The sequence below is a fragment of the Coregonus clupeaformis genome, chromosome 10 (genome assembly GCF_020615455.1).
Source record: "Coregonus clupeaformis isolate EN_2021a chromosome 10, ASM2061545v1, whole genome shotgun sequence".
NCBI lineage: Eukaryota > Metazoa > Chordata > Actinopteri > Salmoniformes > Salmonidae > Coregonus > Coregonus clupeaformis.
The window spans coordinates 11,141,838-11,284,615 of NC_059201.1; the positions used below are offsets into that span (position 1 = coordinate 11,141,838).

At 42.5% G+C, this 142,778-nt stretch overlaps 9 protein-coding genes, 1 long non-coding RNA gene and 1 pseudogene across 17 annotated transcripts in view; 7 read left to right on the forward strand and 4 right to left on the reverse strand.

Annotated features, from left to right (window-relative positions):
- The first annotated feature begins 16,870 nt into the window (after positions 1-16,870).
- On the forward strand, positions 16,871-25,249 carry LOC121574868 (protein DDI1 homolog 2). Of its 2 annotated transcripts, XM_041887513.1 has the most exons (10): positions 16,871-17,290; positions 17,778-17,907; positions 18,130-18,411; positions 18,571-18,697; positions 18,902-19,029; positions 19,476-19,604; positions 19,756-19,859; positions 19,990-20,182; positions 22,645-22,695; positions 23,050-23,081. In XM_041887513.1, the coding sequence occupies exons 1-9, from the start codon at positions 17,153-17,155 to the stop codon at positions 22,653-22,655; spliced, it is 1,242 nt and encodes a 413-aa protein (XP_041743447.1). In that variant the 5' UTR covers positions 16,871-17,152; the 3' UTR covers positions 22,656-22,695; positions 23,050-23,081. The 2 variants fall into 2 exon arrangements, with proteins under 2 accessions (XP_041743447.1, XP_041743446.1); XM_041887512.1 differs by lacking the exon at positions 22,645-22,695 and having other exon boundaries at positions 23,050-25,249.
- A 2,071-nt stretch (positions 25,250-27,320) lies between these two features.
- Positions 27,321-32,179, forward strand: si:ch73-15b2.5 (rho guanine nucleotide exchange factor 19). Its single transcript, XM_041887520.2, has 12 exons — positions 27,321-27,773; positions 28,381-28,548; positions 28,635-28,699; positions 28,810-29,075; positions 29,255-29,415; positions 29,814-29,966; positions 30,552-30,681; positions 30,831-30,905; positions 31,011-31,103; positions 31,322-31,473; positions 31,619-31,789; positions 31,866-32,179. Exons 1-12 carry the CDS (start codon positions 27,538-27,540, stop codon positions 31,918-31,920), a joined length of 1,725 nt encoding a protein of 574 aa, XP_041743454.2. The 5' UTR covers positions 27,321-27,537; the 3' UTR covers positions 31,921-32,179.
- A 1,157-nt stretch (positions 32,180-33,336) lies between these two features.
- On the reverse strand, positions 33,337-51,462 carry LOC121574867 (ephrin type-A receptor 2-like). Of its 3 annotated transcripts, none has more exons than XM_041887511.2 (15): positions 51,299-51,462; positions 50,190-50,257; positions 48,580-49,219; positions 44,078-44,233; positions 43,344-43,804; positions 43,020-43,197; positions 42,800-42,899; positions 40,271-40,326; positions 38,955-39,080; positions 38,654-38,839; positions 36,471-36,745; positions 36,077-36,226; positions 35,550-35,743; positions 35,281-35,436; positions 33,337-34,943 (listed from the first exon to the last, which is right to left on the reverse strand). In XM_041887511.2, the coding sequence occupies exons 1-15, from the start codon at positions 51,381-51,383 to the stop codon at positions 34,823-34,825; spliced, it is 2,952 nt and encodes a 983-aa protein (XP_041743445.1). In that variant the 5' UTR covers positions 51,384-51,462; the 3' UTR covers positions 33,337-34,822. The 3 variants fall into 3 exon arrangements, with proteins under 3 accessions (XP_041743445.1, XP_041743444.1, XP_041743443.1); XM_041887510.2 differs by having other exon boundaries at positions 36,471-36,742; positions 42,800-42,902; XM_041887509.2 differs by having other exon boundaries at positions 42,800-42,902.
- Positions 51,463-58,570: 7,108 nt separating this feature from the next.
- Positions 58,571-68,186, forward strand: h6pd (hexose-6-phosphate dehydrogenase (glucose 1-dehydrogenase)). Its single transcript, XM_041887508.1, has 5 exons — positions 58,571-58,656; positions 61,445-62,111; positions 65,273-65,390; positions 65,543-65,812; positions 66,205-68,186. Exons 2-5 carry the CDS (start codon positions 61,470-61,472, stop codon positions 67,551-67,553), a joined length of 2,379 nt encoding a protein of 792 aa, XP_041743442.1. The 5' UTR covers positions 58,571-58,656; positions 61,445-61,469; the 3' UTR covers positions 67,554-68,186.
- A 10,256-nt stretch (positions 68,187-78,442) lies between these two features.
- Positions 78,443-83,569, forward strand: LOC121574864 (retinoid-binding protein 7-like). Its single transcript, XM_041887506.2, has 4 exons — positions 78,443-78,577; positions 82,725-82,903; positions 83,155-83,256; positions 83,356-83,569. The coding sequence occupies exons 1-4, from the start codon at positions 78,505-78,507 to the stop codon at positions 83,407-83,409; spliced, it is 408 nt and encodes a 135-aa protein (XP_041743440.1). The 5' UTR covers positions 78,443-78,504; the 3' UTR covers positions 83,410-83,569.
- An 86-nt stretch (positions 83,570-83,655) lies between these two features.
- Positions 83,656-86,494, forward strand: cenps (centromere protein S). The gene is made up of 5 exons (XM_041887507.2): positions 83,656-83,969; positions 84,128-84,251; positions 85,278-85,311; positions 85,591-85,657; positions 85,902-86,494. The coding sequence occupies exons 1-5, from the start codon at positions 83,931-83,933 to the stop codon at positions 86,013-86,015; spliced, it is 378 nt and encodes a 125-aa protein (XP_041743441.1). The 5' UTR covers positions 83,656-83,930; the 3' UTR covers positions 86,016-86,494.
- On the reverse strand, positions 86,140-90,738 carry LOC121574863 (TAR DNA-binding protein 43). Of its 3 annotated transcripts, none has more exons than XM_041887502.2 (6): positions 89,891-90,738; positions 89,523-89,737; positions 88,824-88,964; positions 88,520-88,690; positions 87,351-88,422; positions 86,140-86,666 (listed from the first exon to the last, which is right to left on the reverse strand). In XM_041887502.2, the coding sequence occupies exons 1-5, from the start codon at positions 90,129-90,131 to the stop codon at positions 87,919-87,921; spliced, it is 1,272 nt and encodes a 423-aa protein (XP_041743436.1). In that variant the 5' UTR covers positions 90,132-90,738; the 3' UTR covers positions 86,140-86,666; positions 87,351-87,918. The 3 variants fall into 3 exon arrangements, with proteins under 3 accessions (XP_041743436.1, XP_041743439.1, XP_041743437.1); XM_041887505.2 differs by having other exon boundaries at positions 89,523-89,686; positions 89,891-90,725; XM_041887503.2 differs by lacking the exon at positions 86,140-86,666 and having other exon boundaries at positions 86,743-88,422.
- A 1,000-nt stretch (positions 90,739-91,738) lies between these two features.
- On the reverse strand, positions 91,739-115,602 carry LOC121574862 (guanine nucleotide-binding protein G(I)/G(S)/G(T) subunit beta-1). The gene is made up of 11 exons (XM_041887501.2): positions 115,172-115,602; positions 101,495-101,603; positions 101,259-101,297; positions 99,186-99,292; positions 98,671-98,734; positions 98,312-98,474; positions 98,092-98,158; positions 97,742-97,943; positions 97,155-97,371; positions 93,633-93,748; positions 91,739-93,503 (listed from the first exon to the last, which is right to left on the reverse strand). The coding sequence occupies exons 2-10, from the start codon at positions 101,549-101,551 to the stop codon at positions 93,642-93,644; spliced, it is 1,023 nt and encodes a 340-aa protein (XP_041743435.1). The 5' UTR covers positions 101,552-101,603; positions 115,172-115,602; the 3' UTR covers positions 91,739-93,503; positions 93,633-93,641.
- Positions 115,603-116,638: 1,036 nt separating this feature from the next.
- Positions 116,639-121,990, forward strand: LOC121575764 (annotated as a pseudogene).
- A 589-nt stretch (positions 121,991-122,579) lies between these two features.
- Positions 122,580-129,606, forward strand: LOC121575819. The gene is made up of 3 exons (XR_006002382.1): positions 122,580-122,727; positions 125,779-126,401; positions 129,370-129,606. It is a non-coding gene; the product is annotated as an uncharacterized LOC121575819 (long non-coding RNA).
- Positions 129,607-134,958: 5,352 nt separating this feature from the next.
- LOC121575818 (high mobility group protein HMGI-C-like) overlaps positions 134,959-142,778 on the reverse strand; it is an 11,694-nt gene continuing 3,874 nt past the window's right edge. For all 3 annotated transcript variants that reach the window (XM_041889108.1, XM_041889110.1, XM_041889107.1), the window contains exons 2-6: positions 142,775-142,778; positions 142,165-142,248; positions 140,396-140,446; positions 135,786-135,824; positions 134,959-135,179 (exon numbers count right to left, since the gene is read on the reverse strand). The exon at positions 142,775-142,778 is cut by the window's right edge and continues 220 nt beyond it. In XM_041889108.1, coding sequence (XP_041745042.1) covers positions 135,075-135,179; positions 135,786-135,824; positions 140,396-140,446; positions 142,165-142,248; positions 142,775-142,778 — 283 coding nt within the window. In that variant the 3' untranslated portion in view covers positions 134,959-135,074. The remainder of the gene's footprint in view (positions 135,180-135,785; positions 135,825-140,395; positions 140,447-142,164; positions 142,249-142,774) is intronic.

Genomic DNA, 142,778 nt, shown 5'->3' on the forward strand with positions numbered 1-142,778 from the left:
AGGGGTACTGAGCTGGGGGATGTATGGTCTATGTTGAAGAAGATGACTGGAAGAAGCAAGTCCACTTGAATTCCAGTTTTGGTTGTGGGTTAAAAAAAATTGCCGTAAATGATCAAGAAAAAGCTGACTTGTTGGGGAAGACATTTGCTAGGGTACATAGTGGGGTTACTTTGGATTAAGTATATAAGCAACGCAGATGTGAGATTTTAGCTTTAAGGATATGTATTGGTCCATTTAAATCAACATCTGTATGTGCCTTACTAGTGGAGGCAAGTGATATGCCTTTTGATATACGGCGTAAACATTTTTAATTAGCTTATTGGGTTAGGTTGAAAGGCTGTGAGGTTGAGCATCCCACTGTTACTGTTCTAGATGACTGTTGAGAATATACTAGTAGACAAGGCAGTGGTTTTGGTTGGACAGTTGGAAAGCTTGCTGATGAGAGTGGTTTGAGGGAGTTGGAGGTTGGCCCTTCTGTGGTGATAGGGGTTCCTCCATGGTTACTCCCAGATCCTGTTGTTGATCTGACCTTGGTAGAGAAAAGGAAAGATTGGTCAGAAGTCAGTGATATAGGGAAACTGGTTGACAATTACATTGGTAGAAGTTTTTATAATTTTTTACCGCTTTTCACAGATGGATCCAAGGACCCAGATAGTGGGCGCACAGGAGCAGGTGTTAACGTTCCTGAATTTGATATGTAGAAGACTAACTGCACCTAGTTAGCTAGCTGAATAAACTAAGTTAGTCTATTCCTAGAAAACATTGAACCGCTGTAGTTTACAACAATTATAGTTTCTGAGGTGGAAGTTTGGAGAATTTTTTTTTGGGAGTTGTGGTGAGGGAGGCCCCGCTCTCTCCTTTCCCAGATGTTTAGTTCATTTCATTCCGATCTCCTCTGCATTATTGTAGCCATCTGCTGCAGCCTGTCAACTATGCCTCTGCCTATCCCTGTTCTCTCCTCTCCGCACAGGCTACACAAACGCCTCACACCGCGTGGCTGCTGCCTCTCTAACCTGGTGGTCCCTGCACGCACCACCCACGTGGTGTTCCAGGTCTCAGGCAGCCTCTGGAACTGCCGTTCTGCTGCCAACAAGGCAGAGTTCATCTCAGCCTATGCTACCCTCCAGTCCCTCGACTTCTTGGCGCTGACGGAAACATGGATTACCACTGAAAACACTGCTATTCCTACTGCTCTCTCCTCGTCTGCCCATGTGTTCTCGCATACCCCGAGAGCATCTGGTCAGCGGGGTGGTGGCACAGGAATCCTCATCTCTCCCAAGTGGACATTCTAAATTTTTCCCCTGACCCATCTGTCTATCTCCTCATTTGAATTCCATGCTGTCACAGTCACTAGCCCGTTTAAGCTTAATATCCTTGTCATCTATCGCCCTCCAGGTTCCCTTGGAGAGTTCATCAATGAGCTTGACGCCTTGATAAGTTCCTTTCCTGAGGATGGCTCACCCCTCACAGTTCTGGGGGATTTCAACCTCCCTACGTCTACATTTGACTCATTTCTCTCTGCCTCCTTCTTTCCACTCCTCTCCTCTTTTGACCTCACCCTCTCACCGTCCCCCCTACTCACAAGGCAGGCAATACGCTTGACCTCATCTTTACTAGATGCTGTTCTTCTACTAATCTCACTGCAACTCCCCTCCATGTCTCCGACCACTACTTTGTATCCTTTTCTCTCTCGCTCTCCTCCAACACTACTCACTCTGCCCCTACACAGATGGTAATGCGCCGTCGCAACCTTCGCTCTCTCTCTCCCGCTACTCTCTCCTCTTCCATCCTATCATCTCTTCCCTCTGCTCAAACCTTCTCCCTCCAATCTCCTGATTCTGCCTCCTCAACCCTCCTCTCCTCCCTTTCTGCATCCTTTGACTCTCTTTGTCCCCTATCCTCCCGGACGGCTCGGTCCTCCCCACCAGCTCCGTGGCTTGATGACTCATTGCGAGCTCACAGAACAGAGCTCCGGGCAGCTGAGCGGAAATGGAAGAAAACTAGACTCCCTGCGGACCTGGCATCTTTTCACTCCCTCCTCTCTACATTTTCTTCATCTGTTTCTGCTGCTAAGGCCACTTTCTACCACTCTAAATTCCAAGCATCTGCCTCTAACCCTAGGAAGCTCTTTGCCACATTCTCCTCCCTGCTAAATCCTCCTCCCCCCCCCCTCCTCCCTCTCTGTGGATGACTTCGTCAACCACTTTGAAAAAAAGGTTGACAACATCCGATCCTCGTTTGTTAAGTCAAATGACACTGCTGGTCCTGCTCACACTGCCCTACCCTATGCTTTGACTTCTTTCTCCCCTCTCTCTCCAGATAAAATCTTGCGACTTGTGACGGCAGGCCGCCCAACAACCTGCCCGCTTGACCCTATCCCCTCCTCTCTTCTCCAGACCATCTCCGGTGACCTTCTCCCTTACCTCACCTCGCTGATCAACTCATCCTTGACCGCTGGCTATGTCCCTTCCGTCTTCAAGAGAGCGAGAGTTGCACCCCTTCTCAAAAAACCAACACTCGATCCCTCTGATGTCAACAACTACAGACCAGTATCCCTTCTTTCTTTTCTCTCCAAAACTATTGAGCGTGCCATCTTTAGCCAACTCTCTTGCTATCTCTCTCAGAATGACCTTCTTGATCCAAACCAGTCAGGTTTCAAGACTGGTCATTCAACTGAGACTGCTCTTCTCTGTGTCACGGAGGCTCTCCGCACTGCTAAAGCTAACTCTCTCTCCTCTGCTCTTGTCCTCCTAGACCTGTCTGCTGCCTTTGATACTGTGAACCATCAGATCCTCCTCTCCACCCTCTCCGAGCTGGGCATCTCCGGCGCGGCTCACTCTTGGATTGCGTCCTACCTGACCGGTCGCTCCTACCAAGTGGCGTGGCGAGAAGCTGTCTCCGCACCACGTGCTCTCACCACTGGTGTCCCCCAGGGCTCAGTTCTAGGCCCTCTCCTATTCTCCCTATACACCAAGTCACTTGGCTCTGTCATATCCTCACATGGCCTCTCCTATCATTGCTACGCTGACGACACACAACTAATCTTCTCCTTTCCCCCTTCTGATAACCAGGTGGCGAATCGCATCTCTGCATGTCTGGCAGACATATCAGTATGGATGACGGATCACCACCTCAAGCTGAACCTTGGTAAGACGGAGCTGCTCTTCCTCCCGGGGAAGGACTGCCGGTTCCATGATCTCGCCATCACGGTTGACAACTCCGTTGTGTCCTCCTCCCAGAGTGCGAAGAGCCTTGGAGTGACCCTGGACAACACCCTGTCGTTCTTCGCTAACATCAAGGCGGTGACCCGATCCTGTAGGTTCATGCTCTACAACATTCGGAGAGTACGACCCTGCCTTACACAGGAAGCGGCACAGGTCCTAATCCAGGCACTTGTCATCTCCCCGTCTGGATTACTGCAACTCGCTGTTGGCTGGGCTCCCTGCCTGTGCCATTAAACCCCCTACAACTCATCCAGAATGCCGCAGCCCGTCTGGTGTTCAACCTTCCCAAGTTCTCTCACGTCACCCCGCTCCTCCGCACACTCCACTGGCTTCCAGTTGAAGCTCGCATCTGCTACAAGACCATGGTGCTTGCCTACGGAGCTGTGAGGGGAACGGCACCTCCGTACCTTCAGGCTCTGATCAGTCCCTACACCCAAACGAGGGCATTGCGTTCATCCACCTCTGGTTGCTGGCTCCCCTACCTCTGCGGAAGCATATTTCCCGCTCAGCCCAGTCAAAACTGTTCGCTGCTCTGGCACCCCAATGGTGGAACAAGCTCCCTCACGACGCCAGGACAGCGGAGTCACTCACCACCTTCCGGAGACATTTGAAACCCCACCTCTTTAAGGAATACCTGGGATAGGATAAAGTAATCCTTCTACCCCCCCTTACCCCAACCCAAACCCCAACCCCCAAAAAAAAAAAAAAAAAAACATTGTAAAGTGGTGATCCCACTGGCTATAAGGTGAATGCACCTATTTATAAGTCGCTCTGGATAAGAGCGTCTGCTAAATGACGTAAATGTAAATGTAAATGTAACAGATGAACTGTCAGTATACTCAGTTGATCTGTTGGCGATAATAGTTGCCCTCCAGTGGGTGGAGGACGTACAACCTGTTAGAATTATAGTATGCTCAGATTCCCTGTCTGTATTGAATAGTTTATCATCTGGTAAATCTAATAGGATTGACCTACTATTGGAGGTATTAATGTTACTATGGATAATTGAGAGAATAGGTGTAGTAATGAGATTGTGCTGGGTCACAGCCCATTTGGGTGTGGAAGGGAATGAAATTGCAGACCAGTTAGCCAAAAGTGCTTTGAAACAAGAAATAATTGATATTAATGTTCCACTGGGTAGAGGTGATGCCAAATGTAAGATCAGAGCCATTTTGATAGATGTGTGGCAGAAGAGATGGAACTCTGAGCACAAGGGCTGGCATTTATATGCCCTCCAAAGAAACATTGGTGGACCAAGATTCATTTACATTGTAGACATTTAGCAGACGCTCTTATCCAGAGCGACTTACAGGAGCAATTAGGGTTAAGTGCCTTGCTTAAGGGCACATCGACAGATTTTTCACCTAGTTGGCTCGGGGATTAGAACCAGTGACCTTTCGGTTACTGGCACAACGCTCTTACCCACTAAGCTACCTGCCGCCCCGATTCAAAGGTTAGATTAGGAAGGAATAGGTGGTGTTTGCTCGATTGCGCTTAGGACATTGAACTCGTCATTACATCTGGTTGGCAAGCGTTTGAATGGTTTGTGTCTGGAGTGTATGTTCGATGAAATGGTGGAGCATGTGTTGTTATATTGTTGTAAGTATGTTGAAGAGAGGGAAAGATTGAAGTGTAGGGTCATTGAGGTTGGACGGGTTGGACGGGCTTGGGGGGGATTTTGGGTATGGGGGAGGGTCTATTAGAAGTTAGTAGTGCTCTTCTTTATTTTCTCAGAAGTACTGAGTTAGGTAGGAGGATTTAGAAATGTTGTAAACCGTGATTGACCACACACTCCAGCACAGTAGGTGGCGGCATGCACCTTTAACGTTGGTTTGCGGACCGCCATTATATCATAGAAGAAGAAGAAGATTCCTGAGGATTGGTGGTTGGAAGAGTGCGCTTGTTTGAAATGCAAAAGCATCACGGTAGTGATTGATGAAGAAGAACATCAAGACGAAGCAGCTGCTTTATAAGTGGGATGCACTGTTGAGCGCTACATCCCGAGGGGTTCGTGCTGATTGTACGGAGATTGTGACAGCCGGTTAAATGGCATCCCTTGAGAAGGCAAGAACAAGATGTATGTCAGGAGAAGTACAGTATTATCATAAGGAGACGTAAACTTGGAATAGGGAGGAGGAATGGAGGGAAAAAGAGAGGCAGAGGAGGTCTAAGAGAGAGAGGGAGGAAGAGGGTGAGCTTGAGTTGGTTAAAAATGGTGGGAAAAAGGGAGATGGTTTGTTAAAGAAGAATGGTAGAAAGTGTAAGCAGAGTGAGCTGAAGACAGGAGGAGAAATGGTAGTGAATGAGGGCGAAGTATCGGAGGTGGTAGGTGTGGTGAAGTTCTCGGAGCCGGAGGCTTGCACCGAGGGTCAGGATAAAGATGAATCTGTGACAGTAGGAGTGAAGTTTTTTGAAAAAATGGACCCTTGCCTTTTGGCTGATCCATTTGTGGTTTCAGGGTGGGTGAAAACAGAGTTGGGTGCTGTGGAATCGGTGAGGGTAACCAGAAGTGGTCTTGTGATAATTGTTTGTGTTTCTGCTGGTCAGAGGGAGCAGGCGCTCCGCTTTAAATGAATGGGGACAAGAAATGTGAATTGTTTTGCTCTCAAGAAAAGGGCACCATTGAAAGGAGTGATTACTGGGGTAGTGGTAAATGTAAAAGTTGACCAACTGAAGGGCAAGATTCCCGGTGTTTGTGATGCTCGTTGTTTGGTGCGGCGCAGACAGGGTGGTGTGAGTGGTAGAACAGAACAGTTGTTGTCTGTTCTTTTGAGTTTTGATGTTGAGTCTTTGCCCGACAAAGTGATGTTAGGATATATAAGTTATCCTGTATGAGCTTTTGTGCCGAATACATTACGTTGTTACAGCTGTCAAGCTTATGGGCATGTGGCAGCAGTGTGTAGAAGGGAGGTTCCTAGGAGTGAAGTGTGCAGAAGGGCATGAGACAAAGGAATGTGTAACATCTGGGAAAGTAGTGGTATGTGTTAATTGTAGGAGTGCCCATGGGGCTGGGGATCAGAAATGTCCCGTGCGAGAGAGGCAGGTTGAGGTTACCAGGGTTAGAGTAGTGCAGACGTTGTCATATGCTGAGGCAGTGAAGAAAGTAGAGGAAGATGGGTCAAGGGGGAGGGATCCTGAGAGGAGTGGTGTGAGTAGTAGATCTGTACCAGTACAGAGGGATAAACCAACAAGTGATATATGTTTCAGTAAGATTGGGTTTTTAGCATTTATAGCAATGATTAACAACTGTACAGCAGGGATGGAAAGTAAGTCACAAAAAATGGAGGTTGTGGTGACAGCTGCAGAGAGGTATTTGGGTGTGCGAGACTTGACGTCAGAAGAGTTACAGGGTGTGTTAAGTGGTGGTGTCCCATCCTTTCAGGCTGTTGGCCTGAAGTAGGCCTAAATAGATTTAAATAGTGGAGTAGGGTGGTGTTATTCTTTATTATTATTATGATTATAATCTTTTTGAGTGTAGTGTTAGATGGTAGGGTATTTGTTTATTTTTTCAAGCAAAGTATAAGGGAGTTTAGTAGGTGGCGGTAACATTTATCCGATGCCAACGGCCCTTAAACCTCATCGAAGAAGAAGATTCCTGAGGATTTTTTTTTTCCTGAGACGCGATCAGAGGTATTGCACTTTAATTACCTTCTGCCTTTGTAATATTATATATTTCTTGAGTAAGATAAGTATTTCTAAGCTATAATTCTGCTGTTGAAGACAAGTGCAAATCAAATGGCTAGGTAGCTACAGTGGGGGAAAAAAGTGTTTAGTCAGCCACCAATTGTGCAAGTTCTCCCACTTAAAAAGATGAGAGAGGCCTGTAATTTTCATCATAGGTACACGTCAACTATGACAGACAAAATTAGAAAAAAAATCCAGAAAATCACATTGTAGGATTTTTAATGAATTTATTTGCAAATTATGGTGGAAAATAAGTATTTGGTCAATAACAAAAGTTTCTCAATACTTTGTTATATACCCTTTGTTGGCAATGACACAGGTCAAACGATTTCTGTAAGTCTTCACAAGGTTTTCACACACTGTTGCTGGTATTTTGGCCCATTCCTCCATGCAGATCTCCTCTAGAGCAGTGATGTTTTGGGGCTGTCGCTGGGCAACACAGACTTTCAACTCCCTCCAAAGATTTTCTATGGGGTTGCGATCTGGAGACTGGCTAGGCCACTCCAGGACCTTGAAATGCTTCTTACGAAGTCACTCCTTCATTGCCCGGGCGGTGTGTTTGGGATCATTGTCATGCTGAAAGACCCAGCCACGTTTCACAATCCCTGGCGGCGTAGTGTGTTACTGATGGTAGGCTTTGTTACTTTGGTCCCAGCTCTCTGCAGGTCATTCACTAGGTCCCCCCGTGTGGTTCTGGGATTTTTGCTCACCGTTCTTGTGATCATTTTGACCCCACGGGGTGATATCTTGCATGGAGCCCCAGATCGAGGGAGATTATCAGTGGTCTTGTATGTCTTCCATTTCCTAATAATTGCTCCCACAGTTGATTTCTTCAAACCAAGCTGCTTACCTATTGCAGATTCAGTCTTCCCAGCCTGGTGCAGGTCTACAATTTTGTTTCTGGTGTCCTTTGACAGCTCTTTGGTCTTGGCCATAGTGAAGTTTGGAGTGTGACTGTTTGAGGTTGTGGACAGGTGTCTTTTATACTGATAACAAGTTCAAACAGGTGCCATTAATACAGGTAACGAGTGGAGGACAGCGGAGCCTCTTAAAGAAGAAGTTACAGGTCTGTGAGAGCCAGAAATCTTGCTTGTTTGTAGGTGACCAAATACTTATTTTCCACCATAATTTGCAAATAAATTCATAAAAAATCCTACAATGTGATTTTCTGGATTTTTTTTCTCTCAATTTGTCTGTCATAGTTGACGTGTACCTATGATGAAAATTACAGGCCTCTCATCTTTTTAAGTGGGAGAACTTGCACAATTGGTGGCTGACTAAATACTTTTTTTCCCCACTGTATCTCGCTAGCTAGCTTTGGCTATCCCAGAATCTGATAGAAAATGTTTAATATCCGGTTTTTAGCTCCCCATATGATCTATGTTTGTTGGCTAACTAGCCACCTTGTCATTGGTATAAAGAGTGAACAGATTTATCAGATGTGTGTGGCAATAGGTAACTAGCTATCACATTCGGTTGCCACTACTAGGTAAACTGGTTAAGCTAGTGTTAGAAATAGCGTAATTCAAATCTGGTATTGGAATAAGAGAAAACATAATCAAGAGATACTCAATCTAAGCTAAATTTATTATATGCAAAATGTATGTATGATAAGTATGATGGTTCGTATACGGGCTCACTGAAATACCACGCAGGGCAGACAGAGAACTAAGCCATTGTTATGAGTTCTTCTTAAAATACTCTGACAGAGATAGTTCCCGCTCCCTGCTGGCCAATCAGAGTAGAGACTGAGCGTGGTTTAGACTTACTCAGCCAATCGTTGGCGCACAGGCTGGTCCCAGACCCTTGGCGCTCCACTGTTGCCAGGTGTCTAGTTGTTTTGCAACTTATCCAGAAAGTCAGCACTTTTGCAGTACACGTCCTTGAGTATGATGGTTTAACAAAGAGGCAGTGTGTATGTGTCTGTGACAAATACAAGTCTGTCTCACCCTACTCCCTAACATTCCTCACATGAATCACAGCTTGTTATGTGAAACAATTTATATCAGTACAGTGCAAACCTTTTATGTTTAATCATTAATGCATTCTTTCTAAGCTATTCATCACATCTAGATCCCCACACTGGCTGCAGTGTCAACCATGTAGCTAGCTAACGTAAGCTTTTTCAGTAAGCTTTTTGTGCCATATACTAGAAGTCACGTTTTTTGGTGTCTTTTGATTTACAGCTTGTAGCGGCAGAAGCGAGGGGGAGGAGAATGGGCCAGCCAAGAATAGAAAATACCCTTCAAAGTGGAAATGAGAGGTTCGGAAGAGGAGGATGGAGGGTAAATCCAGTTGTCAAGAAGGGATACAGCTTTTGTCCCCAAAATGTTTTGTAACAGGTTAGGATAATTAACATAACAGGTTAGGAGGAGTAGGTCAAGGTTAGAAAAGGGGTTAGGGTTAGCTAAAATGCACACAAAAAAAATCTACTTTTCACATCAATTTAATTCCATGGTGAAATGTCTTCTTTGCACACTAGTAACATGATTGTGACATTTCAGTATTGATTGTTGTTTGACTAACCTGTTCATTCTGAGTGAAATATTAAACATCACACTTGGTGTAAATCTTTTTAGTATGCATTCACCGTCACATGTACTTTAAATTATACTGTGAAAAAAAGTCATTAATGCTATTGAAATTGTAAAATGATTTCAATGTCTTGAGTACCATTTACCTCTTTATGAAATTGTGCACATTGATGGATATTAAGTCAACATTGAATGACCATAATTGAAACTGTACAGCCTACGGACTTTGTTTGATGTCAGTCTTCATTGGTGACTACCTGTGCTAGGGGATGTCTGCAAGATGGTGCACAGGAAGTTGGTGGCACCTTAATTGGGGAGGACGGGCTCGTGGTAATGGCTGGAGAGGAATAGGTGGAATGGTATCAAATACATCAAACACGTGGTTTCCATGTGTTTGATGCCATTCCGTTTGCTCCACTCCAGCCATTATTATGAGCCTTCTCCCCTCAGCAGCCTCCACTGCTGGCAGGCTTTAATAATAAACGAATGTCAAGTCAATTGCTCCAAGTTGTTGTCCTTTTTGTTTGTTGTCACAGTTTACCATAAGGTGTAAAAAAATTACCAAACTACATTTGTAACTAGTACTTTTACTTAAGTACAGATTTTCAGTACTCTACCCACCTCTGCAAATTATACATAGGCTAACTATAAAACGGGGGCGAGCATCCACACTGGAGGAATGTTTATCATTCTACAGTAGGCCTACATCTGTCAATCAACTGATGGTCCATATCAGCTCATCAATAGATTGTCGGTTTTCACACCTTTCATTATGTGACTATTGATAGGCTAAGGGGTAGCCTACAAAATGTAGCTTGTTGAAATATATGAAATAAGAAGGGGCCTATTGCAACCATCGATGGCACTAGATGATCGCCAACTGACGACTCGTTAAACCATCAATATACGCTAAATTCACCCGCACACCTGATCTCAATTGCAACCATTATTGGTCACATCATTACCGCGCCCTAAAAGATGATGTCGGCTTTACCTTAGTCAGAGATCTGTAAATAATGACGAGATGCTCATGTCTCCGCCCTAATGATGGTAGTTGTCCCAAAGGCAAGAAGGCAGGCGACAAGCTTTTGTCTGCATATTAAGCCCATAGAAACACATATTTTGGCAAGAGTAAGCCTTCTCACTTCGCCTCTTCCTCTCTGACTTAGTCCTGCTTGCAACCAAAGTCTTTCAAGATATGTTCGCCCTCTGGTTGGTATTGTCATGGGAACAAATTAGTCCTTTTTGAATAGACTAAGGGTGATTTATCTATTTGACACACATTCTGTTCAATAGAAATAAAGTATTTCCTCGTTTACCATGGCAAATCTGTGGCAAATTATCCTACACTTTTTATGAATGGAGACTAATGTTGCTGTACTGTTATTTAATTTTTTTAGTATTTATGTTATCCAAAAGTGCCTGGTGTAGTCATTTTTATCAAGATCTGGGGTTAAATAACCCTGGACTGTCCATATTTGAAATGTGTTACGACATCAAGTCAATAGGGAGATTGCGTTATTTATGCCAGAAAGGCTTGTGTCGGAAATGAACCCACACCGACACGGTAGGCCTATATGTGCGCGCGGAAGGCAGCCCTAATCGCTAAACCACCTCAGGCCATGAACTCAATTTGGACTGTTTTTTGGTAACCTTAGGATACACTTTACACTTGTATGTCGTAGCCTAGGGGAGACCAATATCTATCTATCTTGTGTTATTAAGCTATATAAAAAGACAGTTGTTCTGTATGGCTGCATTTCAGATACATTTTTGTACATTTGAATGTTGCAGTAATAGCACCTAGGCCTATAGCGTTTGAACGAGTGAGAGAGGGTAGGTAACAACACATCTGCCACACTGATCCTCAACACGGGGGCCCCTCAGGGGTGCGTGCTCAGTCCCCTCCTGTACTCCCTGTTCACCCATGACTGCATGGCCAGGCACGACTCCAACACCATCATTAAGTTTGCCGACGACACAACAGTGGTAGGCCTGATCACCAACAACGATGAGACAGCCTATAGGGAGGAGGTCAGAGACCTGGCCATGTGGTGCCAGGATAACAACCTCACCCTCAACGTGACCAAGACAAAGGAGATGATTGTGGACTACAGGAAAAAAAAGAGGACTGAGCACGCCCCCATTCTCATCGACAGGGCTGTAGTGGAACAGGTTGAGAGCTTCAAGTTCCTTGGTGTCCACATCACCAACGAACTATCATGGTCCAAACACACCAAGACAGTCGTGAAGAGGGCACGACAAAGCCTATTCCCCCTCAGGAGACTGAAAAGATTCGGCATGGGTCCTCAGATCCAAATTCTACAGCTGCACCATCGAGAGCATCCTGACTGGTTGCATCACCGCCTGGTATGGCAACTGCTTGGCCTTCTACCGCAAGGCACTACAGAGGGTAGTGCGTACGGCCCAGTACATCACTGGGGCCAAGCTTCCTGCCATCCAAGACCTCTATACCAGGCGGTGTCAGAGGAAGGCCCTCAAAATTGTCAAAGACTCCAGCCATCCTAGTCATAGACTGTTCTCTCTGCTACCGCACGGCAAGCAGTACCGGAGTGCCAAGTCTAGGTCCAAAAGACTTCTCAACAGCTCCTACCCCCAAGCCATAAGACTCCTGAACAGCTAATCATGGCTACCCGGACTATTTGCACTGCCCCCCCACCCCATCTTTTTACGCTGCTGCTACTCTGTTAATTATTTATGCATAGTCACTTTAACTCTACCCACATGTACATATTACTTCAACTACCTCAACTAGCCGGTGCCCCCGCACATTGACTCTGCACCGGTACCCCCCTGTATATATAGCTTCCCTACTGTTATTTTATTTTACTTCTGCTCTTTTTTTCTCAACACTTTTTTGTTGTTGTTTTATTTTACTTGTTTATTAAAAAATAAATGCACTGTTGGTTAAGGGCTGTTAGTAAGCATTTCACTGTAATGTCTGCACCTGTTGTATGTGGCCAATAACATTTGATTTGATTTGATTTGATTTGAGATAACATTATTTTAAAATCGCGAACCCTGATCCAAACGACTCGACTGCCCCAGCATGGAGAGAAAGAGAACTGCTCATTTTTAGCCAATGACAAGGCTCATTTGAATTTCCTGATGCAAAATTCTCCACAAACAAAGTTAAGATCCGACATCTGTAGATCAAGTCACCAAAAGTGCAAACATTTAGTATGCATGAAAAGGGTTCACCCTTATGGTCATTGTAAAGCAATGCATTTCCTTCTCCATCTATCAGATTAGAAGTAACATTTATAGTATTAATGGTAAAGAAATACGTTTTCAATATAGGTGTGCATCTACATTCAATGCACAGTAGAGTATAATTCCCAGCAAAACATAGAGAAGCTACACAATAGCACCTAAAAATCTAAAACTCATACTTTACCTTTTTTGCATTCCGAAGCTGCCTCTATTGCATTTAAAAATCCTTTACAAGTGAAAATACATGAATAGATGAGCACCCACAGATATGATATGATAGACAGGATAATCATATCACTTTCCCTATAAAAAAAAAAAGAGCACTGTTGTCTGTGAACCTGTAGAGCGGGGATGTAAGACTGTATGAAAACCACTGGGGTGTTGAAATCTCACTTATACTCTGTGACATAGATATTTGATGTGGTGCTGTTCAGCTGTACCATGTGCATGTTTAACATACAGTGATGAATCATATGATTTCCTGTGCACTCTTTAGCTATCCCTGCCCCAAGAGTGGTATATAAATTATCATTATCATTCTTTTCAACTGAAAATCCTCTGTCATTCAAGGTATATTATATCTCCTTCATGTAACACCCAAATATACTGATCACTTCCACTCATATTAATGCTGTTTTCTTTTATGTTTCTGAGAGGTACAATAGGTAGTTCATGCCATGTGTAGTAAACCCCAGAGTAACTCCCACCTTCTCCTAGGCTTAATGTGTAAAGCGTTCAAGATTCAAGATTAGTTGAGATGTTGAAATAGAATGTATTGTGTTTTACCGACAACATAATATATTGATTTTGCAGATAATACATTATTTTATTGTTCTTGCATAGTACATCACCACCTCCTACTATGTTAACTTCTCATTAGGCCCACTTAAAGGGATCTCATATATTGTTTTGTGATGACTCATGGTTGTTCACTATTCTATATTATATGTGCTATAGTTGACATTTTGGCAAGAAAAACAACCAGAAACATTGCACCTTTATAAATCTATTTTACATAATTTCCTCTCCTACCCTCTGCAAAACACTCCGTGACGATTCCACTGCATGGTGATGTAGGCATTGAGCAAGATGACTATCTGCATGGGGTTTCTAAGTATTCTATACCACATCTAACAGACACATGGAGAGACAAATACGTTTTTTCACACAGAAGTACTGTGCTATCCTCATTGTGTTAAAGTAATGGGCTGATCAAAGCAATAGATCTTGAGTGCCGATAATACAACGCATAAATAATGCTACTGAGTGTTATCTGGTATGACTACAAGGGAGAGACGTTCACATCTATTTCAACATTGTTTCATGGTGATATGATGTTCTTTATGATGAGGCTCTGAAATTAAAAATATATACAGTATGTCCCAGGAGAGGTGGAGTAGCTTATGTCAGAAAGTTATTATTATTATTACCAAAGATTTTGGAAAAGTTATTACAAGGGGTTAAATTGGGAACTCGGAGGTGGGAGAGCCCTATTTGCAGGTGTTAGGGTAAGGGTTAAGACAGGAATTAACATAAAGCTAGGGTAAAGGTTATGCCAAGATTAGTGTTGTGGCTAGGGTTAGGGTTCAACCTGGGTGTGGACATGGATCTAGGGTTCGGGTTATGGCTAGGGTTACTGCTGTAGGTAAATGGTAATACCATTTTAGGTTAGTATTTTTAGCCTACTTTCTATCCTACTCCTCTTTGGACGTGTAAGGTGCTAAATTGGCTCCGCCTGGCTCTCTCTTTGACCCAAGGTGGTTATTACCATAATTCTGTTAGAGCTCAGGGTGAACAGGTTGGATATGGCCCTGCACATTTCATCACCATGTAACACCTAAGCAAGCCCTGTTTATATTTTTCCCTAATTGTTGTATACATTTCTTTATTTTTTAAAGACAACGAGGAGATGGCATCTGCGGAAATAAACGTCTGGGACTTTGGGCCTATTAACGGAAACTGTTTAAACATATGTTTTGCCAGTACGAAGTTCAGGCAGTGTCGGTGCTTTGATTGCTATTACAGATGAAAAAATCTTGCTAATCTGCAAGATAGGTTACAACCACGCCACTTCCTCTGGGGAGGGAAAACACTCACCCATTTTTGGGTTTCCTCTCCCTATCATCTGCCAGCCATTGTTACATTTATGATGTTAATCTACGATTAGCAGCAGATAGAGCACACATATGCAATCAATCAACCATCCGTACAGGAAAATCTCAAATAAAACATGGCACCAAAACATAGAGAATTGTAATTTTGTGGTTTAACATCTTAATTGCTCACCTCAAAGCTACACATGAAATGAAATGAACAAAAAGTAGAAACAGAGGAGTGGGCCTATGCATATACCCTTGTATCTGCGAGCTGTTGGCTAGAGTGCACATGCCAAGACCAGAGTAGGCACAGTTACTATTTAACGCAACAGTTTTTGTGACAAAACGATTGGTAGAGTTGAAAATGAGATTCGGTACATGAAAACTTAAGCAAAACATTTAATTTTGTGTGATTATTATCCACAAGTCCGTTTGGTGGAAATACACCACTTGTGGGAAAATGTGCATATTTTCTATATGCATAATTTAGAATATTCGCATGAAAATCTGTTCGTCAATTGATGGAAACCTAGCTATTGGTGGGAAAATGCACATATTTTCTTTATGCGGATTTTAGCTACTAACCAGGTTTCCATCAAACTTTTTTATGTGAGTCCTCTGTAGCTCAGCTGGTAGAGCACGGCGCTTGTAACGCCAAGGTAGTGGGTTCGATCCCCGGGACCACCAATACACAAAAATGTATGCACGCATGACTGTAAGTCGCTTTGGATAAAAGCGTCTGCTAAATGGCATATTATTATTATTATAAGTACATGTCAGACAAAAAATGTCATGACAGGCCTGATGGAAACAGAAAAAATGTAGGTACACTTTCCAAATGTCACAAAACAAAATAAGCTAGACAAGGTGGGACCTTTTTGTGTCTGTAAAATGTATTATGCGAGAAGTGTCGGTGGAAAGGTTTTTATGCGCAAATATTGATATAATTTTTTTTTTTTACCACCATCATATTGATGGAAACTTGGAGACACTATGATATGGTGTGTGGTCCTCTCACTGCATCTCCTCGGGAAAGCATGAGGTTTATTGGGCTACAGATAAAATAAATAATGATGAACTTCACAGGGCAGTGAAAGTGCAAGGTGATGAGCTTGATGCTCCTTTCCAGTAATAATCAAGGGTCTTATTCTGGTGACATGATCATCGATGCTTGGCTGCCATTTGACAAATAAAAATAATCTCACTCTGTTGTCCATCATAATCTCATCATTACATTTACATTTACATTTTCGTCATTTAGCAGACGCTCTTATCCAGAGCGACTTACAAATTGGTGCATTCACCTTATGATAGCCAGTGGGACAACCACTTTACAATTGTTATTTTATTTATTTATTTTAATTTTTTGGGGGGTGGGGTAAGGGGGGGTAGAATAATGACTTTATCCTATCCCAGGTATTCCTTAAAGAGGTGGGGTTTCAAGTATCATGTAGGCTATACCTGCACCACAGGAGGTTGGTGGCAGTTTAATTGGGGAGAAGGGCTTGTGGTAATGACGGCTTGTGGTAATGGCTGGAGCGGAAGTGGAATTACATTTTTACATTGTAGTCATTTAGCAGACGCTCTTATCCAGAGCGACTTACAGTATCAAAAACATCAAACACATGGTTTCCATGTGTTTGATGCCATTCCATTTGCTCTGTTCCAGCCAATATCATGAGCCGTCCTCCCCTCAGCAGCCTCCACTGACCTGCACTGTATCTGCAAGCTGTTGGCTAGAGCACACGTTGGCACACTCCCTATATAACAAACATTTTAAAAAATATATGAGAAAACCATCAATAGAGTTGAAAATGCAATGGAACCCCATTTCACTTGTATTTTTTAATCACAAAATGTATTTTTATGTGCACTTCGTCATCACAACAAGTACATTTCATGAAACACATCTCATTTCGTTTTTATGCAGATTTTAGAATATTCGCTTGAAAACCTGTTACCAATTGGATGGAAACCTTAGCTAATGACTGTAAAAAGTGTTGCTCCCGATTGGTGGGTGTGGCTTGAAGTGACGTGTTTAAAGGGTAGTGACCATGCCATGCGTTACGTACAATTGAACGTTCAAGAACGTAAAAACGTAACGAACGCAGCCCTGGTTCAGGATAGCTAAAGGAACCAGAGTGCCTAGCTAGCAGTATTTGAGGAGACCAAACAGTCATACTTTTATCTACATAGCTAGTGCCCGTGAATATTTCAATATGTCATGTTAGATTCTTATTATTGAGTTTGACTGAAACAGAAGTTCGATACTGAAATTTAAGCCACGGCAAGTTAGCTAACGCTGCTAGCTAGTAGTAGTGTCAACAAACTGCAAGTGACTTTACGTTAACGGGTTCAAGTAACCCTGCCCAAAAGCGCGATGCTGGTAACCGTTTTCTGCTGCCCTAATGACCGTTCGGAAATTACATTTGCTCTCGATGTGTCTCCAGAGCTTGAACTCAGAGATTTTGTTGCTCTGTGTGAACTAGAATCAGGAATCCCTGCTGGTGAAATTCAGGTGAACTACTAGCTAGTTAGCTTAGCATAAACGTGTTAGCAGCTAAGTTAGCTAGCTACATCTCTCATTGTTTTTTATATCAGCTAATTCATAAAAAATAAAATATTGACATACTTGACAGAACTAGCTAGACGTACTCAATAAACAGTCATAATTAACTTTGTAATTGGTCGCTAGCTAGCTAACATTAGTTTACTTAACTACTGACATAGTTAGCTAGTTAAGCTAGCCATCTTGCTAGCTAGTAAACTTAGCAAGCATAGCATGTGTCAACCGTCAGAGAACAGAACAACAACTTCTACTGACTTATGTAACGTTACCTGGCTAGCTGTGCATTGGTTTGCTTGTCACGTTTTGATTAACAACCTAACTAACAAATTAAGCTGATTTGGCCACCAGGCAGCATTTTAATTTGTCATTTTACTTTTCCTCAAGTGTGAAAAGGGAACGCATTGTTTTTCATCCTGTGGCCCTTCCCCCTCTCCAGATCACATATGCAGAGCAGCCCCTGAAAGACCTGACCCGTGCTTTAGGGACCTATGGTCTGAAGGATGGGGATGTGGTGGTGCTCAGACAGGTAGAAAGACGGCAACCGCCAGCACAACAAGTATTCCCAGGTAAAGTTAGTACCAGTGGGCGAGACAGAACAAGTGAGAAATCTACAGTCTTAACCCTGCACTAAAGCGCTTCATTCGGTTGGTTCTATTGTTCCTCAGTCAGTAATGGCTTTCCATTTTATTAGCTCATCCCAAATGTCTACCTGGCATAATGTCACTCAACCCTCTGTCATGCTTACACTCTCTCTCCTACCCTCCCTGTCTCCCCTCTCTCTCCTCCAGGACTGCCCCGTATTGACTTCAGTTCCATCGCAGTCCCCGGCACCTCTTCTGGTTCCAGTCAACGGTCCACCCATAGACAGCAGCAACAGGCCCCGACCCCACAGCAGCAGCGCCCTCCACCCCCTGCTGCGCCCCCATCCCTACTGGGCTCCACCACCTCTCCTCAGGGTCTGGATGACCCTGCCTTACTGCAGCAGATGCTCTTAGCCAATCCACACGAACTGTCGCTGCTCAAGGAGCGCAATCCGCCATTGGCTGAGGCCCTGTTGAGTGGAGACCTGGGTGAGTAGAAGTGGTGTTAGCGGGATAGCATCAACCCCTATCTCTGAGTTGAATATCTTGTCATTATAACGGCTTTTGTTAGGTATCAACACGACTAATGGGTCTTAAGTGTTCAACTAGGAGCTCTAACTATGTTTCTGACTGCCTCCCGTCCCATAGAGCGTTTCACCAAAGTGCTGTTGGAGCAGCAGCAGGATCGAGCTCGCAGAGAGCAGGAGAGGATCCGGCTTCTGACTGCCGACCCATTTGACATGGATGCCCAGGCCAAGATAGAAGAGGACATCAGGTACACACACCTACTGTCACACTGCCAAGAGGGGAAAGGGTTTGGGTTGGAGTCAAAGACTGCTTTAGTCAAGGTCTCTTCTGAAAACAATTAAAAACGTGCTAGTTTACGTATTGAGTTATGCCCTCTGTCTGAACTATTTGAGAGTATAAGTATCCATGTACATGTGCTTCAATACATAATCAAACACCATTTGTACTTCAGGCAGCACAACGTTGAGGAGAACATGACCATTGCGATGGAGGAGGCCCCAGAGAGCTTTGGCCAGGTGGTTATGCTCTACATCGACTGTATAGTCAACGGGTACCATGTGAAGGCTTTTGTTGACTCAGGTATTGTATCCTATTATTTTCTTCCTCAGTGCAAAAGCATAGGCATGTTTGACTAGGGCAGTAGGGAGACTCTTCAGTTAAGGGTTTGTCTGTTTTGTGGTGTCCTGTATAGTGTGCCTTGGCTAAATTTGACATGGCTTTGCTCTCATGATGGTATTTCCACTACTATTCAGTCTGCCATATTTCACAATTGTCTGTATTTTACCGCCCAGCTGTAAATGTTCTCTGCTCCTCCCTCCTGTTTTCATTATTTCATCCACCTGCATATATTCTCTACATTTTCTTGATAAAAAAATAAATAATCTTACAACTTGCTTGGCCGTACTTCATACACCCCCCCATCTTTTCTTGCCTGCCCTTCCCTACTTCTCTATCCCCCTTTCATTGTCTTTGTTCAGCTCCTCTCACCCCTCTCTCTCTCCCGTTGCCTGCTTCCCCTCTGCCAGGTGCCCAGATGACCATCATGAGTCAGGCGTGTGCCAAGCGCTGTAACATCATGCGCCTGGTGGACCGACGCTGGGCCGGCATCGCCAAGGGAGTGGGCACTCAGAAGATCATTGGCAGAGTCCACTTGGGTGGGTATCAATCATGTCTCGAAGAGAACCACTTTCTTAAGGATGCACAACATGGCGTTCCTCTAGAGTAGAGGCTCATGAGATGTTTTCCTGGTTTTATCAAATTTGTCAAAAGCAAAGGTATCCAAACATGGTGTGTTTCCCTACCCAGCTCAGGTCCAGATAGAAGGGGACTTCCTGCCTTGCTCCTTCTCCATCCTGGAGGACCAGCCTATGGACATGCTGCTTGGACTGGACATGCTCAAGAGACATCAGGTCAGATCCCTGTCCCTCCAAATCTATGCACACTAACTACCACACAATGACATCCTTTTAAAAAGTAGGTCTTTCAAAAAAATACGAATTAATATCTGTTGACTGTTCTCTCTATATCCTGCTACCTCAGTGTTCTATTGACCTGAAGAAGAACACGCTACTGATCGGGACGACGGGCACTGAGACCCGCTTCCTGCCCGAGGCGGAGCTGCCAGAGTGTGCCCGACTGGCATACGGGCCGGAGGGCCGTGAGGACTCCCAGCCAGACGAGATCGCAGACAGAGAGCTTGCGGAGGCACTTCAGAGATCTGTTCAGGAGAGTGGTAAGGAACACGGTCTGGGAGAGAGGGCTATGGAGATTCCTCACCTCTCTGTCTGCACACTCTAAAGCAGTGGACATTTTTGCAGCGCAGCATTGACATGAGCCAGAAAGCACATTTGCATGGGTATTTTTTAGCTGCTTACTCCTGAGCCCTGTTTCTGCAGTCATCTGCGTTCTCAGTCACATATATCACTGCATTTCATCACCTCAGCCAGTGAAAATAAGCTTTATAATCAGCAGGGTTCTTGCCGTCATTAAAATCTTTTGTCATGGCTTTTTAAAATGGTGTTTTCCAGGCCTGGAAAAGTTTTGGAAAATGGTAGAATCCGAAAAGTTTTTCATGGATATTAATTTGATAATTTCTGTTTTATGTAATTTATTTAGGCACAGTTCTTAAATATTTTATCAATCAAATGCAAATCAACATATCAGCCAGGATCGTCTGTGTTTGCGCGTATCACCTGCATGTGTGCGAGACGAGTGTGCCGTTACTCAAGGAGAGGGAGGCAGTCGGACATTGCAGCAGCAGCAGGTAGGCCTATGTAGCCTATAAAATATAATAGAGAACAGACCAATAACTAGGTGGCCAATTCAAAACATATCTTGTACCCTCAAGTTAACTGTTTAGCTACACTGAACAAAAATATAAACACAACATTCAACAATTTTAAAGATTTTATTGAGTTACCATTCATATAAGGAAATCAGGCAATTGAAATAAATTCATTAGGCCCAAATCTATGGATTTGACATGACTGGGAATACAGATATGCATCTGTTGGTCACAGATAAAGGTAGGGGTGTGGTGTGTGAACCATTTGCCTCATGCAGCGCGACACCTTTGCATAGTTGATCAGGCTGTTGATTGTGGCCTGTGGAATGTTGTCCCACTCTTCAATGGGTGTGCGAAGTTGCTGAATATTAGCGGGAACTGGAACACGCTGTCGTACACGTCAGTCCAGAGCATCCCAAACATGCTCAATGGGTGACGTGTCTGGTGTATATGCAGGACATGGAAGAACTGGGACATTTTCAGCTTCCAAGAATTGTGTACAGATCCTTGTGACATGGGGCCATGCATTATTATGCTGAAACATGAGGTGATGGAGGCGGATGAATGGCACGACAATGGGCCTCAGGATCTCGTCACGGTATCTCTGTGCATTCAAATTGCCTTCGATAAAATGGAATTGTGTTCGTTGTCCGTAGCTTATTCCTGCCCATACCATAACCCCACCGCCACCATGGGGCACTCTGTTCACAACGTTGACATCAGCAAACTGCTCGCCCACACAATGCCATACACGCTGTTTGCCATCTGCCCGGTTCAGTTGAAACCGGGATTCATCTGAGAAGAGCACACTTCTCCAGCGTGCCAGTGGTCATTGAAGGTGAGCTTTTGCCCACTGAAGTCAATTATGATGCTTTTTGTGCATATGGACAGTTTCTGGGATCTTTTATTTCAGCTCATGAAACATGGGACCAGCACTTTACATGTTCTGTTTCTTTTTGTTCAGTATAGAAAAGGTACATTTCCTGAAAATGTGTTTGCTTCCTTCCTTCAGCTGATTAGCCTACCATAGCCATTTGATCTTTGATATATTGAATGAGCTAATTATTTTAAGTCATTAAATGTATTTAGTTGCAATGTTATACATCAAGGTTGGTCAACTATCCTCCAGGAGCGCTAATGAGAGTGCAGGCTTTTATTCCAGTCCCCCTCTAACAAACCACATTTTAGAAATTAGCTGCTTAACTGGACCTTGATAAACTGGCTCTGATGTTTGAGCAGGGCTTGATCAAAAGCCTGCACACCCAGTAGCTCTCCAGACAGATTTGATCACGTGTTTTATACAGTTGCCTAATGGGTGTTCTACTTTGTGGGGGGGTTAAGTGCCCTGCACAGCGACAGAGAGCAGTCTCCCAGTGTCAATAACACACTACGTTTGCTTTTTTAAAAAATGTATTAGAGACGCTGCCAATTGTTGGTCATGGAAATTTGGTTAGAAAAGTTATGAAATTCCATCTGTCAATGTGTATGAACCCTGAATCAGACTATGTATGAAATTAGTTTAACACCCAGTTTCGGGTTTACATTAAGGCTAGTTACAGTAGTATTTAAAAAGTATTGGAAGTTGCAGTGATGAGACAATTGGGGCGAAAAAGGGGGTAAAAAATCAAATGAAAAAGTATTGGAAGTTTGGTTCTGTAAATGTATTTGGTTTAATAGTTCTCTAACTAAGTTCAAAATACACTGAAGTCCCTCTGCGGCCCAGTTTAGATCATGGAGGGTCATGTGATCACTCTGGGACCTCTCTGGGGTCATAGGTCAAATAAAGTTATCTTGGCTAACACTCTTCACCACTACGTGAACAGTCTGACAGTGTGGCGCATGCTTTGTGTGCGAGTGCTAACTCTGCGTCCCTTTGCATGATGTGTGGTGTGTGGCCTAACCATGAGCAGGACAGCACTGATGCATTTGGAGAGACAGCTGGAGACGATCCTACCAACCAGGTACTGCAAACTTAGAGAGAATCAATGCTAAGGCCGTCACCTATATTATTATTATTATTATTATTATTGGGGATTTCGTAGCAAAATCAGTTTTGCTTATTGAAAAACCAATGATAAAGATTGTGTGATAATATACAACATTTTTGTTGATAAATAGTCAATTGTATTTACCATGTTTTCCCACTTATTTTAAAAAGTAGAAGATGCAATCACTGATTTAAGGTCTCTGCATTTCATGTTTCATTTCAGAAGCTGGCATGGACAAAAACAATGCATGTTGTGTGTTTTGGTCCGTAGCAGGTTTCAATTGTTGCACACTACTGTTTAATTATCTTAACTGATCTCTACCATCAGACACTGCAGATGGACAAACTACCTCACCGGAGTCCCCACCATTCGCAACGCCCCAACCCCTGAACAACATGCCCCTGTTCCCTTCCCCCGGCCTTGTCCTGGACCGCTCCCAGTCTGCTCCAGCCTACATGCGCCAGGCTGGGGCCCTAACACCAGGACAGAGCCAGAGCCAAACAGGGCCTGGCTTCCAGGGTCTCCCCATCCCTGGACCCTCAACCCAGGCCCAGAACACAGCCCAACAGTCTCCTCTCTCAGCACCAAGCCCTACCAACCCCACCCAACCCCTCCTATCCACCATCCCCACTCCACCGGCTCAGGATCTGTCCACATGCTCTCCTCCTGCAGACAAGATGGTGACTGGGACTCCCACCTTGGAAGGTTCAGCCAGTCCGATCCCTTCAGCCACAGAGATTGGGCGTGCCTCTGAGAAGGCAGAGAACAGCTCCCTGTTCCCCCACCCAGAGGAAAGCCTTCCCACTCAGCCCATGGAGCAGGAGGAGGACATGTCAGACACCATTACAGATCACCGGACCTGTCCGAGTATCCCAAGTCAGCAGAGTGAAGAGGGGGAAGGGGTCTCCCAATATCCCCACCAGCCCATCTCTAATCCCCCATCATTCACCCTAGAACCCTGTCCTTTTGGATCCACCTCTACAGAGATGGAGTCTCCACATGCCTCCTCCCAGAACACTGTGCCATCAGAGAGGGACCAGCCAGAGGGGAAGCGCTGTTCCTACTCAGACCAGATCCCATCTCTGGCCCAGGCCCTGCTGGAGCTCCATGAGCTGCTGGTGTCTAACAGCAGTGGCCTGTCCCCTCAGGACGGCAGTGCCTCCTCCTCCCCCTCACACAGACAGAACGCTGACGGACTGGACGACAACTACAACCCCACCGCAGAGCCCCGACTCCTTACACCTGAAAACACCACCCAACCCTCCCCCTCTACTGCCATTACAGCTGATGCAGAACCATGCAATGCCAAAGCCAACCATGCTGCTGCTGTGTCTGACAGAGGGCCTCCTCCTGACTGTGTCCTGCCAGGCTCCTCTGACCAGGAGCAGAGCCTGGAGACCAGGAACGGGACCCAGGCTGAACCAGGAGAGGGACAGAGGGAGCCAGAACCACAGTGTTCAAACAGCTCCTGGGGGGAAAGGAGGGCAGACTGGTATGGGCTAGATACCAGTAAAAGCAAAGGGACTGTATCTGAGGCCAAAGGCCCCTCTCCCTCTTCACTCCAAGCAGACCTGGCGTTCAGGGAGCCCCCTGAGGGGCAGCAGGGGAGGGGTGTGGCAGACGGGAGAGCCTCTGGCAATGACAACCCAAGCACTCTCGGCCTCCAACCTGAGACAACACAGCAGAGCCCCCTGTCCATGGCTGTGGGCTCACCTGGGGAGGACGCTGGCGTTTCGCCCCGCACTTCACCTCTTCCTCAGGCCCCGGACCACCACCACCACCATCCCTCCTCTCCAGCCCCTCTCTTCTCTGCTCCACGTCTCTTTACCGATGATCACATCCAAAGGATCCAGGCAGCTGGCTTCTCTGCCAGGGAGGCTGCTGAGGCACTGGAACAGGCCCAGGGCAGTGTGGAGCTGGCTCTGCTGGCACTACTGGCCCGCAAGATCACTGTGCCCACCTAGACACTCACAACATTACAATCATGGAAGAGTCCCAGCCTCTCTTGTCAACATCTGTTTGATTTGTTCTCTTGTCTTATTGTTGATGGTGACATCTGAATCCCCCTGGCCTTGCAGCTACTACATGCTAAAGGGGAAATGCTGTCTGTCTCTTGGTTTCCAACAGACCATACAACCAACTGTTATTTGTTCCTGGATTTAGCCGATATGATCTGAGTTGTGTGCATGCAGCAGGTGCTTCAGAAGGAGCCTGTTTTTATGGATTTCATAGATGAGATTTAGTAGATTGATTTCCTTCATCCCCCCCTTAACTCCGTATACAGAGATTGCATTTTAAACACTATTGAATTGCCCCATTGATGAGAATTTAGGTAAATGTTTATATTTGTGTGTGAAATGGCATTTTATAAAGGGCTGAAGATTAGTTAGAATGTCAGATTTGTGAGGAGTATTATTGATCTGCAAAATAATTAATTGGTTTTAGATTGTTTGATTTTAACTCATTACCGATTCAGCTAATAAAACCCACCAGACCGTCAATTTATTGCACTGTGGAAATGGCTCCATTTAAGAAACATTGCTAACTGGTGATCTTTGCCTTTTTCTGCCAATGTTATCATGTTGTAATATGACATTCAGTCGTGATTATTGCCAATCCTGGGGAACTTGATGATTGTTTTAATTTTTAAACAGCTTGCACGAAGAATAAAAAAAATCAAGGTGCAATATTTTTCAAATGACCCTTTTATTTTCCTAATTCCTTTTATTTATAAAGGAACATCAAAATAGACGAGGACAAATTCAGCTAAGTAATGAGCCACACATTGAATATTTCTGAAAAATGTCAGTGTGTGATTGTGAAGGATAAGGTCTTCAAATATAGCAGCATGTGTAATGGGCGGCAGGTAGCTTAGTGGTTAAGAGCGTTGTGCCAGTAACCGAAAGGTTGCTGGTTCTAATCCCAGAGCGGACTAAGTGAAAATTCTGTCTGTGCCCTTGAGCAAGGCACTTAACCCTAATTGCTCATCTAAGTCGCTCTGGATAAGAGCGTCTGCTAAATGACTTAAATGTAATGGGGATGTCTTTGGAAATGTGATTTATAAGTTATAAAGGGGTTTTGGAGGTTCCTGTTCAGTTTACCTCAGTTTGTTTCAGATATCTATTATGCATGTAGAATTACTCCATCTGCCATCAACTGGTCATCTCTCCTACTGTCCAAGTCTACCCTATCCAGCTGGCAGATTATTTGCTCAGTCATTCATGTATCCATGATCATTTAAAAAAAATTGTATTATTTGGGTCATAGTCATTTACCAACAACATCCAGGCAGGTTCAATTATTTAGTTATCTTGTACTGGATTTTAAACTCCCAAATAAAGTAAAACTGGTTCTTTGTATTGTATGTGTGGGGTATTTCTAGAGAATGGGTGTTAAAGATGAATTAAAGCCATGTTTTGCTAATCTGTCTTCTATTTGTTCTTCCTTGCTCATATAGTTGCTTTTGCATATGCAAACATATTAGTTTGTGTGTATATATTATATTAGTGGAGTAAACAGATGCGTTTTTATGGTAGCTCTATCCTTACGGCCAATTTATGCTTGCTCCGACAATGTGATCCGGAGGCTCCGTACGGAGGGTGTGACGCAATTGCGGAGGCCAAATCGAGCGCCGTACTGCATTGACGTGTGCCTCCCAAGTTTTGTAACAATGAGGAGGCCAAATCGAGCGCAATACTGCATTGATGTGTGCCTCCCAAGTTTTGTAACAATGAGGAGGCCAAATCGAGCGCAATACCGCATTGATGTGTGCCTCCCAAGTTTTGTAACAATGAGGAGGGCTCCGTATAGTTCTGCATAGACATGATTGGTTGATGGTAGGTGGGGGTGGGAGATCCTGTATAAACACTCACTCACTTCCTTGACAACAGCTCTGCTCCGTGAAGCGCAACAAGTATGAATGCCCTGACTTCTGCAGAGGCCGTATCACAGTAAATGCTGTACGGCCACTACAGATGGCGGCTTGGCCGTGTAGAGTCTTTAAGGGTAAACTGATTATTAATGTCCAGAAGTGTCATGAATAGAGAAATTAAATGGGGGGGACCACCTGTAGACTTTGATCTGATAGGCTGCGTTTACACAGGCATCCCCATTCTGATCTTTTGCCCAATTATTGGCAAAAGATCTGATTGGCCAAAAGACTAATTAGGGGGAAAATATCAGAATTGGGCTGCCTGTGTAAATGCAGCCTTAGAGGCCTGGGCACAGTAGACACAGGATAGTAGATATGAAAAGTGCTGCTGACCTAACTTTCATTGCAGCCCAGAATAATTCATTTTGTCATCTATCCCTAAATTACAGTGACGTAGCCTCATTTAACTACACAATATTAGGCTGCGTTTACACGGGCAACCCAATTCTATCCTTTTGCCCAATTAGTGGCAAAAGATCTGATCTGATTGGTCAAAATACCAATCAAGTGGAAAAATATCAGAATTAGGTTGCCTGTGTAAACATAGCCTTAGTGGCACGATTGTCTGTAGCAAGCAATTAAATGTTGGCAGGAGCGCTGTCCAGCGTTTATCCATACTAGCAACAATAACCAGTGTGACAGAACCCACATAATGCACACCTGTAACTAGTTGCTTTGGGATTGTTAGGGTGATAATGCCCAGCTGAAACCAGTTAACTGGAACATCCTGTGTTGAAGCAGGTCCATCATAATATTTGTGATTGTACCTTGGTTTGTTTTTCCCCCCAACTCTCAAACTGTTACCACTGCAGTATGACACTGTGCAAGTGTTTTTGAGTACAGTAACTATCTGAATCTGGCCACCAATCGATTACTAGAGCACAATGGCTCAGCTGCCTGACTTGGTAGCTCACTTAAGGAGTGAGTCATTTCACCACACATATCCCTGCGTGGGGGGTTTGGACCTCCTTGAAAATGATCTTATGGAACAGATGTCATCATCGGTAGAGCGCTCTGAGCAACCTGGTGGGACTGAGGAGAGCAACAGGTCAGAGATGAGCGGAAACTCTGTAGGTGGTGTGACAGAAGGAGATCAGAACCAACTGGAGGAAGTCTTTGGGTATGTGACTATTTTACAGTGGTGGAAAAAGTACCTAATTGTCATACTTGAGTAAAAGTAAAGATACATTAATAGAAAATGACTCAAGTGAAAGTCACCCAGGAGAATACTACTTGAGTTAGTCTAAAAGTATTTGGTTTTAAATGTACTTAAGTACAGTGGTGGGGGAAAAAGTACTCAATTGTCAAAGTAAATACTATACATCAAATTCCTTATATCAAGCAAACCAGACAGCAATATTTGCATTTACTTAGACAGCCAGGGGCACGCTCCAACACTCAGACATTTACAAACACAGTATTTGTGTTTAGTGAGTCAGCCAGATCAGAGGCGGAAGGGATAACGTTTTATATTGATGGAAGCGTGAATTGGACTATACTGCAGTCCTACCTGAGCATTCGAAATGTAACTAGTACTTTCGGGTGTCAGGGAAAATGTATAGGAGTAAATGGTACATATTTTCTTTAGGAATGTAGTTAAAGTACAGATACCCCCCCCAAAAAAATATTTTTAAGTACTTTAAACCACTGCTATTTTGTAAGTTTTCTTATTCTTCAAACCATGACTATCCTGTGTAACTAATAAAATGCCTGCTATTTGTCCTTAGTTCTGGTGTCATAGCAACAACTCTCATGTCTGTGGCCACTTTACATACATGGGGTCTTGGAGGCCAGGTGCAGCGATCTGTGCCCAAGTTGTTTTCTGTTCCAGGGCAGGATGACAGGGAGGCTACAGCCTCTCCATTATCACTCAATGAGGATGATGACAACCAAGGGTGAGTGAGCAGGGCCTTTAATTTATTCTAGATGTCTTTTGCAGGTTTTGTATTCTAGATTAAAAGTCCCTGTTTTGTTCCTGTAGGGTAGCAGATTCCAATAAAGAGCAAACTCAAGACTTCACTTTGAAGTCCAAGTACACTCATGTTTGTAAGTTTCTCTCAATTGTATACTCTTTTCTGATTATTGAGCCCACATAGTCTAAATATCTAGTAGTCTAAGTGCGTTGAGGAAGTGTAACGTTTGCCTCCTTTCTCCAGTTCCACTCTATCAGTACTACTGCCTGCAGTCTGTAAAAGCTGACCGAAACAGGATCAACAACAGTCTGTCTGAGCTGGTGACCGCCCAGTGTCTACCTGGCATAGGGTCCCCACCTGTCTTCCGCGTCGCCAGTTATGTGGTCACCTCTCCCCCACCACTGTCTCCTCTCACAGTGAACCCATGCAGCTTTTGGCAGGACCTGTCTGAGGTGAAGGAGAGTGGCCTGCTTAACACACTCTCCCTCAGGGAGATCCGTCTACAGGAGGTGGGTGGGTAGTACCAAGGATGTTTTCTACTGATGCTATGTTTGGTATTTGTCATCCCATACAATAGCGAACATCTCCGGTATGAATTATGTCATTGAAGTGTAGTGAGGAATATAAGTAATCTATGAAAATAGCAGCTGGAAGGGGTAGATGTGTCATCTCTGTTTTTGCTCTGAAGGCTATGTTTGAGGTGATTGGTTCTGAGGCCTCCTACCTGAAAAGCCTGGGGGTAGCTGTGAATCACTTCTTTGCATCGAAGACACTGAAACAGACCCTCCATCGCATGGAGCACCACATCCTGTTTTCCAACCTGCACAGTGTGATGGCAGCCAGTGAGGGGTAAGGACCGCCAATGGACTAGTCTTTACAGGACTGACCAGACTGGCATAAATAATAATTGTCACATACACCAGATAGGTGCAGTGAAATGTGCTGTTTTAATAGTAGTAAGGCACCCTTGGAGCAAATTAGGGTTAAGTGCCTTGCTCAAGGGCACATCGATAGATTTTTCAACTTGGGTATTCCAACGCGACCTTTCAGTCACTGGCCCAACACTCTAACCGCCAGCCTACCTGCCGCCCTTGGGGTTTCTCTTTGGGTCACTGTTGTTGAATGACAGTTTTGCTAAAATGACAGGACTAAAATCCTCCATAGTCTCCATTTTTGTTTATTTGCCATTTTATACCAACTTGTGTGTTATGAGGCTTTAGGCTAAGTGACTGCTCTGATACCTGCAGGTTCCTGCTGGATCTGAAGGTGCGTCTGGGGGAGAGTGTGGTGATCTCTCAGGTTGGAGACATTGTGCTGCGTCACTGCCTCATGTTCCGATCCCTCTACGTGCCATATGTGACCAACATGATGTACCAGGAGGCCCTCGTCACTCTACTGCTGTGGGTTTTTCTCTCTCATTACGCTGCTCAGTTACTGTCTTGCCGTGGTGGAAAAAGTACTCACTTGTCATACTTGAGTAAAAGTAAAGATACATTAATAGAAAATGACTCAAGTGAAAGTCACCCAGTAAAATACTACTTGAGTAAAATTATTCGGTTTTAAATATACTTAAGTATCAAAAGTAAAAGTAGAAATCATTTTAAATTACTTCTATTAGGCAATCCAAACGACACAATATTCTAGTTTTTTAAATGTATTTACGGATAGTCAAGGGCACACTCCAACACTCAGACATAATTTACAAATGAAGCGTGTGTTTAGTGAATCTGCCAGATCAGAGGCAGTAGAGATGACCAGGATGTTCTCTTGATCAGTGTGTGAATTTGACCATTTTCCTGTCCTGTTAAGCATTCAAAATGTAACTAGTACTTTTGGGTGTCAGGGAAAATGTATGGCGTAAAAATCATTTTCTTTAGGAATGTAGTCAAGAAAAAAGTTGCCAAAAAACGACAAGTATTTTTACTTAAGTACTTTACACCACTGTTGTCTTCATTTTTACCTCTTGCTCTTTCCCCTATTCCCAGGCAGGAGAACCGAGAGTTTCTGTTAGCAGTGAAGAAACTGGAGAGTGATCCAATATGTCGGAGACAGACCCTGAAGTACTTCCTAGTCCTCCCCTTCCAGAGGATCACACGTCTGAAGATCATCATGGAGGTAGGCAGGCCTCAGAGACTGGAGTCTACAGGGGATGAGCAGTATCGGGTGGTGTCCCTGACTACTGCTAGGGTTCGGTATACAGGATTCCATGCAACAGACTTCATGCATGTAGAGGTTAATGCTGGGAGTTTCTATGGTCATTGCAGAGCATCCTGAAGTTGACTGGGCAAGAATCTGAATCGATCCCTTGTCTGAAAGAGGCCATTGAAGCCATACACAAGGTAAAGGTCACTACTTACACAATGGAATAAAGCTTCTGTTTTGGGCTCAGTTGTTGAATGCTTAAACTACAACACTGTTCTTTTTATCCTGTCCAATGAGACCAGATAGTGATGGAGTGTGATGGGGGGGTTCAGCGGATGAAGCAGATTGAAAAACTGGTGTACCTGGACAAGCACATGGATTTTGGCAATGTTAAGGTTTGATGTTATTGCAGTCTCGTTATTTCGGTGACATTGTGTTACTACATCATTGTATCCCTTCTGTTTACCAAGATCTCAATTATGAAAAATGTATAAATGCAGATTGACATGACAGCCTGCTTGTTCTCCCTGTTTAACCTATAGGTGGCAGTGGTGCCTCATGGGAAAACTCCAGCATTGCGATTCACCATTTACCTGATTGTTTCTCTTTTCAGTCCATTCCTCTGATCACAAGTGTCCGCTTTCTGGTGCATGAAGGCCCCTTGAGACAGCTCACTCCAGAGGGCTATGTGCCGGGTTCCAGGATTTCCTACATGGACATTTACCTGCACCTTTTCAATGACCTGTTGATCATCTCATTGAAAAAGTATGCTTCCACATCTTCATACATCTATGAACAATATTTACAAGCACTACATCCAAGCACTATGCTTGTTAAATACAAAGTACCTCTTTGTCATGTGTTACTACTGTCACCCAACCTCCCTGCCGTCTTCTTTTCCAACCATCAGAGAGATGCGTTTCACAGTGCTGGATCATGCAGTGTTCCCCACCCACGTGCACACTGAGCAGCTGAAAACGGAGGCCCTTGGTCTGCCTCTAGAGTCCTTCGTGCTGCGTCTCTCCCAGAACCACACTGGGCATGCCACTGCTTTCATACTCGCCCCACATACCACTACCAGGTAAGAATTAGGTTATAAATTCCTTTGTCCCCTCACATCTAATTTACAAAATGACTCCATATGCATGCGTTTACAGGTCAGACAAAGAGGCCTGGATGAAAGCTCTGTCCTCTCAGTGGGGACACGTATGAAGGACCTGTGACATACTGTACTGTGTAGACTTTCTGATGTATTAGGAGCCAATGGTTTGCTGGAAGAGCAGGAGTGTTTTAGTTGCCAGTCCGTGTTACTGCATTGGAGAAAGTGTTTACAGTTTTAGACACATTTCAGCTTGTGGTATTGTGCAAGTTGCTACAACTTAGTTTTAATCTGTTACTGATTGCATGTACTTGCATGTTATTCATTTTGTTTATTTGGCACTTGGTTTTCCTATTTTTGCTCTTTTTTTTGGGGGGGTGTTGTATTGCACTGTTTATTTTATTTATTGTGGTTATTTTTGATGGACCACAGCTCTTGTTTGTACTTGGATATATCAGTTACCACCTCACAATTAGTTTAGGAGATATCAGTTTGACATTTTTATGTGAATTTTATGCATGATAAATAAAGTGTCATATTTTGAAATGTCCCTGTTTATCCTTTTTCCTGCTGAAATCACATGTACATTTCTGTAGTTATATTTTGAGCAACAGTTATAATTATAATCCTGTCCTCAGTTCAGTATAAATGACGATCATATTCATTCAGACAACTTGTTTTCTACAACAGTATGTTGTTGGCTGTAGATTTGTAGCTCAGTAGAGCATGGTGTTTGCAACGCCAGGGTTGTGGGTTCGATTCCCACGGGGGGCCAGTATGAAAAAATATAAAATAATGTATGCACTAACTGTAAGTTGCTCTGGATAAGAGCGTCTGCTAAATGACGTAAAATGTAAATATCAGACTGGGAATTTTGTAAAACAATGACAAAATACAATAAATGTAAGTACCTCATGATAGACACAAGGAAGCACAGATGTGCAGAACAACAGTATGTTGATGGCTGTAGATTTGTGATTCGTCTGTTAGCATGGAAATAAATGAATTAAAAGGTAGCTAATGTGACCATTACAATTAGAGCATGCTATCTAACCCACTCTTACAGCAATAACATACAAAAGCACATTCCAGGATGCCCCCAATAGCTAACCGGTACGTACACAAACACTGAACAAAAATATAAACTATGGTAGAGAAATGAACATTCAATTCTCTGGCAACAGCTTAGGTGGAGCTTCCTGCAGGCAGCATACCAATTGCACGCTCCCTCAAAACGTTATACATCTGTGGCATTGTCTTTTGTGACAACTGCTCATTTTTAGTGGCCTTTTTTTGTCCCCAGCACAAGGTGCACCTGTGTAATGACCATGCTGTTTAATCAGCTTCTTGATATGCCACACCTGTAAGGTGTTTGGATTATCTTGACAAAGGAGAAATGCTCACTAACAGGGATGTCAACAAATTTGTGCACAAAATGTGAAAAATCATTTCTTTGTGCGTCTGGAAAATTTCTGGGATCTTTTATTTCAGCTCTTGAAACATGGGACCAACACTACATGTTGCGTTTATTTTTCTTCAGTACAGATAAATGTGTCAATATTACATTTAGAGACATTCTGTAATTACTGTCCTACTCAAAATTTCAAGTGAATTATTAATTGAAGAGGAATTAATATTGAGCCCTAGATAAAGGGAGAATTAATTTAGCAGGGGCTCAGTAACAGATGATGCATATGTGATGAAGTACACTAGAGTGGAGATGGGCCATTCCAGACTGCAACGATAGTCACTAATTGACGTCGAAGCTGACTTCTTATTGCCAACTGGAGGGTGGGTGTCAAGGAAATCCCAATTAAAAAATGTATTTCAATCAAATGTTCTTTATTCTTGCCTGTATTTTTTATCAAATCAAAATGTTTCATGTGCTGAAATGCTTGTTACTAGCTCCTTAACAATGCTACAAAAAGTCAAACAGTACACAAATCATCAGAAACAAGAAATCACGAATAGCAGAACGAATCCAGTTAACCCAAATAACATTGTATTGGTATTCCAAATGCAATCTGTGTGTATTTACACCAAAAATATATACTTAGAATGATATGTATAGCAGTAGATTAGTGAGCTATATTGAGAATCCAGTGTATAAATAGTGTAACTACAATGTATTGTACAGTAGTAGATATTATTTTCTGCTAGCTGATTGAATTCAGACAAGTGATTCAGTTACAAGGCAACACTGATTTTATTGAAACTGAAAAATATTTTACAAACGTGCCAGATCAGTGTCTTTTTAATTAAACAAATACAATAAATATTAAATAAATATTAAATAATAATGGAAGAACCACTAAGAGTAGATGGAGGCGAACTGTAAACTAAAGTAAAATACTATTTCAAAATGTATGAGAGAAAAGTATGAGGTGGAATGCAGACAGGATGGAATCTACAAAATCAAAAAGAAAGATACAAATTATTTGATCTCTTGCCCTGACCGGAATAATTCAGAAGACCAATAAACCTGTCATTTGAGTAGACTGGCATTCTCATCTATCCATCTGTTATGTCAAAGCCTCAAATCTTTATAAAACAAAAGTCCAGAAGTGACTAGAGGAATAAGTGAGTGCTTGAGGAGGTAGACGCAGTCCTGGAGTGCCTTAGCTTGAATGTCTTTTGTTTTTCAGACTTCCAGTTGAGAAATAACTACAAAGTGGAGCCGTCCTCCTTCTCAGGTCTCATACAGCTTCCTCCACCTCCAAAGGCTGTAGTTTCCTATCTGCCATTATATTTCCATACTTGATCATATAAAAAGTTATTTATATATGATGCATTACCTCTCCTTTAACCACATCTCTCAGTGTCTCTTGTCATGGAGTACTTCAACGTTTTACATGTCAGTCTTTTCTGAGTGGCTGGCAGGCAAGGTCCTCTTCCGTCATGCCACTGACCAGTCTAAAGTAGCGTAGCTCAGACATTATTAGTACATGTTCAACCCAACTTGTGAATTGAGGTGGCCAGTTCAGTCCTATTCTGGGGAATCTCAGGTTGGGGGTCTCACACTGCAAACACTGTACTGCAAACACTGAGTGAGCTGGTCTGGTCTTTAAGTCCAACGATGCTGTAGGCGATTCTCTTCATGTGACCTGGTAACCGCACGCCAATGTTCCTGATGTCCCTGAGAGAGACGAAAGATAGAGACAGGAGCTGTTAGGAAAATGTTTCACATTCAAACCAATAGGTAGCACGAAGATAAAATATGATTGTATTTGCAACTTCCTACTTGGACATGATACAGCCAGTGGTGCTATTTAGGGTGGGGCAGTGGATGAGTGCAGCATTCCGTGAATGAGAGTGTAGCATTCCATATATGAGAGTGTGGCATACCGGACAACAAATGCTTAACAAAGATCTGAATACTCTTACTGTATGTTCAAACATGGCAGTGTCCCTACTAAGCCCATGTAATGTGGTGAGGATGGTGCATTGTTACTGTACATGTGTGTAGTACTTACTCATGCCTCATGGCCAGCACCTGCTCCATGGTTGTGATTCCAGCGCAGGCAAAGCTCTCAGTGTACTGGCTCATCTTGATGGACTCCAGCCATTCCGGCACAGACCTGAAGGGGGAGCCGTCACAGCCACTGGTGCTGGGAAGGCGGATGGACACACTGTGTAGAAAAAACGGGGAAATAGATTGGTAAGTAAACGTTATATTCAAAGTATGTGAAAAATATCAACTGTCAAGTCCAGGGGAGATCAGATTCATTAATTCACATCTTACCGGGGATCAAAGTCAGCAATGGTTTTCAGAGACTCTGGGCTCCGGAGCAGTTTGTCCAGGATGTTGACGATGTCTGGGAAGCGAGGTCGTTTGGAGCGGTCCTGCAGCCAACACTGCAGCATCAGCTGGTAAACGGTGGATGGACAGTCCATGGGTGCAGGCAGCCGGAAGGCCTCGTTAATGGCCTTCATCACCTGAGGAAGAAGAGGGGTTTAGACTGTGTTCTCACAGATCTGGTGTTTATGATCCAGCCCACTGTATTCTTAAGGACCCTAAGCCAACAGACTGTAAGAATATGTTTTGTGTTAATGCATGTGGGCACTAACAGTTTTATGTGAAGAGGACTGTGGGAACTATTTTGACTTAGAGGCCCTTAGTGGGTTGTTTTAAACACTCCACCCAGGATAAATACCCAGAGATGATGCATCACAGAGCCCTTGTGTTTATCCAGACCTACAGCACTCTGTTATTTCCATAAAACAGAGAAGGGAGTGAAGGAAATGTGACGGATTAAGTGTAGGGCATACCTCATGGTTGCTCATGTCCCAGTAGGGTCGTTCTCCGAAGGCCATGACTTCCCACATGACTATACCGAAGCTCCACACGTCGCTGGCCGAGGTGAACTTCCTGTACGCGATAGCCTCTGGGGCGGTCCAGCGGATGGGGATCTTCCCTCCCTGAAGGAACGGCAACAAGAACAAATCATAAGAATGAGACTGAAGGGAATGTATTCACTAGAGGCATGGCTATTACTAATGTAAAGGTTTAGGAGGCTGAGTGAGGGTCTGTCAACAACATCAATAATTTGTACCCAATTAAAAGTAAATACATGGGAAGGCTATTAAGTGCATAGCACATGGTAGATTGTAATACCCCACTGTTCCGATACATTAATATCAGTACTATGGATGTTTGACTCACGCTGGTGGTGTAGGTGCCCTCAGGATCGTCCTCCAGAACGCGGGACAGGCCGAAGTCAGACACCTTGCAGTCCAGATTGCTGTTGACCAGAACGTTGCGGGCAGCCAGGTCTCGGTGCACATAGCTCATGTCAGAAAGGTACTTCATGCCGGCCGCGATGCCACGCAGCATGCCCACCAGCTGGTACGATGACATCTCCCCATCACGGTCCTTTAGATAGTTGTCAAGCGCTCCATTCTCCATGTATTCTGTCACAATCATGGCATGTTTGACTGCTTGAAGAAAAATATAAAAAGGGACAAATTTAGTACTTCATGTCAACAAAAGAGGCACAGTATGGTAGAGATGGGAAATAGGGGATGTTACTAGATAAGGCAAATAACTTCATAATAACTAACACAGTGGGGGAAAAGTATTTAGTCAGCCACCAATTGTGCAAGTTCTCCCACTTAAAAAGATGAGAGAGGCCTGTAATTTTCATCATATGTACACGTCAACTATGACAGACAAAATGAGAAAAGAAAATCCAGAAAATCACATTGTAGGATTTTTAATGAATTTATTTGCAAATTATGGTGGAAAATAAGTATTTGGTCAATAACAAAAGTTTCTCAATACTTTGTTATATACCCTTTGTTGGCAATGACACAGGTCAAATGTTTTCTGTTAGTCTTCACAAGGTTTTCACACACTGTTGCTGGTATTTTGGCCCATTCCTCCATGCAGATCTCCTCTAGAGCAGTGATGTTTTGGGGCTGTCGCTGGGCAACACGGACTTTCAACTCCCTCCAAAGATTTTCTATGGGGTTGAGATCTGGAGACTGGCTAGGCCACTCCAGGACCTTGAAATGCTTCTTACGAAGTCACTCCTTCATTGCCCAGGCGGTGTGTTTGGGATCATTGTCATGCTGAAAGACCCAGCCACGTTTCATCTTCAATGCCCTTGCTGATGGAAGGAGGTTTTCACTCAAAATCTCACGATACATGGCCCCATTCATTCTTTCCTTTACACGGATCAGTCGTCCTGGTCCCTTTGCAGAAAAACAGCCCCAAAGCATGATGTTTCCACCCCCATGCTTCACAGTAGGTATGGTGTTCTTTGGATGCAACTCAGCATTCTTTGTCCTCCAAACACGACGAGTTTAGTTTTTACCAAAAAGTTATATTTTGGTTTCATCTGACCATATGATATTCTCCCAATCCTCTTCTGGATCATCCAAATGCACTCTAGCAAACTTCAGACGGGCCTGAACATGTACTGGCTTAAGCAGGGGGGACACGTCTGGCACTGCAGGATTTGAGTCCCTGGCGGCGTAGTGTGTTACTGATGGTAGGCTTTGTTACTTTGGTCCCAGCTCTCTGCAGGTCATTCACTAGGTCCCCCCGTGTGGTTCTGGGATTTTTGCTCACCGTTCTTGTGATCATTTTGACCCCACGGGGTGAGATCTTGCGTGGAGCCCCAGATCGAGGGAGATTATCAGTGGTCTTGTATGTCTTCCATTTCCTAATAATTGCTCCCACAGTTGATTTCTTCAAACCAAGCTGCTTACCTTTTGCAGATTCAGTCTTCCCAGCCTGGTGCAGGTCTACAATTTTGTTTCTGGTGTCCTTTGACAGCTCTTTGGTCTTGGCCATAGTGGAGTTTGGAGTGTGACTGTTTGAGGTTGTGGACAGGTGTCTTTTATACTGATAACAAGTTCAAACAGGTGCCATTAATACAGGTAACGAGTGGAGGACAGAGGAGCCTCTTAAAGAAGAAGTTACAGGTCTGTGAGAGCCAGAAATCTTGCTTGTTTGTAGGTGACCAAATACTTATTTTCAACCATAATTTGCAAATAAATTCATAAAAAATCCTACAATGTGATTTTCTGGAGAAAGAAAATCTCAATTTGTCTGTCATAGTTGACGTGTACATATGATGAAAATTACAGGCCTCTCTCATCTTTTTAAGTGGGAGAACTTGCACAATTGGTGGCTGACTAAATACTTTTTTCCCCACTGTACATTTCTATTCAGTGAATCAGCAGAGGATCAATCAGTAGTCACTCAGCGCTACGTTCCAAATGGCATCATATTCCCTTTAGTGCACTACTTTTGACAATAGGTCTCGGGTCAAAAGTAGTGCACTACATTGGGAATAGGGTGCCATTTGGGATGCAGACTGTCTGAGAGCAGGAACTCACACTTGGTGATGACTCCCTCCAGGCGGATTATGTTCTGGTGGGAAAACTGGCCCATGATGCTAGCTTCACTCAGGAAATCCTGCTTCTGCTTCTCTGTGTAGCCTAGCTTCAATGTCTTGATGGCCACCGCTACCTCTCCTCTCCTTGGAGCCTTCATCACACCACGGTACACTTCCCCAAACTCTCCTGTGAAACAGAAACACACACAGAGAGAATCATATTAATATAGCAACATTCTTCTTGGGGGAGGGGATCAGAGAGATTTGTTCTAAATATTACTGTAAACTGGTTTGACATTTACCTGCTCCGATGACTTTTTGCTTAGTGACAAGACTGGGATGAATCTCGCTGGCAAACTTCAGGATAGCCGTGTTGGGGTCTTCGTACATGTGCGGGTCAATGTAGGTCTTCAGGGGCTTCAGTTGATCTGAGGAAGTGTGAAAGACAATTAGTCAAGGAGGAAATTGAAGATGGGAGATAATCTCTTTGGTAAGGCACATCGCTGTTGTAATAGAGGGACATACACTATATATAAAAAAGTATGTGGACACCACTTCAAATTAGTGGATTTGGCTATTTCAGCTGACAGGTGCATAAAATCAAGCACACAGCCATGCAATCTCCATAGACAAGTCAGTTCGTCAAATTTCTCCCCTGCTAGAGCTGCCCCGGTCAACTGTAAGTGCTGTTATTGTGAAGTGGAAACGTCTAGGAGCAACAACGGCTCAGCCACACAAGCTCACAGAATGGGATGGCCGAGTGCTGAAGCGCGTAAAAATCGTCTGTCCTCGGTTGCATCACTCGCTACCAAGTTCCAAACTGCCTGTGGGAGCAATGTCAGCAAAATAACTGTTAGCCGGGAGCTACAAGCCTAAGATCACCATGCGCAATGCCAAGCGTTGGCTGGAGTGGTGTAAAGCTCGTCGCCATTGGACTCTGGAGCTGTGGAAACTCGTTCTCTGGAGTGATGGATCATCTGGCAGTCCGACGGATGAATCTGCGTTTGGCGGATGCCAGGAGAACGCTACCTGCCCTACTGCATAGTGCCAACTGTAAAGTTTGGTGGAGGAGGAATAATGGCCTGGGGCTGTTTTTCATGGTTCAGGCTAGGCCCCTTAGTTCCAGTGAAGGGAAATCTTAACGCTACAGCATACAATGACATTCTAGACGAGTCTGTGCTTCCAACTTTGTGGCAACAGTTTGGGAAAGGCCCTTTCCTGTTTCAGCATGACAATGCCCCTGTGCACAGAGCGAGGTCCATACAGAAATGGTTTGACGAGATCGTGTGGAAGAACTTGACTGGCCTGCACAAAGCCCTGACCTCAATCTCATCTAATACCTTTGGGATGAATTGGAACGCCGACCGCGAGCCAGGCCTAATCGCTCAACATCAGTGCCCGACCTCAATAATGCTCTTGTGGCTGAATGGAAGCAAGTTCCTGCATCAATGTTCCAACATCTAGTGGAAAGCCTTCCCAGAAGAACGGAGGCTGTTATAGCAGCAAAGTGGGACCAACTCCATACTAATGCCCATGATTTTGGAATGAGATGTTCGACGAGCAGGTGTCCACATACTTTTGGTCATGTAGTGTATTTCTTGGATGCTGTGATTCCTACCTGTGCTGGAGAAGTAGGGGTCCTCTGATCCCTGTCTATGACGGTAGTTCATTCTCCTGTTAGGAAGCACAGTCACTATTAGGATTGGCCAGACAAAATGCAATGTTAAGACATTCTTATTATGTAAGGCATCATTAAACTGCACAGTGAAAATCTAACTTTTAAAAGTTAATATTCTGTTAACTCATATCCAGATAATGTTGTTGACTCGTCCTATACTCGTATTTGTGGCCAAAGCATAAATTGGAGAAGAAAAAACGTCAAAAACCACACCTTAAACCTGTATCTCAAACAGATTGTTTAAAAAATGCTTGCTATTTCCTCATAGAACATGATGTCATCTCCCTGAGGAGGATGAGCTGGCCAATCAGCGGTCTTTTTTTATTTATTTATTTAACCTTTATTTAACCAGGTAAGCCAGTTGAGAACAAGTTCTCATTTACAACTGCGACCTGGCCAAGATAAAGCAAAGCAGTGCGATAAAAACAACAACACAGAGTTACATATGGGGTAAAACAAAACATAAAGTCAAAAATACAACAGAAAATATATATAGTGTGTGCAAATGTAGCATGTTATGGAGGTAAGGCAATAAATAGGCCATAGTGCAAAATAATTACAATTAGTATTAACACTGGAATGATAGATGTGCAAGAGATGATGTGCAAATAGAGATACTGGGGTGCAAATGAGCTAAATAAATAACAATATGGGGATGAGGTAGTTGGGTGGGCTAATTACAGTGATCGGTAAGGTGCTCTGACAACTGATGCTTAAAGTTAGTGAGGGAGATAAGAGTCTCCAGCTTCAGAGATTTTTGCAGTTCGTTCCAGTCATTGGCAGCAGAGATCTGGAAGGAATGGCGGCCAAAGGAGGTGTTGGCTTTGGGGATGACCAGTGAGATATACCTGCTGGAGCGCATACTACGGGTTGGTGTTGCTATGGTGACCAATGAGCTAAGATAAGGCGGGGATTTGCCTAGCAGTGATTTATAGATGGCCTGGAGCCAGTGGGTTTGGCGACGAATATGTAGTGAGGACCAGCCAACAAGAGCGTACAGGTCACAGTGGTGGGTAGTATATGGGGCTTTGGTGACAAAACAGATGGCACTGTGATAGACTACATCCAATTTGCTGAGTAGAGTGTTGGAGGCTATTTTGTAATTGACATCGCCAAAGTCAAGGATCGGTAGGATAGTCAATTTTACAAGGGCATGTTTGGCAGCATGAGTGAAGGAGGCTTTGATGCGAAATCGGAAGCCGATTCTAGATTTAACTTTGGATTGGAGATGCTTAATGTGAGTCTGGAAGGAGTTTACAGTCTAACCAGACACCTAGGTATTTGTAGTTGTCCACATACTCTAGGTCAGACCCGTCGAGATTAGTGATTCTAGTCGGGTGGGCGGGTGCCAGCAGCGTTCGATTGAAGAGCATGCATTTAGTTTTACTAGTGTTTAAGAGCAGTTGGAGGCTACGGAAGGAGTGTTGTATGGCATTGAAGCTCGTTTGGAGGTTTGTTAACACAGTGTCCAATGAAGGGCCAGATGTATACAAAATGGTGTCGTCTGCGTAGAGGTGGATCTGAGAGTCACCAGCAGCAAGAGCAACATCATTGATATACACAGAGAAAAGAGTCGGCCCAAGAATTGAACCCTGTGGCACCCCCATAGAGACTGCCATAGGTCCAGACAACTTGCATTAATATTTTTAATGACTGGTATACGTCCACAACATTCTGTTGTTGGGGTACACCCACACCATTCCAACACAGAGCTGCTTTTTAACATACTTAATTTTAAAACTATTGGAAGGAAAACTATTTCCCTAAGTAAGTATTTTATAGAAATCTGGAAACACTGGGCAGTTACTTTAACTAAATAGCATGGAGACCCATAAACCTGTTTCCTGTGGTGACTAGACCAGTTTTGCTAGAGACACGTAGATTCCCTTTTTTTTGGTGCCCTCTCTGGGTTGAACAGTGTTCATGATGCTTTTAAAACCCACTTGATCACAGGCAGGCTGCCGTATCAGTAAGGCCAGCATCATCTTCACCACAGACCCTGTCAGCTGCAGTTACAGGTTTTAACAGCTACTCTGGCTGTTACTGATAAAACCCTCTTAGAGATGACATGGCATTACAATCTCAATCAGCTCGGGCCTGTGACCCACCCGTAATAAACCCACAGCACCCCCCCACACACACACACACAAAAATATAAACAAATATAAAAAATACTAATATAAAAAATACAAAAAATTGCATTTTGTCTATGAACACTCGCGCTTGACCTTTCCCCCCCTTACTAGCACTGACTTTGCAGATAGCTACTTTATTAAGAAAACCTTTACTTACTATGACTGAGATACAGTATGTGGTTGTCCCACCTAGTTATCTTAAGATGAATGCACTAACTGTAAATCGCTCTGGATTAGAGCGTCTGCTAAATGACTAAAATGGAAATGTAATGAAATACCAAATGTGAACTACATCTTAGGACAGAGGGATATGATAGGATCAGTGTGTTCTAACCGTTTGTGCAGCAGTAGAATGACTACAACGACGAGCAACATGATTCCTCCTCCTACTACAGCTCCCATAACCACTGTGGAGTTGTTCTGGACCTGAGACTCTGCTGAAACACAACCAGACAACACAGTTAGATCACAATACACTCACATTTTAAAACGTCTTGCCTGGATATTAGAGACAAACATAGTGTGGTGTCTCCAGTTTCTAGGGCCACACTTACCAATGGGCAAGGTCTTGAACTCATGCTTCATGCTGTATCCCCCTGGGTTTCCCTCAGGGCTGAGAGCCTGGACTCTGAACACGTAGGCCGTGTCAGGGGAGAGGTCACTGATCTGCACCGTACTCTTCTCCAGAACCAGGACTGTGTATGTAGTGACATCACGCTCACTGTCGTCCTCCTGCACAGGACAGAGAGAGAGAGAGAGGAGCACTGAGAGGGGGTTCACTATAGAGATATACTAATACTATTATATATATGTTGTGTTTAATGTGGGACTGACATGGAGAGATAGAAGAGAGAGGGTGGTGTTGTTGTCTGTCTTACCTTCCTGCGGTACATGAGTTCGTAGCGGTGGCTGATATGGTATGGTGCTCGGCGGGACAGAGCCCAGGACAGAGACAGGCTGGTGGGGCTCCGCTCGTCCAGACGGATGGACGTCACCTTGGGGGGATCAGTGAAGTGCAGAGCGGTGGTGATGGTGCTGCTGGCTCTCTGCCTGCTGTACTGGGACACTCCGCTGCGGGCCTCTACAGTGAACGTGTAGTTGAGGTGGGGCTCCAGCTCGCTGACAGTTACCACAGGATCCTGGAGATCCATGGGGCCGGGATCGAAGCGGACCTTCTCCCCACAGGGCACGCACAGGGCCCCGGCACAGCGCTCACACACCACGCTGTAGCAGATGTCCCGGCGGCCTCCTGTCACCAGTGGGGGGCTCCAGGACAGCTGCAGCCTGCCCTCCACTGACAGAGTGGTGGAGGCCAGGTCACGAGGGGCGCTGGGCGGGGCTAAAGGAGGAGGCAGAAAGTAGACAGGGTTATTATGAGACATTCCAAATGTTAATACACCAGATGAACAATCCTCAGATCCCTCTATCAACAATGATGATGACATAAAGACAGTATAGCCTATGAGTATAGCCTATGAGTATAGTCTATGAGTATAGCCTATGAGTATAGCCTATGAGGACACATGATAAAATAAGGAATGGCTGTAGAATTGGCTAACCCTTTGTTAGTGATAGGCCTGGCTGTAGCCGACTATCTGGCCATGGTTCTTACCAGAGCAGGCTGACATAAGAGGGTCTGATGGGGAGCGGTAGAATCCCTCCATACATGGACACAGGAGGGCGCCGGCTGTGGATGGCTCAGTATTCTCAGGACAAACCTCACAGGACTCACTGGACACAGAGTCTTTAAAGGAGCCTGGCGTACACGCTGAAAGAAACAGGAAGATGCTTATTAGTTATAGTATTATTAGTATTCACACGTACACTAGGGAAAGAGTGTGTGATTGAGTTACAATACATTAAAACATTATCTCTGTCAGTCCCCTGGGGCTTGTCAGGAAACTCAGGCTGTGGTTAAACTGTAATCACTGAGGCTTTGTATTTAAACAGAATGGAATGGGATTTTCCGGATGATTTGCCTCCACTTGTCCTTTTCGCCTCAAGTTCCATTCTCAAGTTGCACTGACAGTCAACCGGATGCCATGGAAACACTCAACACAGCAGATGATCCCTCTGTAAAACCTTTCCCTTTTGAACTCTAAAATCAGCACTGTGAATGCTGATGTGGCTATTGTTTGAGGAGCCTAACGGAAATACCAACATGGTTACTGCTGAGGATATTCAATTGACCTGTAGGATATAAAGAAAAAATGTACCTTCCATTCCGGAACTTGTGGGGTTAGTGTGTGTGTGTGTGTGTGTTTGTATTGGACAGAAACCAGGATGCAAGGATTGCAAGTCTGAAACTTTGCTTCCTTCCTTCCTCCCTTCCTCTGGTGGCAAATGACAACGTGCAAGGATGGAGCAAGGGGAGTGGAAGTCTGGAGGAAGTAGAACTGCTAGAGGGGAGATGTTGTTGACCGACCGTGTTGAAGGAGCCTAAATCAATACCATCTTTTAAAGGAGGATCGATGGGAATGAAGACTGTTTACTTTAAGAAGCGATCTCCTCTCTCTCGCCCTTTGTTCTAATGTCTCCCCAGGGGATCAGTCTTTCATCAGTCCTCGATAGTGAAGAGGGTGACCTGTGATGGACAAGAGGGATCTGCCGGTGACTTAACCACCATGGCAGAAGGACCTCTGCGTTACAACCAGCCCCACAATAGAACAATGGAGATGAGTTTTGAGTTTGAGTAGGGGGGATTGAGAAGAATAGATGGATGGATGGATGGATGGATGGATGGATGGATGGATGGATGGGGGATGGGTTAGGGTCTAAAGTACCAACAGAAGTTCTCTCTGGGGAATCACTCTGGGAGTGTGGGGGTGTATAAGGCTCCTCACGCATAAGAAAAGGAGGCCAGCCTGTTTCATCTGGAGAAGGAGCAGCAGGACTCCTGCCACATATCAAAGCACCCCCACCCCTATTCATCTATTGTGATTGGGATTGGACTGAGTGGTTCCATAAATATGTTGCATTTAGTCATTAGAGCCCTAAAATGGTGGCATGTGCACTGCATATATCAGTGACATGACAGCAATCTTTCAAGATCACCCTGAGAATGTTTGAATTTCAGTGAGTGAAACTTTAGAAGACAAAAAAATTATTTGACAAATATTACACATTAATGTGGTTGTTTGTTATTGATGAATCGGTAAGAGATTTTTTATATATATATTCTTACAAACTAAGGAAATAAAAAAATGTTTGACTGAAAGTGGGACCTTGGACTGAAATAATGCCTCACATTGTCCTGGTCGGTCCCTTTCGACACGGCGGTGCTCTTTATGAATGAATGGAGTGGTGGTGGCAGTAATGCATCTGTTCATTTCATCTGTGTTTTGATCTCTGTGTCGGCCCATTGTTCTAATGAGTGGGAACAAGGATTAGGGAGCTCATTGCGTGTGTTAATGACCGGATGAAAGAGCAAAGAGGAGTGAAGCAGGGCATATCATTCGCGAAAAGCTGCCCTCTTACTCCACACTAAGCCTCTTGACTAAATTAACTAAGTACCTGGCGGTTCCACGCATCTAACTAACCAACCTCTCATGCGCCCGTCAACTGTCCACTAACCACCAACTCCCCTCCCTCATGACTTCACACTGAGTCACAGACAACCATCTTATTTGAGTCAGCCTGGCCCAATATTCCCCTTTAATTCCTCGTTCCCAGCAGATATTCTCTGGACCTTTAGTGATATCCCATAAATCCCTTGCCATTGACAGGAACGTGTTTCTGCTTGACTACACAGAGAAGTAGGATATGACTCAGTGTCAGAAATCAGTATAATAATGAACTGAACAAGTTTGTCATGTCAACCTGTTTGGGTCTTTTCTGCCTTTGTCCTCGTTTAAAAAAATAAAAAATGTAAAAGGTCCCAAATAGTAATTCTGATTCCCATGTAAAATGGTCGTTTGAATTACTAAAATATCACCCACAATATTGTTTGGGGGTCGAAATGCTAAAATGTTTGAGATTTTTTTTTTTTTCTCTCATGGCTAACTACTAGGAAGTTTGACTAGACAGGCTGAGTGGGCGGGGAGCTTATATTCATGAGCTCGCCTTGACTGACTGCTCTTTGAAATGCCTATGTCAAGAAACTTGGATGCAGTGAGCAGTGTTGCAGTAAAATCATCTCAAGCAAATGTGGTGATACACAAAGCAACTCAAACAACATTGAAATTGCAGCAATAATGTATTTTTTTTATACATCTTCTGTTTGACATGTCTCTTGTGATGCAATTCACAGCAGCACTGACAGATGCTTATGCCAATTGTCCTGGACATGGAACATTCCTGAGCTTGGCCTTCCCCCTTCGCTTGGAACTATCAGACCCTTTGAGGTACTCTTCCTCAGGCTTGGAGCTATGTTATGGTGGAATACTTTCTCAATGTTAAAATAAATGTAAACATATTTTTATTGTAGTAAGGTAACAACATGACAATCTATGACAGGGTTCCCCAACTGGCGGCCTGTGGGCCGAATTTGGCCAATGGGTGGGCCTGGGAGGGCATAGGCCCACCCACTTGGGAGCCAGACCCACCCACTGGGGAGCCAGGCCCAGCCAATCAGAATGAGTTTATTACAGACAGAAATACTCCTCAGTTTCATCAGCTGGTCTCAGACGATCCTGCAGGTGAAGAAGCCGGATGTGGAGGTCCTGGGCTGGCGTGGTTACACGTGGTCTGCGGTTGTGAGGCTGGTTGGACGTACTGCCAAATTCTCTAAAATGACGTTGGAGGCGGCTTATGGTAGAGAAATGAACATTAAATTATCTACCAAAAGCTCTGGTGGACATTCCTGCAGTCAGCATGCCAATTGCAAGCTCCCTCAAAACTTGAGACATCTGTGGCATTGTTTGTGTGAAAAAACTGCACATTTTAGAGTGGCCTTTTATTATAATTGTCCCCAAGTGGGTGGGCCATTGCCCTCCCAGGCCCACCCATGACTGCGCTCCTGCCTAGTCATGTGAAATCCATAGATCTATGAGTTAACCTGGTTACCTAGCCTATTGGCCTATATTCTACTGTAATAGGGAGTCAAAGGGATACAATCCAAGTAGTTATACCACCCAAGGTGACCAGGATCTCTGGCTTCAACAAGGGAGCCTCTTGTCCCATCCTAAACCAAAGACTGACTCAGTATAAAGTTCCTGACTGAGATGGGCGTGACAGCACAGTTCCTGTAATCTGTGGTTCGCCGCAGCCATGGCTACACAAATAGCTGTGTGGAGAAAACACACTGCTAAGGTACTCTTCAGTCGGCACATCAAGTCACACAGCTCTCCTTAGCCAATCAGTACGGGAGGAGACGTGAGGGCAAACGAATTCCTTTCAGAAATCCCCACAGTTCACTGAGCATACAGTCATGTAATGTTCCTCCCTCCCAACATTCCTCCTTAAACGACAACCTTTTAAGCCTCATGCCCCTATTGTCTATAACAGATTCCCCTCTTACATTTTTCCTTGTCCATAAAACAGTATCCTCCTCACCCCACCCTAAAGAGCACTCTAAGTCCTTAGAGACAAACACAGTGGAAAGAAGATGTTGGCCAACACTAACAGGTAGGATGATTCATGACCACGAGTGCTCTTTACAGCAGTCAAAACTTCCCCAAACGTCCCTTATGCCTTGTACCTCTGCCACATTCTCCCACACACAGTCCCTCTCGAATATTATGTTTGGAAATAGTGTGACAATCCTAAACCTCTGCCGGTATTATTGCTGTCAAAACAAAGAAAAACATGTCCAAATACCTTTCACTGTTTTCTCTACATTCATTCCTGTAAATCCTTCTACACCTGACCTAGTTCGCCAGAAAAATGCACTGCTTTTTATTTTTGTTTGTGAGATGTTTGAAATCACAATTAACATTCATGTCTGTGAGGTGTTTGAAATCACAATTAACATTCATGTCTGTGAGGTGTTTGAAATCACAATTAACATTCCTGTGCACTGTGTGCAGTCATTTCTCAAACCCAGCCAGGGTGGTGGTTAGGCCTTGCGCTTCTGTAAATACAGCTGCTGTTGAAAACTAACACCCAACATTCCAACAGGTAGGGGGTTGGGATGTGCAGGAAGATGCATTATGTGAAGCCTGGCTGTAGTCTTACCTTGGCAGGAGTCTCCGACAGCTTCATAGCCTGCGCGGCATTGGCACTGTCCCACAGGAACCACCCACTCTCCCTCAGCGGTGCAGTAGATGCGTGGGGTGGCCTGGCTCACAGCGTTCTCCACACATGTTCCCTCCACCTCCCTCAGGGCATCTGCCACCGTCTCTGGAAAGGCGGCCAGGCTCTGCACGGTGGACGGACACGTCTTATAGTACACCCTCACCGAGAGCAGTGCCACACACGCTCCCATGTCCTGGAAGGCCAGGTAGAAGCCCTTCTTGGATAGAGGGCCCACTGTCCGTGTCTCCACGTTTACCTTCAGCGCACCGCGGCCCCGTGTGATTTCATCCGGCGCGATGGTGGCCACTTTGCGGAACTGGCCCTTATGGAAGCTGGTGCCCACGTCGGCATCGGCCTCGAACATGTGCAGGTTGAAGGTCTCTTTACAGGCGAGCGAGGCGCCGTCGAAGGTGTTGCAGTCCCGCACGACGAAGTGGAGCTCCACAGAGACGCGGGTGGTCCCTGGGCGCCCCTGGATGAAGGTGGTTCGGAGCCAGTTGTCCTGCTCACCCGCGTCGATGTTACACACACTGTAAGTGTAGAGGAGGGAGCCATTCACCACTGTCTGGACTATCTCCCACTGAAACAGAGAGAGAACAGAGGTTTAGTTTACACAATGTACAGGGCAAGACACAACAAGTGAAGGAAGGAGAGAGAGGGTTTTAAGAGAATGAGAGTAAGATTAAGGGGATTATGTTCTCGTCACCTATATATATATCAAAGACAAGGACAAATGCATTATTAAAAATCAAAGACAAGGACAAGTGCATTATTAAAACATCCACTCCAAAGTCAAATTTAAATGTGTTTCATAAGTTTGAGGAAGTTTGGTGAGAATAGACAAAACATCATAAAATAGGGGGGAATCCTACCCAATACATAGAGAATGAATTGGAAGATCTGTAAACTTCACGGTCACAAAAGAAAAGCAGTCAGCGCACTGACGCTGACCACGTCCTGTTGCTTTTTTTAGACAGTCAACCACACAACTATAGATAGAGGGATGCCTCTCTCCCCCTCCAACCCGTCTCTCTTTCTTTCTCCCTCCCTCAGTCTTATGTTCTACTTTGACTGACAGGAACCTCCCAAATGTATATCACTACAACAACAACAAAAGGTTTTTGTGGAATAGTGTTGGAATGATAACAACCTGTTGGCTATTTTCAGTTAGAAAATGTACTTTTGTCCTGTAAATTCAGATGCAGCTCTTACGCTGACATTTTTATGACATTCATAGTTGTATTATGAAAGGGTTGCTCTAAAACCAGTGTAGGCTAGCTTTGCCAAAACTTTGCGAGCTGCCAGTCATTCCATCTTTCCCAGAAAACTGTTCTGAAGGAATGAGAGCAGAGAGAATGTCTTGCATACTATTCGTCTGGAAAGCACGTGACCTTTTAAAAATCTGCAACTTAAAATGTGGCTTGGAATCTACATTGTGGGACATCTAGCCTAAGTTTCACACCATCTGGTGTATCATGTGTAGACCATCCATCTGGTTAGACTACTACAATCCTTATATTTTCTCACTACATGGTATGGTAACTACTCACCCCTTCTTCATATGGCCAGGTCAACCATCCCAACTCGCCTCCTGAAGCTTTCATATCCAGCAGCACCTCTACAGAGAGATAATTATAGAGCAATATTAGTAAACATTCTTAATTCATATGAGGAGCCGTTTCATTAGAAAATATTAGGCATTTGGTCTTATGTGTTATAAGAAATTGAACATGTGTAATAAGCGATGAACAAGTAATACTACTCTATAAGTAAACTGGATTATCAACGTTACTTTGTTTCTCTGAGCCAACAATTATTACAGTAGCCTGCTAGAAATAGCCAGAACTAGTTTCACAGAATAGGTCCAATATCATGCCATCCACGGCTTTGAAGAGGACATGCCCTGGCATGACAAATCTGATCAAATAAGCAATGTCCATTTAAATAAACTATGAATTACCATGTCCTTCTACCCCCGTGTTTGCATGAAGAAGGCTGAGAAACGTGTGGGAAGTTAAATAGCATGATAAAGGGAGTGAAAATTGTTGGGAACATCCCTAAGAACCCATGCAAGTCAGACACAGCCTACACTCCCATCCCTTCTCACTTCAGTACAAGACCCTGTCCACTCCAATATTGAAACTAAAAGCTTCTAATAACTTATAACCATGTGAAGTAATATTCCTTCCTTTAATCATGATCAAATACCAACATTACCTAGTTGTATAAATTAAGGATACCGAGAAGTATCATTACTGCATGTTTGAAGTAGCAAAGCTAGCCTACAATTTACTGTCTTTCTTTTCTTTAAGTTAGGCAAATTATTTTTGTTGTTGTTGACAATTTACAATCATATTCATCAAGAAAGAAACTGAACAGTACATGAACAAGCCCATGGAATTGTATGAGGGGTCTTTCCCCATTTTGACAAGTTAGTTATCATAACTATATATTGAACAGGAAATACAAATATCGGAGGAAAAAGACTGTAAAAAAGAAAGAAAAAAGAAGACTGTATTAACACTGTAATATAGACAATTTTGCAAGAATATTACAAGAACTTCAAGAATGCCATGTCACAGACAAATCCCCCAACTCATAAAACACAAAGCACAGCTCTTTACAATCGCATTTTAAAACGAAAAATAAGAGTACTTACGTTCTTTCGCTTGAAGAGTAATAAATACATGGTTAATAAATACATACAAAAACAAAGAATAAAAACTAACACGACGGGAATCCATTTTTGTAATTTTGACAGGAATTCCTCTCTGAGCTGATCTCGTAATATCGCCGAACTTCTGTGAGAACTACCGGTGTCAACTGCCCTTCCTTTCAGCCGAAAGTTCCATTGAGAAACAGGTGGCACGATGAGCTCCGCCTTTGGAATGTGGGCCCAATCCATATATGGTATGCGGTAGGGATAGGGTCAAGTCATAAGACTATACTACCTGTGCAGTGCGGATGTATATTATTTATTTTTTGTCATTTAGCAGACGCTCTTATCCAGAGCGACTTACAGTTAGTGAGTGCATAAATTTTTTCATACTGGGCCCCCGTGGGAAACGAACCCACAACCCTGGTGTTGCAAGCGCCATGCTCTACCAACTGAGCTACACACACACATATCTAGTCCCCTGCCCCAGAATAGTTGATTGAATATTGATTATATCTGTATTATATTCTTATATCCTTATCATTAGTAATAATATGATTTATAACGTGACATTTTGTCTTCTCACCTACTACTAGTACTACTTCGGTAAGAGAGAAAATGAGAGTGAAGAAACCAGTGGTTTTTACTTCTGGTCATCTTGAGGTGTTAGGATTCTGAAAAATGAGCAAGCTGGAGTCCTTATCTTGTTGGACAGTCTCACAAGTAGCTGGAAGCATCTTCCACAATCCATCTTATTTAAAACGGGTCTTTCCCACGCTAGGAAAGGGAGGGGTCAAGTGGAGGGGTGGGCTGGTATGAATATATGACTACTAATGAGATGGTCTTCACAAAGAACCTCAGAATTTTGGTATGAATATGGGGACACAAAAAAGGCATGAACAATGGCATCACCTAGCAACTCTCATCTGAAGGAATGAGAAGTCCTCTTTGTGGAGCAGTGTGTACTTGGACAGGAGATCCCCTTGAGCTGAGATCCAAACATAGACAGCCATCCTCAAAAAGACACAGAAAAATCAACTGAAGAAGACAGAAATTGTCTTGACTTATGTTACCATACATTGACATTAATCATACAACAGACGGAAGGAACGTTGTTGGTTAAAAATTGATTAACAAGTTAAGTGTGCATTGGACTATACAGTGCATTCGGAAAGTATTCAGACCCCTTGATTTTTCCACATTTTGTTACATTACAGCCTTATTCTGAAATTGATTAAATCGTTTTTTTCCTTCATCAATCTACACACAATACCCTATAATGACAAAGCAAAAACAGGTTTTTAGATTATTTTGCAAATGTATAAAAAAAAAAAACGGTAATATCACATTTACATAAGTATTCAGACCCTTTACTCAGTACTTTGTTGAAGCACCTTTGGCAGCGATTACAGCCTTGAGTCTTCTTCGGTATTACACTACAAACTTGGCACACCTGTATTTGGGGAGTTTCTCCCATTCTTCTCTGCAGATCCTCTCAAGCTCTGTCAGGTTGGATGGGGAGCGTCGCTGCACAGCTATTTGCAGGTCTCTCCAGAGATGTTAGATTGGGTTCAAGTCCGGGCTCTGGCTGGGCCACTCAAGGACATTCAGAGACTTGCCCCGAAGCCACTCCTTCGTTGTCTTGGCTGTGTGCTTAGGGTCGTTATCCTGTTGGAAGGTGAACCTTCGTCCCAGTCTGAGGTCCTGAGTGCTCTGGAGCAGGTTTTCATCAAGGATCTCTCTGTACTCTGCTCCATTCATCTTTCCCTCGATCCTCACTAGTCTCCCAGACCCTGCCGCTGAAAAACACCCCCACAGCATGATGCTACCACCACCATGCTTCACCGTAGGGATGGTGCCTGGTTTCCTCCAGACATGACGCTTGGCATTCAGGCCAAAGAGTTCAGTCTTGGTTTCATCAGACCAGAGAATCTTGTTTCTCATGGTCTGACAGTCCTTTAGGTGCCTTTTGGCAAACTCCAAGCGGGCTGTCATGTGCGTTTTACTGAGGAGTTTCTTCTGTCTGACCAGTCTACCATAAAGGCCTGATTGGTAGAGTGCTGCAGAGATGGTTGTCCTTCTGGAAGGTTCTCCCATCTCCACAGAGGAACTCTGGAGCTCTATCAGAGTGACCATCGGGTTCTTGGTCACCTCCCTGACCAAGGCCCTTCTCCCCCGATTGCTCAGTTTGGCCGGGCGGCCAGCTCTAGGAAGAGTCTTGGTGGTTCCAAACTTCTTCCATTTAAGAATGATGGAGGCCACTGTGTTCTTGGGGACCTTCAATGCTGCAGAAATGTTTTTCTACCCTTCCCCAGATCTGTGCCTCGACACAATCCTGTCTCGGAGCTCTACGGACAATTCCTTCGACCTCATGGCTTGGTTTTTGCTCTGACATGCACTGTCAACTGTGGGACCTTATACAGACAGGTGTGTGCCTTTCCAAATCATGTCCAATTAATTGCATTTACCACAGGGGAACTCCAATCAAGTTGTAGAAACATCTCAAGGATGATCAATGGAAACAGAATGCACCTGAGCTCAATTTCGAGTCTCATAGCAAAGGGTCTGAATACTTATGTAAATAAGGTATTTATGTTTTTTATGTTTCATAAATTTGCAAAGAAATCTACAAATGTGGTTTTGCTTTGTCATTATGGGGTATTGTGTGTAGATTGATGAGGATTTGTATTTATTTAATCAATTTTAGAATAAGGCTGTAACGTAACAAAATGTGGAAAAAGGGAAGGGGTCTGAATACTTTCCGCATGCACTGTAATGTTGCCTTTTGGACCGTGCTTGAAGAATGCAGACTGTCAGTCATTACACCAGAATGCATTTCTAACATTATTCACTCTCTGCCACAACGCACCAAAAATGATTAAGGCTACGTGCATAGTCAGAAGGATAGCTGAGTATCTATTGGGAAAGATTCTAAGGCAAACAACCCAAGCATCAATTTGGAGTCAAGTGAACTACTGTACTGTTCTGTGGTCTGGGGGAAAGCATCAGAAAGTGAGACAATGAGGCTGCAGATCGCACAGAACAAAGCAGCAAGGATTGTTCTAAGCTGGAGATATGATTCTTCTGTTGTAGTCATGGACAATGTTCTTGGGTGGTCAGCGATCGACAAGGTAATTGAAAAAAACATGCTCACTTTATTTAACAATGTACACCATTAAAAAAGGCCACACTCCATTTACAACCGGATTCAATTGGTAAGAGACAGACATTCAGTCAACACTATAATAATATGCCATTTAGCAGACGCTTTTATCCAAAGCGACTTACAGTCATGTGTGCATACATTTTTACGTATGGGTGGTCCCGGGGATCGAACCCATTACCCTGGCGTTACAAGCACCACGCTCTACCAATTGAGCTACAGAGGACCACTAGGAATAAGATCCCCACCATCTATGTCTTACCCCAGCAGCAAAGAGAAATAGGAAAATTAACATTTAGATTCAGAGTTTATCTGAGCAAACCAGAAATATTTCAATAAATACATTTAAGCAATACTTTAGGACCAACAAACAACAGATTGTGATGTTGTGCATCATCTCATATGTATATATGTATACATATATATACTGTATTATATTCTACTATATTTTAGTCTATGTCACTCCGACATTACTCGTCCTAATATTTATATATTTCTTAATTCCATTATTTTACTTTTAGGTTGTGTGTATTGTGTGTATTGTTGTGAATTGTTAGATATACTGCATTGTTGGAGCTAGAAACACAAGCATTTCGCTACACCCGCAATAACATCTGCTAAACATGTGTATGTGACCAATAACATTTGATTTGATTTGATTTGACTATGGTAGATGACTGAACCAATCTATCTTTTCAGACTGTAAGAGTATTTCTCATTATTATAGATTAGATTTTCTCTTATTTACTTTTGTATATATTATGTTTTTGTTTTTGTCAATATGTCAGTTATATCTGTTGTTTGTAACAGTGTGTTATTTGTGAAAATGTAAATTGTATTTAAATTATAATAAAGCCTTCTTAATCCTCCTATGGAGCAAGCGTTATGCTTGAGAGGAGTGTTGAATCATCTCCACCCCCAGATGGTACACATCCCACCCCTCCTCTCTGCTGGTTCCCTGCTACTTTGGGATCTGCCAACACTAAAGTACTTCACACTGGGAGCTGGGCCTGCATTATTTCGAGGGTCAGCGAACAGCGGCAGCATCAACGCCCTGTCATTCAGGCTCTCCCACACCCAGACCCACAGCCTTTCTTGCACCTCTCGTGCTTTGAGTAAACAGAGAGGTGGAGCACTATTGTGAAGGCCGGGGAGTTTTTGTGTAATGCCCATGTGAAATGTGCCTACTGTTTTGCACAGTTCTCACGGTTAGAGCGCCCAGACACATAGTTAGTCAATGATGAACCTTTGCCAGTTTGATGAAACGTTAAATTTAAGCCACCGCCTCTGTCAGTGATTTCTATTGAGTTTGTTCTGGTTGCTGAATCCTCTATCAGTCATTGTTAATCACTTAAAGAATCCTTAACACAAATTGTGTGTGTTTGGGGGAAAGCTGAAGGACCAAACTACACACCTTTGTGTGTAGATTGGTAGTATAAAGGACTAGTTAACAGAAAGTCTTCTTCACAAGTCACTTGCTCCAGTAAAACAAATGGGGGCTTGGTCATTGGCTAAGTACATCTAGATTTCCATCTATAGTATAGAGTGGTGTTGTGTACATGTCAATAAGGACCCCATGTATTCTTTAAGAATGAGAGGAGCTTTGTTTGTCTTACAATGTCCTCTTAAGTTTATCACACTGAAACCCAAGTATTTTCAGCACCTCTCACAAGTGGAATTTGGGCGGCGTCTGTGTATGTTTTAAAAGGGACTTTTTTTAAGGGTAGTGTTCAGAAACAAAGGAAAGAGCCTGTTCAGACATGTTTTCACTCCATGGGTGCAGGAAATGTGAGCATGCAGTTGAAACACACAAACCATTACTCACACAAGGGAGATGTTTGACTATGACTTCATGCTTTGAACAATCATAATCACTGCCAGCATCTGCATCACTGCAGTATATTACCTTTCAGGGCTGATTGGTGGATAGCAGAATGAAAGACTTCTAGAATGAGTTGATGGAACTGTTTAGACAAAACACAGTGTGTTTAGGAAAGATACAGTGATGGTGGTTATCAAGTTTAAGAGTCAGTCCAGGGTAACATGTTGAAATCCCCTCCTTGGTCAAATGTAGTGTGGTGCCAAATACATATGCAATGATTAAATAAATGAAGTAACAGTGAATCCAAATGAGAGAGTTTTGAAGTAATTCAAGAGGCAATTGTTTTATTTGAGATCTTACAAAAACTGTAAATACATTTCACAGCGTTCACTTTACAAAGAAAGTTTATAACAAATTGAATGAGACATATATTTCTTATCTTGCACTTGTCCTTTGTATCAGTACATTCCAACAGCCACCCCCATGTAAAGATGAGTAGCAGTTTGTGTTTTTAGGTTTAGCCCCGGCCCCCAGATCTGGCTAATCCTCTTCTGGTACGGGATGTAGAGGTGGAGCCAGAGCACAAATGAAAGTGAAATGTAATTCGGTAAAGAGCTGTAGTAAATGTAATGTGTGTTGGCCGAGGGGGCCTAATGAAGATGAGAGCACACATTCATATGCGTTTGTTTGTGTGCTCAGCTTTACGACGTCTGCCCTGAAGTCTGAAGAAAGGGAAGGAAGGGGCTGGGTAGAAGGCCTGGGGGGAGGAGGTGATAGAATACAGTGGCCCTCCAGCTTGCTCTGCCTCTCAAGTCTTGGGTTATGGCAGGGACAGCTGGGCTAGCAGACTCTGCATTGTCCCATTCAGACACACACACACACACACACACACACACACACACACACACACACACACACACACACACACACACACACACACACGTACTCAGGAAGCACTGTCCTGTTTTTTGTTTACATTTCACAGTGGAAGGCTACTTGGGAGGGCTCCGGGGTATGGCCACTGGACCTAAAGCTGTGTGTGTGTGTGTGTGTGTGTGTGTGTGTGTGTGTGGTGTGTGTGTTGGCAGGGTTTAATGTAGTGTTTTAAGGCACATCTGTCAAGTAGCCTTTGTGTAGTTGAAAGTCAATGTGGCGCTTTCAGGGAAAATTGCATTATCTAGTCTGGTAGTTGCAAATTAGTGCAGGGAGGTTGATATAAGATGACTACAGTCTAAATTTGTCATGTGGTGAAGATGGCAAGTATTGAAAAAAGTAACGACCCAGGCACATAAGGTAACACACATTGTGGTCTGAACAATCAGTTGGCTGTGAGGCTAAAGGAGCTCTTGGTTCCACCTGCTCTTGGTTCCATAGGCACTGAGTGATGGCATGAGACAGCTGATCAGCTGATGCAGTACGAAGAAATGTGTCAGGATACGAAACCAAATATCTCATTTTTGGGGTGGGGTGGGGTAGAGTAGTACTCTACAAAGTACAGTAGCTCAGTTGGATATTAAAAATAACTGTAGTACACCAGTAGAGGGCAGTCATGTGTAGGAGTTGGAGAGATGGGGAGCCCAGAAGACAAGGGCCAGAGGTGTCAACCACAGGCAGCTGGTGGCACCTTAATTGGGGAGGACGGGCTCATAGTAATGGCTGGAATGGATTAAATGGAATGGTATCAAACACATCGTTTCCATGTGTTTGATACCATTCCATTCACTCCATTCCATCATGTCTTATGAGCTGTCCTCCTTTCACCAGCCTCCTGTGGTGTCAACTCAGCTGGGATTTACAGGAATGATGCCAACAGAGAAAGAAATGAAATACATAGATTAGAGGGTCAACATGTCATGATTTGTTTGATTTGTAAATAGTGTAATTGAATAATTAACTACTATTGTAGCATATGATATGAATTATATTAACCTCTTTCACATTCAAATACCGAAAGCATGTTATGTTGACTGTCAGTGAGGCTGGCGTTAGCAAGACTATGTCAGTTCAGCCGCACGCAGTGGCTTTGGTGATCTTTTTCCATTCCAAACTCCAAACACTCAGCCATCACTTTTTATGTGTAGTTTCAAGTGAACAACCGCACTCTTATTTTTCTTGTGAAATGTTCATAAAAATCTAGAGGAACACAAATAAAAACGCACTTGCATCCAACCTAATGATTTATGCAGGATCCCAATGTAACAGACTGAACAATTACGCTTCTGGTGAAATCTACGGGCTATTTGGGATGGTCACATATCTGTGAAACGCATAATTTATTCAAGCGCTCTGATGACACGTGACTGCTCTAGGAAGTGTATTTTGACATACATATCAACCGATGCGATAATTCATCGAACTCGACTGTCAAGGGATCAGGTAAACTTAATTTCCATAGAATGTCTTTATTTTAATGTTGTATTATTATTATTTATGTTCAGACTAGGTTAGTTTGAATAGTTTGAGTTAGATGGATTAGCTATACAAAATGACTTTATTGTGATTGTAAATGGACAGAAACGCTGTTGTTGGGTGACATTGTATCCATCCACTGCATGGCTAAAGTTAGACAGCTAGCAGGTGTAACAATCAGACCTATTTTACGGCCATAGATCGTGATGGCCATGTACATTATTAGCGCACATTGTTTTCAATAGGCCCTTCACGTGACATAATGCAGGGCCATAGGTGAGAGGACACTATTCATGACAAAGACATCATATTTTAGCCAGGGGTATTTTGTACCTTTTTGTATTTCAGTCAGAAATGAATAATAGGATAAAATAGAATCCATAAGCTAGCTATTATTGCTTATTATTCAAGGTCTAACATACAGTTTGGATGTAAACGTGATAAACACACTAGACAGAAGGTGGTTGTTAAACCATTTGGTTGGGATCCTTCTGCCAGTATCTACATTTGAAACCCCACCTCTTTAAGGAATACCTGGGATAGGATAAAGTAATCCTTCTACCCCCCCCCCCCCCAAAAAAAAAATTGTAAAGTGGTTATCCCACTGGCTATAGGGTGAATGCACCAATTTGTGAGTCGCTCTGGATAAGAGCGTCTGCTAAATGACGTAAATGTGCCCTTGAGCAAGGCACTTAACCCTAATTGCTCCTGTAAGTCGCTCTGGATAAGAGCGTCTGCTAAATGACTAAAATGTAATGTAATGTAATGTTCTGTTTTGGAATTGAGTGAAGGCTTCAATGTTCAATACATTTGCAATGGATGGGTTATGAGTTTCTACAAAGTTACACATTTATTGGGCGTAGGCTACTGTATAATTTCAGGATGGGACATTTTTCACTTTCCAATATCCAGCCTTTCAGATCATCTGGAAGACTGTGTTGCAATTCTCTAATGTCCTCAGAGGCAGACTGGGTTAACAATGTGAGCACTGTTGTTATTCATCAGGCTGCTAGGGGCTACCTAGTTTTCCCTCCACAATATAACTTTTGAGAAGCTATTAATTCAATGGTTTGTTAGTTCTGCACTTATCATGAGTTAAGACTCGAGCGTTACTCAAAATATGTATTTATAGTATCTTGTACACTATTTACTGGGACTGAGTTGATCCCTTACAGTCATAAATTAGTCGTTCTGTATGAAAATGGGACAACTCCCGAGTGGCGCAGCGGTCTAAGGCACTGCATCTCAGTACTTGAGGCGTCACTACAGACCCCCTGGTTCAATTCCAGGCTGTATCACAACCAGCCGTGATTGGGAGTCCCATAGGGCGGTGCACAATTGGCCCAGCGTCGTCCGGGTTTGGCCGGTGTAGGCCGTCATTGTAAATAAGAATTTGTTCTTAACTGACTTGCCTAGTTAAATAAAGGTAAAATAAAAATATATATATCCGTGTAATTTTTTATTTCCCTGAAAGGACAAAGACATTTTCTCAGGAGGATTGGGATTTAGACACCTGGGATAAGTATCTAAAATATTATTGAGATGGTTCCTATATCTTTGCCACTAGCCTAACTTACAATGTATATACAGTACAGAGCAAGTCTTTATGTCACTGTCATTGAAATCATTATACAATGTGTGGTCTTAAGTGTGGTAAAGGAGGCTTTGGTCACCCAAAGTTTCAAGAACTTCATGTCATGGATATTTGTTCACACTGAATGACCCGGCCTATGTTAATCTTTATTCAACTTTTTTATTTTATTACATTAACGTTGTATGTAGGTCAACATCCTGCAGGCAGAGCTGCGATCTGGGTTGTTTGGATAGGACCACTCCTACATCTTGACTTACTGTCAGCTAAAAATGTAAATGTTTTAATGAGTGTCCATCCATTATAAAAGTATTTGATTCCCAGGAGAATTCAGTGGCAATGACTTTTGTTGTTTGCTGTGTAAACTTCAATACATCAATACTAGACTATGATTTCAGATGTTACGTTAAAGTTACGCAAGCCATTTACGGTAGATGCCTCGTCTGTTTATCTTGTAAATGTTGACTTAGGCCACACTCTTTTCAATGGGCTCAGTCTAGAAACCATTTGATCAGTCCGGTTGTCTCTAAACATCCACCCCAAAACATGTAGGCCTTGAGGTTCAACCACTTGAATACAATCAATATGGAAAATGTAAAGAACATTTACCACAGGACTGGCCTGTTATCTACTGACAGAGTAGTTGCCTCACTTTGACACAAAAAATAAAGACATTGACCTATAGCTGAACATATGACCAAGACATGGAAGAGGGTGCTGTTGGGGGGTGATGGTGGTCCTCTGTAGCTCAATTGGTAGAGCATGGCGCTTGTAACGCCAGGGTAGTGCGTTCGATCCCCGGGACCACCCATACGTAAAAATGTATGCACACATGACTGTAAGTCACTTTGGATAAAAGTGTCTGCTAAATGGCATATTATATTATATTATGTTGTAGTTCCATATGTTGTAGTTCCTGGAGTAGCTAAGAGCTGTCACTTTCCCATATGCCACATCATTAAGAGTAGGCTAGGCTGCCTCACAGAAATACTGCTTGCATTGGCGGAAAAACAATCCACGACTGTAATCAATGTGTGTTTTAAGTGGGTGAATCAGCCACTGTGATTATGGGTTAATAACGTGGAAATACTTAGCAATCCACAACCGGTCTGTAAATCACCTTTTGAGGTTCCCTGTTCTTCTTGCACTGTCTCTCTCCTGTAGGAGCTGATCTGTCTTGGACCAGAGAATGTGGAAGGTTGTCTGGGCAGCACTGCTGCTTCTGGCCACTGTGTGTGTCCAGAGAGGGTATGCCAAGGGAGCACAGAGACTGGGGCACGTGTCAGTGGTCATAGTGGGAGGTACAGGTGACTTGGCTAAGAAGTACCTGTGGCAGGGCTTCTTCCAGCTGTACGCTAACCAGGTAAGTAGCGGCTACAGCTTCTCCTTTTATGGCGTAGGCCTGTCGCCCAAGAATAAGGCCACGCCGATCCTGTTTGAAGTGCTGAAGGGAGTGGTCTGTCCTCGGGAGTTGTCTGTGGAGCGCTGTGCCCTGGTGAAGGAGCAGTTCCTGAGGCTGGCTGAGTATCGGCAGCTGAAGACTTCAGAGGACTACCAGGCCCTGGGCAAACACCTGACAGAGCATCTGACGCAGGAGGGCATAGTGGAGGCAGGCAGGCTGTTCTACTTGTCAGTGCCAGCCTTCGCTTATGCGGACATTGCAGAAAGGATCAGCGACAGCTGCAGACCGACCGATGGGGCGTGGTTGAGGGTGGTACTGGAGAAGCCGTTTGGCCATGATTTCAGTAGCGCCCAACTCCTGTCCAGTCAACTGGGTACCTCCCTCAAAGATGACGAGATGTACAGGATCGATCACTATTTAGGGAAGCAGGTGATGTAGTAGGGCTCCTGATCAGTCCATACATAGTAGGTTACACTTTAACACAATTCTTCACATTTGAAGCAGATCTTTGGTTTAATTACGCTGACCGTCCTGAAATCGGGCACTAGAATTACTTTTAAAAAAATGTATGTTTACATGACTTCTTTTATTGATTTCCCACCATTTTTATAAGTCAGAAGACAGCCATCCAGAGCTTCCTATGACTATGTAAACGTCTTCTGTCTCATAAACTTGTATTTGCCTCCCTCTGGTGGTTGGCTGCATAATGACATCAATTTATATCACTTCACTGCAACGTTACATCAAAGGGGCGGTCCTTAGAAAAACATTTATCCAGCTCGACTGCTTCACGGCACAGACATGGCAAAGCAATCGCTGAATTTGTCTTGAGCAGGCGGATCTAAATACATAACTTTCATGGCTCTACTTTCATGGCTCTACACTTCCTTAAACCTAAAATAAGTAAAGAATTGGTGTGGAAGTCAAACATTTGTTTTACATTAGAGGCGGGACACATTGCATATGCTCAGAATGAAATCGATCCCTTTACATAGCCCTTCTCCCTTTGTCTATAGGAGGGACGCACGCTGTTTAAATGGCCTAAATGTTGATTTAGACAGTCCAAAATCTGTTACATTTGTGAACATCACTAATGTCATGATATGTTTGGTAAAGTAAAAAAAAGGTGAAATATTTTCTGTAGATGTTCCTAAAACAGATTATAAGTATATACTGTATGGACATATTATAAAGTATTAAAAGGCTTATTCATTCACATATACAGTGGGGAGAACAAGTATTTCATACACTGCCAATTTTGCAGGTTTTCCTACTTACAAAGCATGTAGAGGTCTGTACTTTTTATCATAGGTACACTTCAACTGTGAGAGACGGAATCTAAAACAAAAATCCAGAAAATCACATTGTATGATTGTTAAGTAATGAATTTGCATTTTATTGAATGACATAAGTATTTGATACATCAGAAAAGCAGAACTTAATATTTGGTACAGAAACCTTTATTTGCAATTACAGAGATCATACGTTTCCTGTAGGTCTTGACCAGGTTTGCACACACTGCAGCAGGGATTTTGGCCAACTCCTCCATACAGACCTTCTCCAGATCCTTCAGGTTTCGGGGCTGTCGCTGGGCAATACAGACTTTCAGCTCCCTCCAAATATTTTCTATTGGGTTCAGGTCTGGAGACTGGCTAGGCCACTCAAGGACCTTGAGATGCTTCTTACGGAGCCACTCCTTAGTTGCCCTGGCTGTGTGTTTTCGGGTCGTTGTCATGCTGGAAGACCCAGCCACGACCCATCTTCAATGCTCTTACTGAGGGAAGGAGGTTGTTGGCCAAGATCTCGCGATACATGGCCCCATCCATCCTCCCCTCAACACGGTGCAGTCGTCCTGTCCCCTTTGCATAAAAGCATCCCCAAAGAATGATGTTTCCACCTCCATGCTTCACGGTTGGGATGGTGTTTTTGGGGTTGTACTCATCCTTCTTCTTCCTCCAAACACGGCGAGTGGAGTTTAGACCAAAAAGCTCTATTTTTGTCTCATCAGACCACATGACCTTCTCCCATTCCTCCTCTGGATCATCCAGATGGTCATTGGCAAACTTCAGATGGGCCTGGACATGTGCTGGCTTGAGCAGGGGGAACTTGCGTGCGCTGCAGGATTTTAATCCATGACGGCGTAGTGTGTTACTAATGGTTTTCTTTGAGACTGTGGTCCCAGCTCTCTTCAGGTCATTGACCAGGTCCTGCCGTGTAGTTCTGGGCTGATCCCTCACCTTCCTCATGATCATTGATGCCCCACGAGGTGAGATCTTGCATGGAGCCCCAGACCGAGGATGATTGACCGTCATCTTGAACTTCTTCCATTTTCTAATAATTGCGCCAACAGTTGTTGCCTTCTCACCAAGCTGCTTGCCTATTGTCCTGTAGCCTATCCCAGCCTTGTGCAGGTCTACAATTGTATCCCTGATGTCCTTACACAGCTCTCTGATCTTGGCCATTGTGGAGAGGTTGGAGTCTGTTTGATTGAGTGTGTGGACAGGTGTCTTTTATACAGGTAACGAATTCAAACAGGTGCAGTTAATACAGGTAATGAGTGGAGAACAGGAGGGCTTCTTAAAGAAAAACGAACAGGTCTGTGAGAGCCGGAATTCTTACTGGTTGGTAGGTGATCAAATACTTATGTCATGCAATAAAATGCAAATTAATTACTTAAAAATCATACAATGTGATTTTCTGGATTTTTGTTTTACATGACCTCTACATGCTTTGTAAGTAGGAAAACCTGCAAAATGGCAGTGTATCCAATACTTGTTCTCCCCACTGTATTTAAAGAAAAATCATATTTTTAATTTTTTTAAATGTTTTTTTATACTTACACTACCGTTCAAAAGTTTGGGGTCACTTAGAAATGTCCTTGTTTTCGAAAGAAAAGCCATTTTTTGGTTCATTAAAATAACATCAAATTGATCAGAAATACAGTGTAGACATTGTTAATGTTGTAAATGGCTATTGTAGCTGGTAACGGCTGATTTTTTATGGAATATCTACATAGGCGTACAGAGGCCCATTATCAGCAACCATCAGTCCTGTGTTCCAATGGCACGTTGTGTTTGCTAATCCAAGTTTATCATTTTAAAAGGCTAATTGATCATTAGAAAACCCTTTTACAATTATGTTAGCACAGCTGAAAACTGTTGTGCTGATTAAAGAAGCAATAAAACTGGCCTTCTTGAGACTAGGCCCAGGAGCACAACTGAGCAAGAGGACAAATAGTTTGAGAAACAGGCGCCTCACAGGTCCTCAACTGGCAGCTTCATTAAATAGTACCCGCAAAACACCAGTTACAACGTCAACAGTGAAGAGGCGAGTCCGGGATGCTGACCTTCTAGGCAGAGTTTTCAAAGAAAAAGCCATATCTCAGACTGGCCAATAAAAATAAAAGATTAAGATGGCCAGTCTGAGATATGGCTTTTTCTTTGCAACTCTGCCTGTGGGGGGACACACTACTAAATTAATAAAATATTGCCCTCTTGCAAGATTGATGACTAAAACCTTAGCGAAGCAGTGCAAAACGATTTGTCAGGTCAACTGGTTTTAATTATATTGTTTGTTTTTATACTCAAAAGGTTGTCTCTAAGATTTTGCCATTCAGAAGGGAGAACAGCAAGCATCTGGATCCTATCTGGAACAAGCACCACATTGAGAGAGTGGAGATTGTACTGAAGGAGACCCTGGATGCCAAAGGTACTCTATGGTCCTAGGAAACGGACCATTTCACATTTTATGTTAGTGAAAGCAAGTGTATTAACCCCCTCTATAAAAATATGTGATGGTGATAGTAACATCACCTGTCAGGAAGTTTTTGATTGTTTGATTTATTTCTCCCCTTGTCACAGGTCGCATCCCCTTCTATGACCAGTACGGTGTGATCAGAGACGTGATACAAAACCACCTGACTGAGGTCATGACCCTTCTGACCATGGAGCTCCCATCCAACCTGAGCAACACTAAGGAGGTCCTCAAGAACAAGCTGAAGATCTTCAGTGCCTTGCAGCACCTGGACAGGAACTGTGCTGCCATTGGTCAGTACCAGGCCTACAATGCAGAGGTACAGGAAGAACTGAACAAAACAAAGGAGCACTTCAGCCTCACCCCCACCTTCACTGGTAAGTGTCATGAGAATGTTTGCCTGTAGGAAGTCTTCTCTTCAGCCTGTGCATTACAGGAGTATTAAAGGAGGAATTTGTATTGTCATATAGTAGTAACAAATTATTAGGGCCATGTGTTTTGGGTAATGATGTCACATGACCTGGTTTTTAACCTTTATTTTAAGCTTTTTCATCAAAATGTATTTCTTTTCAGGTCAGATGGTCCAGCACTATCCTCAGACAATTGCTTTCATTTTTGGTGTAATTCTGATTTCTTGAAAAGGCTTAAAATAAAGGTTAACATCTCAGTCATGTGACATGATAGTCCAAAACACAGGGCCCTACATATGATACATATTTTTTGTGTGATTTTTTTTTCAGTGATAAAACTGTTTGTTTTTCTATTTCAGGTGTAATGGTGCACATTGACCTAGCCCAGTACGAGGGCATGCCAGTCATCCTAACCTCAGGGAAGATGCTGGATGAGCGCGTAGGCTACGCTCGCATTATGTTCAAGAATGACATCTTCTGTATCCAGAGCCACAGCAGTGTCCACTGCAAGCCCAAGCAGATTGTGTTCTACTTTGGCCACGGCACTCTGCAGTACCCAGCCATTCTCGTGAGTAAGAACCTGTTCAAGCCAGACCTGATGGACACTGAGTGGAAGGAGGTAACGGAACACAAAGATGTCAGGGTATTAGGTTTGCCCATCTCAGACTACTACGTGCTGATGCCAACGGTGGAGAGAGAGGCTTACGCAGAACTCATTTCGCACATCTTCCAAGGCCGGAAAGACAGCTTTATCAGTGCTGAGAACCTGCTGGCCTCCTGGAGTTTCTGGACACCTCTCCTGCAGAGCCTGGCCAACACCTTCCCCCGCCTGTATCCCGGGGGAGCGGACAACGGCAACATGCTGGACTTCAAACTTTTGGGACGGGAGGTGACCTTCGCCAATGAGGCAGTGGTCATGGTCACCCAGGACCACATGGGCGGGTCTGGGGCGGAGAGCTTCCAGGTGATGCAGGGGAAGTACCGCAGCGCTGACATGGTGTCTGCCTGGCCCGAGGAGCTCATCGTGCGGCTGGCCGCAGACCTGCAGGCTGCAGCGGAGAACGCGGTAAGGGAGGGCGGACGCTTCCACCTGGCCCTCTCCGGGGGCTCCAGTCCCCTAGCTCTGTTCCAGAGGCTGGCCCGCCACCACTACTCCTTCCCCTGGAGGGACACCCACGTGTGGATGGTGGATGAGCGATGCGTGCCTCTTACAGAGTTGGACTCCAACTTCCGCACCCTGCACGACCACCTGCTCAAACACGTGAAGATGTCCTACTTCAATATCCACCCCATGCCGGTGCAGATGAACCAGCGGCTGTGTGTGGAGGAGGATAGTGGAGCGCTGCTCTATGAGAGAGACATCACCCAGCTGGTTAACGCTTCCAGCTTCCACTTTGTCCTGCTGGGAGTGGGCTACGACGGCCACACTGCCTCTCTGTTCCCAGGCAGCAAACTAGACGCCAGTGGGAACAGTCTAGTAGCCCTCACCGAGAGCCCAGCCAAGCCTCACCAGCGTATGAGCCTCACCCTCAAGGCTATCAACCAGGCCCAGAAAGTAGGTGTGCTGGTGATGGGTAAGAGCAAACATGAGCTGGTCACCCAGCTCAGCCGAGTCAAGGACAACCCAAACAATTGGCCCATCACTGGGATCCGGCCGACCAGTGGCAGGCTAGTATGGTACATAGACTATGATGCTCTATTAGGATAGGGGATACTGTAGCAATGAAATGATGTACATTTAAATGGATACAATTTATGATTTGTGTAATTTTGATCAAGAATTTAAAGTAATGATAAAGTTCTGTTGATTCTGGGCACCTTACTTAAAGTTGAAAGTAGATATGGTATACTGGTGGTATATGTTTTCTTTTTCAATATACAAGATGTAGGGTTAATGTTGTGTGTGTGTGATGCGCGCATGTATGTTAAAGAAGTATGATTGTTTATGTTTACCAAATGGACATCTCAGGAAAGCAAAGTAGATATGGAAGTTTGTTTTTCAGATCATGAATAATTATTAAAGACTGACTATATTTTATATAATTGTAAAAACTGTATATTTTCTCAAAAGGCTACCTGTTCTCCACTGAACCAGCATATAATAGGATTGTTAAAAGGGGATTTTGAACTGTGAAAGGCCAATAATTTAGGTAGAAATTAATGGTCAACAGATAATGTAGGCTATAGCCATGTATTATTGTATTTGTGCCTCAATGACAAATGAAATCAAACTGCATAATGTAATGTACTGTCCAGTACATTCAATTACCAAAAAGCACATTCCGATCAATTGCTGCTTTTGTTTTAATCTTTGCTCATGAATTAAAAAAACTAAAATGATGATCTAATGTATTACTTGATAGCTATGTAAAATGTCCACAGCCTTTGACCCTAATGTGTGTAATTTTCCCTATAAGCCAGCCCAGTATATCCTAATATGTCCTCTTTTAATGTGAGAAAGTGAAATGGTGCTAATAAGAGGTGTTTAGAAGTTGTGACCTTCCAAATGTAGTACTTTTCAAATGGATTTAAAACAGGTTGATGAAGTTTGGTCGAACCGCTTAACTACGTTTACCTTAATTAAGGTCTGGATTCAATCCGTATCACGGAAGCTCCACGTATACATTTTAAGGTCATTTCCGATTGAGCTGACATATGCAGCATTTACCGTGAATGCAGTCTCGGTGAACGCGGGAACTTTGCCTTTTTATAATTTCTATCGAGTTATAACGCAGATCTTCCGTGACACTTCTGCGATATGGATGGAATCCAGCCCTAATTATACAGAGAAGTGTATGTTAATATACCTTTATACTTGCCTGCGAAAAGGTTTCAATTTGATGTTTGCAGATACGAGGTTCTATCTGACATTTTGGTAGAACAATTAGTTAGTCATATATAATTGATCTTTAGATAGTTCTTCGTGTGTCTGAAGTTCAATTTTTGAAAAAGTTCATTAAAAAAAACAATATATATATATACAGTGGGGAGAACAAGTATTTGATACACTGCCGATTTTGCAGGTTTTCCTACTTACAAAGCATGTAGAGGTCTGTCATTTTTATCATAGGTACACTTCAACTGTGAGAGATGGAATCTAAAACAAAAATCCAGAAAATCACATTGTATGATTTTTAAGTAATTAATTTGCATTTTATTGCATGACATAAGTATTTGATCACCTACCAACCAGTAAGAATTCCGGCTCTCACAGACCTGTTCGTTTTTCTTAAAGAAGCCCTCCTGTTCTCCACTTATTACCTGTATTAACAGCACCTGTTTGAACTCATTACCTGTATAAAAGACACCTGTCCACACACTCAATCAAACAGACTCCAACCTCTCCACAATGGCCAAGACCAGAGAGCTGTGTAAGGACATCAGGGATAAAATTGTAGACCTGCACAAGGCTGGGATGGGCTACAGGACAATAGGCAAGCAACTTGGTGAGAAGGCAACAACTGTTGGCGCAATTATTAGAAAATGGAAGAAGTTCAAGATGACGGTCAATCACCCTCGGTCTGGGGCTCCATGCAAGATCTCACCTCGTGGGGCATCAATGATCATGAGGAAGGTGAGGGATCAGCCCAGAACTACACGGCAGGACCTGGTCAATGACCTGAAGAGAGCTGGGACCACAGTCTCAAAGAAAACCATTAGTAACACACTACGCCGTCATGGATTAAAATCCTGCAGCACACGCAAGGTCCCCCTGCTCAAGCCAGCGCATGTCCAGGCCCGCCTGAAGTTTGCCAATGACCATCTGGATGATCCAGAGGAGGAATGGGAGAAGGTCATGTGGTCTGATGAGACAAAAATATAGCTTTTTGGTCTAAACTCCACTCGCCGTGTTTGGAGGAAGAAGAAGGATGAGTACAACCCCAAGAACACCATCCCAACCGTGAAGTATGGAGTTGGAAACATAATTCTTTGGGTATGCTTTTCTGCAAAGGGGACAGGACCACTGCACCGTATTGAGGGGAGGATGGATGTGGCCTTGTATCGCGAGATATTGGCCAACAACCTCCTTCCCTCAGTAAGAGCATTGAAGATGGGTCGTGGCTGGGTCTTCCAGCATGACAACGACCCGAAACACACAGCCAGGGCAACTAAGGAGTGGCTCTGTAAGAAGCTTCTCAAGGTCCTGGAATGGCCTAGCCAGTCTCCAGACCTGAACCCAATAGAAAATCTTTGGAGGGAGCTGAAAGTCCGTATTGCCCAGCGACAGCCCCGAAACCTGAAGGATCTGGAGAAAGTCTGTATGGAGGAGTGGGCCAAAATCCCTGCTGCAGTGTGTGCAAACCTGGTCAAGACCTACAGGAAACGTATGATCTCTGTAATTGCAAACAAAGGTTTCTGTACCAAATATTAAGTTCTGCTTTTGTGATGTATCAAATACTTATGTCATGCAATAAAATGCAAATTAATTACTTAAAAATCATACAATGTGATTTTCTGGATTTTTGTTTTAGATTCCGTCTCTCACAGTTGAAGTGTACCTATGATAAAAATGACAGACCTCTACATGCTTTGTAAGTAGGAAAACCTGCAAAATCGGCAGTGTATCAAATACTTGTTCTCCCCACTGTATATATATACACACTGCTCAAAAAAATAAAGGGAAGACTTAAACAACACAATGTAACTCCAAGTCAATCACACTTCTGTGAAATCAAACTGTCCACTTAGGAAGCAACACTGATTGACAATACATTTCACATGCTGTTGTGCAAATGGAATAGACAACAGGTGGAAATTATAGGCAATTAGCAAGACACCCCCAATAAAGGACTGGTTTTGCAGGTGGTGACCACAGACCACTTCTCAGTTCCTATGCTTCCTGGCTGATGTTTTGGTCACTTTTGAATGCTGGCGGTGCTTTCACTCTAGTGGTAGCATGAGATGGAGTCTACCACCCACACAAGTGGCTCAGGTAGTGCAGCTCATCCAGGATGGCACATCAATGCGAGCTGTAGCAAGAAGGTTTGCTGTGTCTGTCAGCGTAGTGTCCAGAGCATGGAGGCGCTACCAGGAGACAGGCCAGTACATCAGGAGACATGGAGGAGGCCGTAGGAGGGCAACAACCCAGCAGCAGGACTGCTACCTCCGCCTTTGTGCAAGGAGGAGCAGGAGGAGCACTGCCAGAGCCCTGCAAAAAGACCTCCAGCAGGCCACAAATGTGCATGTGTCTGCTCAAACGGTCAGAAACAGACTCCATGAGGGTGGTATGAGGGCCCGACGTCCACAGGTGGGGGTTGTGCTTACAGCCCAACACCGTGCAGGACGTTTGGCATTTGCCAGAGAACACCAAGATTGGCAAATTCGCCACTGGCGCCCTGTGCTCTTCACAGATGAAAGCAGGTTCACACTGAGCACGTGACAGACGTGACAGAGTCTGGAGACGCCGTGGAGAACGTTCTGCTGCCTGCAACATCCTCCAGCATGACCGGTTTGGCGGTGGGTCAGTCATGGTGTGGGGTGGCATTTCTTTGGGGGGCCGCACAGCCCTCCATGTGCTCGCCAGAGGTAGCCTGACTGCCATTAGGTACCGAGATGAGATCCTCAGACCCCTTGTGAGACCATATGCTGGTGCAAGACAATGCTAGACCTCATGTGGCTGGAGTGTGTCAGCAGTTCCTGCAAGAGGAAGGCATTGATGCTATGGACTGGCCCGCCCGTTCCCCAGACCTGAATCCAATTGAGCACATCTGGGACATCATGTCTCGCTCCATCCACCAACGCCACATTGCACCACAGACTGTCCAGGAGTTGGCGGATGCTTTAGTCCAGGTCTGGGAGGAGATCCCTCAGGAGACCATCCGCCACCTCATCAGGAGCATGCCCAGGCGTTGTAGGGAGGTCATACAGGCACGTGAAGGCCACACACACACTACTGAGCCTCATTTTGACTTGTTTTAAGGACATTACATCAAAGTTGGATCAGCCTGTAGTGTGGTTTTCCACTTTAATTTTGAGGGTGACTCCAAATCCAGACCTCCATGGGTTGATAAATTAGATTTCCATTGATAAGTTTTGTGTGATTTTGTTGTCAGCACATTCAACTATGTAAAGAAAAAAGTATTTAATAAGATTATTTCATTCATTCAGATCTAGGATGTGTTATTTTAGTGTTCCCTTTATTTCTTTGAGCAGTGTATATATATATATATATATATATATATATATATATATATATATAAAAAGTTTGGACACACCTACTCATTCAAGGGTTTTTCTTTATTTTTACAATTTTTTACATTGTAGAATAATAGTGAAGATGTCAAAACTACGGAATAACTGATATGGAATCATGTAGTAACCAAAAAAGTGTTAAACAAATCAAAATATATTTTATATTTGAGATTCTTCAAATAGCCACCCTTTGCCTTGATGACAGCTTTGCACACTCTTGGCATTCTCTCAACCAGCTTCATGAGGTAGTCACCAGGAATGCATTTCAATTAACAGGTGTGCCTTCTTAAAAGTTAATTTGTGGAATTTCTTTCCTTCTTAATGCGTTTGAGCCAATCAGTTGTGTTGTGACAAGGTAGGGGGGGTATACATAAGATAGCCCTACTTGGTAAAAGACCAAGTCCATATTATGGCAAGAACAGCTCAAATAAGCAAAGAGAATCGACAGTCCATCATTACTTTAAGACATGAAGGTCAGTCAATACGGACCATTTCAAGAATTTTGAATGTTTCTTCAAGTGCAGTTGCAAAAACCATCAAGCGCTATGATGAAACTGGCTCTCATGAGGACCACCACAGGAATGGAAGACCCAGAGTTACCTCTGCTGCAGAGGATAAGTTCATTAGAGTTACCAGCCTCAGAAATTGCAGCCCAAATAAATGCTTCACAGAGTTCAAGTCACAGACACATAAAGTGGGGAAAAAAAGTATTTAGTCAGCCACCAATTGTGCAAGTTCTCCCACTTAAAAAGATGAGAGAGGCCTGTAATTTTCATCATAGGTACACGTCAACTATGACAGACAAAATGAGAAAAAAAATCCAGAAAATCACATTGTAGGATTTTTAATGAATTTATTTGCAAATTATGGTGGAAAATAAGTATTTGGTCAATAACAAAAGTTTCTCAATACTTTGTTATATACCCTTTGTTGGCAATGACACAGGTCAAACGTTGTCTGTAAGTCTTCACAAGGTTTTCACACACTGTTGCTGGTATTTTGGCCCATTCCCTCATGCAGATCTCCTCTAGAGCAGTGATGTTTTGGGGCTGTCGCTGGACAACACAGACTTTCAACTCCCTCCAAAGATTTTCTATGGGGTTGAGATCTGGAGACTGGCTAGGCCACTCCAGGACCTTGAAATGCTTCTTACGAAGCCACTCCTTCGCTGCCCGGGCGGTGTGTTTGGGATCATTGTCATGCTGAAAGACCCAGCCACGTTTCATCTTCAATGCCCTTGCTGATGGAAGGAGGTTTTCACTCAAAATCTCACGATACATGGCCCCATTCATTCTTTCCTTTACACGGATCAGTCGTCCTGGTCCCTTTGCAGAAAAACAGCCCCAAAGCATGATGTTTCCACCCCCATGCTTCACAGTAGGTATGGTGTTCTTTGGATGCAACTCAGCATTCTTTGTCCTCCAAACACGACGAGTTGAGTTTTTACCAAAAGTTCTATTTTGGTTTCATCTGACCATATGACATTCTCCCAATCCTCTTCTGGATCATCCAAATTCACTCTAGCAAACTTCAGACGGGCCTGGACATGTACTGGCTTAAGCAGGGGGACACGTCTGGCACTGCAGGATTTGAGTCCCTGGCGGCGAAGTGTGTTACTGATGGTAGGCTTTGTTACTTTGGTCCCAGCTCTCTGCAGGTCATTCACTAGGTCCCCCCGTGTGGTTCTGGGATTTTTGCTCACCGTTCTTGTGATCATTTTGACCCCACATGGTGAGATCTTGCGTGGAGCCCCAGATCGAGGGAGATTATCAGTGGTCTTGTATGTCTTCCATTTCCTAATAATTGCTCCCACAGTTGATTTCTTCAAACCAAGCTGCTTACCTATTGCAGATTCAGTCTTCCCAGCCTGGTGCAGGTCTACAATTTTGTTTCTGGTGTCCTTTGACAGCTCTTTGGTCTTGGCCATAGTGGAGTTTGGAGTGTGACTGTTTGAGGTTGTGGACAGGTGTCTTTTATACTGATAACAAGTTCAAACAGGTGCCATTAATACAGGTAACGAGTGGAGGACAGAGGAGCCTCTTAAAGAAGAAGTTACAGGTCTGTGAGAGCCAGAAATCTTGCTTGTTTGTAGGTGACCAAATACTTATTTTCCACCATAATTTGCAACTAAATTCATTAAAAATCCTACAATGTGATTTTCTGGAAAAAAATGCTCAATTTGTCTGTCATAGTTGACGTGTACCTATGATGAAAATTACAGGCCTCTCTCATCTTTTTAAGTGGGAGAACTTGCACAATTGGTGGCTGACTAAATACTTTTTTCCCCACTGTATCAACATCAACTGTTCAGAGGGGACTGTGTGAATCAGGCCTTCATGGTCGAATTGCTGCAAAGAAACCACTACTAAAGGACACCAATAAGAAGAAGAGACCTGCTTGGGCCAAGAAACACGAGCAATGGACATTAGACCGGTGGAAATTTGTACGGATGATCTCCGCATGTGTATTTCCCACCGTAAATCATGGAGGAGGAGGTGTTATGGTGTGGGGGTGCTTTGCTGGTGACACTGTCTGTGATTTATTTAGAATTCAAGGCACACTTAACCAGCATGGCTACCACAGCATTCTGCAGCGAAATGCCATCCCATCTGGTTTGGGCTTAGTGGGACTATCATTTGTTTTTCAACAGGACAATGACCCAACACACCTCCAGGCTGTGTAAGGGCTATTTTACCAAGAAGGAGAGTGATGGAGTGCTGCATCAGATGACCTGGCCTCCACAATCCCCCGACCTCAACCCAATTGAGATGGTTTGGGATGAGTCTGAGGGCAGAGTGAAGGAAAAGCAGCCAACAAGTGCTCAGCATGTGTAGGAACTCCTTCAAGACTGTTGGAAAAGCATTCCCGGTGAAGCTGGTTGAGAGAATGCCAAGAGTGTGCAAAGCTGTCGTCAATGTAGAAAATAGTACAAATAAAGAAAAACCCTTGAATGAGTAGGTGTGTCCAAACCTTTGACTGGTACTATATATAAAATTATATCTGCATAAACCCATTTGAACTTGGCGCTATAAGGTTCTATCTGCAAACCTATCACAAACCTGAACAAATACAGACATTTCCCTCTAAGTATGGTCTAGGCTAGTGTAGCCAGCAATAATGGCACGGCAGCAAAAAAACTAAACTGTCAGAAATCTGTGAAGGAAATTTTACTTTGTGCATCTTGTCTTTGGTGTCATAAACAATCCTTGGTTCCTGCCTGTGCCCGGTAAAGATATGAGGGGGGGCCGTCATGACCTCCTCCTTAAGACTATTTTTGGCAGAACGCCCAGAGTGTGTGTGCGAGCACTTGTGTGCATATAATAATATATATGCTGGTTGGACTAGACTGTTTGTACTAGTTAGCCATTGTTCCCTCTCTGGCCAAGCCTGAGTAGCCTATGGGTTGTTACCCAGAGTCCTCCCTCCACCAAGAAAAAGGCTGAGAATAAACATAAGCAATGGCATCAGTTCTGGAAAATGGTATATGTTGTGGTGAAGGCCTACGTGTACTCAGGATACAAGCCAATGACAGAACAGCTCAGGAGTTGTTTTTGCCTGCGAATGCAGAAATATTCAAATGCATAATATCCTTTGGAGCATTAGAACCTCTGGACCATATTATAAAGTCGCTAACTGTAATAGTAGGCAAAACATACGTATGTCACATCCCTGTAAAGCTACTGATCCAAGTTATATCTCAAATGCTATACTTTACTTACACACTGTTGTGCAGGCAGGTTGATGGTGCACAGTCCCTGGCCAAAATACACAAGTCCAAACCAATGGTAGGCTGCCCTGAAGCTCTGGGTCTATCAGCATGAATGTTACTGCAAAACCTGGTCAGGAGGCAGAGTTTCATCAGACAAACAGGTGCCAATTACTTGTGTCTCTTACCATTTGTAGATGTGGGATAAGTGGTTTCCAATAACTGAATCTTGTACCAATTCGGTGCCTTTTGAGGAGTGTAACTTGGTCAAAAAAACGTTTTATTTCACCTAATTTTAACATTCTGTCATAAAGAGCACGTTAAACTTAATTTTAAAAAACACGTTGCCATCTCAAGAGGTTAAATAAAAAAATGACTATAGTAAGTAAAGTAACACGGTTGACCGTAACAGGTGTTGACTGTAACAGGGTTGACGATTTAATCTTAAATCAGCCATAAATCCCCTTGTGACAGGGGGAATGGAAGATTATTGTGTGCAACAGGGAGTGGCAATTGAATGCAAGCTTCACCATTTTTTATTATTGCGAAAACATTTCTAGCCTGTCTATCTATGGGTAACAGGATTGACATGTTATGCTCGACCGCTCAGTTTTCCACCAGAAAACAACAGAAAATGGCAAAAAATTGTAGAACCAGCTCAACTGCTTTTACACTGTGATTTGACTATTAGATGTTCAATGTTTCTTTAGAAAACAATATTTACAAACAAATGTTTTCACCATATTAAAACAGGAGTTCAGTTCACATAACAGGGTTGACCTTAAAATGTGGGACAGATGTAAATGAATCACTAATCAAATGAAGTAAAATAAAACATCTTCAGAAATGACTGTCAAAGCAACAAAATAACTTGGAGAAATGTTTGGATTATGTGGGTTAAAATCTGGAACATGACAAAATGCTGCATTTTAGCAAGCCTTTATTCATATAAAAAATCTGATTTCTAGAATTCTCCATGTGGTCTATATTAAAGGGCACTTCAATATAAAAAGGCTCTTAAAATTCTATATTGGTGCACAATTTTTACTTTAAATATCAAAGGGAAGCAAACGGCACTCTTTTCGTGGAACAACCCACATACTTTATATGTACATTTAGATTGTTGCAAGGAATGCAATGTCCCAATCTCCCGAGTGGAGCAGTGGCCTAAGGCACTGCATCTCAGTGCTTGAGGCGTCACTACAGACCCCCTGGTTCGATTCCAGGCTGTATCACAACCAGCCGTGATTGGGAGTCCCATAGGGCGGCATAGGCCGTCATTGTAAATAAGAATTTGTTCTTAACTGACTTGCTTAGTTAAATAAAGGTAAAATACAATTAAAATAAATAAACATCTGATTGAACTAAGAGGAGGATAGGAATGTCCAAAGCTTGTCTCTACTGCCATCTCTCTTTCATCATAATCAAATCAACTTATTTTGAACTTGGCTAAAATAAAATGATTAAACATTGCTTTTGCCAAAAGCCAAACAATTGTGAGGAGCACACCTCATTAAACTATAAGAAATAGCTATCAAAAATGTGTTTACAAAGCAGGATGTAGCCATAAAGGATAAGACAATGAAGGCAGTGAGATTGTTCAGAAAACGCTGCTGGCAGTATGGAGAGGATTTGGGCCTGGGGGATTTAAACTCCAAATCAGAAACTTGACATAGTACACACTGCATGTATTATTTCTAATTAAAAGCTTTTAGTTTAACATTTGCATTTACTTAACTGGTTGACACTTAAAATTAAGGGATGAGAACTAGTGCCACAAAGATTACATTAATTATCTGACTGCAAATAAAAGACTAGAATAAGATTCATGCTCATTTAGAATACGTTACTAATAGAAAACATATTATCAATAGTACAAAGAAAAGTAAAGAAATCACCATCAGATCATTTTTCACAACACAAGAAGCCACCAACAAAAGTAGAATGCATTCAAATAGCTAGTTATTGTTAATTATCATCATAGAAATTAGACCCAGACCCAATCTTTTAATAGACCTTGACACCTCCAATACTTACAATTGTAACCTTTGATTCCTTGGTATGATATGCCTTGTATACTGTGCTAACGGGTAATGTAGCATTGTGCCCATTCATTTTGAATAAACTATGCCAAAGAAGTGAGAGGTGATAGGCCTTGATGACACATCCTTCCCAGTTCTAATTACTGTGAAAATTATCCCCCAACCACGCATACTCTGGGTGCATCCATGTGAGGCCTTTACTGGCCTATAGGGATCTGATTTCCTCACCGAACACTATGGTAAAATGTAAAACCCATCCTAGGATCTATGCTTGGAGGAGACCACTGAACAACTGTAACAAATAGGTTACAGTAGGCCTATTTATAAAGTGTTATAATGTAGTGTTATAAAGTTTTATTTGTTGCGCGCGCTCAAACGGCCTAGAATTCAACTGTATCACATTTATTCCAGTGACCCTTTACATTGTTGGAAAGAGAGCCACTAAAGAATGTGCACATATGTTTGATGCATTATAGACCACTCTATTTCGAGGCGCTTATCTCAAATGTTATTTCCTCATATAATTGTGCAAAAAGTCATGTTCCGCCCTCCACCAGACTATTCCTCTACTCTATTGTCCAAAATAGTAACCAACTACGAAAAATAAACCAAACCCCTGCCCTATATTAACACCCCATGGGACATCCTAGAGACTTTAAATCTGTTCATTCTAACAACTGCTGTCTATTGAAGTTGAGACTGCCACGCAAGTATCCAACATGCCTACCGACTACAGTGGCACATGGGACATGACTAGTAATGAAAACTTTGAAGGTTACATGGTTGCTCTTGGTAAGTTCTCTTTTCACTTGTTAATTGCAGCACACATTTTCTTATGTTTTTAGGAAAGTGACTTTGATTACAATAATATTTACTATTTATTGATTAATTAATTAGGGTGAGTATTGGTAAAGTGTGACACTTTATTAAAATTCGTTTTCCGGAACACCTTACAGAATCATCCCATTGTCCTAACCCCCAACATGATACCATTCTAAACAGTTTAAGAACCCTACTACACTATACCAACAAAAAAATATTAAACACAGGACTCTTCTTCAAACACAAATTGTGCTGAGACCACATTTTTTAAGTCAATACTGGCAAACTGGTACACCTTGATTGGCAATGTGGGACACTTCATTCTTTATTGTAAAGAAGAATAAATTAGAATATATTAGTATTTTCAATATTTTAATGATAAACTTAAATTATTCATACAAATTAAATGTATTAAAACATACTTTATGTATTTTTGTGGAACATTAAGAATTATAATTTATCATTATTATTATTATTATCATAATCATACTTGATTATAATTATATGACGTAGCCTATATGTCATTGTATAGCATATAAATAAAATGAACTTCATCTAGGCCTATCAGCTCAACATTCTCAACACTACACTCTAATGGACATTTTGTAGAATGAAACCAGAAAGGCCTTACCCCTCAACAATTTCAATGACCGTTTTATTGTCACCAGAGTCAAATACAGCAAAATACTATTTTCTTGTCATCATATACCTGTATGGTTAAGAATATAGCTAGCTAGGATTTTTTATGTTGGTGAGGTAATATCTTTCTAAGTAAAATGCAGCTATGCTAGCTTTTTTAGAAAATGTATTTCTGTTAAGAAAACATGTATTTCATAATCCCCTGAAATGCATTAAAATGGCCTAGTGTCCCAGTTTGACAGTAACAGGGTGTCCCAGTTTGACAGTAGGCGATTGGCATACTGGGACAAAGGTCAAAATGTCAATATTCTAAAAACGTGAGAGTATTAATAAAACCGTTTTTCTACAACCTTGACATTATTTACCTCAGAACCCTATGCCATTTTACTTACCATTATGCCTCTAGAGACCCATGTCATTACACGGGATGCCACGCCCACAATGATTATGATCACATACTTCCTCACTAACACACAGGCACAATGTTATTGAACACATTTATAGATATCCATTACAAAGCTTAAGTGTCCCACTTTGCCAGGTGTCCCACTGAACCAATACTCACCCTACCTGTTGGTAATTCATTAATACTGACAGTAGGTAGGGTAGTGTACCGTTCCATTCAACTGAAATTGATTATCTTTGATTCATTCACTTTTATTCATTTATTAGATAGGCCTATATTTTCAAATCCATAATATTTCATAATTCTCATTTCTCTTATCTGTCAATAATTCAAAACACATTTTTATGTTGCCGATAATAACATGTACAGTTGAAGTCTGAAGTTTACATACACTTAGGTTGGAGTCATTAAAACTTGTTTTTCAACCACTCCACAAATTTCTTGTTAACAAACTATAGTTTTGGCAAGTCGGTTAAGACATCTACTTTGTGCATGACACAAGTCATTTTTCCAACAATTGTTTACAGACAGATTATTTCACTTATAATTCACTGTATCACAATTCCAGTGGGTCAGAAGTGTACATACACTAAGTTGACTGTGCCTTTAAACAGCTTGGAAAATTCCAGAAAATTATGTCATGGCTTTAGAAGCTTCTGGTAGGCTAATTGACATAATTTGAGTCAATTGGAGGTGTACCTGTGGATGTATTTCAAGGCCTACCTTCAAACTCAGTGCCTCTTTGCTTGACATCATGGGAAAATCAAAAAAGAAATCAGCCAAGACCTCAGAAAAAAAATAGTAGACGACCACAAGTCTGGTTCATCCTTGGAAGCAATTTCCAAACGCCTGAAGGTACCACGTTCATCTGTACAAACAATAGTACGCAAGTATAAACACCATGGGACCATGCAGCCGTCATACCGCCCAGGAAGGAGACGCGTTCTGTCTCCTAGAGATGAACGTACTTTGGTGCGAAAAGTGCAAATCAATCCCAGAACAACAGCAAAGGACCTTGTGAAGATGCTGGAGGAAACAGGTACAAAAGTATCTATATCCACAATAAAACGAGTCCTATATCAACATAACCTGAAAGGCCGCTCAGCAAGGAAGAAGCCACTGCTCCAAAACCGCCATAAAAAAGCCAGACTACGGTTTGCAACTGCACATGGCGACAAAGATCGTACTTTTTGGAGAAATGTCCTCTGGTCTGATGAAACAAAAATAGAACTGTTTGGCCATAATGACCATTGTTATGTTTGGAGGAAAAAGGGGGTTGCTTGCAAGCCGAAGAACATCATCCCAACCGTGAAGCACGGGGGTGGCAGCATCATGCTGTGGGGGTGCTTTGCTGCAGGAGGGACTGGTGCACTTCACAAAATAGATGGCATCATGAGGAAGGAAAATTATGTGGATATATTGAAGCAACATCTCAAGACATCAGTCAGGAAGTTAAAGCTTGGTCGCAAATGGGTCTTCCAAATGAACAATGACCCCAAGCATACTTTCAAAGTTGTGGCAAAATGGCTTAAGGACAACAAGTCAAGGTATTGGAGTGGCCATCACAAAGCCCTGACCTCAATCCTATAGAAAATGTGTGGACAGAACTGAAAAAGCGTGTGCAAGCAAGGAGGCCTCCAAACCTGACTCAGTTACACCTGCTCTGTCAGGAGGAATGGGCCTAAATTTACCCAACTTATTGTGGGAAGCTTGTGGAAGGCTACTCAAAACGTTTGGCCCAAGTTAAACAATTTAAAGGCAATGCTACCAAATACTAATTGAGTGTATGTAAACTTCTGACCCACTGGGAATGTGATGAAAGAAATAAAAGCTGAAAGAAATAATTCTCTCTACTATTATTCTGACATTTCACATTCTTAAAATAAAGTGGTGATCCTAACTGACCTAAGACAGGGAATTTTTACTAGGATTAAATGTCAGGAATTGTGAAAAACTGAGTTTAAATGTATTTGGCTAAGGTGTATGTAAATCTCAACTGTATGTGATTGTTATTGTCTGAACTCTGCATTTTTTGGGGGGGCAATCATTCATTTTTCTTTAGTATGTGGCACATATGGGGACACCTGCAGGGTTAGGGTTACTTTCTAAATGTAATCCGTTACAGTTACTAGTTACCTGTCTAAAAGTGTAATCAGTAACATCACTTTTGGATTAGCCTACCCCAAAATCTGTAACATAATCAGATTACTTTCAGTTACTTTTGGATTACATTCCCCTTAAGAGACTAAAAAGATCCATCAAACGCATTTCGTGTCCTCATAGTGGTTTGTGACTTGTGGTCAGACTTGCTCAGGTGGAACAAACGTAAACTTTTTTAATGCTAAATTATAATATATAACATAATATACACTGTGTACATTATTTAGCATTTAGCAGTTCACCCTCTGAATGGCACACATACTGTACACAATCCATGTCTCAAGGCTTTAAAATTATTCTTTAACCTGTCTCCTCCCCTTCATCTCTACACTGATTGAAGTGGATTTAACAAGTGACATCAATAAGGGATCATAGCTTTCACCTGGTCAGTTTGTCATGGAACGAGCAGGTGTTCTTAATGTTTTCTACACTCAGTGTATAAATAACAGAAAGGTGTAATAATTTATTTCTTCACAAACATCCTTTCTGAATATAAATGTAATCCAAGAAGTAATGTATTTTTTCAAAAGTATCTGTAATCTAATTATAATATTTTTGCTTGTAATGTAACTGATTGAATTGATTTTTGTTTGTTACAAATCAGATTACATGTAACTGATTAGGCTACATGTAATCAATTACTCCCCAACACCTGTGCCAGAGTTACTTCATATTGTCAACTTCTATCTACTTTCTTTTGCTCAACATGCTCCCCAGTAGAATTATAACTCCATATAATATGAATATTAACTTATTTCGAAATACATTCTGAAGAATTCACATTTGTAAAAAGCCTTGTCTTTGGAGTTATGATTCATACCCTAGCTCACCAGTTTCCTACTGAGAATGGATTGGAAATGTTCAGTCTCTTAGGATATATTTGTAACAGATGCAGGATTTCTTTCCTTACAGGCATTGATTTTGCAACACGCAAGATTGCAAACATGTTGAAACCTCAGAAAGTGATTGAGCAAGACGGGGATTCTTTCACCATCAAAACATTCACTACCTTCAAAAACTACACAGTCTCATTCAAGATTGGGGAAGAGTTTGAGGAGGTGACCAAAGCCATGGATAACAGAAAAGTCCAGGTAGAAACTTGCAATTTACTGTTCCTATGGGCGACGGCACTTTATCATTTATGTCATATAATTATCATGATGAATAGAACCCTTTGTTATTTTGCTCCTTGTTGCTTATTGAACTGTGGGCATTAATATGGCAACATTGAACACAATATGTAACAGAGCCTAAGCTATTTCAAGCAAGCTGGAGCTATCCCAGGTGTTTTAAAATTATGGTCCACACAACACATTATGATAAGTGCTCTTGTTTATTACAGACAGTGGTCAACTGGGACAATGATAAACTGGTGTGTGTTCAGAAGGGAGAGAAGAAGAACAGAGGGTGGAAACACTGGATAGAAGGAGATGAGCTCCATCTGGTATGTAGCATGTACTCATACCTACCTTTTAACTACATTGATGGCATTGGCAAAGCATTAGTAGGCCTAACTGTTATGCATTTTCCCTCTCTCTTATAGGAAATCACCTGTGGGGATAAAGTCTGCAAGCAGATTTATAAAAAGAGTGCTTGATAATTCTTTCACCATAAAGTTTGCATAATATTTCTTCAACCTTACATTTTTTAAATATGCTTCATAAATGTATCACTAATATGATATGCTTTGAGTATGCGAAAGAATTAGAAGAAAATAGCTAACATTTTAACAACATGAATAAAAATAACATGATATACGTTTGTGGATTTCGTGATTATGTACAATACATTTGATCTACCAAAAACCATGAATAAGGCACTGGACCATTATTGCGTTGATTTGTAATACTCCAGCCCAGCAGGTGGTGTTGTTGGCTTAGTATTGGTTCGATTGGATGACACCATCCGCCTTTCTAAGCGCGCAACTTTTCAGGTTTAGCGCAATTTGATTTATCATAAAGATTAGTCCATGCCCATTAGCTAGCTACTCTAGAAACTATTGTACATATTGTTTAGTTTTCTGTTTTAAATATAATCTGGTGAAGAAGTGTATGAGTAAACCGGTGAAGTAAGCTATCTACTACTAGCTGCCTAGCTAACGTGAACTGTCGGGAGGAAATGTCAACAGCAATGGACGAGGAGGAAAGAAAACTTCAGGTGCAACTTTGACCTTTGATTTATTACTTGCATTGATTCACACTTATATATATATATATATATATATGTGTGTGTGTGTGTGTCTTGGAAGCACGTGGTGTCCGTAAGATAAAGATGGACAAAGCTAGTATTTACTCATATTTTCACTAAACCCGTAGAGACTGAAAGCAGCAGTCCACTATACAGTGGGAAGACTGTGTCAAAGCATTGGTGAGGATCATCAGAAGGAATTCAGTCGACAGGTTATAGCAGCAATAGCTGAAACGACGTTCAGGCAATGTGGTGAGTATTATAATCACAAACATCACCAAATAATGTCTGGAGGGAAGGGGATTTGCTGTGTATGACTGGTAACAAGAGGACACTGATGAGTTAATTATGAACATCTTTGTGCACAGTCTCCACCTTGGGTTTGCTCTGTCCAAGCACCAGTCAAATTCACATGTTATTCTGGCCCAGTCCAGAAACTGCCCCTAGACACTTCATAGGCCTACGTGGGATGGATTCGATAGGTAATACTGTATACTTACATATTCGGTTCTCCCCTATCACAAGTCGTTATAGGGGCTAGGGGTACTGGGAAAATCTTGAGACTCAAAAGGCTTTGTCCAAACACTCCTATGGTTTCCCTTCCTCATCTATTTTCCTGAAAGACCACGGATAGATGGTCAGATGACCATACATACATTGACTATCAAGTCCTCTGACGTCAGCGCCATAAAACAAGTGAAGGAACGCTTTCGTTGCATCTCAATGGTCAGATGTATATTGTTCCCCTGGTCTCCTTTCCTTCATCTGTACTGAAGTGGAAAAAACTTGGCAGGTGAAGAGTGTCAGGTAGCCTAGCAGTGGTTGTGACTAGATGGGGGTACAGCTAGGACCGGAAGTGACTTTTCGTAGCAGGTTAGGAGAGCATTTTAGCTAACCCTAACACTTTTCCTAACTATAACCTAATTCCTCTAACCTGCTATGTTAATTATCCTTACCTGCTACGAAAAAGTCACTTCCGGTCGTAGCTGTATGCTGTATACCACCTAGTCAAAACCCCTAGCGGTTAGAGCGTTGGGCCAGTAACCGAAAGACCCTGTAAAACAACATTCCACTGCACCTATGACAGTAACTGATTTTATGTTTTACTTCCCCTAGGGTCGAAGACCATCATGTCTTTCACCTGCCCTGTGTTTTCAGATCTATGCGGATGAGGGAGAGACCATTGGAGGATGCCACTTTACACTGAGACACACACAAGGATTATTCTGCTTGTATGTTTCAGATGATTGACAGCATTCCTTTTTTTCTTATCTTTAGATATTTTTGCGAAGGACTTGGAGGCCTTTGCAAGGTAAAAGGTCTTCATACAGGTTGCATTGATGTTATGAAATCCGTGTTTATTCAGACTGACAATCCTCCTGTTACAGATTAATGATTTCCAGCCCCACATTTATGCAGTGTTCAGTTAGGAAAAAAGGAATTGGCATCAAATGCTCTGCAGGATCTGTTGTAATCAGAATAAAAGGTTCCTTCAGCAGTATTACACATTTCCAAGCAAGTATAAGGCAATACCATGAGGTTTCATAATCAGATTAGTACTAACATGTGTGTTGTGGGGATTCTATTGTAGGCATGCCAAAAGAAGCACAGTATCTGTGGATGATGTGAAGCTTACGGCTCGTCGGAGTACAGCACTGGTGGGTATTGGCTAATTAACAATAATTTCATAATATATGCCAACATCACAGGATTGAACAGTCAGGTCTTAATCAATGCTTTATTATTGTGTCGTTTTAAGACAGCGAGACCCAATCTTGGCATTACTGAATGTTTTTATGGTACCAGTAATATTGACCCTTTTATAGTTATTTTCCACAGGAACATAGGTATTTGCAATGATATTGTCGCCAACGTTTTGAATTAACGAACACTCTTTTCTAGTCTAACTTCATACAAAGGAAGAGTGAAGAGATTGCCAGCACCAACCAGGAGCAAAGAGACATAAGGAAGAAGAGTGCAGGGAAGAGGAAGAACAAGGAGACAGAGATGGAGTAGGAAGGAACAACATGCTAGAGGCTACCCTAGTATTAAGTGAATGGGTTCTATTAAACAGACACTACTAGGTAATAGCATGTGTACGTTTACTAATATAGCACAAAAGGGCATCAACTGGATCGACCAAACTTGCAGAAAATATTTATTGATAACAATTCTCCATCAAGTGGTACAGCATTATCTTAATTGGTTGAAATGTAAGCACGGTTCCAATGTCTTCTCCAAAATTATTTACAGATCTATACGTTTAAAAAAGCAGTTAAATAAAAATATTGAAGGACAACAGGTGTTCCCATTCATCTTCAGCATTGAGATGTGCTGTAATATCCTTTATGTACACCATTTCCATGTACACATTTGAAGTACCATAACCTGTTCGTTATGTCTTGTCCCAAAGAATACATGAGATTACTGTTCTACCCAAATAATGCCTCAATGTGTTATATTGTAAACAAAGCCAAATAAACAAAATACTTTAAGGTCTGAGTAGAACAAATGTATCCAAACTTACTACCCAATTCTGACTCCTTTTAGGTTGGCATAAATATAAGACCCCATTTCAAGCCTGTGAGGACTTCAGTCTTCATCCTTCAGGACACTGACTCCAGTCCGGGTTCAGATGGAAACCTCGGTCAGCAGTGTCCAAGGTCCCTAGATATGTGAATTAAATTAGATTTTTTTTGACAATTCAAGTGTAACAAAAGTACCCAGTATTCAAATAAGCATATCTATTCAAACAAAGTTTTATTAGAGAACTCTTATTTGACATGTCTAAAACACCTTTGAAACGCACAGAATCACACTGGGAAACATTTGACAACCACGCCACTCCATGCTCTCACACCAACACTCACGTCCCCAGTGTCCGCGGCAGGTGTCATCCACATCAAGTTCACACTTACAGAGCATCAATAACAAGGAAAGAAACCACACACACACACCATACAGCATTCAGGTCAGGTAGGTTATATAAGCAAGACAAATATTCAGCACAACATTCCACACTACATTTGCGTACTACTTCTGCACTTGATCAATAAGGGTAGGAAAAATTGCTACAATAAAAAGAGATCTTGAAGTACTACTAAATGAAAGTCCATTTTAGGGGGAAGGAGCTTGTAGCATCCGCAGCTTCCATTCACTCTCACAAAAGCAGTCAAATTGGGCTCTTTCATCGCACAACCAGTCCGTTTCACGCTTTCTTTTTCTCTCCGTTCGCTCACTCATCGATTCACTCTTCGCCACAAGCCATCCTCAGTCGCACTCATGAGTTCTTAAAATGTCAGCTGCGCAGTTCTTTCCATTAAAAAGTGGATAAAAAAATGAAACACCCACCGTCTCTTAGAACATGCGGAGTGAAGCCGTTCTTTGATGGCAAAGCATTTACAGATGGGAAGAGGGAGAGTGATACTGACATCACCCAAAGAATGCTGCCAAAGAGGAGCTTCTTCCCGGGAAAATGGAAGAGAAGTGAACTGCAGAAGAGATTGTAGTGAAGGTTTTTCCATTGAACTTGACTGCAAATAAAGTTGCACTTAAAACATTTCAGTTTCAACCAGATTCTTTCCAATGCAAGATTGTTGTCAAATATATGGATGAATAGTGAACCATAGTGATTTCTCATGCATTTTCAGAAACATCACAATACATGCCTTAAAGAATCCAGTTGAAAATAAGTCAGGACAAACTTAAATCAATTTGACATCAAAAGTAGCACTTAAGCTGAACACCCTGGTAAATAATAATTCACCTCAAACAATTTCTAAATTAAATCTTGAGCATTTTTTCTCTCTCCAAACGAACAAAACATCTTTGACAAAAGCGTTTAGTTATCAGATACGCGTAACACCAGAAATAGATTTGGAAAAGGACATCTCACAATACTTACCATACAAACTATTACTTACATACCCCACCCTGAAGACTTGGACTCCATACTGGAGCCAAATCCTCCTGAGCTAAACCCACTACCACTGGTTGTTGAATTAGAACCAGTACCCCAACCTAGACTGGCTGAGCTGGTGCCGTAGTTACTGTTGCCTGTGCTGTAGGCCTGGCTCTGATCCCTGGTGGAGCTAGTCTGCCCAGTAGAGGTGGTGCCTGAGGTGGCAGTCTGCCCTTGCTGACTAGCCAACATACCCATCATTCCCCAACTGCTCTGCAGGGCAGCCTGCGCGGCAGCCATCATGGCAGGATTCAGACTAAAGTTGCCAAAATTAGCCATATTACTACCGGCGCTGCTCCCTAACCCTGTGCGGTTACTACCAAAACCCTGAGCCCCAAACCCATTTCCAAACCGCCCTGCTCGCTCCATCATCTGCCTACTGCCGTGCTTTGGCTCAGCGTTTGAGATGTGCACGCTGACTCCCTTAATAATCAGGTCCTCTCCACATAGGGAACTGGCAACCTGGAGAGAAAAAAACATACATGCCAGTCTGACATTAAAGGGGCAATTCAGCAGATGGCAAACAGAACATGGTCTTTGAATTTGCAGTGGCACCAACCTGGTCATCGGCAAAGCTGACGAAGGCAAAGGCACGGAAGGGCTTGGGGATGAAGACGTCAGTGACCTCGCCATACTGCATGAAGAACTGGCGCAGCTCATCAGCGGAAATGTCTTCAGTGCAACGGCCTACAAACACTTTCCTGCTTCTCATGGGCTCATCTGGACCTTGCTGTTTCACAAAGGTAAAAAGTATTGCACATGAACAATATATGGCAGTAGGGGGAGGTGGTGGGATGTGATCTGAAACAGTGCTCTTGCCATTAATGATCCATGTTACAAGCCATACAGAAACAAACACCTACCTTGGAGTTGGGGAGTTTGCAGTCACACCATCTTCCATCAATCATGTGGCGTTGAGAGATCACTTTATCTTGAGTCTCATACTCAGTAAACCTCACAAAGCCAAATCCCTTTGAGTTTCCGGTCTTCACATCTCGTTTCACCTGTAAGTAGGAGCATGGGGTTAAAAACTACATTTCACATTAACCCAAAATGTTTAAAGTGGCAATCTGCAGTTGCTATATCCATTTTGGGACATACATTAATTATATATGTACCCATTGATTCATAAGGAATATAACTTATAAATGCCTCATGAGCTTAGTTAAATGCATGTACCTCATCACAACCCAAAATAAGCTTTACTCCAATGTTTGTTAACATAGTAAATGTAAAAAAAAACACTACCATCAAAACATAGTTAAAACTATCATTTTGATGTCATGGATGGTCAGTCCTTGTATCCATAGTGCTGTCTATGAATTTGAGAGTGGCTACATTTCTCCAGGCCCAACCCTTAGCAAAACTGTGGCAGAGAGTATGCTTTGTCATTGTTTAAACTGCTCATTGCCACTTTAAAATGTCTCAAATGTTAGTTTAGAAGGAACCACAGATATAGCAAGGCCTTGCACATTAGAGCTGTGTGAGAGAGAAAAAACAGAGAAGGTATCCACAGCACTCAACTGATCTGCATGAATGAAATTGCTAATTTGATACTTTACCTGTACCATGATGACTTCCCCAAAGGTGCTGAAGTAATCTTTCAGGTCCTGTTCAGATGTCTTCCAAGGCAACCCCAGTACAATCAGGTCTGAGGTCTTCATATCGCCTCTCTTCATCTTTACAGCAGAGGAGGCATCAATCTCGTCCATTTTCCTTTTGTTGTCTGAAATAGTGTGGTAGGGATCATCATCATCATTCAATCGCTGTTGGAACACTTGAGACAGACATTTGCCTAGTTAGATACTCATTCCATGTGATGCATATAGCTAGGGAACCGTTGACTCTGGAATAATTTAGTATGCATGTATTATAATGCATTTGTCCAACAGTTGGTGGCTAATAAAATAAAAAAAGTCAGTCAACATACCTTTGGGATAATTGACGACATAGACCAAATTTCCCCAGCCGTTTTCAGGTGCATGAAGCATCCCTTCCACCAAACGGACCCCTCGCATGCACTGTGAAACAGGACTCCTGAATCGTAGGCCGCAGGCCCCTGGAAACTGAGCGGCCACGGTAGAAAGCAACACTGTGCCATCATCCTCGGATGGGATCTCCATGGGCTCCTCATTCTCTTCTTCCGCCACACGAATGTACACCTCTGCCATTTTTACGCACAACGCCTTTTTTCAGCCAAAAACACTGCAATGGCTAGTTTACGTTAGATAGCTCTCTAAACACTCGGCTATGCCCGACGACACGAGCTGATTGGTACAAAAACAGCAGTGAAAAAACACCGCGATTTTGCAGAAAATATATATTGGTTCAGATGTTGAAATGGACGCTGTTTATCTTGATTAAACCTAATTGTATTTAAACGACGTAGAGTTCGTGAGAAATTCTAGCAAACGAAAATACCACGGTCCCACTTCCAGTGTTCCTTTGTTAGGTTGGCTAGTTAACGTTAGCTAGCTGTGTCATCGACACCGGACGACGACCTCGCTATAGCAATGTGGCTATGAATGCGCTAACGGAGTCTCGTGCCGTGTTGGTCCTACAACTTAAAATTTCGTCCAAGAAAACTGAAATTGAGCAATCATATAATTAACGTTAAGTCTTAACTGCGTTTTTCTTACCTAGCACGCACGTAATACTGCAGATTTAAAGCAAATATTTACGCTCAAACACATCTGCGACAACATGAAACACCGTTGTACTTTCAGATCAAAATGGCATTATGTAAGTCATGGAGGAAGTACGTCATTATGTCAGATCCTTTCATTGTAAACGGAGGGTACGAGGGGGTGTTGTGAATCTAGAAAATAACAGAAAATGATAAATAATTATTTAAAGGGAAATACTACACCATTTTTACTGTGATCTCTTAAAACATATTTGTATTTGCCTAAAAAAAATGTAACCTTGTGTAAACTGATTATACCCACCGAGATCCATACTCGATGACTACCGCGGCGTCCCCCCTATCTAAAGATTGGATGAAGCCATTTTTTCCCTTCATGACTTCCTGTGACAACTGGGGACCAGGGACGTTTCGACTGGAAGCGATACAGCTTTTGTCAAATTGACTTTTCGTGGCAGCAGGTTAGGAGATTTCGGAAAAGGGTTAGGGTTAGCTAAAATGCAAAAAAATAAATAAATCCGGATAGGGTATATTCCAGGCTGCTGCCCATCTCTCCATGTTGTTGTTTGCCACAGCAACATCCATCACAGGAGTGAAGAAAGCACCTCAAATGGTTCGGTTTGTTGAAATGACAGAACCTTGTACACACTTGGGGCGCTAGTAATGATTTGTCTACAAGCCACCCCCGGACCTCCCACTGCAATGTAGCGAACAGCGGGAGAGCATTGCACTAACAGGAATTAGAACCAAGGTTGCCCGACCCCCAAGGCGCAAGCCACAACCCCAAGAGATATTTCCTTTCGGTAGAGTTCATAATGGGCTTATTAGGCTAGGGTCGCGTAACAAAAATGGCAAAACAAAAACAGGAGACGCATCTATTAAGTATCGTTTACTTGCAAATACCCCTCAGTCCGCCAAGGCAAAAACAACCAATCATTAGGGTCACGTACGAACATGCTAATTAAGTAGCCGATTGTGCTTTTACTTTGCATTGTTGGAATGTGAATGTTTGGTAAGGGTTCCTTTATCTCATTATTTGCAAGGATAATTTCTGCACTAACAGGCATTAAAGTTAATCGACATATGGGCCAAAAAACATTTGACAAGTAGCATGAGAATAAGTTAAGAACGAAACATCTCAAACAGCTTTTTATTACATTTTCAATAACAGTACATTTTAGTACAGTATCTATCTTGCATCCAGCTCACTGTGGAACACCAATGCTGTGTTTACACAGGCGGACCAATTCTGTTTTTCTTTTTCACCATTTGGTCTTTTGACCAAACAGATCAGCACTTATCAATAATTTGGCAGAAGATCAGAATTGGGCAGCCTGTGTAAACGCCACCCAACAGACTGAAATAAAATACAAAAGGTGAAAAGGGTGCAGAGCTCCATCTTATCAATGGAAGGAGAAAAGGGAATCCATCTCAATTGAATTGCAATTCATTTTTACTTGTGGCCACACAAATACATCACATTTATTTTACATCACAGAAAAATAAGTGACAAAATGTCCAAACTATTAAAGAAAGTGCTTCTGTACAGTGAAAAAAAAAAAAAAAGTCTGCCATTCAGATGCTATGATCTAAGACCAAGAAAAAAAAATGTATTACATGTTTTAGTACGGGCATAAATCAGGTGTTTTTGTTCCATTGGGTGTGAACGTTTAAAAGGTGATATTAATAAAAAAAACAAGGCTTTCACAATCATTCTACTTTTTCTAATAAAAAAAATGGCATCATTAGAACTGGTAGCATATTTCACATGGAGTCTGCAGTCAATATGAAATCCATTCTTCACTTTCAATTACTCTGGTGCATAGCTTTGCCAGTGTAAGTACATATGCAGAGTGTAGCCAAAATAACTTGAATAAAATTCAAATTATAGTTCAGGTTACTCCTTATGAAAAAGACAGATGACTTGGATCTTTGCATCGTGGAAAGCAATTCTACAGCATGCACACCTAAATTAACCGATGGCAGACAAAACAAAAAATGTAAAATTTCAGATCATTATTTTCAGACATTGATTTGTACATTTCATTCACAGAATAGCAACTGCTGTTTCCAAGCACAGGAAGGGTGTCTGTTAGTCAGGTGGTCTTTCACCAAGTGGACACTTCAAAAATCCCCATCCATGAAACTAAATCCAGCCCCAACAATCACAGAACCCACCCTAAACCCCTATTCCCCACTCCACCCAAATAAGACATACAGAGTTAAGGGGTTAACTGAAATGAAGTTACTCATGAACTCCTTTTGTATTGAAATGAGCAGTCATCACAATTTATAGCATGTGCTTAGTTAACACAGTATTAGTTAAAGCACATTTTATTTTTGTGCAAAAAAGCTGTGATGAAACAAATATAGCTAGTATATAAATACATCATTGAAGTTCTTAACGCAGCTCCTGTAATCTGGTCAAGATTTTGCTTTCATGCTTTCTGCATGTTTTATGTTGTCTCATCTTTCTTACATGATTAAATTGGATTAAAATGACAAGCTTCAATTTTAAAAGAAAACATGACAAACGAAAGCAACTGAATAAAACTAAAACCATCAGAGAATAGAAAGTTAAATAATTTGTACAATTATGCTCAAACATTTGCTTTCAAGACATACATTTGCATGGGATGATAGTGTTGTTTTCTCATTCAAGGTAACATAAAATGGTCCAAGAAGGAATGCACAAGTTTTTGATTTGATACCACAGGAAATCTTCTTTTTAACTAGGTGACAAACAATTGTGCTCTTCTTGTGTAGGAAAGGCATTGGTTTCCCTTAGTTTGTGGTGTCCAAGTCAGTTTAAAACAGTGTTGAAGAAGATGCTGTGAAATGTAACATTCTCAAGTTGTTGTAACGGTCTTCCAGTCAACTTTGGAGTTCAAAATGACATCTGAAGAAGAAAAGTAAGAATGAGTCAGGGTTCACTTATACTGAACAATGAACACACTGTATACAGCTGCTGTTCCATAAGTAGCTAAAAAAGGCGTAGCTTTACAGCAATACAAAAAAGGCAAAGCACCTTCAGGTTTCAATTCCAGATCTTGAGAAAACTGTCCCAGGATCCTGTTGCAACTGCCATGCCATCGTCGGTGACTCCCAGGCAGCTAACACGGTTGTCATGTCCAGCCAACACACCTAAAACAGCACCATAATATTAGTCTAAGGACTGTGCTGGGAATTATGCAATTTAATTTAGCTGACATTATAAATAAGTTAAAATGTGCTTGAAACATAATTTGTTGGGAGTTATTAAAAAATGTCCAGGACAGGTTGCGTTTGACTAATACGTGTACAATATAAACTTTTAAACATGCTTGGTGTGCGATAGAGTTGTCACGATACAAGCATTTTGACTTCAATACCAATAGCTTCCAGGTTTAGTATCACAGCAACAAAAAAACGCATTAGCCAAAGTCACAGGATAGCACTTGATCCAGACAGAAACTCAGCTACTGCTCTGTTCAATTGTTGGGCATGTTTTGAGTTCAATATCATTCAATTAGACATTTTGTATGTCCAAATTTTTCAGGGACAGCCATGTATGCATTAATTAATGAATCAATGATACAATCAATTTGACTTTGTTTTTACCACTAACTACATAACGGTAATCATTTATTTGAATGGTAAATCTCTATTGATAAACTTGGTAAATCAAGATGTAGCCTAGGCCTATTCACAATACAGATGAATGCCTTTTCAATAGGAGTGTGTGCATGCATTGAGTTATTGAGCTTGTTTTGGCTGATTTCAGTGGAGTCTATGGGGCTACAGATGAATCTATTTCCCTTCCATTTGAGACTTACAGTGCCTTCAGAAAGTATTAACACTCCTTGACTTTTCCCAAATGTTGTTGTGTTACAGCCTGAATTTAAAATGGATTACATTGAGATTGTGTCACTGGCCTACACACTATACCCCATAATGTCCAAGTGGAATTATATTTCTACAAATTTTTACAAATCAATTTAAAAAAAGCTGAAATGTCTTTAGTCAAGTATTCAACCCCTTTATTATGGCAAGCCTACATACGTTCAGGAGTAAACATTTGCTTAACAAGTCACATAAGTTGCATGGACTGACTGTGTGCAATAGTGTTTAACATGATTTTTGCATGACTACCTCATCTCTGTACCCCACACATCCTGTTTGCAATAATGCACTAAAGTAAAATTAGTAAATTCGGGGCCTCCCACTCCTCTTTCTATTCTGGTTAGAGCCAGTTTGCGCTGTTCTGTGAAGGGAGTAGTACAGAGCGTTGTACAAGATCTTCAGTTTCTTGGCAATTTCTCGCATGGAATAGCCTTCATTTCTCAGAACAAGAATAGACTGACGAGTTTCAGAAGAAAGTTATTTGTTTCTGGACATTTTGAGCCTGTAATCGAACCCACAATTGCTGTTGCTCCAGATACTCAACTAGTATCAAGAAGGCCAGTTTTATTGCTTTTTCAGCTGTGCTAACATAATTGCAAAAGGGTTTTCTAATGATCAATTAGCCTTTTAAAATGATACACTTGGATTAGCAAACACAACGTGCCATTGGAACACAGGACTGATGGTTGCTGATAATGGGCCTCTGTGCGCCTATGTAGATATTGAAATTTACATCATTGAGCAGATGCTCTTATCCAGAGCGACTTACAAATTATCCATTAAAAAAAAATCTGCCGTTTCCAGCTACAATAGCCATTTACAACATTAACAATGTCTACGCTGTATTTCTGATCAATTTGACGTTATTTGAATGGACAAAAAAATTCATTTCTTTCAAAAACAAGGACATTTCTAAGTGACCCAAACTTTTGAACGGTAGTGTATATATATTTTTTTACTTTGTCATTATGGGGTATTGTATATTTTTTCATCCATTTTGAATTCAGGCTGTAACATGTGGAATAAGTCAAGGGTTATGAATACTTTCTGAAGGCACTGTTTTTTTTTTGTCAATATTCGCATAGAAGTAGAAATCTCTTCTTTGTCTCTAAGACCCTGTAATGACATTCATGAGGCAGTCAGTTCACACAGTTTGGTGAGAGAGACATGAAGGAGAGACCATTAACCCAGTGAATTGTTTTTTTTCCTACCCCTTTTTTCCTATCCAATTGGTAGTTAGTCTTGTCCCATCGCTGCAACTCCTGTACGGACTCGGGAGAGGCGAAGGTCACGAGCCATGCGTCCTCCGAAATATGACCCTGCCAAGCCGCACTCCTTGACACACTGCTCGCTTAACCCGGAAGCTAGCCGCACCAATGTGTCGGCGGAAACACGGTACAACTGGCAACTGAAGTCAGCGTGCATGCACCCGGCCCGCCACAAGTAGTCGCTAGAGCGCGATGGAACAAGGACATCCCGGCCGGCCAAACCCTCCCCTAACCCGGACGACGCTGGGCCAATTGTGCGCTACCTCATGGGTCTCCCGGTCGCGGCCGGCTGCGACACAGCCTGGGATCGAACCTGGGTCTGTAGTGACGCCTCTAATACTGCGATGCAGTGCCTTAGACCGCTGCGCCACTCGGGAGGCAACAAAGTGAATATAATAAAGATTTGAAATCAGCATATTTTGCGTTATGGTTTGCATACTAGGATGGTGAATTGATGTTAGCTTCTTCAGCTGTAAGCTAGCAAGGAAAGTTAAACAACATCCAGCTTTGTAGGATATTAGCTAGCTAGCTACAGATATCTTCTTGCATTGTAAAGTGTTCTAGCCTGTATGTACATTGTTTAGCGAACAGTAATTAACAGTTTAAACCTTTCTACATGCTGTGGTGCATTATTTAACTGTGTTAACTTCTGTGCAGCATGAGTGGGGAGCTAACACGATACAGCCTCCCAAACAGTGGAGTGGTTCCTCAGGACAAGCTAGCTAGCAATGAGTAAAGCTAGGCATACATTAGACAACAAAAATATTGACATCGTGGGACAACTCATATTATGCAAATTGTCTGGATAATCTTTTCATCCTGTAGTCTGCTATCTGTGTGCTCACATTACACAACTTTGCTCACATTGAGACTTCTCTAGACCCCGCCCTGTCCTGTGATTTCCATATATGTTGTGGCGCCCGTGGCATCATTACCCCTCCTACGCTGTGGCTGTAGCCTAGAATGAGCTGAGCAACGGAGGACGAGTTGCAAAAGTCAGAAAAATAAAACCGGGACCTAAAATGCGGCTCGGGAGAGCGCAAGACCTATAATCCCACGTCTTTCACCCGCTCACATTATGCGACCTACAACATCTTGGGTGGAGCCTACAAATTTATGATTTACCTGCGATCCCAGCAATTCGGCATAGATGCCAAATCGTTGCAAAATCGCTGTTTAAATCGCGTAATGTATGGCCAGCTTGAGTGGACCAGACAGACAGACTTGATCCTGTCATGCAGTATACGACATCAGAAATTTGACAGAAGAACCCAAAATATAAAAAACGAATTCAGAACTGTTTTTCATGTTATAGTATCGAAAAAGTACCCACGTTTTGGTATACCGTGCAACACTAATGTGCAACGAGACGTCTCTCTGGGGTGTTATTAGTGACTCACCAGCACGGTCAGCCTTCAGTGTGTCCCACACGTTGCAGTTGAAGTCGTCATATCCAGCCAGAAGGAGACGGCCACTCTTGGAGAAAGCAACAGAGGTGATGCCACAAATGATGTTGTCATGAGAGTAGCACATCAGCTCCTGGTCGGCACGAAGATCGAAGAGTCTGCAGGTGGCATCGTCGGAGCCCGTACAAAAGGCATTGCCATTGGGGAAGAACTGTAAAGCACAGATCAGATCACATAGCAATTACTTACTGAGCAAATACGAAAGGGGTATAATATAACTGACTATATTTTACTTTGAATTTGTATCTCAAAAACACATTTTTTAAATCAAAGAACTGAATTGTATAAATGTAGATTATATTTCATCATGTTTGATCATATTTAATCATTTGAGGACCACATTGGAAATAAGTGTATTTACGCTTTCATGTGTCATCCTCTGGATTTCTTGTACTTTTAAATACTGTTCTTAAAAATGTACAAATTGTTTTACCCAAAATAAAATCAATCAATCAATCAAGCAATGTAAAATCCCCTAATAGGCAATACATGTGCATAGATGTCTTTAAATATGCCCTTACACATATGGCATTGATGTCAGACTCATGCCCAGTGAAGGTCTGTCTGCACATGCCCTCTCTAACGTCCCAGAGTTTGGCAGAGGCATCACAAGCACCTGAGACAAATAGCCTAGTGTCAGGGGCCAATGAGAGGCTCATGACATCACCACTGTGCCCAGCAAACGTGGTTGTCTGCTGGCCAGTCTCTATATCCCAAAGGGCACTGTAAAAACAACATCCGGTTAAAACAAGAGGCATGAGTTTATATACAAATTCACATTTAATCCATTTTAGGAAAATTAACAATGTTATAGTATTGGAAATAGACAGAGCAGCATCCTTACAGGACACTGAGTAATTCCTTTACTTACCAGGTGGTGTCTCCAGAGCTTGTAATAATCTGGTTGTCATCAACGAAACGACAGCAGGACAGATAACCTGGAATTGAGAGATTTCATTTGTGTATTACTAAAAAAATATTCAGAAATCCAGAAATGTTCCCACAGTGGTTTTTAAGTAGCAGAACATTTGAAGGACTTCATAGGAAAACAAATAAAACATGCCACCAAACAGAAAATATAGTCTCTCTACCTGTATGTCCAGCAAGCTCCCGGCTCACACGTACATTCCCCTCACGTGTCTTCAGGTTGTAAATGGAGCAGATGTTGTCCAGACCTCCACATGCCACGTAGTTTCCTGAAGGTGCATATGAGCAGGTCATGACCCAGGAAGAACGCAGAGGAATGGCATGGACCTGCAAGGAGGTGGTGGTTAAAAAACATGAAACCTTTACACACCTGAAGTAATGATCTCTTATTACAGGTGCGTAGGTGAATAAAAAACTGAAGTAGAATGGTTGAAGGGACTGAATGCAATGCCTATAATTGCAATGGAAATGTTGTAGTGGTTCTCCAAACAGAGCTATGGAAGTTGAGCCACTGAAGTCTGACCTTGTTTGTGGTATAGCTGTCCCAAATGATGAGTTTACCATCTTGGGAAGCACTGACCAAGAGCCTATGAGAAAGAGCCAGAAACATGTCATGGAATAACAGTTCCCCTTTAAGAAATTTAACAAAAACATTAATACAACTGTAACTAGCCTACATTCTATATGGAATAGAATAGCAAACTAAAAGCAATTTATTAAGACTGCTTTGCCTTTTAACTTGGGGCCAAATCCAAGCAATGACAAGAATAGCAACAACACATGCGTAGTCATAATAACACCTACTTACATTTACCACTTTTCCACTATATCATGTGGAATCATATAATCACCAATTCATGCCAAGGGTCATACAATTATATACCATGCCAACTTTTACATTTGACAACTGGAATCATTCAACTATTTGTCATAGCAAAAACTCCAAAAGGAAGACGTTTTTTTTTTTGTAGTATAGAACAAATGGAAATTACCCTCCTAGTTTGTGAAAGACACTATACAAATTATACTTGGGTTTACCTGGAATCAGTGCCCCAATGCATGGCATAGATCTTAGCCAAATGACCCCTCAGTGTTCTTCTTGTGCGCATCTGAATACGGCCAACAGGATCAATATTGGCTGTGATCTGCAAAACACAAAAACACAGTTACATAAAGCCATCAATAGCAGATTGCGTTGAATGTTTTGGATATCCCTAGTTAAAGATGAACTATGCAGAAATCACTCCGCCATTTCATGGTTGCTAAAATTGTAATAGTTTGCCTAATTTCAGTTTAATGTGACAAAACAAGCAAGTATCATTGTACCATCTAAACCGCTGTGAAATATACACTGCTCAAAAAAATAAAGGGAACACTAAAATAACACATCCTAGATCTGAATGAATGAAATAATCTTATTAAATACTTTTTTCTTTACATAGTTGAATGTGCTGACAACAAAATCACACAAAAATTATCAATGGAGATCAAATGTATCAACCCATGGAGGTCAGGATTTGGAGTCACCCTCAAAATTAAAGTGGAAAACCACACTACAGGCTGATCCAACTTTGATGTAATGTCCTTAAAACAAGTCAAAATGAGGCTCAGTAGTGTGTGGCCTCCACGTGCCTGTATGACCTCCCTACAACGCCTGGGCATGCTCCTGATGAGGTGGCGGATGGTCTCCTGAGGGATCTCCTCCCAGACCTGGACTAAAGCATCCGCCAACTTCTGGACAGTCTGTGGTGCAACGTGGCGTTGGTGGATGGAGCGAGACATGATGTCCCAGATGTGCTCAATTGGATTCAGGTCTGGGGAACGGGCGGGCCAGTCCATAGCATCAATGCCTTCCTCTTGCAGGAACTGCTGACACACTACAGCCACATGAGGTCTAGCATTGTCTTGCATTAGGAGGAACCCAGGGCCAACCGCACCAGCATATGGTCTCACAAGGGGTCTGAGGATCTCATCTCGGTACCTAATGGCAGTCAGGCTACCTCTGGCGAGCACATGGAGGGCTGTGCGGCCCCCCAAAGAAATGCCACCCCACACCATGACTGACCCACCGCCAAACCGGTCATGCTGGAGGATGTTGCAGGCAGCAGAACGTTCTCCACGGCGTCTCCAGACTCTGTCACGTCTGTCACGTGCTCAGTGTGAACCTGCTTTCATCTGTGAAGAGCACAGGGCGCCAGTGGCGAATTTGCCAATCTTGGTGTTCTCTGGCAAATGCCAACGTCCTGCACGGTGTTGGGCTGTAAGCACAACCCCCACCTGTGGACGTCGGGCCCTCATACCACCCTCATGGAGTCTGTTTCTGACCGTTTGAGCAGACACATGCACATTTGTGGCCTGCTGGAGGTCATTTTGCAGGGCTCTGGCAGTGCTCCTCCTTGCACAAAGGCGGAGGTAGCAGTCCTGCTGCTGGGTTGTTGCCCTCCTACGGCCTCCTCCACGTCTCCTGATGTACTGGCCTGTCTCCTGGTAGCGCCTCCATGCTCTGGACACTACGCTGACAGACACAGCAAACCTTCTTGCCACAGCTCGCATTGATGTGCCATCCTGGATGAGCTGCACTACCTGAGCCACTTGTGTGGGTTGTAGACTCCGTCTCATGCTACCACTAGAGTGAAAGCACCGCCAGCATTCAAAAGTGACCAAAACATCAGCCAGGAAGCATAGGACCTGAGAAGTGGTCTGTGGTCACCACCTGCAAAACCAGTCCTTTATTGGGGGTGTCTTGCTAATTGCCTATAATTTCCACCTGTTGTCTATTCCATTTGCACAACAGCATGTGAAATGTATTGTCAATCAGTGTTGCTTCCTAAGTGGACAGTTTGATTTCACAGAAGTGTGATTGACTTGGAGTTACATTGTGTTGTTTAAGTGTTCCCTTTATTTTTTTGAGCAGTGTATTTTCCATAACCAAAAATATTGTATTTTCAGCTGGTGTACAAAACCGAAAGTATAAGATGCAAAAACAAAACTTGAAGCATAGAAATAGCACACATAGAACAGATCTACCACTTCTTAGATTTGCTTTCAATATGAAAGAAACGTTAGTTATTGATCTGTCAATGTGAAATTGGGTGATATAAATTATTTTACCTGTGATAGTGTGGCATCTGCACATGCTTTCCTGGCATCCTGCAAAAGTAGGACAACAAATAACCAACACACAAATTTAACAACCAAACATTTTCAGAAGATAATGTAGCTTTGTTATGACACTGTGTTGAGACTGAGTGCAGCGACAATTCAATTATTTCTGAAATAAGCAATTTCTGTAGTTTTTAAAGAATTGCTCCTGCCCATTGATGGTAGATGGAGGGATTAACACTCACTCTGATCTGGGTTTTGAGCTGCTCAGCCTCCTGGCGCAACTGGTCCAGTTCACTCATTTTGCCCTGCTAGTAGGTCTGTCTCGCTCCAGCTGCTGGGACAGTTGTTGATCTGAGAGAGGAAGGAAGAAGAGTCTCAGTAATCAGCTTTCCATCCAACCTTTTTATGTGAGTAAAGTACATGTTGGCTAAAAGAAAACGTTACGACAGGCCTGATGGAAACAGCAAATGTCGGTAAACTTTCCAAATATCGACAATACTAAATACGCTACACAAGGTGGGATCTTTTAGTGTCGATAAAATTAATTATGAGAGAAATGACGATGGAAATGCCTTTATGCGCAAATATTTATGTAATAACCATCATATTAAAGTAAACTTGGAGTCACGCCCCACTATGGTATGGTCCTCCCACTACGACTCAGGAAATAATGCAGTTTACTAGGCTACAGATGAAATAAGTTATGAACTTCACAAGGTGGTGAAAGTGCACGCGGTGTATGATGCTCCTTTCCAATAAATATTGAGGGTCTTATTCTTGAGACATGATGATCGGTGCTCGGCTGCCTTATGGAAAAATATAAATAAATCTATTTTGTCCATAATAGTCTCATCATGTAGGCTATCCTACCCGCACTGTATTTGCGAGCTGTTGGCTAAAGCGCACGTGCCAAGACCAGAGTGGGCACATTCGCAATATAACACTTTTTTATTTTTACAAAACCATCAGTAGAGTTGAAAATGAAAATCTGTCTGCAATTTGATTAAAACATAGCTTGTCACTCATACACAGTATGTAACTAACTGATCACATTTGAAATGGCCTAATTTAAACAAAGAAGGCTAGATGTTCTTTTTATGTTACAGAAAACAACACATAAGATACGTGAAATCACCTGTCATTCAAGGATAGGCCTAACACCTCGATCAGACAGACAGCACCATTGCATCAATACTTTTTTCATTATGTACAGTGCATTCGGAAAGTATTTAGACCCATTGACGTTTTCCACATTTTGTTACGTTACAGCCTTATTCTAAAATGGATTAAAGAAAACAATTCAATCTACACACACTACCCCATAATGACAAAGCAAAAACATTTGTTTGTTTTAGTTTCAGCAAATGTATTAAAAATAAAAACAGAAATACCTTATTTACTTAAGTATCCAGACCCTTTGCTATGAGACTCGAAATTGAGCTCAGGTGCATCCTGTTTCCATTGATCATCCATTTTAATTGGAGTACACCTGTGGTAAATTCAAATGATTGGACATGATTTGGAAAGGCACACACACCTGTCTATATAAAGGTCCCACAATTGACAGTGCATGTCAGAGCAAAAACCAAGCCATGAGGTCGAAGGAATTGTCCGTAGAGCTCCGAGGCAGGATTGTGTCGAGGCACAGACCTGGGGAAGGGTACCAAAAAATTTCTGCAGCATTGAAGGTCCCCAAGAACACAGTGGCCTCCATTATTAAATAGAATAAGTTTGGAACCACCAAGACTCTTCCTAGAGCTGGCCGCTTGGCCAAACTGAGCAATCGGGGGAGAAGGGCCTTGGTCAGGGAGGTGACCAAGAACCCGATGGTCACTCTTGACAGAGCTCCAGAGATCTTCTGTGGCGATGGGAGAACCTTCCAGAAGGACAACCATCTCTGCAGCACTCCACCAATCTTTCCTTTATGGCCAGACGGAAGCCACTCCTTAGTAAAAGGCACGACAGCCCGCTTGGAGTTCGCCAAAAGGCACCTAAAGGCACTCTCAGACAAGATGAGAAACAAGATTCTCTGGTCTGATGAAACCAAGACTGAACTCTTTGGCCTGAATGCCAAGTGTCACGTCTGGAGGAAACCAGGCACCGCTCATCACCTGGCCAATACCATCCCTACAGTGAAGCATGGTGGTGGCAGCATCATGCTGTGGGGATGTTTTTCAGCGGTAGGGACTAGGAGACCATTCAGGATCGAGGGAAAGATGAACGAAGCAAAGTACAGAGAGATCCTTAATGAAAACCTGCTCCAAAGCACTCAGGACCTCAGACTGGGGTGACGGTTTACCTTCCAACAGGACAACGACCCTAAGCACACAGCCAAGACAATGCAGGAGTGGCTTCAGGGCAAGTCTCTGAATGTCCTTGAGTGCCCTAGCCAGAGCCTGGACTTGAACCCGATCGAACATCTCTAGAGAGACCTGAAAATAGCTGTGCAGCAACGATCCCCATACAACCTGACAGAGCTTGAGAGGATTTGCAGAGAAGAATGGGAGAAACTCCCCAAATACAGGTGTGCCAAGCTTGTAGCGTCATACCCATGAAGACTTGAGGCTGTAATCGCTGCCAAAGGTACTTCAACAAAGTACTGAGTAAAGGGTCTGAATACTTATGTAAATGTGATATTTAAGTTGAATTTTTAATACATTTGTAAAAATGTATAACCTGTTTTTGCTTTGTCATTATGGGGTAGTGTGTAGATTGATGAGGGGGGGAAAAAAACTATTTAATAAATGTTAGAATAAGGCTGTAACATAACAAAATGTGGAAAAGGTCATGGGGTCTGAATACATTCTGAATGCACTGTTTGTAATCCAACATTTTAGTGGATATGTGTGCAACAAAACATTCACCGTTTGCTACTATTTCTGTCAAGTTTACGCATGCAATTTAATGCATGCGTTGGATAAATCCAACGTATGCACCACACAGAACACACTGCAACTGCAACGCAATGCTGCAAGGCAAATGCAGCGTTCCATTGGAAATTAATATACTTCTGGTGTACCAACACGCAATGATGCTGTTGGTCTGATCGAGGTGCAAATCTTTGGTAAAGAGATAGGCTAATGACACGTTTGCATAGATAGATATTATTGTCCTCTTCAAAGAATTCTCTCAACCATAAAACAGATTTTCGGAACTAGTAACTACTTTCCTTCCACAGGGAAACATTGTGTAGTGATTAAATGAAAACTATTGTGTCAGAGGTAGAAGTAGGCTGTGACGCCGTTGCTTTGGCTAGTGCAGGCCTACACTTCCATAGCCTACAGTCGTGGTCAAAAGTTTTGAGAATGACACAAATACTAATTTTCACAAAGTCTGCTGCCTCAGTTTTGATGATGGCAATTTGCATATACTCCAGAATGTCATGAAGAGTAATCAGATGAATTGCAATTAATTGCAAAGTCCCTCTTTGCCATGAAAATGAACTTAATCCCAAAAAAACATTTCCACTGCATTTCAGCCCTGCCACAAAAGGACCAGCTGCCATCATGTCAGTGATTATCTCATTAACACAGGTGAGAGTGTTGACGAGGACAAGGCTGGAGATCACTCTGTCATGCTGATTGAGTTAGAATAACAGACTGGAAGCTTTAAAAGGAGGGTGGTGCTGGAAATCATTGTTCTTCCTCTGTTAACCATGGTTACCTGCAAGGAAACACGTGCTGTCATCATTGCTTTGCACAAAAAGGGCTTCACAGGCAAGGATATTGCTGCTAGTAAGATTGCACCTAAATCAACCATTTATCGGGTCATCAAGAACTTCAAGGAGAGAGGTTCAATTGTTGTGAAGAAGGCGTCAGGGCGCCCAAGAAAGTCCAGCAAGCGCCAGGACCCTCTCCTAAAGTTGATTCAGCTGCGGAATCGGGGCACCACCAGTGCAGAGCTTGCTCAGGAATGGCAGCAGGCAGGTGCGAGTGCATCTGCACGCACAGTGAGGCGAAGACTTTTGGAGGATGGCCTGGTGTCAAGAAGGGCAGCAAAGAAACCACTTCTCTCCAGGAAAAACATCAGGGACAGACTGATATTCTGCAAAAGGTACAGGGATTGGACTGCTGAGGACTGGGGTAAAGTAATTTTCTCTGATGAATCCCCTTTCCGATTGTTTGGGGCATCCGGAAAACACCTTGTCCGGAGAAGACAAGGTGAGCGTTACCATCAGTCCTGTGTCATGCCAACAGTAAAGCATCCTGAGACCATTCATGTGTGGGGTTGCTTCTCAGCCAAGGGAGTGGGCTCACACAATTTTGCCTAAGAACACAGCCATGAATAAAGAATGGTACCAACACATCCTCCGAGAGCAACTTCTCCCAACCATCCAAGAACAGTTTGGTGATGACCAATGCCTTTTCCAGCATGACGGAGCACCTTGCCATAAGGCAAAGGTGATAACTAAGTGGCCCGGGGAACAAAACATCAAAATATTGGGTCCATGGCCAGGAAACTCCCCAGATCTTAATCCCATTGAGAACTTGTGGTCGATCCTCAAGAGGCGGGTGGACAAACAAAAACCCACAAATTCTGACAAACTCCAAGCATTGATTATGCAAGAATGGGCTGACATAATCCTGAGACACACTTCATTTAGCCTCTCCTGCCAAATCCTGTTAAGACATGACTGGCCTGATGATCTGAAAAACAGCAGTTATCCTGCTAACCCCAATCCACTGGTTGATGCTCACTGGTTCAGCCAATGGTGCCAAGTGATCAATAAACAATTTATAATCGATACAGGCTGATCTGATCACACTTGTTGGGGCAACCTAAACACATTATATACCCCAAACAGTAGCCTAAAGCATTCATCTTCCTATTAGTCAAATAATACCGAACATGGCCAGAGAAAACAGAGGCCTAGGTCATTTTCAAAACATTAAACATTTTAGTCATTTAGCAAACGCTCTTATCCAGAGCGACTTACATGAGCAATTAGGGTTACGTGCCTTGCTCAAGGGCACAGACAGATTTAGCCTATTCAGCTCAGGGATTCAAACCAGGAACCTTTCTGTTACTGGCCCAACCGCTTAACCGCTATGCTACCACCCAGCCCAAACAATTAAAGCCGTAGCAGAATAATAGCCTTACACATGTACAATAACAGAAATGCCCAATATGCCAATGATGCCTACCACCTACCTAATTCATTAGTGGAAATACTTCACCAAGATACAGCCTCCCGAAAAACTGCTAGCAGCACATCAGATCACATAAGTAAATTCTCCTCTATTCAGGATAAAAAATAAAATGTAATTTAGCAGACGCTCTTATTCAAAAACGTTTTTAAATATATTTTTTCATATTATCCAGAGCAACTTACAGGAACAATTAGGGTTAAGTGCCTTGCTCAAGGGCAGAGAGATTTTTTACGTAGTCGGCTCGGGGATTCTAACCAGCGACCTTTCGGTTACTGGCCTTACGCTCTTAACTGCTAGGATAACATTCGATTGTGAAAAAAGCAAGCTGTGAATTACGTGAATGGAGAGATTATCCACACACCAGCATTGTGAAAGGTAAAAGTAATACAGGAAACAGCCTTGACCTCACATTCCCAAAAGATTGGATTAGCCCATTTGGATATGAATGAAACAATAAAAATGAAACATAAGGACTATAATCAAAACCTTTAGTTTTAGCCCCAGTTCTTCCTCCTAGCTAACCCCATCACCTTACCTCACGTATTTCACTCAGTATGGACAAGAGCTTGAGTGCTAGACTGAGGATCTTCTCTAAACGGACCACCTCACACTCAAGGTCCTCTCTGATTGGCTAATCCTCATCTAGCTAGTGAACGCGCATTCATCTTTTAATCTTGCTGATAAAAATGTCACTGTTAAATCCATGACTACTTCCCTCCACATCCGTCCTTAAGACATTGAGGAAAAAATTTAGTGTTGAATTAACCTTATAACATGAGAAAAGTGAGTAACATAAAATCAGGAGGGAGACACTAGGCCTAGACCTATAATTCAGAGTAACACACTAATTACTGTGGCATCAGAATGTGGGACGTAGAATGACAATGTTAATTCTGCACTGGTATTTGTTCAAACACTTAATTCATTTACTTTGATGTTGAGTCTTGGTTTTAAGTTACTTTTAGTAAATTTAGGCACAATTCAGAAGATGCTCAAGCCTAAACATAGGACTCTGTCACAGTTCGTCCTTACACTACCCCAGGGTAACAAAAAACAAAAAACATATTCTGCAATGTGGGTGAACTAGATGCTCTCGGAGTCTGTCCATAATCCCTTACTGTAAGAAGTTCCTCTGCCCCTCATTTCTCCAAGCGCCTGATCGGCATCAGCTGACTGCATGATAAACAGGGAGTTGTGGCAAATAGCCTGGAGGTGTGGCTTACTGACTGCTCTGCTCTCAGGTCTCTTGAGGGCAGTCTGAGTCTGCTGCTCACCATAAATGTTTTCATTCACCTTTCAGAGCAGGATATCTCCCAGTAGTTTTCAGGATTCTTTTTGTTTTTACCTTGATACATTTTCCTAGCAGCAGTTCATATTTCAGATGTTTCAGCACTATCCATTAAGTTTTTTAACTATGGCGCGCGATACGGTTTGGTTTTCCAAAATGCCGGCGTCTTGAAGCTAAAATTGGGATCATGTATACTCTGCTAATGACTAGGGCTGTTGCGGTGACTGTATTACCGCCACACCGGCAGTCATGAGTCATGACCGCAGTAAAATTCTAAGTGACCGTTGAGTCACGGTAATCTCCTCTCATGCACTCTGGACATGTGTTAGTAGTACCCAACTCCCTAACTCCCTGGTAGTCAGGGCTCTATTGCCCCTCTAACCACTATGACAATGCAAATGCAATAGAAAAATGACATCACTTATCATCAAAACAGTATGTCCTTTTAAAACTCACCTCACTGATCAATTTGAAGAAAAAAATGGTCGTTGTGGATGTCGTTTCACAGCCTAACACAAATAAATGGACAGTGCTCTCTAAGGTGATGATTCATTCAACATACCCATATTAGAGCTTCTGCATACACATACATATACATATATATACACTGTGGCAGATCAGGGGGATGGGTCAAGACGTTTACACAAATCACACACGGACAGAGTATGATTAGCTCGGTTTCAAGGGTGTTTATTAATAAAATAATCCCCCCAAAAAGGTTAGGTCTCCCCCATGAGATCCTCTCCAGGATACCGTCTCCAACTACACGGAAGTTACCTTACTTCTCCCATGTGCTGCCCTTCTGGCAGCTTTATGGGCCTTGCACAGCTGGTGAGCAATCCGCCCTTAATTACTCACCAGCTCCCAATCAGCCCCAATTAGTCCTGTCCGGGAAGCCCGTCGAGACCTGGCACGTCCAGCAGATGGAGCCACCGCCTCGTGATGTATACTCCATCTGTTACCAGGCCTCGACGAGTCTCTCCCTGGTGGCTGACCTGCTGTATGCCACAATACACACACACATATATACAGTGGCTTGCGAAAGTATTCACCCGCCCTTGTCATTTTTCCTATTTTCTTGCCTTATAACCTGGAATTTAAATTGATTTTTGGGGGGTTTGTATCATTTGATTTAGACAACATGCCTACCATTTTGAAGAAGCAAACTATTTTGTGTGAAACAAACAAGAAATAAGACAAAAAAAACAGAAAAAACTTGTGTGCATAACTATTCACCCCCCCAAAGTCAATACTTTGTAGAGCCACCTTTTGCAGCAATTACAGCTGCAAGTCTCTTGGGGTATGTCTCTATAAGCTTGGCACATCTAGCCACTGGGATTTTTGCCCATTCTTCAAGGCAAAACTGCTCCAGCTCCTTCAAGTTGGATGGGTTCCGCTGGTGTACAGCAATCTTTAAGTCATACCACAGGTTCTCAATTGGATTGCGGTCTGGGCTTTGACTAGGCCATTCCAAGACATTTAAATGTTTCCCCTTAAGCATTCGGGTGTTGCTTTAGCAGTATGCTTAGGGTCATTGTCCTGCTCGAAGGTGAACCTCCGTCCCAGTCGCAAATCTATGGAAGACAAACAGGTTTCCCCCAAGAATTTGCTTATATTTAGTGCCATCCATCATTCCTTCAATTCTGACCAGTTACCCAGTCCCTGCCGATGAAAAACATCCCCACAACATGATGCTGCCACCACCATGCTTCACTGTGGGGATGGTGTTCTCGGGGTAATGAGAGGTGTTGGGTTTGCGCCAGACATAGTGTTTTCCTTGATGGCCAAAAAGCTCAATTTTAGTCTCATCTGACCAGAGTACCTTCTTCCATATGTTTGGGGAGTATCCCACATGCCTTTTGGCGAACACCAAACGTGTTAGCTTATTTTTTCCTTTAAGAAATTGCTTTTTTCTGGCCACTCTTCCGTAAAGCCAAGCTCTGTGGAGTGTACGTCTTAAAGTGGTCCTATGGACAGATACCCTAGTCTCCGCTGTGGAGCTTTGCAGCTCCTTCAGGGTTATCTTTGGTCTCTTTGTTGCCCCTCTGATTAATACCCTCCTTGCCTGGTCCGTGTTTTGGTGGGCGGCCCTCTCTTGGCAGGTTTGTTGTGGTGTCATATTCTTTCCATTTTTTAATAATGGATTTAATGGTGCTCCGTGGGATGTTCAAATTTTCGGATCTTTTTTTATAACCCAACCCTGATCTGTCCTTCTCCACAACTTTGTCCCTGACCTGTTTGGAGAGCTCCTCAGTCTTCATGGTGCTGCTTGCTTGGTGGTGCCCCTTGCTTACTGGTGTTGCAGACTCTGGGGCCTTTCATAACAGGTGTATATATACACTGAGATCATGTGACAGATCATGTGACGCTTAGATCACACACAGGTGTACTTCATTTAAATAATTGTGTGACTTCTGAAGGTAATTGGTTGCACAATATCTTATTTAGCAAAGGGGGTGAATACATATGCACGCACCACTTTTCCGTTATTTATTTTTTATAATTTTTTGAAACAAGTTGTTTCATTTCACTTCACCAATTTGGACTATTTTGTGTATGTCCATTACATGAAATCCAAATAAAAATCCATTTAAATTACAGGTTGTAATGCAACAAAATAGGAAATACGCTAAGGGGAATGAATACTTTTGCAAGGCACTGTGTGTGTGTGTGTGTGTGTGTGTGTGTGTGTGTGTGTGTGTGTGTGTGTTTTCTCCCAAGCCTGGGAGAAAAAAATAATGATTGTGCCGTTATACAATACATAGCCTACTGCATATTACACATGGCAAAAAAACATTTAATATATATGTCTAGCATAAATTAAACCAATTCAGAGTTAGCCTACAATTAGTGCATTTGTATTTGATTTTGAATAGCCTGGTAATAGGGCATTTTTTATATTTTCATAATTAATAGGCTGATATTACCTTTAGGTACAGAATATCGAATATCTCACAACCGTGCATTTCCATCTCCTCCCTTCTCTCCTTTATTCCTTTCTCGAGCGTGCAGAGAGAGGGGCTAGCAACAGTTTAATTAAATATGTTTCATTGTGAAAACGTGTTAACACAGATTTCACATGGTGTCCCTAATTAAGCACTGTGTAGCCGCAGGAACAGGGTTGGAGAACCCATGGTACACAGAGTTTGGGAGAAATATCACCTGTGCTGCGGAGAGATCCTGCTTGCTCATCAAACAGTGGTTGATGTGTGGAATGAAATAACCAGAATAGCCTACCCAACATGAGTGAAAAACGAACCAGCGGAATGTGGCCTTCATTCGCTATTCGAGTACATACGGATGACATATCTTTTTTCTCCTGCCCATTTGATAATGGGCCATTCTAGTAATATTAGTAAAGATTAAATAGAGAATAGTCTGATGGGTGAAAATATGATCACTTGATGAGAGAACAGCGTGTGCAGCCTGAGGCAAGGAACAGAGCGCAAGCTTTTTTTGCAACTTTCTCAAATGCATCATGCAGCCCATTTATCTTTTGATATTCAAGGAATCCTAACTGTTTATTATTCACAACTGAAGTTGTCAAATTACTCTAAATCTAGCGTATAGGACCTGTTTCAAATTATCACTTTTACGCTCAGCATAGCCACTTCATATGCACACTCGCTCCTGAATGGAAAAAATATCCTTTCTAATTTATTCAGCTAATTTCAATTATATTAGTCTTACAATAAAATCATATCAAATCAAATAATGTCACGGGACTTAAGAATATCTTGTCTGCTAAATAAACAGGCCTATAGCCTATGGCATGGCGCACTGCCAGATAAGCTGTAGGCCAACTCATATTCTGTTCTTCTGAAATACATTTTCTTCATATCATGTTTCTTAAGACCTGCCTAAAATAAATAAATGGGTTTATTTTGATGGTGTAAATTCAACTGATTCATTAGACTTTTTTAAAATGTAGACGTTTCAAAGGTGCGCATTAGCGGCTTGCTAAACGTGTTTATGCGAACGAACGGTAAATTACCGTGAGACCGGCAGTCTTTTGCATGACAATAACTGGCGGATAAAATTTCATGACCACCACAGCCCTAACAATGACCATACAAAAAAAGGTGTAATGGAGAGCAATGCACAATATGGCAAAGTTAGCAAAACAAGGAATTTGTGGTAAATGCATGGGGGCCAGCCATCTTTATGTACCGCCACTATTGCATAGTAAAACACTAAAAGAGCACAAAAGTAGGCCTGAGTGTTGTAGAAAGCTTGATGCTATTATATCAGTGCAACAAATGTCATATGGCTAAAGCTGGATCATAGAAAAGACCATAACCAGCACTATCACTGACCAAGCCTGTAATGCTAAAAGCTCAAATCCACAGACAGTAAATACTTAATCCTATCTATGCCCACTAACAGGAAAACAGCTGGCAAAAGCTCACACCGGAGTCAGAAATCTGTTTTCCACTCTGAAAAAAAGCATGTATGATTAGTCTCTTCGACAACATACTTACAACAAGTAGCCTTAAAGACATCGGATACTTTTTTTTTTTTTTACTCCCTAGTTTGAAAGTTTTCTGGAAGCTGTGCGGCGCCATTTATCCAACGTGGGCCAGCCCCCTAGCAACTCGAGTTCTAGCCAATGAGCTCCAGCCCCTCACCATTTGAGTGACAGCTAGCAAGATGCACACACAGCAGAGCAATGACATGGTGCACATATCTGCAGGTGTGATGTAGTATGGGTCCCCTGTAGCTCAGTTGGTAGAGCATGGTGCTTGCAACGCCAGGGTTGTGGGTTCGTTTCCCACGGGGGGCCAGTATGAAAATGTATGCACTCACTAACTGTAAGTCGCTCTGGATAAGAGCGTCTGCTAAATGACAAATGTAAATGTATGCAATTTTCCAAATAAACATCTCGGGATGAGAGGGTGGGTGGGGGTTTAATTAATAGTTTGTCATACAATTAACGTAATTGTGTGTACCACAGTCAAAACAACACCCTGCAGTACAATGCAGACCATTCATGCACATTCACAAGAGGCCAGGCCATCAGTCGCAACTGATGGGTGGGCGTATACCGTGAATGTCTAGCAACCCAAAGGTTGTGAGTTCGAATCTCATCAGGGACAACTTTAGCATTTTATCAACTTTTCAACTACGTACTACTTTTTAGCTACTTTACAACTACTTACCATGTTAGCTAACCCTTCCCCTAACCTTAACCCTTTTAGCTAACCCTTCCCCTAGCCCTTTTAGCTATCACTTCCCCTAACCTAACTTCTAAACACCTAGCCTAGCTAACATTAGCCACCTAGCTAGAATTCCTAATATACAGTACGTTTTGCAAATTCGTAACATATAGCACATTTCGTAAATTCGTAACATATCGCATTTTCAGAAATTCGTAACATATTGTACATTTTGCAAATTCGTAGCATATAACATTAATTGTAATTTGTAACGTATCATATGAATGGGTGAGGGACATCCACAAATGTATACATACCATACGAAACATAACATTTCATATTAAATGGAGTATCTCGGGTTTACGTACAGAATTAAACAAAATGTTTGAGACCAGGTTGGATATTAAGCTTGGAACACTCCTGTCCTGATGTAACTTGACTGCAGAGGGAAACATTGTTGTGCTCAAATATAGTGGTACAAATAATTTGCTTGCATTCCATGAGCACTATTTGCATCCAATTTGAATGTCACCTGCAAATAAACTGATGAATCACTCTCCGTTGGTATTCAGATGAGGCGATCATATTTGTTTGAACAATTCATGCTCATTGTAGATACAAATGCAAGAACTCCCCCGCTCATCTCTTCCAGATGTCTTATGACATTTGCATAGAATAACTAATTGCTGGATTGGAAGTTGATGTAAAATAAATTAGGGTAGCTTCCACTACCAAAACAGTTACACTGACCACCTCTGAAGCCTCAACCGATAGCATGCTAACTAATGTCTTGCATCGATGGAAACGTATGAGACTGAGGCAGCAAACGCCATCTTGTTCGCTGCCGCTTTTTATAGGCCTAGCTACTAGGGTTGAAGAATCGAAGCAAACTAGCAATTTAGATAGATTTACTTTCATGCTATGTCACATGTGAAAATAATGTGCAATCCCAATATTTAATACAACATGCTAAAAGGCCCCTAGGTGTTGTTAGATCTCAATTTCCATTATCAGAATGTATGTCTGAACGATTTTTCACCAAATAACCCTCTCAATAGCAGTGACCTCATTACTACTAGACAGCAGCCCAACTTCACTCTCCGACAAGGGACGTCGGGGATTATCAGAAAGAGGGAGCAGACAATCACAAACAGAAAACACCCACCCAAATGGAATATAACACATTGATCCAGCATTCCTATCGTAACGCTCCCGTGCTAGACGTGTGCTAAATTACTCCAGCAACTAGCTAAGGAGTTAGCTTGCTAGTGTTGGCGAGAAAAATCCAATTACCTACTTAACTAGAAGTAGCCATGTCGTTAAAGCCAGCAGTAGCCATTTAATTTGATGTACACCACACGAGCCAACAAAAACAATTGTGCTACCGTTAAGGTGGGGGATATTTAATTGACACAAATTGTTTATTTGCCAGATAGCAGTTAGCTAACGTTTGTGCTTTTTAACAGCAATCCTGTTAACGTTAGTTAGCAAACTAGCTACTAGTGTTTAACAGACATTAACTATCTAACTGAATTTATAACTACGTTAGCTATCTGGGCAGTGGGTTGGCAAATGCAATGTCAAACAAGTAGTCATACTTGACTACCAAAACGGCATATCTAACAATGCCTCAACTTATTTTTACACATCCCATTCTGGGGCCCAATAAATTGCTAGCTAGCCTAGCCTGGCTAATTGACAAGTCAGATAACTAACCAAATTAACTAGCTTGTTAGTTATCGCTTGCATTTTAGGCCACAGTCGTCCATCTCAAAGATGTTAGCTACCCACCTAACAAGTCCGCTTTTAATAAACAAGTTAAATATGGTTGTTTCGAAATGCAGTTTAAATTAAAGGGATATTGAGGCACGGTTAATATTTTTACGGAAAAAATTAAGCTAGCAGGACAACATTGCTGTAACTAACTAGTTAACGCCTCGGTCTACCTCGGCTAGTTAGTTACCTAACTAAATTAGCTAACTAACGTTAGTTGGTTAATGACTTGTCCAAGAAAGTGTTGGCTGTCCGCTCCTCATGAATTGGACAGGTTATCAGGCTGGGAAATATAGCTATGCAGTTACCGTAGCTACATTTACAATACATATGAGTATTTCAATATACACGCTGAAATATAGCCAGCCGAGTTAGTTATCTAGTTAGCACTTGTCTGCAGCAGCTAAAGTAGGCTATGCTAACTTTAGCCAACGTTACCCCACCCCAGGCAGTAACGTTAGCGAGCTAATCTAAGGTTACCAAATTGGCCAACAATTACACTATAATTGTTATGTTTTCCAAATGTGCGACATTGCACCGTGACCGTCCTACCTTTTTCTCAGTTGGCGTTGGCTTGTTTATTTAGCATTGACTGGAAAATGTAACGGTGTAGTTATCCCTCCAATCCACGCATCAACGAACAGCTAACTTGCAAAGTAGCTAGCTTTCAGAGGAGCAACCCTTCCCGAACGTACCCAGGCTGGCCAGTAAGCCTTTTCAACAACCTGGACCAACCGGGGGGGAAAAATCACACCACTCCCTGCTGATGACGGGACACAGATCCCTGCTGCAAAGTGCAAGTAGGCCTACTGACAAGCTCAATAATCGATTTTCACTACTGTCTTTCCCCGTCGATGTATATTTCATTTAGAAGCCACTTCCCCTTTGGCCGCCCTAAAATCTTTCTCGGTACTGCTCACTCACTTCTTCACCCGGCCATCAAACGGCGAGATGGGCGCGGTAACCCTGCAATAAACTATGGGAAACCCCACACTCTGCAGCAACGCTCGCATTATCACAAAATGAGATTGGGCATTCGTTTAGAAAAAATACAATATAGGCCAATAATCAGTGCAAAATATCAAATTAATTGTCCAATAAATGAAAAATTAATCTTGGTATATTATGGGTTTACAGTACTTCATAAAATGTATATTCTCTACAATAGCTATAATATGACTCTCAGAGGAAAGCCTCATTTTTTGACTCATTAATATAAGGATTAAATTGGCAGCATCAGTTTGGGTGTCTGTCCCAAGAGCCCACTACAGTTCTGTGTGTGTGTATGTCTGTCTGCCTGTCTGTCTGTCTGCCTGTGTGCCCCAATGAATCTGTGAAGAATTGCAAAGAGTTTTTGGGTAACTATGAACAAATCTCCTACCCATATTTGTTTTGCATGGTGTTCGTGTATCTTCTGTGTACTTTTGCATGAGTATGTATGTTTGTGTGTGTGTCAGAGGAGGCTGGTGGGGGAGCTATAGGAGGACATGCTCATTGTAATAGAATTATAGAATAGAATTATTGGAACAGAGTCAAACATCTGGTTTCCATATGTTTGTTGTGTTTGATGCCGTTCCATTTATTAGATTCCAGCCATTACAATGAGCCCGTCCTCCTATAACTCCTCCCACCAGCCCCCACTGGTGTGTGTGTGGTCTGTCTGTCTGTCTGTCTATTGGTCTGTGTGTGTGTAAGCGCACTCTAATGAATCTGTGAGAATTGCAACAATGTTTTTCGGGTAACTATGAACAAATCTCCCACCCATATTTGTTTTGCACAGTGTTTGTCTATCTTCTGCATACCTATATATTTTTTTACATCGGTCATACCTATGTTTCAATAATATTTAACTGCTGAGGATGTGCCTATACTATATAATTTGGGCCCCAAAGTACAATTTTGTTCTGTACAGGTGTGCTCAACCTTTTTTCATAATGTAGCCATTTCATTTGGTTCAGTATTATATATTTTTCTGTATTGGAAAACCAGATAATAGGATTATACCATGGCGTTAAAGTCATGTCTTTTTGGAGGATAGAGGGAGAGGGCCTTTGCAAGAACAGAAAGTTGAGTGAACGCCTTTCATCGGTACCTGAGAGAATGAGCAGTTAGAGAATTGGGCGGAGTCCTAACGACCTTTATGCAAATGAGGATAATCAGTGACAAAATCTATTACTCATAGCATAGGTGAATCGCTTGACATATGAAATACGAGTGATAGTGTAATCAATGTGTAATAACTACGTAAAAACTTAATGAACTAATTCAATTATTATGTGACGTGCAGTCATATTCAGGTCCTGATTGGTCAACAAGCTTATTTGATGCGTCAAATAGTGTTATCTGACACGTCAAATAGTGTTATTTGACGTATATATTTTTTTGACACACAAAGACCCAAACGGCGTTCCATAGGAGAGGGCATTTGCAAGTGGCCTGCTCACAAAAAAACAGAGTGGAAAGATAGCACACAGACTTACTAAAACCCTTTTTAATCCCTAAAATATACTGAAATCTGTTGCTAAAATAAACCCAAGGCAGAGACATGTTCTGACCAAAGAATCCATGAGCCCAAGTCTTTTTTTTACTGGTGATGACTGTGAACCCCATGCACTGGTATAATTTCCTAAATGTGCCCTATGGAGCTTCATCTGATGAATTTAACTCCTTTGCACTGTTCGATATAACCTTTGGCTTTAATGCCTGTCCTTAGTTGGTAGGCTGAACTAAAGAGACTCACACAGGACTACACAGCACCTGCTGAAAAGGAAGCTGCTGAAAGCAACTGGCAAGTCTCAGAGCAGCTGATGTCACTGAGTAATCCAACAGCATTTGAAGGTTAACAACATATTTACATAGTCTAATCATATTCATGTTAAATTTGTATTATCAAAAATATTTATATTGACAAATGGCATTCAGATGTATACTTCTTGCTAGTGATGACTCTAATGGCACTGTGATTCCAGCAAGTAACAGATTCCTCTTGGACAAGCTGAATGTACCGAGCTGTCTGTTTAATACTAGCACACAGCTCGGACACCCATGCATACCCCACAAGACATGCCACCAGAGGTCTCTTCACAGTCCCCAAGTCCAGAACAGACTATGGGAGGCACACAGTACTACATAGAGTAAAGACTACACAGAACTCTATTCCACATCAGGTAACTGATGCAAGCAGTAGAATCAGATTTTTAAAAAACAGGTAAAAATACACCTCATGGAACAACGGGGACTGTGAAGAGACACACACAAAGGTACCGACACATGCATACGCACACATTGTGATATTGTTGTATGGTGGTATTAAACATGTTTTATTGTAGATATATAGTGGTGTAATAATGTTATATGATGTACTGTTTTATATGTAATGTAAGTGCTTTAATATGTTTGGACCCCAGGAAGAGTAGCTGCTGCCTTGGTAACAGCTAATGGGAATCCATAATAAATACAAATACACCATAAAAGGTCTCCTTGTATATCTAACCCAGGGGAAAAGGTAACAGGGCTTCTTGAGTAATATCAAATATAGATTTTGTCTCACTCTGAACTGTGTCAATTTCTCTAGTACCAGACAAAATGGTGAGTAACCATTTTGAAAGTATTACAGAATTATCAATTTTTCTATAATTTGTACGATTTTACAATTTGTCAACAAGGGCTCATATTTTATGTAGATTAAATGTTCTGGAAAACTGACAATTGGCCTTGGGCATGAGCGTAAACCTTTTGTAGTTAAGTACTTTCTTTAACTTCTCAGCCTAAGTGCATGTCATTTACAGGCCTAGAATGCTAATAAAATATTGGGATGATTGAACTTTTCTCAGTTCCATCAAAAGTTATTATTCATGGTGCTTTTCCTAGGTAAACACTTTGACACAGGAGCATATCACTGAGCATAAAGGTGTTTTTGAGATGTTTGATGAGGAAGTAAATGGAACAGTGAAGACACAGGAGCTGGAGCGACTGATGAGCTTAATGGGAATCATCCTACCAAGAGAGAGCTCCTTCAGATGGCCAAAGATGTGGACAAATGTCACGTTCGCTTACAGACGGGACGGACCAAGGTGCAGCGTGATATGCGTACATGTTTATTTAAATGAATAACAACTGACAAGACAATAAACAAACGAAACGTGAAGTCCAAGGTAGAACACAAAACATACCTACACGGAACAAGATCCCACAACCCACTAGTGCCAATAGGCTGCCTAAGTATGGTCCCCAATCAGAGACAACGAGCTACAGCTGCCTCTGATTGGGAACCACACTGGCCAACATAGATCTACACGATCTAGATCTAAACATAGAAAATGCAACATAGAATATACTACACAGAAAATACACACCCTGACTCAACAAATACGAGTCCCCAGAGTCAGGGCGTGACAGTAACCCCCCCCAAAGGTGCGGACTCCGACAACATAAACATAACAGGGTAGGGGCCGGGTTAGGGCGGGACGACCACTTACTCTCCGCCTCCCTGTTGAGCCCCTGGTCTGGTCTGGACCTCGCGCGCTGCTTCCCCTCTCATTCCTCCCACGAAGTACCAAGCCCTGTCTGGACCCTGGTGTGGGAGACCCCGAACCTGGAGAGGGGCTGACGTCTGGGTCTGGACTGGAGCCGCTGACCGGAGCTGGACCGGGAACCGGTGGAGCGGACTGCACAGGCTCCGGACTGGAGCCGCTGACCGGAGCTGGACTGGGCACCGGTGGAGCGGACTGCTCTGGCTCCGGAGTGGAGCCGCTGACCGGAGCTGGACTGGACCCCGGTGAAGCGGATTGCTCTGGCTCCGGAGTGGAGCCGCTGACCGGAGCTGGACTGGACCCTGGTGAAGTGGATTGCTCTGGCTCCGGAGTGGGGCAGCTGACCGGAGCTGGATCAGGCACCGGTGGAGCGGACTGCTCTGGCTCCGGAGTGGAGCCGCTGACCAGAGCTGGACTGGACCCCGGTGAAGCGGATTGCTCTGGCTCCGGAGTAGAGCTGCTGACCGGAGCTGAACTGGGCACCGGTGGAGCGGACTGCTCTGGCTCCGGAGTGGAGCAGCTGACCGGTGCCGGATCAGGCACCGGTGGAACAGGCACGGGCCGTGCCAGACTGGACACACGCACCACTGGCTTGGTGCGGGGAGCAGGAACGGGCCGGACCGGGCTGGCGACGCGCACCACTGGCTTGGTGCGAGGGGCAGGAACAGGCCGGACCGGGCTGGCGACGCGCACCACTGGCTTGGTGCGAGGGGCAGGAACGGGTCGGGCCGTACTGGGAACACGCACCACTGGCTTAGTGCGGGAAGCAGGAATGGGCCGGACCGGACTGGCGACACGCACCACTTTCTTGGTGCGAGGAGCGGGACTGGGTTCCTTTATTAACCCCCGCTCCTTCTGCTGCCTAACCAGCTCCTCTCGCCGTGCCTCTACACTTTCCTTCTCCCTTATAGCCTCCTGTAGCGCCTCCCTCTGACCAAATAACTCCTGCTCCCTCTGAACCAATAGCCCCCGTAACATGGTGGCCTCCTCTCCTAACCTGCAGATCCGCCCTTTAACGGCCTCCTGCTGCTTCTTCGTCCACACCGTGTGCCCCCCAAAAATGTTTCTTGGGGTTGCCTCTCGGGTCTCCGTCGTCGGCACTGTTGGTGCCGTTTTTCCTCTCCTACCTGGGCATCCTCCTTCATCGCCTTCCGGTAACGGACGGCCTCCTCCTCCGTAATTCTCCCCCAACCGAGGAGGACATCTACTAATGTAACCTCCTGTTGAATTCCCGGCGTTTGCTCCTGAACACGCTGCTTGGTCCTCGTTTGGTGGGATCTTCTGTCACGTTCGCTTACAGACGGGACGGACCAAGGCGCAGCGTGATATGCATACATGTTTATTTAAATGAATAAACAACTGACAAGACAATAAACAAACGAAACGTGAAGTCCAAGGTAGAACACAAAACATACCTACATGGAACAAGATCCCACAACCCACTAGTGCCAATAGGCTACCTAAGTATGGTCCCCAATCAGAGACAACAAGCTACAGCTGCCTCTGATTGGGAACCACACCGGCCAACATAGATCTACACGATCTAGATCTAAACATAGAAAATGCAACATAGAACATACTACACAGAAAATACACACCCTGACTCAACAAATACGAGTCCCCAGAGTCAGGGCGTGACAACAAAGTTGGTGAGTATATCTTTCACAATATGGCCTTTATTTTAAAGTGACCATTGATAAGTTTTAGGTACATTACATATATACTCTTACAATTTATTTCAGTAACTAATACAATGTTATCCACCATCACAATGATATTCTCTATTCTACAATAAACTGTTATAGCTGATGAAAAATTTCAACAATGCTGGTATTCTACCGTCAAATTCCATATAAAATTGTATCAAACTGTACTGTTCTTCTTACACAGTTGAGTGATTAACTTTTTTTTGTGAAGATTCATTTTAGTATGAGACTTGGAAATCAAAAGCATTGTACTGTAACATGACATGTTAGGAGATTAATTTACAGTAGGATTTCTCTGTCATCACTAGATGTCAGTGTTTTACTTTTTCAATGCCCTATTGCAATAATGTGATCCACCAGTCCTCAATTCCAGGTATTTATTTGATTTCTACCAAACACCTAGTACTAATACATAGGCCTACTGATTCCACTAACAATGTTAAATACACACTTTCCTTTCTTCTTTATATCTGTTTATTCAAAATACATCAAAGGAAATTATTTAACGAAGGCTGTCAATTTCTGGCTCTGTTTCTTATATACAGCTAGCTAGTAGTAATATCTTCCTCATCACCTGTTTTTGTGTCATCACAGGCAAAGGTACCTTTAACCGTGATAGCTTCCTGGGTCTAATGGCATTGGCCCACGAAAGAGCAAAGGGCCAAGATGCGGCGCTACGAGCTGCTTTCAAAGTGTTTGACAAAGAGGCCAAGGGATATATATCGAGTGGAATACGCTGAAGTAAGCCTGACATTACCTACAGCATCTATGGCTTGGTTCCAGTTTAGAGACCTTTTTGCCCGTTGTTTTTCCTCAATATGAACTTAAATTAACTTTAAGAATCAGTAACAAACCACCTCTATTTGCAGGTACAGTATGTGTTGATGAATGCAGGAGAACAACTGAATGAGTTAGAGGCAGAGCAGATGATGAAGGAGCCAGATAAATATTGAGACAGAAGCATCGACTATGAAGGTAGCAGTAGACCAGTCTCTCAAAATCATATTGATATTATCTCAATGAGACTAACTTGGATAAAAAAAGATTGAACAAATAACCTTGATTTAAAGCATCCTATTTTCTTCCCAAAATGTGTGGCCATGATGACTGGAGACTCCTTCAAGATGAGCTAAGTGAATCAAAGAAGCCAGAAATGAAGAGTGAACATTATATTGGTCAGGGATGACAGTGTTGCTTACTGTCCTGAACATCATGCTTCACCTGTTTTGATAACGTATGATGATAAAATAAGACAATTTCTCTCAATATTGGTCCTCAAGTATGCAGATGTTTTCATTCAAATAAAAATGTGGCTATTACTGCGTTGTGTGCTGACTGATTGACTTGAATTCTTATGGGTGATTTTTGGCGTAAATATAGGATCTCATATGTATGATTTCTCAAAATTACAAAAAACTAAAACAAATCCTTACAACCTATGAATGAAAAGAGCTTGAGTGAAAGCACATTTGCCTCAATGAGAATCCCCAGTCCCTTGCCTGTTAGAGGATGTGACATCATAGGGTTAATTTCCCCAGGCCAGCCACCCGGATATAATCATCCTCCTTGGCCTGACAGCATCTCCCCAACCATTAAATCCCATTCTCATCCCTATAAAGCCAGATGGATGGCTCAGGGAGCCAACGCCAGCTGCCGCTTTCACCCCATCCGACCTATCACAGGAGGGATGGGGAGGGAGCTTTGGATTACAGTGCTCTGGTTGCAGCATCCCTGGAGCTGCTACTGTTATCTGAAACACAACAAGGGCCAGGATAGGGGAACAGATCTAAAGAGGAAAGAAGAGATAAACAGGGGGAATCCTTTGGAAGCATCCAGGGGTCTGGTTGCTTTGTGTGGAGTGGAGCAGGAGGTGAGAAAGAGTGTGTTTTCTATGTAAACAGCCCCTCAGTCAGTGGAGCGGCTGCTTGTGTTACTGCTGAGGAGAAGGGAGAAGCAGAGGAGCGGTAGAGAGAGGAGGAGGGGTGGACAGAGGAGGAGGGGTAGAGAGAGGAGGAGGAGGAGGAGGAGGGGTGGACAGAGGAGGAGGGGTAGAGCGAGGAGGAGGAGGGGTGGACAGAGGAGGAGGGGTAGAGAGAGGGGGAAACGTTCCTTCTCCCTAGGATATTACCCCTCCTCTATCTGGCTGCCTACTACGGCTCCTTTAAAAAAAAATAGTGGTTCTCCCATCACATCGAGGAAAGGTAGGTACATACCCCTAATCTGGGAGGGCAATTAAGACAAGAATTTGCATGTCACGTTGGCAGGATTAAAAGCCAGGCGTTTGCCATATTTATACTCATTGATTTACAGAGGAATGAACACCGTGCAACAACATTTCATGGTGTGAAAAGGACAATAAGAGATGACTGTCTTTGTACTGTATTTGATCTCCAATTGGACAGTGACAAAGGCTGAGACTAGCTCTGGGTTGGGATTGGTTGAGATCTTGCACTGCACATGTTCCTCATTAGGAAAACAAACAGACAGACAGGCTGGCAGACTGCATTCTGAGGAGGGTGGGACCGGGGATGGCTCATGTGTCTTTGTTTTCACGGCTCGCTTCGAGGCAAGCAACACACTGAACCATGCATGAGAGCACCAGCAGTTCGTGAGGACTGTGGGATCTCGCTCTCCATAGCCAATGTGAGTAGGACCTTTAAATCGGTTAATGTTCACAAGGCCGCGGGCCAGATGGATGACCAGAACTCTCCCTGACCCAGTCTGTAATACCTACATGTTTCAAGCAGACCACCATAGTCCCTGTGCCCAAGAACACAAAGGTAACCTGTCTAAATGACTATCGTCTCGTAGCACTCACATATGTAGCCATGAAATGCTTTGCAAGGCTGGTCATTGCTCACATCAACACCATCATCCCAGACACCCTGGACCCACTCCAATTTGCATACCACCCCAACATATCCCAACAGTTGCACTCCACACTGCCCTCTCCCACCTGGACAAGAGGAACACCTATGTGAGAATGCTGTTCATTGACTACAGCTCAGCGTTCAATACCATAGTGCCCTCCAAGCTAATCACTAAGCTCAGGACCCTGGGATTGAACACCTCCCTCTGCAACTGGATACTGGACTTCCTGATGGGCCACCCCCAGGTGGTGAGGGTAGGCATCAACACATCCGCCACGCTGACCACGGGGGCTCCTTGCTCCTTGTTCACCCACGACTGAGTGGCCGCGCATGACTCCAACACCATCATTAAGTTGACTGACGACATGACGGTGGTAGGCCTGATCACTGACGACAATGAGACCGCCTATAGAGATGAGGTCAGTGACTTGGCAGAGCGGTGCCAGGACAACAACCTCTCCCTCAACGTCAGCAAGACAAAGGAGCTGATTGTGGACTACAGGAAATGGAGGGCAGAGCATGCCCCCATCCATATCGACAGGGCTGCAGTGGAGAGGGTCGAGTGCTTCAAGTTCCTCGGTGTCCACATCACTAAGGAATTAACATGGTCCATACACACCAACACAGACATGAAGGAGGCTGAAAAGATTTGACATGGGCTCTCAGATCCTCAAAAAGTTATACAGCTGCACCATTGAGAGCATCTTGACTGGCTGCATCACTGCTTGGTATCGCAACTGCTTGGCATCCGACCGCAAGGCGCTACAGAGGGTAGTGTGTACGGCCCAGTACATCACTGGGACCGAGCTCCCTGCCATCCAGGACCTCTATACCAGGCAATGTCAGATTGTCAAAGACTCCAAATAGCTACCCGGACTATCTGCATTGACCCTCTTTGCACCAACTCTTTTGACTCATCACATATGCTGCTCCTTCTGTTTAATATCTATCCTGTTGCCTAGTCACTTTACCCCTACCTATACATATCTACCTCAATTACCTCATACCCCTGCACATCGACTCGGTACTGGTACCCCGTGTATATAGCCAAGTTATTGTTACTGATTGTATATTTATTCATTGTGTTATTATATTTTCTATATTTTTCTCTCTGCATTGTTGGGAAGGGCCCATAAGTAAGCACTTCACTGTTCGTCTACACCGGTTGTTTACGAAGCATGTGACAAATACCATTTTATTTTGTGTGACACTATAGTAGGGTGTATCATGTCTGCCCTACTATTGTCCATGGCATAATTCAGCATGTCAATCCATTGACCCTCTGGCTCACACTTTAACTAATTATATCTTATGAAGGCTTAATGAAGCCTTCACTAGCCCTTTATAAAGTCTATATAAATGCTTTATAAATCATCATAAGCAAATACTATATAAAAGGTGGTGTGTGTGTTGGTTGTGTAGTACTCATTAATGTATAAACTTTGGAGCGACTGTGTAAACACCTTTTGACACATCGCCTAACAAAGTGTGCTGAATTTCTGAGTGTTGGTTTTCCTCTGTATTTTCTCTGCTATGTTCTGCCACTCTTTTCTCTGCATCTGGTGCCCACATCCTGCCCACAACACCCGCTGCTGCCCTGTTGGCACAACAGGTTATGGGGTTTAATCTGATAGAACCAGGGGTAGGGACGTATATATGCTTTTACCTACTTCTACAAACACACACTTTTACGAGGCCAAGAGCTAGTCATGTCATGAGCCCTGTGAAAAATAGACAAGATTATTTTGCATCTAGTTTCGTTTTTATGGATGATGCACCTTGGTGGCAATTTGTTTCAGCATTCCACAGAAATATTAACACCTGACTGCTTTCAGTAGGTGATCAGAGGTTTTGCCTTTATCAGAACCAGAATGAAAGTCCCCTCCTATTTGACAAATGTGTCCTTCAGACCTCAAACATACTACCCACCTAAACACACACACACACACAAAACCAACCTACAACCAACCAAGCCATATGATATGCTATTGTAGTGTGCATAATATGTTTGCTTGTTTTCTGATCTGATGGTGTTAAATGATCTGTTTCAGGTTCTGCCTGGAGAGTGTGTTCTGGTGTGCTCAATGCATTCCCAATGCTTCAGCAGATCTCAGTCCAGAGAGAGCCAACCTGCGGCTGTTGTGACACAACAAGACAACTCTCCACATTCCTTTGTTGTTTCCTCTTGGCTGAAACCATGGATACGACTATGGCCAAGACAACCGCTAGCTTTCTCTCCACTGTCTCTAGCGCCTAGCGCCTCCATGACCACCCTTCTCACCGTTACAACGGACGCCAGGATGGAACGGGACAACGTCACCGAGTCCAGGACAACACTCATGGTCACTAGCATTACTATAACAACAACCAACGAGACAAGTTTCAACGCCACCAAGCTGCCAGAGTTGGCGCTAGAGGGCTCTGAGATGGGCATGGTGCTGGTGCCCTTTGGCATCATCACTGTAATTGGCCTGGCATTGGTCGTGATAAGAAAGCAATCACTTTAGTCATTACCTAGTTTCCATGCCCACAAAATATGTATGTTTGTCACGACAGTGTACAGTATGAATAAGTAGATTTTTCTCCTCTTATCTAATTAACAATGATCTGTGTGTCTCCCTGTGCCCCACCATGTCTCCCACTCCCAGATGCTGTATATCAGGAAACGGAAGAGGTAAGGAAATGTACTTTAATTGCAAAGTAGTTCCTTGAAATTCCTCATTATATATGAGTTAAAATTATCAGCCAGATTTGTGAAAGGGAGGGCAACCTTCCATGAATATCCAAATAATCATAGCATTATGAGAAAACTGTCAGTAATCTTTGACTTGGGACCCCAATGGTTGAACGAGATGACGTTAGCACAGCAGAGTCCCTGCCCATATTCTGAAAACTTCTGAAAACCTACCTTAATCAAATGATTAAATAACACTCCTTTTCCTACTAGCACTGACTTTGCTGATAACTATTTTATTGATGAAAAAGTGACTTAATATGATTGTGATATGTGGTTGTCTCACCTAGCTATTTATTTATTTATACTTTTTTTCAGAATGAAATCTCTTTTTCAATGAAAAAAACAAAACAAAAACAATACGTAGTAACATAAATAATATGGCAACTACTGTCTAATAATAATAACAATGAAATAAAAAGAAACTTTACTTACTTACAATAAAAGCATCAAAAAGTTGTTGTATAACTACTAATAAGACTACAACTAATAAAAACTACTGCTACAACTACTAATACAACTAAGTATGTATAATACTGTATATACATATATATTTACAAATATCTTCACATGGTGATGTTTCTATTAGTTAAAAACACAAACAGTTTGTTCCTAACAATTGAAAAAGGGCTTTCTTAAATTCAATGTGTGATTTGAATGCCCTGATTTCTATAGGTACATTTTTTCCAGTCAGTTGGGTCTTTGTATCTGAAAGATCTTACTCCAACCTCATGATGTTCCCGTGGAATTTGTAATTGCTGCTTTTGTCAAAAGGAGTACTGTGAGTCTTGTAAAGTATGGTGTTCCTTAATATATACTGGGACATTTAATTTGATACATTTTAAAAGAAATTGGTACCAATGCAGTTATCTTCTGTTTGGGAGTGACAGCCAATTTAGTGATTCATACATTGTGCAATGATGTGTCTTGTAATGGCATCCAAGACTTAATCTGCAAAGATTGTTATAAATGACATCTAATTCGCAAAGTAAGGTCTTGGTTGTGTTTTGATAGATGATGTCACCATAGTCTAGGATAGGAAGCAGCAGTTGGGTTACTACATTCTTTCAGATGGATATAGTAAAACAATTCTTAGATGTGTACAGTGGGGGAAAAAGTATTTAGTCAGCCACCAATTGTGCAAGTTCTCCCACTTAAAAAGATGAGAGGCCTGTAATTTTCATCATAGGTACACGTCAACTATGACAGACAAAAGAGAAAAAAAAATCCAGAAAATCACATTGTAGGATTTTTTATGAATTTATTTGCAAATTATGGTGGAAAATAAGTATTTGGTCAATAACAAAAGTTTCTCAATACTTTGTTATATACCCTTTGTTGGCAATGACACAGGTCAAATGTTTTCTGTAAGTCATCACAAGGTTTTCACACACTGTTGCTGGTATTTTGGCCCATTCCTCCATGCAGATCTCCTCTAGAGCAGTGATGTTTTGGGGCTGTCGCTGGGCAACACAGACTTTCAACTCCCTCCAAAGATTTTCTATGGGGTTGAGATCTGGAGACTGGCTAGGCCACTCCAGGACCGTGAAATGCTTCTTACGAAGCCACTCCTTCGTTGCCCGGGTGGTGTGTTTGGGATCATTGTCATGCTGAAAGACCCAGCCACGTTTCATCTTCAATGCCCTTGCTGATGGAAGGAGGTTTTCACTCAAAATCTCACGATACATGGCCCCATTCATTCTTTCCTTTACACAGATCAGTCGTCCTGGTCCCTTTGCAGAAAAACAGCCCCAAAGCATGATGTTTCCACCCCCATGCTTCACAGTAGGTATGGTGTTCTTTGGATGCAACTCAGCATTCTTTGTCCTCCAAACACGACGATTTGAGTTTTTACCAAAAAGTTCTATTTTGGTTTCATCTGACCATATGACATTCTCCCAATCCTCTTCTGTATCATCCAAATGAACTCTAGCAAACTTCAGACGGGCCTGGACATGTACTGGCTTAAGCAGGGGGACACGTCTGGCACTGCAGGATTTGAGTCCCTGGCGGCGTAGTGTGTTACTGATGGTAGGCTTTGTTACTTTGGTCCCAGCTCTCTGCAGGTCATTCACTAGGTCCCCCCGTGTGGTTCTGGGATTTTTGCTCACCGTTCTTGTGATCATTTTGACCCCACGGGGTGAGATCTTGCGTGGAGCCCCAGATCGAGGGAGATTATCAGTGGGCTTGTATGTCTTCCATTTCCTAATAATTGCTCCCACAGTTGATTTCTTCAAACCAAGCTGCTTACCTATTGCAGATTCAGTCTTCCCAGTCTGGTGCAGGTCTACAATTTTGTTTCTGGTGTCCTTTGACAGCTCTTTGGTCTTGGCCATAGTGGAGTTTGGAGTGTGACTGTTTGAGGTTGTGGACAGGTGTCTTTTATACTGATAACAAGTTCAAACAGGTGCCATTAATACAGGTAACGAGTGGAGGACAGAGGAGCCTCTTAAAGAAGAAGTTACAGGTCTGTGAGAGCCAGAAATCTTGCTTGTTTGTAGGTGACCAAATACTTATTTTCCACCATAATTTGCAAATAAATTCATTAAAAATCCTACAATGTGATTTTCTGGATTTTTTTTCTCAATTTGTCTGTCATAGTTGACGTGTACCTATGATGAAAATTACAGGCCTCTCTCATCTTTTTAAGTGGGAGAACTTGCACAATTGGTGGCTGACTAAATACTTTTTTCCCCCACTGTATAGTAACCCAAGCTTATAGTTAATCATTTTATACAACTATCTTAAGATGAATGCACTAACTGCAAGTCACTCTGGAAAAGAGCGTCTTCTAAATGACTAACATTTAAAATGTAATGTGTTTCTAACAATTCATTAAAGGTTTCAATACAACATAGATACATTTTTCTAACTATTTCTTTCCTCCTGCCCTCTGTTCACTGTTCAGACTGGAGAAGCTGAGGCACCAGCTGATGCCCATGTATAACTTTGACCCGGCAGAGGAACAGGATGACCTGGAACAGGAACGACTGGACAACAACCTCACAGGACCGAATAACAAGGTAGTATACGACACAGGTCTGTAGCAGTGCCGCGGCTGCACTCCCCTGTTCAGTGATACTGATAATCTACTGTAGATCTATGATGATACATTTACATTTGAGTCATTTAGCAGACGCTCTTATCCAGAGCGACTTACAGTTAGTGAGTGCATAAATTTTTCATACTGGCCCCCCGTTGGAAACGAACCCACAACCCTGGCGTTGCAAGCGCCATGCTCTACCAACTGAGCTACAGGATACATGCAAGTCTTGACGGTTACATTATGTTCAGACTCATCTTTAATAACCTGCAGTGATCTATTGCTCACTGATCCACAGCTACTGTATCTTACTGGATCTGATCTATGATCTATGTTTCTGATCTAGGTTCAGAGCATCATAATGTCCTCCTACAGAGCTTTGGGATTACAGTGCTTACATTACCTGTAACCAGTTGGTATTTTATACTCATATTAATTTACTTTTTTCTTTATATTTTCTTTTAAGTTTTGACAATAAGCAAAATGGTAATAAGTAAAATATGGTAAAGTATAATTTGTGTCTGTTGTTACATTTTTCTTAAGCTACCCTTAAAAAAAATAACACTTACATACTACGTGTGGACCTTGCCGTGTTAATCATTCACCATTTACATACAACAAATTCAAAGATTACAACATAATACTGTACACACATGCACAAACCTTTCCACTACACTGGAGTGACACACACCTATACCCTCATTTCACATATTTTCTCTGTGTGCCTAATACCATCAAGTTGTTGATTACTGCCTATCACTTTCATCTCACTGCTCCTAAATGTCCCAATATAATTGATTTCCTAATTGTCCCCTTGTGATTGACATGACTAGGCTATGTATTTGATTATAACAATATGTGTGTGGCAGTACTGGCTTTCCTTACAGACGTTTCACTGACAAATAGTACATAATTAGCTCTTCCAAATGAACATACAGTAGATATTTTAAGTAATCGATTCACTTTTCCACCCCTTTCTTTGTTTCCCTAACGCTACATTACTAAAACAAATGTTATAAGCAATCATAGCAGTGGCAGATTCATTATTCATTGGTTACAAAAGGAAAATCTGTTCATATGACCACTTATGGCCATGGCATTACGAAGTTATGGTAGATGATTCTAGTATGACCATGGTAAGTATTGTGTCTCACAGTTTTAGACCTGGAACAACAAGGGAATGGACATTCTACACATTGGAGAACTAGAACACGACATCAGGAGATCTGGAGGACTATTACTGCTGCAGGACAATGTCTGGGGAACTGTAACCCACCTAGTGGACACTACTGTACTGTACCCCCGTCCACACATCCAAAATGTGTCCTTCAGCACTTCTGTCTCTATCTCTCCCTTTGCCCTCAAAGTATTAGTATGTTTCCTCTATAAGTAATAAAGCAGCTGCATTGGTTTCTATACACTAAAATATACAGTATTTAAACAACAGTATTTAAACAACAGTATTTAAAACAACAGTATTTAAACAACCACTTATTATGCTGCTACTTTTTGATGAATACATGACAAACGAACATAGCTATGTGATACTTTTATTGGTAACAGACAGACCAAGCAGCACCTCTATACTCATGCAAAAACACACAATAAAGCGAGACAGATCAGAGGCAAACAAAAAAACACCCTTTTGAGTTAAAATTGATTAAATTGAAAATAAATCTTCATGAAGTGTATGATCAAGAAGACTGAAATGAAAGGGACACATTTTCAAATGTCGCAAACACAAAAAGCTTAAAAACTGGAGATGTTACAAGATAACAGGACCTAACTACACTATTCAATATTTAAAAGCCCTCGTACATAAAGCATTACAACAAGTACATTAAATAAACTCCTAAAATGTGTGTGTGTGTATATATATATATATATATATATATATATATATACAGTGAGGGGAAAAAGTATTTGATCCCCTGCTGATTTTGTACGTTTGCCCACTGACAAAGAAATGATATATAATGATCTATAATTTTAATGGTAGGTTTATTTGAACAGTGAGAGACAGAATAACAACAAAAAAATCCAGAAAAACGCATGTCAAAAATATTATAAATTAATTTGCATTTTAATGAGGGAAATAGGTATTTGACCCCCTCTCAATCAGAAAGATTTCTGGCTCCCAGGTGTCTTTTATGCAGGTAACGAGCTGAGATTAGGAGCACACTCTTAAAGGGAGTGCTCCTAATCTCAGTTTGTTACCTGTATAAAAGACACCTGTCCACAGAAGCAATCAGATTCCAAACTCTCCACCATGGCCAAGACCAAATAGCTCTCCAAGGATGTCAGGGACAAGATTGTAGACCTACACAAGGCTGGAATGGGCTACAAGACCATCGGCAAGCAGCTTGGTGAGAAGGTGACAACAGTTGGTGCGATTATTCGCAAATGGAAGAAACACAAAAGAACTGTCAATCTCCCTCGGCCTGGGGCTTCATGCAAGACCTCACCTCGTGGAGTTGCAATGATCATGAGAACGGTGAGGAATCAGCCCAGAACTACACGGGACGATCTTGTCAATGATCTCAAGGCAGCTGGGACCATAGTCACCAAGAAAACAATTGGTAACACACTACGCCGTGAATGACTGAAATCCTGCAGCGCCCGTAAGGTCCCCCTGCTCAAGAAAGCACATATACAGGGCCGTCTGAAGTTCGCCAATGAAGCCGTGTTTGGAGGAGGAGGAATGCTGCCTATGACCCCAAGAACACCATCCCCACCATCAAACATGGAGGTGGAAACATTATGCTTTGGGGGTGTTTTTCTGCTAAGGGGACAGGACAACTTCACCGCATCAAAGGGACGATGGACGAGGCCATGTACCGTCAAATCTTGGGTGAGAACCTCCTTCCCTCAGCCAGGGCATTGAAAATGGGTCGTGGATGGGTATTCCAGCATGACAATGACCCAAAACACATGGCCAAGGCAACAAAGGAGTGGCTCAAGAAGAAGCACATTAAGGTCCTGGAGTGGCCTAGCCAGTCTCCAGACCTTAATCCCATAGAAAGTCTGTGGAGGGAGCTGAAGGTTTGATTTGCCAAACGTCAGCCTCAAAACCTTAATGACTTGGAGAAGATCTGCAAAGAGGAGCGGAACAAAATCCCTCCTGAGATGTGTGCAAACCTGGTGGCCAACTACAAGAAACGTCTGACCTCTGTGATTGCCAAAAAGGGTTTTGCTAAGTCATGTTTTGCAGAGGGGTCAAATACTTATTTCCCTCATTAAAATGCAAATCAATTTATAACATTTTTGACATGCGTTTTTCTGGATTTTGTTGTTGTTATTCTGTCTCTCACTGTTCAAATAAACCTACCATTAAAATGATAGACTGATCATGTCTTTGTCAGTGGGCAAACGTACAAATCAGCAGGGGATCAAATACTTTTTTCCCTCACTGTATATATATATACATATATATATACACACACACTGAATATACTGTATCTATATCAGTAAGCTTATAGAGCAACACTGTCAATATGATATAGATAGTGGATATCCTGACATTGCTGAGGTATGACGTTAGGTTAGGAGGCACTTTTACTGACATCATAATGCAGTACTTTGGGTTTATTTACCAGTACGGTATGCTGTTATGAACCTAGTGAGATGAGTGGACAGCAGATATATGTTCTATAGCCATGATAAGATCGCAGGGGACAAGCAAAGCTAAAATCAGTCAGCCACCCCTCTGGGACAGTGCTCAGGGCCAAAAACAGACTCGTTTCAGACGTAGTCCACAGGGCAAACAGTGATTCCAGCCAAAGAGGTGAAGTAACAAGAAAAAGACAGAGTATAGGTTAGAAAAGTCTCACAGACATACTAACTTGCAACTGACAGAAAAACTAAACGCTTGGACTTTCCCTAGAAAAAGACTGCATGTGGATAAGTCCAGCCTCTCCAGAAATACATTACAGGAAGATCCAAAACAAAATGTTAACTTTTACCTCACTATTTCATGTCTCACACGTCACTGACATCAATTCATCAAACGGTATGGTTGTTAATCTAACACATCTGCAGTGTGAAAGTTAGAACATGAAATGAAATGATGACATTGTATCTTATGTAAAAAGCGAAGATATAGGAAAATGTAAGGGTTCACAGAGGTTGTGATATAACAAATAAAGAAATTCATGAGTAAGTAAAAACTACAGTAAACAGTAAAATATTGGGTCATTTTGAACCCAGGTACTGTAGATTGACCAATTCTTATGACAGGCATTTCATCAGAGCCACTAAATGCTTCTGCTAGGACTCGCTTAAGAGTCTGTCAGCATGGAAGTGGAAGGGAGAGAGTGAGGCTAGCGGGTACAGTACGTATGGGAGTATCCTGAGTAGGTGTGTGTGTGTTCGTTTTTTTTCGTATGGGGAGAGGCTATAAGAGTTCTCTGCTTTTCTGTGACTGAGGTAGACTGAAAGGCAAAGGGACTGAGGTGAGTTGAGGTCTGAATGAGGTTTATGTGTGTCAAGTCATATTGTGAATGTCAAAAACAAATCAGAATTACACAATAAAAATAGAATAATATCCTAACTGAGTAGAATGACATGTTCCTGAATAGCTAAATGCATAGCTACATTAAGGCAAAATACCTGAGGTTTTAATGAGTGTATTGAGAACATAAAGGTAAATACAAAACCTGAGTGTGGTCAGATGTCATGTCAATTGGACACTGTTGAGTTTAGACTTATTTCTGTTCATGTTAATGTCAATGTAAAATGTATTCCCATTCAAATGTACGTATATCTAACAAAATATCCCTATGTTTCTTCACAATCAGGACAGACATAAGGTAAATTGGGTCATGCCTCTTGTCCCAATAATCGCTGTTTGAAATGCATCCTTTTCTTTTTAAACCCCCTCTCCACCATCCCACCACCATTATCACCACAAACACATACACACACACACACACGCACACACACACACACGTACCTGCTCACACACACACACACACACACACACACACACACACACACACACACACACACACACACACACACACACACACACACACACACACACAAACACACAACATCAACCAATCTCATTCATGAGAAAGGGTTTGGGCAGTCAAACTGAATTGTCCCACGCATTGACCAAATCCTTAGTAATCAATCAACTGACCAAAGCTATGTCCATCATTGACCCAGCCTCAGGGCTGGACAGACTCCAGGCACAATAACCCAGTCAGGCCTACTGTTCTACAAAGCAGGGTTATTATCTGTTGTTTTGAATCCTTGTGACAGTGGAGGTTGGATTGTACACTCTTAGAAAAAAAGGTGCTACCTAGAACCTAAAAGGGTTCTTTGGATGTCCCCATAGGAGAACCCTTTGAATAACCCTGTTTAGTTCCAGGTAGAACCCTATTTCCACAGAGGGTTCTAGATGGAACTTAAAAATGGTTCTACCTGGAACCAAAAAGTGTTCTACCTAGAACCAAAAAGGGTTCTCCTATGGGGACAGCCAAAGAATCCTTTTGGAACCCTTTTTTCTAAGAGTGTACACCTCTTTGTCTCTGCCCAAACCTTGAGGTAGTTCTGTGGCACATTGTCTATTCCCCCTCCGCCTCTTCTTGGGCTGGAGCCTGAGATGGTGACGCCTCAGTGGGTAAAGACTGTGACTGTGAGGGGCCCTCCTCGGTTTCTTCTGAAGGACCCTGTGACAAGACACAAAAATACAGACATTAGTATGTACAGGTATGTGTGCGTGTGTGAGAGAGAGAGTGCCCGCGTGCGCATGTGTTTGTGTAATGAGTAATGATATACTTGTATGAGTGTGTAAAGGAGTGAGTCTGTACATGTGGGGAAATAGGTCTGTACGTGAGACCAAGAAATGCTAGGGAGAAGACGGTTATGTCAGGAAACCAAGAAGACAGGGGAAGAGAGCGGTTATATCAGGTTTCCCCTCTCAGCATTGACTCATTCGTCCCCTTCGCGTGTCTGTGTCTGAACGAGGGAGTCTGTCTACGGTTTCAGTTCTTAATGTGTTTTAACTTCTTTGAAACTTGGTTCTGCAGTGAAGATTGTGATAAGATGGATGAGGATGTTGCATGACATTGGCCTCTTTTTGTGCCAGTGTTTTTGTAATCCGTTGATTCTCTGAAAGAAGGTGCTGTATGAACAGAAGTTCATATTCACCTCCATGAAAGTAGTGCTCAAGTACAATAGGTAAGAGTATAAATACTTAGGGAAGTACTTAGGTAAGAGTATAAATTGAAGAATAAAAAACATAATATGACCTATTATGGTGGACTCACTCTTACCTGCTGTTCCTGGACTACTTCTTGAACTACTCTCTGAGGCTGTGGAGAAGAATAAAAGTGACAGAAAGAGAAGAGAGAAAACATTGGAGAAAGGTTGTTCAATCAATCAGTCAAACTCTCCATTGCATAATGCAGGCCAGGGGTTGACAACTTCAATCGTCAAGGGCTGCAATGTTTGACTTGTAATCAGTGAATGATTTAGACCAGGGCTATTCAACTCTTACCCTACGAGGACCGGAGCCTGCTTGTTTTCTGTTCTACCTGATAATGAATTGCATCCACATGGTGTCCCAGGTCTAAATCAGTCACTGATTAGATGGGAACAATGAAAAGCAATGGAACTGGCTTTGAGGTCCAGAGTTGAGTTTGAGGGATTTAGACCAAGGATGGGCAACTCAGTTGGGGTCTCAAATTACTGTTGAGAGTTAGAATAGTAGAATACACAAGGTGCAATTTGAAAATGTGGTTGTGCATCAGCAGTTTCTCTGTTGTTATATCAGTCACTGACAGTCACTCAATTAGCCCATTTCAGCAAAAATGTTTTGATTGGTAAGTCAGTCTAGTCAGCCTAAACTTGTAGTAATCATGGTTGAATTACCGACCAGGAGGCCCCCATTGATTTTGTTAGTCACTCTCACTCAGATATCATATCTCTCCTCCATATGGGGACCTCCATTAGGACCGGTTCTGACTGCATGTGTTGGCATGGATGTGGGTAAGCAGACCCACGAGCCACTGCGGCCCCTAATGATTCGTTCAGATTTTTTGTGGCCCCCACCCCCATCAAAGTGCCCATGCCTGATTTAGACCTAGGACACCAGGTTAGGGGATGCTCCTGCCAATCACTGACACCAATCAGGAAAAACTGGAAAAACCCAATGGAAAAACCCATTGGTCTAAACCATTGGGGGGTGGGGGGCTACTAAGTTAACATATGGAATTGTTATAAGGTGGTCATACCATGGATCATTTAGCTATTGGATTAGGAAATTAGGACCCCTTTATGTATCTTTTTTTTGTTGTGAATTTGCCCGTAGCCCATAGCAACGCATTTACACATTTATAAATGACAAAACAGACAGTCCAAAAATAAATCATGAGGAATAAGGTTTTGAAGTGTCTGTTCTATATCTAGGAGATATAAGAAAGATCAGGAAATATATATTTATATTTGGGACATATATTTAACCCCTTTTTTGGGGGGCACAAAACTACTTCCATACTTTCATTCATTTTTGATAACGGTACCTGGTTACCTTCAGAGTCCAGTGACACTTATGGGGGTTGTAGAGCAAAACGGAGAACAACATGGTGTTTGTGAGAGGCTCCTCTTTCAAAAGTTGGGTCATACAGTGGCTTGCGAAAGTATTCACCCCCTTGGCAGTTTTCCTATTTTGTTGCCTTACAACCTGGAATTTAAATGAATTTTGTTGGGGGTTTGTATCATTTGATTTACACAACATGCCTACCACGTTGAAGATGCAAAATATTTTTTATTATGAAACAAACAAGAAATAATACAAAAAAACTGAAAACTTCAGCGTGCATAACTATTCACCACCCCAAAGTCAATACTTTGTAGAGCCACCTTTTGCTGCAATTACAGCTGCAAGTCTCTTGGGGTATGTCTCTATAAGCTTGGCACATCTAGCCACTGGGATTTTTGCCCATTCTTCAAGGCAAACCTGCTCCAGCTCCTTCAAGTTGGATGGGTTCTGCTTTTTTTTCTCAATTGGATTGGGGGTCTGGGCTTTGACTAGGCCATTCCAAGACATTTAAATGTTTCCCCTTAAACCACTCGAGTGTTGCTTTAGCAGTATGCTTAGGGTCATTGTCCTGCTGGAAGGTGAACCTCCGCCCCAGTCTCAAATCTCTGGAAGACTGAAACAGGTTTCCCTCAAGAATTTCCCTGTATTTAGCGCCATCCATCAATCCTTCAATTCTGACCAGTTTCCCAGTCCCTGCCGATGCTGCCACCACCATGCTTCACTGTGGGGATGGTGTTCTCGGGGTGATGAGAGGTGTTGGGTTTGCGCCAGACGTAACGTTTTCCTTGATGGCCAAAAAGCTAAATTTTAGTCTCATCTGACCAGAGTACATTCTTCCATATGTTTGGGGAGTCTCCCAAATGGCTTTTGGCAAACACCAAACGTGTTTGCTTATTTTTCTATTTAAGCAATGGCTTTTTTTCTGGCCACTCTCCGTAAAGCCCAGCTCTGTGGAGTGTACGGCTTAAAGTGGTCCTATGGACAGATACTCCAATCTCCGCTGTGGAGCTTTGCAGCTCCTTCAGGGTTATCTTTGGTCTCTTTGTTGCCTCTCTGATTAATGCACTCCTTGCCTGGTCCGTGAGTTTTGGTGGGCGGCCCTCTCTTGGCAGGTTTATTGTGGTGCCAAATTCTTTCCATTTTTAAATAATGGATTTAATGGTGCTCTGTGGAATATTCAAAGTTTCTGATATTTTTTTATAACCCAACCCTGATCTGTACTTATCCACAACTTTGTCCCTGACCTGTTTGGAGAGCTCCTTGGTCTTCATGGTGCCACTTGCTTGGTGGTGCCCCTTGCTTAGTGGTGTTGCAGACTCTGGGGCCTTTCAGAACAGGTGAGATCATGTGACAGATCATGTGACACTTAGATTGCACACAGGTGGACTTTATTTAACTAATTATGTGACTTCTGATGGCAATTGGTTGCACCAGATCTTATTTAGGGGCTTCATAGCAAAGGGGGTGAATACATATGCACGCACCACTTTTCCGTTATTTATATTTTTAGAATTTTTTGAAACAGGTTAATTATTTTCATTTCACTCCACCAATTTGGACTATTTTGTGTATGTCCATTACATGAAATCCAAATAAAAATCCATTTAAATTACAGGTTGTAATGCAACAAAATAGGAAAAACGCCAAGGGGGATGAATACTTTTGCAAGGCACTGTATTAGTTTGTAGCCCAAATGGTTCGGACGCTACAGACAGAGTTGGCACACCGACTCTATCGACTTCAAATGACTCCTGTGAGGCTTCTGGGGGTCGTAGAGCAAAACAGAGAAACCGTTCGGACACGACAGACGTTTTTGTGAGAAGACTGATTTTCGGGATGTCTCCTGGTCTCACAAACAGCGCTTTAGCTCTGCCACTTTCCACCGCAGATGTGGAAGGCCAACATAGGCGGATGCGGTTGATTGAGATGCAGCCCATGCAAAACCAGATATCTCTAGCTTAAACAGACTCTTTTAAAAAAATTTTTTTTTATTTAACCTTTATTTAACCAGGTAAGCCAGTTGAGAACAAGTTCTCATTTACAACTGCGACCTGGCCAAGATAAAGCAAAGCAGTGCGATAAAAACAACAACAACACAGAGTTACATATGGAATAAACAAAAACGTACAGTCAATAACACAATAGAAAATAGAAAATGTATATACAGTGTGTGCAAATGTAGTAAGTTATGGAGGTAAGGCAATAAATAGGCCATAGTGCAAAATAATTACAATTTAGTATTAACACTGGAGTGATAGATGTGCAGAAGATGATGTGCAAATAGAGATACTGGGGTGCAAATGAGCAAAATAAATAACAATGTAAATAACAATATGGGGATGAGGTAGTTGGGTGGGCTAATTACAGATGGGCTGTGTACAGGTACAGTGATCGGTAAGCTTCTCTGACAACTGATGCTTAAAGTTAATGAGGGAGATAAGTGTCTCCAGTTTAAGAGATTTTTGCAGTTCGTTCCAGTCATTTGCAGCAGAGAACTGGAAGGAATGGCGGCCAAAGGAGGTGTTGGCTTTGGGGATGACCAGTGAGATATACCTGCTGGAGCGCATACTACGGGTGGGTGTTGCTATGGTGACCATTGAGCTAAGATAAGGCGGGGATTTGCCTAGAAGTGATTTATAGATGACCTGGAGCCAGTGGGTTTGGTGACGAATATGTAGTGAGGGCCAGCCAACGAGAGCGTACAGGTCACAATGGTGGGTAGTATATGGGGCTTTGGTGACAAAACGGATGGCACTGTGATAGACTACATCCAATTTTCTGAGTTGAGTGTTGGAAGCTATTTTGTAAATGACATCGCCGAAGTCAAGGATCGGTAGGATAGTCAGTTTTACGAGGGCATGTTTAGCAGCATGAGTGAAGGAGGATTTGTTGCGAAACAGGAAGCCGATTCTAGATTTAACTTTGGATTGGAGATGCTTAATGTGAGTCTGGAAGGAGAGTTTATGGTCTAACCAGACACCTAGGTATTTGTAGTGGTCCACATATTCTAAGTCAGACCCGCCGAGAGTAGTGATTCTCTTATGGATGTTTTAAGGCAGCGCTTCCCTAACTTGGCCCTGGGGACCCCAAGGGGTGTACATTTTGTTTTTTGCCCTAGCACTACACAGCTGATTCAAATAATCAACTAATCATAAAACTTTGATCATTTGAATTAGCTGTGTAGTGCACCCCTTGGGGTTCCATGGACCAAGTTTGTGAAACACTGCCTTAAGGACTGAAGTTGTGCATCCCTAGAATATAAAGAGAGATCGGAGTCTAGGGGCATACATTTGAGGTGCGTATCGGTAGGCCTCATTACATGTGTGTGTGTTAGTCCCATACCCATTTTCTTGGCCGGCCACGCGGTCTTCTCTCCCCGACAGGCTCTACATTCTGACACAGAAAGGATGGAGGATAAAGCAGAGATGATTGTATTGTTTATTATATACAGTGGGGGAAAAAAGTATTTAGTCAGCCACCAATTGTGCAAGTTCTCCCACTTAAAAAGATGAGAGACAAAATGAGATTTTTTTTCTTCAGAAAATCACATTGTAGGATTTTTAATGAATTTATTTGCAAATTATGGTGGAAAATAAGTATTTGGTCAATAACAAAAGTTTCTCAATACTTTGTTATATACCCTTTGTTGGCAATGACACAGGTCAAACGTTTTCTGTAAGTCTTCACAAGGTTTTCACACACTGTTGCTGGTATTTTGGCCCATTCCTCCATGCAGATCTCCTCTAGAGCAGTGATGTTTTGGGGCTGTCGCTGGGCAACACGGACTTTCAACTCCCTCCAAAGATTTTTTATGGGGTTGAGATCTGGAGACTGGCTAGGCCACTCCATGACCTTGAAATGCTTCTTACGAAGCCACTCCTTTGTTGCCGGGCGGTGTGTTTGGGATCATTGTCATGCTGAAAGACCCAGCCACGTTTCATCTTCAATGCCCTTGCTGATGGAAGGAGGTTTTCACTCAAAATCTCACGATACATGGCCCCATTCATTCTTTCCTTTACACGGATCAGTCGTCCTGGTCCCTTTGCAGAAAAACAGCCCCAAAGCATGATGTTTCCACCCCCATGCTTCACAGTAGGTATGGTGTTCTTTGGATGCAACTCAGCATTCTTTGTCCTCCAAACACGACATGTTGAGTTTTTACCAAAAAGTTATATTTTGGTTTCATCTGACATTCTCCCAATCCTCTTCTGGATCATCCAAATGCACTCTAGCAAACTTCAGACGGGCCTGGACATGTACTGGCTTAAGCAGGGGGACACGTCTGGCACTGCAGGATTTGAGTCCCTGGCGGCATAGTGTGTTACTGATGGTAGGCTTTGTTACTTTGCTTCCAGCTCTCTGCAGGTCATTCACTAGGTCCCCCCGTGTGGTTCTGGGATTTTTGCTCACCGTTCTTGTGATCATTTTGACCCCACGGGGTCGAGGGAGATTATCAGTGGTCTTGTATGTCTTCCATTTCCTAATAATTGCTCCCACAGTTGATTTCTTCAAACCAAGCTGCTTACCTATTGCAGATACAGTCTTCCCAGCCTGGTGCAGGTCTACAATTTTGTTTCTGGTTCCTTTGACAGCTCTTTGGTCTTGGCCATAGTGGAGTTTGGAGTGTGACTGTTTGAGGTTGTGGACAGGTGTCTTTTATACTGATAACAAGTTCAAACAGGTGCCATTAATACAGGTAACGAGTGGAGGACAGGGGAGCCTCTTAAAGAAGAAGTTACAGGTCTGTGAGAGCCAGAAATCTTGCTTGTTTGTAGGTGACCAAATACTTATTTTCCACCATAATTTGCAAATAAATTCATTAAAAATCCTACAATGTGATTTTCTGGATTTTTTTTCTCAATTTGTCTGTCATAGTTGACTGTACCTATGATGAAAATTACAAGCCTCTCTCATCTTTTTAAGTGGGAGAACTTGCACAATTGTTGGCTGACTAAATACTTTTTTCCCCCCACTGTACACATAATGTCTACTCCACAACCCTATTGCTACAGTTGTTATTTTCTGTTCAGCTCCTGTGCCTCGTTGGACTCTTTGTTTTTATTGCATATTTCATGTTAACTATATCCATGAACATAAGAGGATGATCTTACCTTGGGAGTGGCACGAGGGCTCTTGTTCTTGCTTCCTCTGGGTCGTCCTCTCGGCCTCTTTGGAGTTGGGGGGCCAGTGGGCTCCTGGGGAGAGATTCAGCAAAATAAGGAACTGTCACATGGTTGTCACTCTGACTGTATCCACAGCCAAAGCAGCCGTGCTCCACACTATTCAATAACACTGCATAGAAAAACCTATGCCAGACTACAGTTGTTAAAATTTGCATTTGGGTTGCTGATTATGATAGGGTGATATATTTCAGTTGTAATATTATTGTGTCATATACAGATTCAGGATCTTAATTTGATCACCCTGTTGCAGGAGAACTTTCCTACAATACAGGATATTTTTTTGTGTATTTGAGGTATAAAAAGGCTTATGAAGTTTGTAATTTCCACTTTGAAATTTCAGACTTGATATTCCCTTATGAAAAATGTATCAACCCCTATAAAATGTTTCACTAATTATAATCCACATAATTATTCACATTTCCTGTTGCTGCAGGATTATTTTCCTGCTCATCAAACTGGCTCAAATTAAGATCCTACATCTGTAGGGTCCTGTACAGTGCATGAAGTATGTATGTGGAGGGTGCTGTGGTGGTCCAACCTCC

Excerpts from the sequence above, each read along its gene's own strand:
- cenps (XM_041887507.2), top strand. The coding sequence starts at position 83,931 with ATGTCAACAGCAATGGACGAGGAGGAAAGAAAACTTCAG. Across the intron at positions 83,970-84,127 it reads AGGAGGAAAGAAAACTTCAG|AGACTGAAAGCAGCAGTCCA; the intron begins GTGCAACTTTGA and ends CTAAACCCGTAG. Across the intron at positions 84,252-85,277 it reads AACGACGTTCAGGCAATGTG|ATATTTTTGCGAAGGACTTG; the intron begins GTGAGTATTATA and ends TCTTATCTTTAG.
- LOC121574864 (XM_041887506.2), top strand. The coding sequence starts at position 78,505 with ATGCCTACCGACTACAGTGGCACATGGGACATGACTAGTAATGAAAAC. Across the intron at positions 78,578-82,724 it reads AGGTTACATGGTTGCTCTTG|GCATTGATTTTGCAACACGC; the intron begins GTAAGTTCTCTT and ends CTTTCCTTACAG. Across the intron at positions 83,257-83,355 it reads AAGGAGATGAGCTCCATCTG|GAAATCACCTGTGGGGATAA; the intron begins GTATGTAGCATG and ends TCTCTCTTATAG.
- si:ch73-15b2.5 (XM_041887520.2), top strand. The coding sequence starts at position 27,538 with ATGGCTCAGCTGCCTGACTTGGTAGCTCACTTAAGGAGTGAGTCATTT. Across the intron at positions 28,700-28,809 it reads GTCCAAGTACACTCATGTTT|TTCCACTCTATCAGTACTAC; the intron begins GTAAGTTTCTCT and ends TCCTTTCTCCAG. Across the intron at positions 31,104-31,321 it reads TGGATTTTGGCAATGTTAAG|TCCATTCCTCTGATCACAAG; the intron begins GTTTGATGTTAT and ends TTCTCTTTTCAG.
- h6pd (XM_041887508.1), top strand. The coding sequence starts at position 61,470 with ATGTGGAAGGTTGTCTGGGCAGCACTGCTGCTTCTGGCCACTGTGTGT. Across the intron at positions 65,391-65,542 it reads GGAGACCCTGGATGCCAAAG|GTCGCATCCCCTTCTATGAC; the intron begins GTACTCTATGGT and ends CCCTTGTCACAG. Across the intron at positions 65,813-66,204 it reads CCTCACCCCCACCTTCACTG|GTGTAATGGTGCACATTGAC; the intron begins GTAAGTGTCATG and ends TTTCTATTTCAG.
- LOC121574863 (XM_041887502.2), bottom strand. The coding sequence starts at position 90,131 with ATGGCAGAGGTGTACATTCGTGTGGCGGAAGAAGAGAATGAGGAGCCC. Across the intron at positions 88,965-89,522 it reads GGGAAGTCATCATGGTACAG|GTGAAACGAGATGTGAAGAC; the intron begins GTAAAGTATCAA and ends TCCTACTTACAG. Across the intron at positions 88,691-88,823 it reads GCAAACTCCCCAACTCCAAG|CAAGGTCCAGATGAGCCCAT; the intron begins GTAGGTGTTTGT and ends TTTGTGAAACAG.
- LOC121574868 (XM_041887512.1), top strand. The coding sequence starts at position 17,153 with ATGCTGGTAACCGTTTTCTGCTGCCCTAATGACCGTTCGGAAATTACA. Across the intron at positions 17,908-18,129 it reads AGCACAACAAGTATTCCCAG|GACTGCCCCGTATTGACTTC; the intron begins GTAAAGTTAGTA and ends TCTCTCCTCCAG. Across the intron at positions 19,860-19,989 it reads ACATGCTCAAGAGACATCAG|TGTTCTATTGACCTGAAGAA; the intron begins GTCAGATCCCTG and ends CTGCTACCTCAG.
- LOC121574862 (XM_041887501.2), bottom strand. The coding sequence starts at position 101,551 with ATGAGTGAACTGGACCAGTTGCGCCAGGAGGCTGAGCAGCTCAAAACC. Across the intron at positions 98,159-98,311 it reads GGAGCTTGCTGGACATACAG|GTTATCTGTCCTGCTGTCGT; the intron begins GTAGAGAGACTA and ends TCTCAATTCCAG. Across the intron at positions 97,944-98,091 it reads AGCTCTGGAGACACCACCTG|TGCCCTTTGGGATATAGAGA; the intron begins GTAAGTAAAGGA and ends TTGTTTTTACAG.
- LOC121574867 (XM_041887509.2), bottom strand. The coding sequence starts at position 51,383 with ATGGATTCCCGTCGTGTTAGTTTTTATTCTTTGTTTTTGTATGTATTT. Across the intron at positions 42,903-43,019 it reads GTTCAAGACCTTGCCCATTG|CAGAGTCTCAGGTCCAGAAC; the intron begins GTAAGTGTGGCC and ends GTTGTGTTTCAG. Across the intron at positions 40,327-42,799 it reads ATTCTACTGCTGCACAAACG|GAGAATGAACTACCGTCATA; the intron begins GTTAGAACACAC and ends GCTTCCTAACAG.